This window comes from Hyaena hyaena, unplaced genomic scaffold, assembly GCF_003009895.1.
Source record: "Hyaena hyaena isolate Hyena2069 unplaced genomic scaffold, ASM300989v1 scaffold_18, whole genome shotgun sequence".
NCBI classification, from domain to species: domain Eukaryota; kingdom Metazoa; phylum Chordata; class Mammalia; order Carnivora; family Hyaenidae; genus Hyaena; species Hyaena hyaena.
Window position 1 is genome coordinate 5561010 of NW_024080649.1, and position 143032 is coordinate 5704041.

The 143032-nt window shown below is 43.4% G+C and overlaps 5 protein-coding genes across 7 annotated transcripts; 2 read left to right on the plus strand and 3 right to left on the minus strand.

Moving 5' to 3' along the window:
* Window positions 1–11074: 11074 nt before the first annotated feature.
* Window positions 11075–60674, plus strand: PMFBP1 (polyamine modulated factor 1 binding protein 1). 2 transcript variants are annotated; one of them, XM_039221512.1, is made up of 21 exons: window positions 11075–11344; window positions 12125–12196; window positions 18047–18202; window positions 26645–26893; window positions 29813–30034; window positions 34327–34497; window positions 35659–35769; window positions 39727–39853; window positions 39959–40116; window positions 41709–41949; window positions 43867–44056; window positions 44218–44371; window positions 44989–45156; window positions 45405–45542; window positions 51396–51560; window positions 52034–52201; window positions 52508–52675; window positions 53479–53585; window positions 54117–54191; window positions 56401–56639; window positions 60520–60674. In XM_039221512.1, exons 2-21 carry the CDS (start codon window positions 12146–12148, stop codon window positions 60540–60542), a joined length of 3081 nt encoding a protein of 1026 aa, XP_039077443.1. In that variant the 5' UTR covers window positions 11075–11344; window positions 12125–12145; the 3' UTR covers window positions 60543–60674. The 2 variants fall into 2 exon arrangements, with proteins under 2 accessions (XP_039077443.1, XP_039077453.1); XM_039221522.1 differs by having other exon boundaries at window positions 11075–11182.
* Window positions 60675–61485: 811 nt separating this feature from the next.
* DHX38 (DEAH-box helicase 38) lies at window positions 61486–80695 on the minus strand. Its single transcript, XM_039221817.1, has 27 exons — window positions 80421–80695; window positions 77902–78241; window positions 77370–77557; window positions 76629–76730; window positions 75446–75593; window positions 75173–75291; window positions 74945–75021; window positions 74322–74477; window positions 73638–73799; window positions 73339–73446; window positions 72898–73010; window positions 70978–71115; window positions 70183–70369; window positions 69862–70047; window positions 69338–69478; window positions 68893–69003; window positions 68681–68797; window positions 68407–68514; window positions 67739–67851; window positions 66809–67017; window positions 66536–66690; window positions 65943–66098; window positions 65714–65848; window positions 65387–65512; window positions 64776–64871; window positions 63312–63433; window positions 61486–61976 (listed from the first exon to the last, which is right to left on the minus strand). Exons 2-27 carry the CDS (start codon window positions 78222–78224, stop codon window positions 61892–61894), a joined length of 3681 nt encoding a protein of 1226 aa, XP_039077748.1. The 5' UTR covers window positions 78225–78241; window positions 80421–80695; the 3' UTR covers window positions 61486–61891.
* A 162-nt stretch (window positions 80696–80857) lies between these two features.
* TXNL4B (thioredoxin like 4B) lies at window positions 80858–89302 on the plus strand. Its single transcript, XM_039221825.1, has 4 exons — window positions 80858–81083; window positions 83900–84069; window positions 85359–85510; window positions 87773–89302. The coding sequence occupies exons 2-4, from the start codon at window positions 83938–83940 to the stop codon at window positions 87936–87938; spliced, it is 450 nt and encodes a 149-aa protein (XP_039077756.1). The 5' UTR covers window positions 80858–81083; window positions 83900–83937; the 3' UTR covers window positions 87939–89302.
* A 2041-nt stretch (window positions 89303–91343) lies between these two features.
* LOC120223288 (haptoglobin) lies at window positions 91344–95704 on the minus strand. Of its 2 annotated transcripts, XM_039221344.1 has the most exons (5): window positions 95674–95704; window positions 94462–94544; window positions 94054–94155; window positions 93214–93288; window positions 91344–92254 (listed from the first exon to the last, which is right to left on the minus strand). In XM_039221344.1, the coding sequence occupies exons 1-5, from the start codon at window positions 95676–95678 to the stop codon at window positions 91476–91478; spliced, it is 1044 nt and encodes a 347-aa protein (XP_039077275.1). In that variant the 5' UTR covers window positions 95679–95704; the 3' UTR covers window positions 91344–91475. The 2 variants fall into 2 exon arrangements, with proteins under 2 accessions (XP_039077275.1, XP_039077267.1); XM_039221336.1 differs by lacking the exon at window positions 95674–95704 and having other exon boundaries at window positions 94054–94160; window positions 94467–94544.
* Window positions 95705–123455: 27751 nt separating this feature from the next.
* Window positions 123456–135079, minus strand: DHODH (dihydroorotate dehydrogenase (quinone)). The gene is made up of 9 exons (XM_039223565.1): window positions 135035–135079; window positions 131817–132029; window positions 131497–131696; window positions 129283–129365; window positions 126722–126909; window positions 125652–125765; window positions 124705–124858; window positions 124374–124533; window positions 123456–123885 (listed from the first exon to the last, which is right to left on the minus strand). Exons 1-9 carry the CDS (start codon window positions 135053–135055, stop codon window positions 123831–123833), a joined length of 1188 nt encoding a protein of 395 aa, XP_039079496.1. The 5' UTR covers window positions 135056–135079; the 3' UTR covers window positions 123456–123830.
* Window positions 135080–143032: the final 7953 nt, after the last annotated feature.

Genomic DNA, 143032 nt, shown 5'->3' on the forward strand with positions numbered 1-143032 from the left:
CCTCTCTCTCTGCCCCTCTCTCTGCAGGTGCGCACACTCTCTCAAAAATAAATAAACATTTAAAAAAAGAATAAGTCTTTTGGGGCATCTGGGTGGCTCAATCGGTTAAGCATCCAACTCTTGATATCAGCTCAGGTCATGATCTCGTGGTTCTTGGGATCAAACCCTGAGTCAGGTTCTGCAATGACAGTGCAGAGCCTGCTTGAGATTCTCTCTCGGCCCCTCCTCTGTGCTCTCTCTCTCTCTCTCTCTCAAAATAAATAAATACATAAAACATAAGAAAGGATGGAAGGAGGGAGGGAGGAAGGAAGGGAGGGAGGGAAGTAGGGAAGGAAGGAAGGAACGAAGGAAAGAAGGAAGGAACGAAGGAAGGAACGAAGGAAGGAACGAAGGAATGAAGGAAGGAAAAGAGAGAAAGACAAGTCTTTTATAATAAAGGCTGATGTATACATGTTCATAACAGTTCACCTTTGGGTTTTGCAACCTAAATAATTTTTAATCGCACAAAGTAACAACAGCCATGTGTCAGCCTTTTGAGTCTGTGGGTTGGCTTTTCCAAATGAAATTAAGGAATTGTTTTATGACAACCCACTTCAGAAGTCTTCAGGTTCTCACATCATAATTAGAGCTGCAATCCACTGGTCCCCTGTTTCTTGAAGCAGAAGGACCAAATCGTGAAGTCACTCCAGTGACTCGACTATCCATGTGAATATCTCCACACTGTATTATTGGTCTCTGATGAGAGAAAAAGGTATGTAATAAAATACAGACATTTTCATAATGGAAGGAGAAGTTGCTCATGAGTAAATAAATCACTTGAGGAAAATCAGAATTGAGCTTTGACCCAGCTTCTCCCTCACATGGATTACAAGGACGAGCTAAAACAGGCCTCAGAGATCAGTGAGGACAAAGGAGGAAACCAGGTGAGTGGAAGAAATGACCTGTGACAGAAATTCAGCCTTCAGGATCTTTCCAGGTGGGGATATCTGAGAGCTGGATAGCATATGGAAAGAAACCTCAGTAAGCAATGAGAATAAGCCATACATAGCTGAGCACTTCAATAAAAAAAATTTTTTTAAAAAGTAGAAAAGGGGGCGCCTGGGTGGCTTAGTCGGTTAAGCGTCCGACTTTCGCTTAGGTCATGATCTCGCGGTTCGTGGGTTCGAGCCCCGCGTCGGGCTCTGTGCTGACTGCCAGCTCAGAGCCTGGAGCCTGTTTCAGTCTGTGACTCCCTCTCTCTCTGACCCTCCCCTGCTCACGCTGTCTCTCTCTCCTAGAAATAAATAAAACATTAAAAAAATTACATTTAAAAAAAAAAAAAAAAAAGTAGAAAAGAAAAATTTAAAAAACGAAAGACAAGGTGGAGAGGAAGTGGGGAGAACCCCACAGCCTAAGCTGTCTTCCTACAGAATGTATTTCCATGAATGGTCCCAACTGAGTACTTCTAAATTTTTTTTTTAAGTCACACTCACATGCTGCGATGCCTACAAAAGTTTTCATTCCTTCCCTTCGTTTTGGAGACAGAAATTCCCTTTAAAACCTCCTTGTTACCGGAACCATGGGAGCGCCGAGGTTTGCAGGAGCCTGGCAGCTTTCCTCCCTCATCGCCACTTGGGCGGCTGACGCGCTCTCAGTTACAAAGCGCCGGACTGCTGCTGCCTTCAGTCAATCCGTTTAGCCGAAGGCCTCTGATTTGTTCACATTTACTACAACACATACAGAGGGCTGGAGGATTTTTTTTTTTTTTTTTTTTTACTATTGATCTGGTGCTTTAAGAGGGGAAAAAATCTCCTTGGCTGTCTAAACACTATTGATCCCTGCTTGGGAGTCGCAGCAGAAGTGTAGAAAGGGCGTGGATGAATTGAAATTTCATTTCCGACAACTTGTTCCTGTTATTTTTACCCTTTTGGACGGGGAGAAACACGTTGCTGCGGCTTCAGTCAATGTGGTCGATAGCTCCACTGAGAAACTCAACACGGCTTCTGCCAGAGGTTGGGCAATGAGACATGATGTTGGATCTGGAGTGTGCGGAAACAGAAGGATGCTAGTGAAAAGCACGAGGTCTTAGCAAACGGTTTGGGGCTCACTCTGACCTACCGGGAGCTGTGGCTTTGGAGAAAAGGATTACAGAGGCAACAACATTCCTGTTTGGAAAAATGCCCCAATAGGTCTCAAAAGAAGCTTCGTGGTTACTGGTGCCCTGCTTCAGACTCTTGGCTGGCTTTCTGTAACAAGCAAAAGAGAGATCCTCTGGAGCCAACGCTAAATATCAGGCCTCAAAGAGGAGCATTATGTTGAGCTCTTACAGGAGGTTGCTCATTACCGTCTAGAAAAGCACTGATGCAGAAACTGGAGCCGCAGGCCCGCAGGGAACGAGTGGACGACACCGGGCGTTCAAGGGCACACATCTGCGGCCAGGGGCCTCAGGAAGCACTCCCACCCCGTCAGCACACTGAGTCGATGTGGTTTGGTGCCAACAGCACCAGCTTTGTTCTTAGTTTTATGAGATGTTCAAAGAACACAGGAGAGAACCAGGCTCCTTCTTCCTAATGGCAACATCTGGCATTTATGTAGCCATGCACCTTTGATCCTTCAGGATCCCAAAGCACTTTATAACCTGCTGCAGTGCTAATGGCCACAGCAACCATCTTACAGTAAATGTGCCCAAGTGTTGCCCATGTTGGTTCCCTCTTCTCAATTTTGCGGTATACAGAACAGTTCTCCATTCTGGAAGAGGGAAGATTCCAGTTTGGATCTCAAGCACCCCTTTTGTTTGTCATGTTTACAGTTTGTTCGATACTGTTCCCCACCCCCAACCTCGTTTATTTTTAACTAAAAGTACTTTATAACCATTCTTAATAAACAGTACTTCGTTTATATTTCCAATTATTTTATAGGCCCGTTTCTTCTGCTATCCCCATCCCTCTCATTCCAGAGAAAGATGGAAATGTTCTCTCCTGGGAGTCAAGAATCTGCATTGTGGATGAGGTTGCAAATTCAGACACAATAAACAAAATTAAGAAAAACTGAGCTGGCATTTGACAGAAATTGTAAAATGACACTCAGAAATGTTGCTCTTGTGGAAATTACTGATATTAAAATATAAATCAGTGTCTTGTGTTTCCCATAGCACCAGGGGCTCTATTAGGTTATGCAGTTTGATTGCTGAGCTGAACCTCAGAGACTAGGCAGTTTAGTGTGGAAGTTATCCCAAAGTATTTAACCCCTCTCCTGCTGGAGAGCAGTCATCTGAAGGCAATGCCAGTTGAAAACATTACCTCCAAAAGGCCTTGGCTTTTTCATTGAATGCTTTGAAATTCTGGGAGAAGGCAGGGGGGTAACATGGGGAGAGTAGGTAAAGGAATTGAGAAAATCCTTTCTCAAGGCAAGAATCTTATTGCATAGTATGAAGAAGAAGGCAGCCTTGAGCAACTCAAAAAGCAGATTCTATGCTAGGGTAAAGGGAAAAAAGGCCATTAAAATGTTTTAAATCTTACCCCTGTTTTATATATGTGATTTAATCCCCATCACAACCCTGTAAGGTAGATACTACTACTCCAGTTTTTCTCAAGTGAGAAAATTGAGATTCAGAGAAGTTAATTTGCCCCAAGGTCCTATAACCTGAGTCAACATATGAAGCCTGACTCCATAGAGAAGTGGCTGGGACAAGGAAAATACAAGATGAGACTGCAGAGGTGTGTGGTGCCAAAAAGCAAGGAAGTACTCAAGAAAGGATGGGGGCTTGTTGAAAGGACCTGGGAGCCAAACTGAAATGGCCAAAATTGGACCCTTTGAGTAACAAAATTAATAATAATATTAGATCATAACCCATGGAATAAAATATACAGCCATGAGTTCATATGGATGTAAATAAATAAATAATTAAATAAGGGAGAGGGGAATTCCAATGAATAAATATAGAAGGAATAAAGGAAATATAAAATCCCTGTTACAACACTACAGCAATAATTGTTGCAAGCAAAATCCACCTTCTTTAAAAATAGTGGATTAGAGTTTCAGGGAAAAAAACCCAGGATATTTATATATTCTCAAAGTATCTCCCCCATCTTAAGAAGTTATTAATTATAATAGGGAAAATAGTGTAACTGTCTAGTGGATGAACTCAGTAGACACCAGCATAACCAAATGGGACCAAGGTTGACGCCATCAGTAATAAGACATATTGACATTCTGTAAGATACTAACATTGGGAAGCCAGAGAAAGGATATATAGGAACTGTCAGGACTATTTTTGCAACTTTCAGGAAATCTATAATTCTTTCAGAAAGGTCTTATGTTCCTGACCCTTCACCGGAGTAGACCGCAGCCACCCTTATTGACAGACAAAGCAAATCACAAATAACCATAATAAAGGCAGGTTGTGTTGTGTTAAAAGAAGCATAGATAAAGTTCTATAAGAGTATGAGAGGTTACCTACCTGACAAGGCTGCCGTAGGATTAACTCTGTTGTGTTATGTTTATAACTGTACCTACACGTGACATATAGTAGTTGGCATCAAATGTTAACATTACATGTGGCTGGAGGGAAGATGACAGAAATGACATTTGAGTTGGGTCTTGAAGGTGATTTTTGGACAAGCAGAAAAAAGATTTCTTATTTATAAATAAAGATACTGAGCAATCAGGTGGGAGAGTTTTTGCCATGTCAGTCAATCATAATGGCAACCAAGATTAGAGGAGTGTGTACTTCAAAAGAGGAAATTTTACTAAATGGCATGGGAACATTACTTGTGTCAGAAAGATAGGGTATGTCACTCTCTTCCCCAGTCTGGATCCTCCTACTCCCTACATCAAGAAGAAGAAAAGAAACAGTGAGCGCAGGGGTGCCTGGGTGGCCCAGTCAGTTAAGTGGCCAGCTCTTGGTTTCATCTCAGGTCATGATTTCACAGCCCCTGCATTGGGCTCCCTCTCTCTCTTCCTCTCCCTGATGCCTCTGAAAATAAAGAAACTTTAAAAAAATAAAGAATGAATGAAAGCAAAGAGCTGATGTATCAAGAGAAAGCCAAGTCAAGAAAACCACTGTCAAGGAAAGGAAGAAGCATCTATGGATAAAAGAGTTGGTCCATAATGAAACAGGTGTTCCAAAATGTATAGTAGAAGCAGCTTGTGGAGGTGCTAAAAAAATATGGGGAGTGAGTTGTAGGAAGGTATCTCTGAGAGGAACATAAATAAGGATACTTTGTCCATTTATTTGCATTAGATTCATCTGAATGAAACAAGAAAGTCCCAAGTAACAGTAACTTAAGAAAATATTGCTCTCTCTGTCCAGGTGGTTTCACACCATTCAGGGTTTGGGGCACTTTCTGTTCTGTCTCTGTGAGCATCTCCTCATGTTCCAAATGGCTGCTGGGTTAAATCAACATTCTAAGCAATCAGGAAGGAGGAGGGTGCAAAGAGCTGGGCACCACTACTAATTAAGAAGAGTTTCTGAGGGTTCCTGGGTGGCTCAGTCAGTTAAATATCCGGCTATTGGTTTCAGCTCGGGTCATGTTGTCACAGTTCATGTCACAGCCCCACATCAGGCTCTGCACTGACAATGCAGAGCCTTCTTGAGAGTCTCTGTGTGTCCCTCTCTCTGCCCCTCCCCTGCTCTCTGTCTGTCTCTCTCTCAAAAATAAAATATAAAATAATAAAATAATAAAATTAAAACTTAAAAAAAAAAGAGTTTCTGGAAGGTTCCCACAGTTCCTTACATCTCATCAACCAAAACTTAGACATTGCAGCCAAACCTAGCTCCAAGAGAGGTTGGGATAGGTAATCTTTTATTTATTTTTATATTATGTTAATTCCGATGTTGTTAACATACAGTGTTATATTAGTTTCAGATGTACAATACAGTGATTCAACAATCCCATTTTTTGAGAGAGAGAGCACAGACAGGGAAGGGGCAAGGTGGGGGGGCGGGGAGGATAGAGGATCCAAAGCGGGCTCTGAGCCGACAGGCAGCAAGCCCAATGTGGGGCTTGAACCCATGTACAGCGAGATCATGACCTGGGCCAAAGTTGGACACTCGACCAACTGAGCCACCCAGGTGCCTCAAGATAAATGCACTCTTAATCTCCATCTATTTCACCCATCTTCCCACCCACCTTCCTACTCGTAACCATCTGTTTGTTCTGTATAGTTAAAAGTCTATTTTTTTTGGTTTGTCTCTTTTTTTCTCTTTGTTCATTTCATAGTATTTAGATGAGCACATGGACACCCCAATAAAATTAGAATTCTGTTACTAAGGAAGATAAGAAGTATGGATATTGGAGTAGGCAATTGATAGCCTCTGTGAAAAGTACCAAAGAAGGAGAACCTGGGTGGGCCTCAATCAATTGAGCATCTGACTCTTGATTTTGGCTCAGGTCAGGTCGTGATCAAAGCATCCTGGGATTGAGCCCAACGTGGGTCTTCATGCTGAACGTAAGCTTAAGATTCCCTCTTGCCCTCTGTCTCCTCCCCTTCTTGCACTCTCTCTCTCTTTAAAATTAAAAAAAAATTTTTTTTAATTAAAGAAAGAAGGATCTCTGGATGGTTCAGAGCATCTGACTCTTGATTTTGGCTCAGATCATGATCTCACAGTTCATGGGCTTGAGCCAATGATAGGGCTTTGCGCTATCAGTGCAGTGCCTGCTTGTGATTCCCTATCTCCCTCTCTCTCTGCCCCTCACCTGCTCTGGTATGTTCTCTCTAAATAAAGAAAGAAAGAAGTAAACAAACAAACAAACTTTTTTTTTAAGTACCAAAGAAGAGAGCCATGGGGATAGAATTTCACCTGTGACAGTGAGGATGATAAGTTCTGGAACCCCTTCCCTTGTTCCTCCTGGACCCTCATTTCTTCTGCCATTACAAAGTCTCCTTCTGGGAAGACCCAACTAGCCATGTTTCCTCTCCACAAAAGCCTTGGTCCTGGGGATGGACTATAACTCAACTGGTGACATTGGTGTCAGGTCCCTACTCACTAAGTTATGGTGCAGAACCCCAAACCCTGGCAAAACATCTCCAGCATCATCTCCTCCAGCACCATCACCTCCTCCTCCCCTATCAGATATGCCCTATATTGTCAGCGATTTTCTCTTTGTATCCAAAGAGGTAAACACTGTTCATGCCAAGCACCTGCAAGGTATGGCTCCATCCATGTATTCTGGGTAGAAATAATTTATTGTACAAGGAACATTCCTGTCAATTCATGGTGCTCACATATTTTTAAAAATAGAGGAAATATTGAACATTATCCTATTATTTCAATAATTAAGAGCCCTAGGATTCATCACACCTCTTTTCATTAGTAGGAGGTGGAACATTGGAGAAAAATCTAAAACCCAGCAAGAATAAAGGAAAGACTTATGGCTGACTGTAAGTAAATATACTGGCTTTGATTAACCCCCAAGGATAACTTTAGCTTTATTTTTAAAAATGTTTTTCTTCCAGTGTTATTGAGATAATGACTGACACACAACACTCTATCAGCTTAATGTGTAGAGCATAATGACTTGATTTACATATATTGTGAAGTGATTACCATAAGAAGTTTAGTTAACTTCATCTCACATAGATACAAAAAAAAAAAAAAAAGCTTTTTTCCTTGTGATGAAAACTCCTAGGATTTACTCTTAACTTTCAAATAGACCATACAGGGGCGCCCGGGTGGCGTAGTTGGTTAAGCGTCCGACTTTCGCTCGGGTCATGATCTCGCGGTTCGTGGGTTCGAGCCCCGCGTCGGGCTCTGTGCTGACTGCCAGCTCAGAACCTGGAGCCTGTTTCAGTCTGTGACTCCCTCTCTCTCTGACCCTCCCCTGCTCATGCTGTCTCTCTCTCTCTCCTAGAAATAAATACAACATTTAAAAAAAAAAATCAAATAGACCATACAGCAATGTTAACTATAGTTATCGTGTTGTACATTACATCCCGTATTCTTATTTATGTTATAACCAGAAGTTTGGTTTTCTAAGGCTAGTAGTCCATCCATATACCCAGGCCATTGCCAGTTCTTTGGGGAGAGAGCCAGCATCAGCAATCTGTGGTTATGGCATTTGTGTAACCTCATGTGGGTAGATGGTGTATGAAATACTAACATGTGTTTCCCATCCTGCTCACTCAACCTGTATTTTATTGAACTCATTCACCTGTACTCTTTTTCCTTCCTCTCCCAAAAACTAAACAAAGCCTCTCTGAATTAGGAAAGAGGAAGGAGAGGGGGATTTGAGCATAAGCAAGAGAATTAGACTCTGGTGAGATTGATGAGGTGGGAAAGAGCTGGGGAAACAACAGAATCCCAGATAGGTCTAGCAAAGCAGAGGCAGAAGAGACTTTTGATCAATACCAGGAATGGGGGGCAGGAAAGTGAGCAAGATCTTAGGATCCTATCCCCTCCATCTTAACACCTTTCCAGACAAAACGTAGAATGATGTTAGGGCAGGTCTAAGAAGAGAAGTCCTGAGACCAATCATGTGTGTGTGTGTGTGTGTGTGTGTGTGTGTGTGTGTTTGTGTGTTTGTGTGCTCACGTGCACGCTTCTGCATTAGGAGCATCCTTGGAGAATGAAAGAGGGCCAGCAGACCCAAAGCCTGCAGTATGAGGAAGATGCAGTACATGCAGCCTGTTGACCAGGACACTGTCATCCCAGCACACTCCATCTGGGAGAGATGTCCATGACCATGGACCAGAGCTACCTCTGATGCCAGCCTCCAACCTAAGACCCCAGAATTTAGGTGTACTCTAAAGAGAACTTAAAGGGGAGGAGGGAGTTGTGAACTGATTTATCTTTAACCTGAAAATGATGGCATTTTCTCAGAAATAACTAAGATTCTGTTTTTGCCATTGGTGGAAATGAGGCTCAGTAACCAGGTTGAGAGATAGAAAAACAATTACTTTTTCTTTGCACATTTGAGTTCATACCTATTGAACGAGTGACTCACGTGAGGTGCAGTGCTAGGTGTTTCTTGAGAATCTGGAAGGTGCTCTGGGTGTGAGCTGAGGCCAATCAGGAAACACAAAACATCATTGGATACTCTGACCAAGTTTCTGTTTTCACTAAAATCGTTTATTTGTTTATTTGTTTGTTTTTCTGGTCATAGCTGTCAAGAAGGGAAAGCCTGCTGGGGCAGGGGGAAGAGGGCAGGACTTTTGAATACAAGAAAGCAGTTTCCTGGCCAGACGCAGCAGAATTGGATATGCCAGTGGAAGAGATGAGGCATGAAGAAGTAAAGATCTAAAAAGAGATGCAGGAGACAGCAGCACAGAAAACATAGAATGAAGCTTTGAAAAGAGAGAAGATATTCAAGTCCTAGGCCCAGAGATCAGTACCGGTGGAACAGGTAGGGAACTCTCCCTCTGTAATGAGTTCTCTCCTCTGCAAAATACTGGTCCAGCCACACTCCTCAGAGAGCACTGTGAAGGTTCACATGATCATTTTATGAAGGATTTGAGGCTCCCTCAAAGCACTCTTCCTTATCCATCTGGCAAACATTACTGTCAAACGCACTGAAAATTTATCATATAACCCTTCCATTTTTTTCACCATAAGCACTTCCAAATTGCCCACTGCTGTTGTTAATGACTCACAGGATTCCTATGTCTCCCTCATGGAGACACACAACTTAGTTCTCTCTTTTTTTCCTTCTAACTTACTTTATTTAGTGAAGTCCAATATCTTTTCATGCAAATACAAGGTCCTATGCCTTATGTTTCCCCTTCCAAACATTCTTGGCCTTTGCAGCTAGCTGTGTAACTCCATAGTTAATGAAACCATCACATTCTCAACAGTTGTTTCTGTCCTTAGGATAAAATTTCATTTGATTTAAGAGTCATCTCCTGACCATCCTGTAGGTCTGCCTATAGAGGAATATTTTTTTAATGTTTACGTATTTATTTTGAGAGAGAGAGAGTATGGGGAGGGCAGAGAGAGGGAGACAGAGAGAATCCCAAGCATGCTCTGTGCTGGCAGCTCAGAACCCAACACAGGGCTTGATCTTGTGAACCATGAGATCATGAACTGAGCCAAAACCGAGACTTGGACGCTTAACTGATGGAGCCACCCAGACACCCCTGCCTTTAGAGGAATATTTTTCTCCAGGATACATTTGTTCCATTCCAACTTTTCTGTGGTGCCTAGGCTGGTTCTACTAAAGACACAAGTGCATCAAGATAGAACATTGAATTAGTAAACCTTAGTGCTAGAAAAGACAATGGTCACTTAATTCAATCCCTCCCCCCACCTCAGTTTATAGAGCGAGAAACAAAGCCTCAGATAGATTAGTGCCTTTCTTTCCAAAGTCCATTCCTTGATTTAGGTACTAAACCAGGGGTTTTTAGTGCCTTTCTTTCCAAAGTCCATTCCTTGACTTAGGTACTAAACCAGGTTTAGAAGTGTGGTGGCCCAGAGCCCTGTTTAGTGCTTTTATGCCACATTACTTTTAATCTTCTCATTTAAATGTTTGTGACCCCCCCAAAATTCATGAGTTGAAATCCTAATTCCTAAAATGATGGTATTAGGAAGTGGGGACTTTGGGATGTGATTAGGTCATGAAATGGATTAGTTCCCTTCTAAAAGAGACTCCACATCTCTCCCTTGCCCTTTCAGCCATGTAAAGTTATGGGAGCGGTGGGCAGGGGTGGGGGTGGGGGGGCGGAATCCACAGCTGTCACTGAAGAGGATCTTCACCAAACACCTAACCTGCTGGTAACTTGGTCAGCCTCCAGAACTGTGAGAAATTTCTGTTGTTTATAAGCTACCCAGTTTGTGATACTTTGTTATAGCAGTCTATCTGGCGAAGATGCCTAGTGTGGATGCCAATTTGTGATGGTCACCAATACTTCCTTTAGGGGATAAATGAAGAAGTTAGGCATGGCCCTGTGACTTATTTTGGCCAATGAAATGAGAGCAGAAGTGAAGTGTGTCACTTCCACTTTAAGAACCTGTATGTCCCCCTCTGCTGCCATGGCAACAGGCAGTATACTATATGACAGAGGTTCTACCAGCTGAGGACAACAAGGAGCATCCCCAGCTGACTCATAAAGGACATGTAGCACAGTGAGAAGTCAACTTTCATGGTTTTAAGTCATGAGATTTGGGGGTTGTCTGTCACTGTAGCATCACCTGGCCTCTCCCTACTGAGGAAGCCTGAGCTACATCCCCACTCCCATGATGCACCTCTGTGCATGAAGACTAAAGAGGGTAAACAATGCATCACATCAGAATACAACCCCTAAAACATTCCAAATTCCATGTCTCACCAGCATTCTTTCTTCCTCTTGGCTTATACTAGGGGTGGGGGATGTGGTTCATTACAAAGAATGAGTATTTTGATAGCTTCTCATTCTTGGAATTGTTCTTCAGGTAAGTGCCTGGCAGAAATCTCCTTTAGTCTTAGAATGAAAAGGATAATAAATTGAATTATTTTAATAAGTCAGTGCATTATGACCTCAAACACATCATCTTATACATATCCATGTGCAAAAATCTTTGGTTTTCCTTGAGGCTTTTTATGTAGGTAATTGTCAGCACTCTACAAGTTTCTACATAACTTTGTAAGCACCAACATACAGTAACTTAATGCTTTGAAAAAAACACATCATCGTATATTTCCAAATTAATAGTTATAAGTTAATGGCAGCACCTCGTAGAGTAGTAAGACAGCCTGTGTGACATTGGGTAAGTCACTTAGCCTCTCTGGACTTCAGTTTTCTCCTCTGTAAAACAAGGATAGTAATAATATCTACCTCCCTGGATTATCCTGAGAATGAAGTCGGGTTGTGGATATTCTATCTGGTTCATAATTAGTGCATAATGTTAACAATATTTGAGCCATTGAATAGTGAGAAATCTAGAAAGTAAGATCATCTCAGAACTTTTGCTTTCCAAGAAACTATTAATTCAGAAACTCTTTAGCCCACCAACTGTTGGTTTTGGGGAAAAGATGTAAATCTTTGGTCCTGTCTTTCTGGTAAAGGTTTTAACACATTTTTGAAAACACAGATGGGCAGACAAGTAGGTATTGCTAACAGTTCGGGAAATTTTTCCAGGCTCCCTGCTGAGAGCACACATCCAGATGGGAAAATCTTTAAAGGGCCACAGTCATTTCGATTTTTGCCATCTTAAATTCTTGGACTTTTGCAGGTTTATAACAAAACTCAGAAAATGCTAAAGCTTAAAGGAGAATTGAGAGGTGCCAAGGAAATGAAAGATGAGGTAAGGCTCCTAACTCTTCTACACACATGGAGTTGAACCTTTGTTACAATTACTTCAAGTTTCATGATTCAAAATTCCAGTAATAAGCATCCCAAAATATCACAAAGAGAGGTAGGCAGCAGACCATAGCATTTAAGAGCCCAGACTTGAGCAAAGTGGGTCGTGATCTAATAGCACTATAATATTGGGCATGTTACTTACTCTCTCTGAGCTTCCTTTCCCTTACTTAGAACATATGAATAATTTTAGCCCCCTTTCCAAAGGCTTCCTGTGAGGATTAAGTAAGATACTGCATGTAAAACTCCAGTGCTCAGGACATAGGAAGTGTTTAATAGATATTTATATTGCCAACAGTGTCTCTTTATCTGGAATGATATGGAAATGGAGTGTTCTAATTAGTCTAACATTTTGGTCAAACTCTGTTTATCTCTTCCCTCACTTGTTCCAGAAAGCATTTAATGGGAATGTTTAGGTCAGCATAGGATTGTCCCACATGACTTATGCTTTTTAACAGACCTTCTAACGAGAGATGAACACTTTCTCAAAGAGGTATTTCAGCTCTTTTCCTGCTGCATTACTGGAGGAAGCTGTACAGAATTTGTTGCATAGTCTTCAGGGAACAAGGATCTGGCATAGATTTTCTAGAAGGGCATTTCTTCATTCATCTGGCATCTTTGGACCACCTTAGTTCTAGAGTGTGAGCAAAAAGCAATGAACAAAATAGAGAAAGATCTGTATTCTCGTGGAGCTTACTCCCTAGTGAAATAATTTCTCCAAGAATATGATAGAGGAAAGTATGTAGCGCCTGCCCAAGTGCCAATAAAAATCAGCCTATATTCCATAGGAGGCTGACTTCTGCCATATGCCATGTGTATCCTAAACCATATATTTAGGTAGTATGCCAATTTTTAAAGACTTCAGAACACAATAAAATATACTCCTTCAGTAGATGAACAAAATAGTTTCCAAAATTTATGCCCACAGGCAAAACCTTGTATAAGTGCCCATTACTTCCTATTATAAGTAATCAAAACCTGGAATGTTTCTATTGAGGGAAAAGCAAACTCAGGAATCAAGTTAGCAACATTGATAACAGTGCTTGAAATTACTGTATATCACTGTCAACTCTACTATTACACAATAAAATGTAAAAATTCCTGAAGCAATGATAATTTTTAAAGCATAATTCTCACTAGAAATTGATAAATATTGAATGATAGTAGTGGTTAAAAGTGGTTTTCCATTGTTTGTTAAAGCTTTGTCTTTATTCTCAGATGAAAAAGATAATTTCTCAAAGACAATGACCTTTATAGTGTTGTTGGGTGACTCCAGAATTACTCTGGAAGCCACCACCCAAGCTTTCTTGTTCAAGTGCCAAGTCTTTCATGGAATGCTGCCATCTTAAATCTTTGTAATGTTCTTGACTTCTGAGAATACTTCTGAATCACAGGCCTCAGTTTCACATCAGCTTCCCCCAAGAAGAAGCATGAGACCATTTGTCAATACTTTGAAGTCTAGAGCAAAATTTCTTCCCAGCTTTTGAAATGTATGTTCAAGAAAACATGCTCTTTGAAAAAGATCCATTTAATCAATACAGAAGATTTGCTTCAGTAAATAATCTGTCTTCCAATAACTATCATGATTGCAACTGCAGTATCAGCACTCACCATTTTGCCTGTGGTTGGTAGCTGCTGCTGATGTCATACTCCTTCAAGTGGTGACTAGGTTCCAACCTCATATAAATAAAACCAGGGTATCTGAATGTGTGGCTTATAAGTGAAAACCCACCCAGCAGCAGAGGCTTGTGATTTCAGCCATTGTTAATGACCAGATCTAGGGTAGGATCAGATGGTGCCTGCGGGTCAGCATTATGAGTCTCAGTTTCTCTCATGTCCCAGTACTGGTTACAGAGCTTTGATTGATGAAATGTCAGATTAAGTCAATTCCTGCCATGTATGGATACTCAAAAGGCATCTGCCTGAAATTTAGTCTTCATAAAGTAGATCGGATTAGAAATAGTGTACAGTGACCTCTGTGCAAGATATTAGCAAGAAATTAAGCTTACTGGAACCTCAGAAACCCTTGCCTTTCTGGAGGTCTAAGGTGAGCACATCCTCTTCTTACAAGTGCCTATGGTAAAAAAATCTTTCACTATTCATGGGAGTCAACTTGTTGCTCTCCATTTCCACGCTTGTTCTGATGAATAAAAACCCCTGTATGATTTGGACTTTCGGAGTGAATGGTTGGAAGTTTCTTTGTTTGTTTGTTTGTTTTTAATTTGAGAGGGGGGGGGGAGAGAGAGAGAGAGAGAGAGAGAGAGAATTAAGCAGGCTCCACGCTCAGTATGGACCCAGACTCAGAGCTCAACCAATGACCCTGGGATCATGACCTGAGCTGAAACTAAGAGTTGTACACTCAACCAACCGAGCCACACAGACACCCTTAGTTTTTATCTCAAAAGCAAATTTCATTCAACATCCCACAAAACACATCTGTTATTCAGTTTGTTTGCGGAATCCTCTAAGAAAGAAATATTTATTCCAAACCTCTTGTTTTCTGAATGAAGAAATTGCCTCAGAGACTCTGAGTCAATGCTGATGTCCAAATTAGATGACATCATCTACATTAAAGATCCAATTCTGAAGTCCTGTTGGTGCATTAGAATGGGGGCAAGCAGGCCTTCTGCTCAGAAGACATCTAAAACTAGAGGGAGATGGGGTTTTTTATTGGCCTGACAAAGAGAGGGCATTTAGCTTTTAAGTTGAAGAGGCTCAAGTTGTATATCATTGCTACTTTGTTAATGAGTCCACAGTGTGCCAGGCTCCATATGGAACAATCCGGTGACATGGTCCTCATCTTAAGATGCATATATTCAGCATTAAAGCAAGAGTATGGGGCATGTGACACTTTTATAAAGCAGGCATTGTATTGTCACCTAACCTGCTCATAGATGCCAAAGAAAGAGTCCTGTGGCAAGAGGGGAGGAGACCCCCTAGGGTCTCAATCCCCAGAGAGCCTCTATTCTCTATTCCCAGTGTGGCAGCAATGAGAAAAGGAATTTAAAGCCCTGGAATCAAACTTCTCCTCCGTTGGGTCAAGGATTTTGTTTTCTAGCTAGAGTACAGTGTCCATACACCATTTTTTTTTAAACTGCTCTACACACATTCTCTTAAGAGAGTCCCTGGTAAATTGTTGTAATGGTAATTACATGCTTGGGGCAGTTGACATCCAGTGTTATTCTTCTGAAAGTGAGGAACAAGGGACAGGAGCAAGAGAGGAAGAGAGAGTTTTGAGATAATGAAATCCTTTTAATGACAGAGCCATGCCGTTAACCTAATTAAACTGTAAAGTGGTAAAAAAAAAAAAAAAAAATCCAGGTACTAAATGGAAATGAAGAAATAAATCAGCTGAGACAGCAGCACTTCTGGGAAACCTTCTGAATTCCGAATACTCTGACATTGCAGTGTCCGATTCTCGTGGTTATCCTCTGGCCCCCCTCAGCCTTGTGCAGAGGTCTCTTAAACTGACCTGTCCAGTAAGGCTTGATTTATGATGTCCATATCAGGTCTCCAGCTCCCCTGGGGATGAGTGTTATGTAGCTCATATATTTAAGAAGCCAGAGCAATCAGTGGGATATGGTGGCAGATCACTGGCTACAGGGTCAGGAGAGCAGACCTCTCCTCATTCTGCTGCTAACCAGCTGTGGGACCTTGGGCACTGTCATTTGGATCACTTTACCATTTCTGTGCACCCATGGCTTCTGTGTGCTTTTGTACCTGAAACTCTTTTAGAAGAATTGCCCTTGGGCTATTGGGGTCACTTTGCTCATAAGAGCAGAGAGCTGGAAGTCCTTGGGAGATTATATCTCATGGGGAAGCCCTTAGCCATTGACTGACTGATAATGAGTCTGACAGCCCAGCTTTTGCAACTAATCAGGACAAACTCCTGAGGTGTTACTTACACTCCACAGTTCCCTGTAGGATCAGGTGAAAGCAACTGCCTTGAGGACTTGGTCTGAAACGTGCTCTTCCTTGGTTTCTTCCTCTTTTCCTGTCTTGCTTCCTTTATTTCCTGATTGATTTCTCTTGGGAGTGTTTCTTTAATAGATGCTGGGAACCCTTGCCTAAGAGCCTGCTCTGGATAATCATGTACCCTAAAAGTACCGGGCTCAGTTTGAAAATCTAAAACTCAGAGATGGGGGCAGAAGACGTGAACAGACACTTTTCCAAAGACATCTAGATTCCCAACAGACACATGAAAAGGTGTTCAACGTCACTCATCATCAGGGAAATACAAATCAAAGCCACACTGATATACCACCTCACACTGGTCAGAGTGGCTAAAATGAACAACTCAGGAAACTATAGGTGCTGGTGAGAATATGAAGAAATGGGAACTCGCTTGCACTGTTGGTGGGAAACAAACTGGCGCAACCACTCTGGAAAATAGGTTTTCCTATCCTAGGAATATACCCAACAGATACAGGAGTGCTGATGCACAGGGGCACATGTACCCCAATATTTATAGCAGTGCTTTCAACAATAGCCAAATTATAGAAAGAGCCTAAATGTCCATCGACTGATGAATGGATCAAGAAGATGTGGTTTATGTATACAATGGAATACTACTTGGCAATGAAAAATAATAAAATCATGCCATTTGCAGCAATGTGGATGGAACTGGAGGGTATTGTGCTAAGTGAAATAAGTCAGTCAGAGAAAGACACATATCATATGTTTTCACTCATATGTGGATCTTGAGAAACTTAACAGAAGACCATGGGGGAAGGGAAGGGGAAAAAAATAGTTACAAACAGAGAGGAAGGGAGGCAAACCATACGAGACTCTTAAATAAGAGAACAAACTGAGGGTTGATGGGGGGGTGGGGGAGAGGGAAATGTGGGTGATGAGCATTGAGAAGAGCACTTTTTGGGATGAGCACTGGGTATTGTATATAAGCCAATTTGACAATAAATTATACTTTTAAAAAATAAATTAAAAATAACAAATAAACAAATAAAACTCAGAGATGGTAGTACCTGTCCTCTTCAGTGTTATGAAAAGTCTGCACAATGATAGGAAAGGGTTTCTTCCTAATTTCTTTCTATACTGTTGCCACCCACAACAGTGGGAGTAGGCGCTGGCATCCTAGTGTAATGGGGCACACACTTTCTTACCACAGCTCTACACCCCCAACTCCACCCAAGTTAGTAGGCTCTGCACTTTTTATTTTGATCTCGATCATTAATCTCCATTCTGACCTAGCTGTAATTAGCTAATCTTTTTCACTCGTAATCAAAGACAGATTATTTTATGCAATCAGCCCAGGGATTTTACTTTTATTCTCATTGGTGTATGTCTCCACAGAAAAGCACCAGGTTTACAGGTGAGGGATGTCTTTAGGATTAGTGGATAGAAGGGAAAGTTAAAATACTTCAGAATCCACATCAATTCCATCACTGATTCACTGTAGTCCTGACAAATTCATTTGACATCTTACTATGTTCATCAGTGGCAGAACCATTAATATTTATAGACAGTCTGCTAGGTGCCTGGAATTATTCTAGGCACTGACTTCCTCTTGAAAAACAGGGAAAGTGTCTGTGATGTACCCACAGCAGTGGGTGAAGATTAATTAATGTAAATAAGTAATTGTCTGAATAATGCAGAGCACTCAGACACCTCACAAATGGATACTGTGTAAATGTTACACTGGATGAGTAATAACAGCTAAGAGTTGATGGGCAAATTTCCAGCAAATTTAAAGTCTCTGTCAACCAGTTAAGTGAACAAAAGTAAGCATTTTCTTGATAGTTTACAATTAATGCTTTTGTTTTTTCTGACTGCCAAGGTGGGGGAGAGAGACCGAGAAGTGAGCAGCCTAAACAGCAAGCTCTTGAGCCTGCAAGTTGACATCAAAAACCTGCATGATGTCTGTAAGAGACAGGGGAAGACCTTGCAGGAGAACCAGCTCTGCGTGGAGGAGGCGATGATGAGCGACAACCACGTAAGGGACTCAGCATCTGCTACCCACCTCTTCTCCCTCGACTTCCACCTCTGCTTCCCTAGGCAGGAACAGTAATAGAAAATTCAGCCCCTAGTCATTCAAGAGCATTTATTGAGCAGGCAATGAGAAAGAATTAAATACATGTTCTCTCTCTGTCTATCTCTCTCTCTCCCTCTCTCTCTCTCTCTCTCTCTCATGCAAGTGCATGAACACCCCATCCCTGCCATCAGAATTTTTTCATTTATCTATCTCCAAGGTCATCTACATTTGAGGCCCTGTCTTTTCCTTATCTGGCCTTTTACACCTGGATTTACAGCATCTGAGGCCAGAAAAGACCTGAAAAGACCAAACCCTGGTTATATAAGGAGAGTAGCATCTACTAATGGATTTTAGACAAACTTCTAAGTCAACCGTGAAAATAACAACTGTCCCACTTGCTCAGAGGTGTCACTGTTCATCAGTGTGGCAGGTGATCTTTATTGCCACATGTGCAGCTCTCTGCCTACAAGCTTTCTTCTGGTTGCAAGAACCCAATCACCAGAGAAGCTCAAATGTGGAATGGCTAATGCCCCCAAAAGCAGCCCTCAACCAATGACTGATGGGGAAATGGTCAAATAACCTCTGTCTCTTGCTCCTCAGTCATAGAGCACCCCAGGCATGCTCTTTGCTCTGTCCTGGAGTTCCTTAGTGGGATCCTGTGCCAGCTGCCCACCGTGTAACTAGCTTGATAACACTTCCTTCCTTGTCTCATTTCTCCAACCGCCTACCTGAGTTTACCAAGATCATTTTCCACTACTACTGAACACTCAGTCCCTTGCCACAGAGCTACTTCTGGAGGTGTGTAAGCCACGACACTCAGTAACACTTGTCCTGCACGTGTATGAACAATGGCATGATCATCTTCTCCTGGCATGATGATTTTTTTGAACTAATACTTACCTGTAGGCAGTTCGTCATCTGAGGCAACATTTAAGCCTGAAGTTTTCTCTTTTTTGGAAACTCTAGTTCTAGGCTCTATAAACCAGTCTCTAAATTTATCCCCAGAAGCTGAGAAGCTGGCTAGGAGATACTTTCCCATAGCTCTTTGAAAACTTGGGGTTTACAAGAATGCCTTACTTTCAGTCTTCATACCTTTTTAGGGACTTGAGTGCTCGGCAAACGTGAAGCAGGGACTGGTTGCATTGACCTGCTGCTAGACTCCCAAGTTGGCCTTAGCTACTGTGTAAGACTCCACTGTCTTCTCCACCTTTTGTGGTTTGGTCTCTCTTAATTGTGCCTAACAGACTTCTCAGACTTACTACCTCCCTGTAGAAACCACAGATTTTTCCTCTACAAAGCCCTAAAAATGCTACCAACAAAGCATTTCCACCTTATCTTACTGAGTGTTACTGTCCTTTCTCTAAGAGGTCACAAACATAGAAAAATCCATTGGTTTTCATAAATAGATCTCGGGAAGAATACTATTATAATTTACTTCTTTCTAAATATTAACATTTTTGGATATTTTCACCATAGCTGTCACAAGTTTATTTATTCCTCTAGTCAGGGATAGCCATGTGGCTTATAAATGTACCTAGCAACTTGGAAGAAGAAAGGTATTAAATCGCATTTTATTATTCTAATTGCCCAGAAGAAGGTCTAACAGCTTGAAATAAGCTTTAAAACAGACTCTTTTTTTCCTAGCACTTAGTGCAGAATTTAAATTGGAGACTGTGTGTACAAACACACAATTAGATGTAGACTTATACTCATCCACTCAGAAAATCCCTGCAAGATCTGCCTTCTACAAGGAAGTGTAATATGGGAACAAAGGGGAAACCCAAGACTTTCTTAAAATTTTGACTAATATCTAACAAGGTTCTGGAGAAATAAGCCAGAGGTCATAGTTCAAAACTAGTTAGGAGAGAAAATTAAAATACTATATCATATGTTAACATGTAACTACAGGGATGGCAGGCAGGGGGTGGGTAACCTAGTAAATCAAGAATACGTTATGCTCCAAAACCCAGGAGCAGAGATAGGTAAAGGAAATGAGGTACCTAGGGAACAAATTTTACAGGGCACTCACCTTCAGGTGCCAAGCTGAAGACTGAATGCTTCTTAAAATTTGCACCCCATGGGGGCCTTGGTGGCTCAGTCAGTTAAGCTTCCAACTTCGGCTCAGGTCATGATCCCAAGGTTCGTGGCTTTGAGCCCCAAGTCAGGCTCTGTGCTGACAGCTAGCTCGGAGCCTGTAGCCTGTTTCAGATTCTGTGTCTTGCTCTCTCTGACCCTCCCCTGCTCACACTGTCTCTCTCTCAGAAATAAATAAAAAACATTAAAAATTTAAGAAAAATTTTTTTTAGATTTTCATCCCACTTGCCTCACTGTAGTCCTGAACCTGCCCAGGAACCTTTCAATTAACATGAAAGGAGAAAAGAACAATAAAGATATCATAATAAAAGAATGATCAAATTAGAAAAAGAAAGGTCTTTCTGAGCAATTTCCCAGGCCCCTTTGGCTCCAGTGGTATGACCCCGGGGAGAACACCCTGATATTATGAGATTATCAAACTCATCTCTGAAGTGGACGAAGGACACTATTCTTAGCATAAAACTAGGCAAGAAATTTGATTTCAGAAAATAAAAGTAACTAGTTGAATATGGGCTAATACATCCTTGATGGAAATTATGGCACAGAAATATGACTTTGAGTCCCTGGAAAAGAAAACAAATTTTTTACATGGCATTGCTAAATGCCTTGTGGAATCTGGGATTGGATCCTGGAACAGGAAAAAAATTAGTGGGAAATGGATAAAATCCGAATAAAGTATGTAATTTAATAGTAATCTACCAATGTTAATTTTCTAGCTGGACAACTGTACTATAGTTAGGTGAAATGTTAGCTTTAGGAGAAGATGGGTAAAGAGCATATGGGAACTCTATATACTACATTTGCAATTTTTCTGTAAATCTAAAGCTATTCCAAAATAAAGAGGGTTTTTTTTTCTTTAAAGGGAATCTCTGGTAAGCAGAGATCACTGATGAGAAAAATGTCTGAACCATGAAGATATACCCAAAAGAAATACATGTCACTTAAATACACAGTTTTACACTCTCCCAATACAAGAAAGGACAAGAAATGTAATTTGTAGAAGATATAATAAGTAACAGATAAACTTATCTAGTGATAAAAGGCTAAACCAGAGTTACAGGCAAAATACCTCACTTAACACCTCAAAAATAAAGAAGTTCATGTCAATGACTGGGGAAAGATGAGACTTTCAGTTCTTAAATGAAGGGGAAAAAGCAGCAGGGATCCAGTTATCAGAGAGATCACAACCTGAGACAGAAGAGCGTGCAAACTAGAAAAGGGAATAAAATGGTTAAAAAGTATTTTGAAAAGCCGGCTTTAGGCAAATCAGCAGGACCTGATGACATACTTTGAAGAGTACTTAAGGAATTGGTAGGTGTTATTACATAGCTGCTAGCGATTATTTTTGAGAACTCAAGAGGATAAAGAAAGTCCCTGTAGACTGAAAAAGGGTAAATGAAGTGCTCATCTTTTTAAAAAGGGAAAAAGGACAATCCTGGTAATTATAGACCTGTCAGCTTAACTTCAATATCAGGGAAAATATAGAACTTAACATCAATCAATTAGCATCAACTTGAAAAGCACAAAGTATTGGGTAGAAACCAAAGTGACTTCTCAAAAGGCAAATCATGCCAGGCCAATTAATTTCCTTCTGTGATCAAGTAGCCACGTAGGCAAGGAAAGAGCAATAGCTATAATCTCTTTGACCATAAGTAGGGCTGAAAAATTGACTAAATATGGCAACAGGTTCCTACAGGTGACCAGTGCTGTCCATCTTTTAAGACAGCTAAGGCCTGGATAGAAATCTGAGAAACATGGTGTGTACCTGGCAGCCTCTGGACTCATGTTCGACTCTGGTAACTTCGAGAACCAATCTTACTTACAGAAGATTACTTCCAACTTGCTCATTTTCTCCAAATTGCAGTTTAAAGGTCAAAGCAGAATATAATAAAATATCTATGTCTTCACTAGAAAGAAAACTTTAAAAAAAGACAAAGAGGCAGTAGGAAATGCATTGATGCCTTTCTCATACTGCTCTTTAGCACATCTATAAGTGAAATGCAGACTTAATCCATAGCATGTCATTTTCTATCCATTTAGAATTAAGACAAAATAATCTTTTGAATACTTACAGATAAATAAGTAGAAATTTAATAGGTCTCAAAAAGGCCAGGCATTTCTCCAAGACTTTGAAAATTGATTCTTCTAAACACATAGGTATCTATAGTGTACAAATGTTTAAAATTCTCATCCAAGGAAACTCTAGTTTCTCTGCAGATAGGAGCAGTTCTTGGATCTTTATAACCAGACAAATTGGGTCAGGTACAATGTTTGCCCTGCACTGGAAGATTTGAATGAACTCTCATCATCTGGTTCGCCTATCATATTACCTCAAACCAAAATTAAACCCAGAAGATTCAGCATGACCTCTGAGGAAGAGAAATGGGAAGTAACAGTTCACCAGTATCACTGACAGGTTGCTGAGCTTTATACACATAGGAAATGACCTTCTTTACCCACAGGAGGCTTTCAAGCCAAAGAACAATTATGAACACACCTAAGAATAGATGATGTACCACATTCTAGGAGGGGAAGACCTAAAGAACGAGTTTGACTTAAAAAAAAAAAAAAACAAAGAGTGCTTCTTTCATTCTTTTGTGTGGTAAAGAGAAAACAGGGACATGGAAATAAGGCAAAACTAAGACTGAACAGTGAAGAGACCACAGTTAGTTTTCAGCTGGGTCATATATATCCATCGGCGGAGAGGCAGGGCCAAATCAACAGTTAACACACACGTACTGAAGGGACCAGGTATCCAGTTTTTTTAATTTTCAGAAATCAAATCACTTCAACAAAGCCAAGAAAAACAGAATTTGGGAAAATTTTAATAAGAATTTTGCTGGGTATCTGTTTCACTAAACTAAGCCCTCTGAATTAACACTATCCCAGGATGTTCACCCCTTTGCTTTGGCTCTAGCCACATTGAGTATTTATTCTTGACCGTGTCTTTTTCCAAGTAGCTTCCAACCCTCCAGCTTACCTGCCTAATAGACAGAGACTTGAGCTGTTGAGAACATCCCCATACATGTATGTCGGCATGCATGCATGCACACACACCACTCCCAAATCCCTTCTCTTTGAACCTCATTCATCGATGAGTTGTGAGAATAGCAATATTCTTTTTTTCTTTAATTTTTTAAATATTTACTTATTTTTGAGAGAGAGAGGCAGGGGGAGGGACAGAGAGAAAGGGAGACACAGAATCCAAAGCAGGCTCCAGGCTCTGAGCTGTCAGCACAGAGCCCAATGTGGGCCGAACCCACAAACCATGAGATAAGGATCTGAGCAAAAGCACCCCAAGAATAGCAACAATCTTATTTTGAAAAGAATGAGAGTACTTAACTAAAAACATTAGCAATTACAGCTGCACAGAGTATATATAAAATTCAGCTTTGTTTGTCTTAAGAAAGAAGTCATCATTAACTTCCCTCTAGCCACATACACCAGATGATCAGGCCAAGAGTTTGGCTTGTCTTTGTGGATTTCTTTTGCCGGTGATCATAGTGGTCCATTTTCAGTCTTCTAATTCAGAATGCACTGACACAATTAGCTATTGTCTTTCTGGTTCTGAGCTGGGCTGAGCTTCCCTTCTCTTATCTGAGCCACACCACTCACTCTCACTAGAGAAGATTTTCTCTTTTTTCAGTCCCAGTTCACACAGAATTAATCTCATTAAACCTCAGTCTCTCCAGTTACTCAGACCAAAACCTTGGAGTCATAGCCTTGGATCATCATCATCTCCCACCACCTAGCACCGCAGCCAATCCCATGGGATCTACTTTCAAAATATATTTACAATTCAACCATTTCTCCCAACTTCCACCTTGGTCCATGCCACCATCCCTTCTTGCCTTGATTCTTGTAGCAGCCTCTTTGTTTGTCTCTCTGCTTCAGTCTTTGCCTCAATACAGTTGATTTTCAGTAGACTGGCCAGTGTGTCCTTTGTAAGCTTTAAAGGATATCATTTCACTTGTCTGTTTACTACCCTCCAATTGCCTTTTATCTCACTGAAAGAAAAAGCCAAAGTCTTTAGAATGGACTCCATGGCCCTAAAGGACCTCACCTCTCTTTGTTTCTCACCTCACCTGGTACTACTCTTCCCCTTACTCTGCTCCAGCCAGAACAAATGGCTCCTCAGACACCACCAGGCACCTCTCACCTCCAGGTCCTAACTCTTGCTGTTATCTCTCCTTGGAATGTTCCTGCTGTAGATTCCCACCAGGCTCTTTCCCTGCCTTCTTCAAATCTTAGCTCAACTATCACCTTCTCAGTTTGATCCTCCAATAAAATACTTACAGTTCTCTCCATGCAAGCATCCTCATCCCTGCTTTACTCTCCTCCATAGCACTTTTTCCTTTTAATACACTACATAACTTATTTATTTGCTGACTCCCTGCTCCCCAAGATGCAAACTGCACGAAGACAGGGATTCTGTCTGTTTTATATACTTCTATATCCCCACTACATAGTACAGTGCTTGACACATAGCAGGTACCCCATGATGTTTGCTAAACAAATTAAAGGAAAATACATCTGTACATGACTACTATGTTAATGCTCATAGCAGCATTATTCATGATAGCCAAAAGCTGAAGCAATCCAAATATCCATCAACTGGTGAACAGATAAACAAAATATGGTACATTCAAACTATTCAACAATAAAAAAAAAAGAGAGAACAAAATACTGATTCTTTCCATAGCCTGGATGAACCTCAAAAACATTATGCTAAGTGAAAAAAGCCAGACACAAAAGATGACATACAATTCCATTTATATGAAATGTCTGGAAAGGGCAAATCCATAGAGGCAGAAAGCAGATTAGTGGTTGTCTGGAGCTAGGGTAGGGACAAGAGTGACAAATGGGCATGAGGGAATTTTCTGAGGTGATGGAAATGTTCTGAAACCAGATTATAATAATGATTGCACAATTCTATAAATTTTCTACAAATCATTGAACTGTACACTTCCAATGGTTGAATTTTATGATATATAAAGTATACCTCAAACTGTAAAAAAAAAAAAAAAAAAAAAAAAGGTTAATTTTTCAAAAGTTTGAAAGTACTCTGCTAATGAGCCCAAGACCACAAGCTAACATTTTTGGGAGCCAATGATATTGTCAGTTCTCTATTTTATTTCCTACTTTCCTCTAATACCTAACTGTGTATAAATCTCTAGGTCCTATAGAAGCAGACATGGCCCCTGCCCTCTAGGAGTTTATAATCTTATTAGAAGATAAGATACACAGAGGTCACTGCAATGTGTAGTGTCAAATGTAGGTAGAATGTCAATTGCCATATTAAAGACATGCCAGTAAAGTGTATGGTATTGGTGCAAAGACAGCTTTGCAGGGAAAACAGGAGGAAAAGGAGGAATTGGACAGTTTTAAAGAATGAATAGGAGGATAATAAGCAGAGTTGGGAGTTAAGGAATACCCATGGACCACCCTCTTCATCCACCTCTCTTTCATATGTCATCAACGATGTGGGGCAAGAAAATACAGACACTTCAGTGCAAAGACCTCAACTGTGTGAAATAAACACCTCAGGTGTACATCCTACCAGCGTATACCTGATACAAAACAGGTGTTCAATGTATGGTTATTGAATGAATAAGTAAAAATTTAAAATGGGTTTAGAAGCTTTTCAAGTTGATGGTGGATTAGCAGGAAGAAATATCTCTCTCTCTCTCTCTCTCTCTCTCAAACACGCGCACACACACACACACACACACACACACACACACACACCCTTGGCATCTACAGGGTTACATCTTCCTTCAGGAGGAGACGACAGAATCTGTGCCCAGATGTCCCTGAATGATAGCTCTGCCTCCCATTTCCCAGAATTCCAGAAAGCTGTTTCCCCAAGAGCCTACCCATGAGTTTACCTTTTTATCTGAGCATTTTTAATAATTGAGTTTAGTTTAAGAACACTGACCAGAAGTTCATTGCATTCTAGGTCAGTTATCTTTAAATGTGAAGACAAAAAAACAACCATATTAACATGTGTATCTGTATACTACTTTCTAGATTCTTAGGCTTTATGTTTTTTTCTTATGGCCCAAATAATACAAATGGTAGGTCCAAATAGTAGGAAAGACCTAGGTGTTTTTCTTCTTTCAAATCCTCCTTACAGGATGGAAATACAAAATCATTTTTCATTGTGAATACAGTGAAATGTTTAGTAAGTGTGCTGTGATGGAAGGATGAATGTAGATGGTTGTGAATGGTTGAACAAGTGAGAAAAATCAAAGAATGAATGCATACTGAGTGACAACCTGAAGTTTTTTTCCATATATTCGATCTTAATTGCAGAATAAGAAGCAAGCATTAGCATTCGAGGAGCCACAGATAGAGCTTGAGCCCAGTAAACAGTGCCATCTGAGGCAACTCCAACAACTCAAGAAAAAATTGCTGGCTCTCCAGCAAGAGCTGGAGTTTCGTACAGAAGAGCTGCAGACTTCCTACTGTTCCCTTCTACAGTATCAGTCCGTCCTAGAGAAGCAGACTTCGGACCTGGTTCTTCTCCACCATCACTGCAAACTGAAAGAAGATGAGGTATACATAGAAAAACTGTGGAAATGTCTCCTTGCCCATGTAGCTGCAGAAATCAGGCTATACCTACTAGAAAACCGACGGTGGGCTTACAGAGGAGAACTTCCCAATATCCTGAGCAGGTTTTATCAATGTTCCCTCTTTAATTCTCAGTCTTTTTGAAGCTGAACAGAGGGAACTAAACAGAATGACATAATTGGGTGAGAGCTCCAGTAATGATATATGTGGGGCAAGTGGTGTGTGTATGTGTGGCGTGCATATAGGTCCATCATTTCCATCCTATTACCATTGCAATTTAAATGCAAAAGACTCTAGGTCTCTGAGGGTTATAAAAAAAAAAAAAGACATAAAGTCCATTAAATGAACCATTTTTAGAAAAATCAGATTTTGATAATATATAAATTTTTAGTACTTGGATAGTTGATAACATAACCAGACATTGAGTCTGAGTCAATCACTGAGAGTACCGTATTGGTCATTTTTTCAGACTGGAGTTTTAGATCATATAGACTTAAGTATATTCTGGACATTCATTTTCTATTCATGTGCCAGGACAGTATTTTTTAAACCAGAAGGAGCATCTTGTGGAATCCCGAGTCGATTCCAATGACCAAAACAATAGAATATAAACCAGTTAAGCAGTGGTAGCCCTAGCAGCAGTAAAACTATGGGTTCTAAGTAATGAGACAGGCAGCCTCCCCTGGTATTTTCTTCCTTTGCCTTTAGAGATAAAACTCCAGGGACTCTCTAGGATGGTGCTAATTCCAGGGGCTTTATGAGGAGACTTATAGAATGTAGAATTTTTTAAAGGGAATATCATGAGAATTTGCTGAAAAGGATTAGAAGGGAAAGGAACAGAGAAAGGTTATCCTACAAAGTATAACTAAGGACAAAGCCTATGTGCATGAACCATAGTTTAATAAAACTAAAGCAGGGCTGTGTTAATCTGGCTGGTTCTTAAACAAGAGTCCAGCCTGAATAAAGGAACCTTGAATTAATGGGGATTATATTTGGCCACATGTAACAGAAAACCCCAAAGTAATAGTGACTTAGGATAGTTTATTTCTATGATATATAAAAGAAGGCTGGTGATGGATGGTCTAGGACTGTTATGGGACCTGCAATCCTAGGCTCCTATCTTTTGGGTCCACCATCATCAGATCCAGACTTCCATTTTGTGGGTCTCCTAAGATGGCTGCTGCTGCTCCAACCATCACATCCTGTGATGGGGGCAAATAATCAGGATGGGATCAGGAGAGGAGGAGGAGAGAAAAAGACACACTCTTCTATTTTAAGGACACCTTCCAGAAGCCCCACACAATGCTTTCATTTATGCATCATGGGCCAGAGTTAGTCATATGGCTACAGCTAGTTTCTAGGAAGCCAAAGAAATGTATTTTAGTGAGGTGCACTGCTGTCCCAAATATAGTCAAGGTTCAACTGTGAAGGAGGAGTGGGGGAGTTGGTGTGGGATCTGGCAAGTAGCAGTCACTGACAAAGATCTCAAACAAGGAAAGCACTGGGAAAAATTACTCTAACATTCTGTCAAGTTTCCTCGATACTTTGTTAGACAGTAGCATTAAACTTTGTGGAAGCTTGTGTATCCCAACTACAGAGTTGTTGAAAGTGGTTAATTCAGCAGGTGATCCCAGAGAGAAAGTGGGGAAGTAAGTCAAAGAAAGTCAGGAAGCCCATAAAGAAAATCACAAGACTGCTGCCATGGGCACCTGGGCTTCATTCTCTCTGGAAAACTTTGGGAGAGAAATGTAGAGTGTGGTGATCCTATGCCAACCCACCCAGTCAGTGGTTGAAGTGTGCACCTGAGGGTATTAACTCCTCAGTACTCGTAACCTGCCTTGTCTTGCTCCTCTGCTTGAGTGGGCTCCTGAGGCCAGACCATCCTTCAGGCAGTGAGTTGAAGATGCTTGTGGTTGGAATGCATTTAGCGTGCAAAGGAATGGTGAGTGCCAAGAGATGTGAGCAAGTCACTGACAGCTTCTGTTATAGACACTTGAACATAAAAATATTCCTTTACTCTTCCACTTATCTAATGAACACCTCAAACTAAGTGATCTTTTCCTAAGAGGAACTTCAAATGGCAGGCAGCACGTGTAATTAGCTTAGATTTACAGAATGCATTCTATCCAGATTCTGCACTGAACTATTTGAACCAAAATAAAACATTGCTTGATGACCCTCCCACTCTTATCTCCTTCAATCCATGTAACTCTAGCCATACAACTAAGCACACCCAATTCTAGACAGTTGTTTGCTAGTTATAAATCATATGTTCCCCAAATTGTAAGAGTTTGTAAACTTTTTGAGGGAGGATGCTCTGTCTTACAGGTGTATATCCCCTCAGCACCCAAGACATTGCTTATAAGCACTCCATAAATACCTGTCATTTGGTTGACTAATTAATTGATTAGGAAGAAAAGGAATCTAAATAAGAATTGTGAAAATCCCAGACGGATTTGGGGTTGTTCCCCTGCTATCTCTCTGGAACTTTGCCGTGTGCATAAGGGGCTCCACATTTTCTAAGCTGATTGCTAGAGAATACCTAGGAAGGAAATAATACTGACATTTCAAGCCCTTAAAAAAATGAAGCTATAGAAATGCATTCCTATTAATCAGCTGACAAGTCTTTATTGAGTTTTTGCTACATGCCACGCAGAATGGGAAATAGATAATGGCCCCTGCCTATAAGAAGCTTACCATCCAAATAGGACCATGTTTTTCTTTTTCTCTAATCATTAACATTCTGGTATTATATATCATGCTTTTAAATCTGTGCTGGGCCTATTCTGGACATCTGGGTTTCTGGTTAAGACATAAAACTCCCTGCGTGGGGTCTGATAGCCATACCCTTTCCTCATGAGATCCTTCCATGAGTTCAGTGTGGCTTTATTCCTATACCAACAGGTGATTCTCTATGAGGAGGAAATGGGAAATCATAATGAGAACACAGGAGAGAAGCTCCATTTGGCACAGGAGCAACTTGCTTTGGCCGGGGACAAGATCGTCTCCCTAGAAAGGAGCTTAAACCTCTACAGGGATAAATACCAGACTTCCCTAAGCAACATTGAGCTGCTGGAGTGCCAAGTGAAGATGTTGGAGGGGGAGCTCAGCGGGATCGTCAGTCAGGTAGGACTCACCCCAGACCACTCAGACCAGGCACTGCAGCAAGTGGACGTGCTTCAGGTGCTACCTGCTAACAGTCCCTGCTTCCTCTCTGGGAAACTCAAACCTTCAACCCTTTAGTGTTGGAGCCCTCAGCTTTCAACTTCCAGCCTTTACATCTCCTTTAAGATTCCTCCCTAGGAATTTTGAGGCTCCTTAATTAATATAAAGATGCAGCATTTCTAATAACTGGACTCTCAGATCTTCCAGGTTCTCATGGGGGGTCTGATTGGGGAGCTCATGTAGGTCACAGGACTCGTGCAGACCATACTTCAGGGTCACACAGGAGGAGAAACCCATGAAAGATAACAAAGAAGAGCCAAAATGCCTAAATCCTTTTTTTTCTTTTAATTGCTTTTTTTAATTACACAAGTAATACAACAATGTAGGCTCTCTAGACAGAATCACAGAGATTAAATGTGAAAGCCTGCCTTCAGCCTCCTCTACCCCCCTCTCCTTGCCTTAGGTAATCACTTGAAAAATCTGTTGGGAATCTTCCTCAGTCTTTTGTTATACAGTTACATATATAAATGGATAGGATTTTCTTTTTATATAAATGGGTCATTTCATAAATGTGGTTCTCCACCTCGCTTTTTAAATGTATATCTTGACAATTTCATGTAGTAACTACCTTGTATTATATGGTATGACTATACCATCTACTGACCTATTTTGTCTATTACAAACAAGCTGTAATGAACATCCTTACTCCTATGGGATAATTTCCTGAAGTGGGATTGCTGAGTCAAAGGATATGCTTATTTTTAATGTTTAAAGATACTTCTAAATTGAATGTCAAAAAGGTTCTACCAGTTTACACCTTTACCAACAGTAATAAAGGGAGCTTACTTCTTCACACTCTCATGGTATGTTTTCAATCTTTTTACATTGTGCTAACCTGATGCATTAAAAAAATTAAAAAAGTTTTTTCACTACAGTTTTCATTTCCTTTCATTCTAACAGTTGCAGGTTGGGCTCCCCGCGAAGCAGACTCTGAGACACATTGGCATCTGCAGTGCATTTTGTTTAGGGAGAGCCCTTGGTATCAACACCTGTGAAAGGAAGGAGAAGGAAGCAGGGTTGAGCAGGGGGAGAAGCTGAGCTGTGATGCAGTCTCAACAAAGGCCTCAGCCAACCCTATAAGGAGTTCTGAGGCTGGACAGACCTTCAAAAGGGTCCCAAATTGGGGGAAAGAAGCCAGCGTTTTTGCTCCATGTTGATCAATTATGAGTGTGAGCTGACCCTAGGAAGAGGCATGACTTCGGGCAAAGCAGTTTCCTTTGGCACAGGCAATCCCCAAAAAGGGCTGACAGCTGAGGGCTGTCTCGGAGCAGCCCTCCCAGCGGCTGGTGGAGTGAGGCCTTCATGGCCGCAGGGGGCCCTGGAGACACAGCACAGTGCCCACCCCTCCATGCTAACCAATATCGGGCACTGTTCATGAGTGTATCGGTCATATGGATCTCTGTTTGATGAATTACTTGCTTAAATCCTTAACCTATTTTTTAATTGGGTATTTTGTCTTTTGTGTATCAACTTACAGAAAGTTCTTAATATACTACATGTAATAGTGCTTTATTACATATGTGACAAATATCTTTATTTTACTTTATTAATGGTATTTGTCACTGTACAGAAAGTTTTAATTTATATGGAGTTGAATCTCTCAGACCACCTTGATAGATTAGGAAGGCCTTCTCTACCCTCAAGATTATAAAAGTTTACCTCATTTTTTTAGCATTTTTATAATTTTGTATTTCTGTGTTTTTATCTTTAGTCCATTTGGAATTAATATAGATGGACAGATAGGGGGAGAGAGAGAGAGAGAAGTGAACTACATTAATAGATTTTCATTTAGAGCACAATCTCTGTTCCTAAAACAAACCTTCTTTACTTATTTTATTATTTTGTTTTAACTATAATAATACATCATTATATTACAATAAACTGCTATACTAAGTTTCTTAAAGTATTATTTTTTGTATCTATTTTCAGAAATGGAATTAGTTTGATGTCTCACATTCTTGTGCTCACATCCATAATGGTGTCTGGATTGTGCCACCCTAATATAAATGAGTTGAAGAGTTTTTATCATTTTTTTAATCTCTGGAACTGTTTATATAACATATAAAATATGCACATTTCTTTAACATTACAAATAAAACCAACTTTTAATCATTACTTACGCAGTATACTCCACCTCTTCCAAATTTGTGGATGTTTCCTTTTCCTGCAATACTTCTTTGTTAATTCTTTGAGAAACAATTGTGAGTGGTAAGAATTCTCAATATTCCCATGTCTGAAGAAGATTATTTTGTCTTCATTCATTCTAATTAGTTTGGCTGGGTATACAACCTTTCAGAAACACCTTCCTTTAAGTTTTTGAAGATATCGCTGCATTATCTTGTACCATCTAGTATCAAAGAAAAATTGTTAGGTTTCAGTCTGTTTTTTATTTTTTGTAAGTCACCTGTTTTATCTCTTGGAATTCTAGAGAGTTTTAGACTCAAAGTTTTTTAGTTTATTTTTCATTAACCCTCTCAACATTTAACTTTTCATCTGAAGATCTATGATTCCTTCAATCTAGAAAATTTTTCACCTATTATTTTTAAATTAATTTCTGTTTTTCATCCTGAGATATCGAACCTGTAGATAACATCTTCCTGTTAACTTTTCTATTGTTTTCCATTCCTTTGCCCATTTTCACACTAACTTATTTATGCGAATATTATTTATGGTCAATTTTAGACTTCTCGCTGGCCCTTCTACAGCTTGTTTATGGGTAGTTTTCATAATCAGTGAACATAAACCATTTTTTAATGTTTATTATTTTTGAGAGAGAGACAGAAAGCGTGTGGGCGAGAGGCAGGGAGAGAGGGAGACACAGAATCTGAAGCAGGCTCCAGGCTCTGAGCTGTCAGCACAGGGCCCGACATGGGGCTCTGCTGGACTCACAAACCGCGAGACCATGACGTTAGCCAAAGTCAAACGCTTAACTGATTGAGCCACCCAGGTGCCCCAACATAAACTATTTCTAACTTTGCGTGAAAAAGCCCAGTTAGGAAAACAAGTTTAATGGGGAAAGATTTACCTTCCAAACTAGAACTCTTTGCTCTTCTCTGGCTATCTAAATCAGTTCACTTCATTATTGGTGCAGACCAATGTGCATGTAGTAAACTCCATGAATGATTTCAAATGACCTAAGGAGAAACGTTTTTTAATGTTCTAGGAAAGCAGACATACTCATGCTGATGAGAGTGTCAATTGGTATAATTTCTTGAAGGATAATTGTGTAATATCTATCAAAATTGTAAGTATGTCTTAGCTGTCCTACTTCATGAATTTAATCCATACATGTACTAGAACAAGTACTCAAAGATTTATGTGCACAAATATTCATTTCAGCTTCATTTTAGAAAAATACTTGGAAACGACCTAAATTTCCATCAGTAGGAGACTGGATAAACATACTTGAAAGCAATTTAAAGGAGCAAGATCGAAGTACCTGTACTAACATGGATAAGTTTCTAAGACATCTTTTTGAATGAAAAAGATATATTTTTATATTTTAAAAGGGAAACATAATATTATCTGTGTTCTACAGATTCCTTTAAATGTATGTAAGTGTATAGATAAATTTCTAGAAGTATATGCACAAATTGTCATCCATGGAGAACACAGCAAGTATGGGATTAGAGGTGGTATAGTCAGAGAAATTTAGGCTTGCCTATAATGTTATTATGTTTTAGAAAGATTTTATATATATGTAATATATATTTTACTTGTGCAATTTTAAATTAATTTTAAAAGAAGAGTCAGATAAATCTACAAGTAACAATATGGAAAATATCCTAAATAAATTGTCAAGTGAAAATACAGTGTCAGAATAAGGTGTAGAAGATTTTCATTTGTGTAGGGGAAAAAGCAGGGAGTTATATACATATGCATATACAAATATGCATAAAATATCCCTGGAAGGATACCCCCCAAAATTGGTAACACAGACTGTCATAGAAGAGGATAGCTGAGTCATGGAGGGTCAAGATGGAAGACTAACTTTTCAGTATATTCTCTAATGAACTGTTTGAACTTTTCACCATGTGTATACACTGGTTAATTTTTTTCTTTAATTGTATGATTCACATATATGAACATGAACTTTTAGAATATGGATCAAAGAGATTTTCCATGCTTATGTTATTTTGAAGTTAACTCAAATATCGTGAACAAAACCAACCCATTATTTCTAAACATCGCAGGAGCCTGAGAACAAGGGTGATCATTCAAAAGTGCGTATATACACTTCTTCCTGCATGATTCAAGAGCATCAGGAGACCTTGAAACGACTGTCTGAAGTCTGGCAAAAGGTCTCTGAACAGGATGATCTAATCCAGGAACTTCGAAATAAACTAGCCTGCAGTAACTCTTTGGTAAGTGACCTCTAGAACATTTTTCTGAGACACCAAAAATAATGCTATGAGGACAGAAAGAAGGAGAGAAGAGTCATCTAAAGTAATCTCTTTACCAAGACTCCTCAAATATCTTAAATATACTTGCCCCTACCTTTTGCTCATGTTTTCCATGAGTGCATTCCCCCCACCAACACAAAGTATGAGATTCTAAAGAAACTTAAAATCTCTCACACAGCAACCTAAGTACTCATCAGTAGGGAAATGGTTGAAGAGATTTTTTTTAAATGGTTAAAGAGGAGTGCCTGGGTGGATCAGTCGGTTAAGCGTCCAACTTCAGCTCAGGCCATAATCTCATAGTTCATGGGTTTGAGCCCTGTGTTCGGCTCTGTGCTGACAGCCAGCTCTTGCTCTCTCTCTCTCAGAAATAAATAAAACATTTAAAAAAAATTTTAATGGTTAAAGAGATATCCATACTATGGAGTAATATGCAGCCAAAAAAATGATTAAGTAGATCTGTAAGGACTATGTGGAAGGATGTTTATGATATTTTGTTGAGAATGGTTACAAAATACTATGAATAGTTCAATTCCGCTTTTGTTTTTTAAAGTCTTTGATCATATTATGGAAGTACATACTGTAAATTGCCCATTGTGCTCACTACCTCCTGGCAGAAGGGAGAGAAAGGAGACTAAATGGAGAGGAAATTTCACTTATTTTTGATGCTTGGGTTTTATTTGAATTATTTTCAATCAACAAGAACAAAAAATTTCATGCTTTTTTAATTTTTTTAAGTACATACACATCTACCTACTCCATAAGAAACTTCCTTCTTCAATTCTTGAACTTTGCATCCCATCTTCTGATAGATCAGGTATTTTTTTTCCATCACAGTTTTTAAAGAAGCTTCTGCCTCATAAACTGAACCACACAGGTTCAGGAGGGAGTCTAAAAGGTGGCCACTGACAGACTTGAGACAAACCACTGTCTACACTTTATGGAACCTTGACGTAAGATTGAGAATCTAATTCTTTCTCTGTACTAAGCCCACAGGAAGTGTGTGATAACTTGTATAATATTACAATGAACTTAGTCTGAAAAAAGGAATACCTTGTAAAATTAGTCTAGTAATAACCACATTCCATTGATCACCCAGCATGACTGACCTACACTTATCTGCAGGTTCTGGAGCGTGAAGAGGCTTTGATAAAATTACAAGCAGACTTTGCTTCATATACAGCCACACACAGACATCCTCCTAGCTCCTCAGAAGATTGTGAGGACATTAAAAAGGTAGGAGAACTTTTGCTTATTTGTGCCTGGGGGGGTCAAGTGAAGTTGAGTTTGATTCTGGGTTTTCTTGCTTATTTTTTTATTTTTATATTTGTGTGAACTTGGTTGGCCCTGTCACAAAGATACTGTATGTAATGTATGCCAATTCCCAATGAATGTGTCTGGCAATATTCAGTTTTGCAGCTGAATTTTGGAATTGCACCTGCTTCTTAACCCCCTTTCAATGGTACTCCCAACAAGACAGAACCTCCTCTTGGCTTGCCAGGTTCAAAAGGATCATCCAGCTTTCTAGTTCCTGGTTGGAATTGAAAAGCACCAAATTTAGGGAAGACTATCTATTCATAATCAGCCCTTTTTTTCAAAACCTCATTATTTTCAAAATTCAAAGCCATCTCAAAAGTTGATTTTAACAGTGAATAAGCATTTAAACCATGTAAACAAACAGCAAGATTTGACCAACTAGTAGCCAAAGCTAGGTTCATTGCTTTCCTAGGTGAGATTTTTTTAAGCTATTTAAAAAAAATTTTTTTTTGGTGTTTATTTATTTTGAGAGAGGGAGAGAGGGAAGGAGGAGGGACGGAAGGGCAGAGAGAGAAGGAGAGAGAATCTCAAGCAGGCTCTGCACTGTCAGCACAGAGCCTGACATGGGGCTTGAATTCACAAACTGAGATCATGACCTGAGCGGACACCCAAGAGTCAGATGTTTAACCAACTGAGCAGCCCAGGTGCCCCTTAAGTTTTTATTTTCATTACAGTTAACACACAACATTATATTAATTTCAAGTGTACAATACAGTGATTCAATAATTTTATACATCACCTGGTGCTTATCATGACAAATGCACTCCTTAATCCCCATCACCTATTTATTAACCCACTCCCCCCCCACCTCTCCTCTTCAGTTTGTTCTCTATAACTAAGAATATATCTTTGTGTTTTCCCCTTTGCTCATTCATTTTGTTTCTTAAATTCCAAATACGAGTGAAATCATGGCATTTGTCTTTCTCTGACCAACTTATTTTGCTTAGCATTATACTCTCTAACTCCATCCATGTCATTGCAAGTGGCAAGATTTCATTCTTTTTTGTGGCTGAATAATATTCCATTGTATATGGAGTATACCACATCTTCTTTATCCAATTCATCAATTGATGGTCACTTGGGCTGCTTCCATATCTTGGCTAATTGTAAATAATGATGCTATAAACATAGGAGAGCAGGTATGCCTTTGAGTTACTGTTCTTGTATTCTTTGGGTAAATACTCAGTAGTGCAATTACTAGATCATAAGGTAGTTCTATTTTTAAGTTTTTGAGAAACCTCAGGGGTGCCTCAGTGGCTCATTTGGTTAAGCATCCAACTGAAGCTCAATTCATGATCTCATGGTTCATGGGTTTGAGCCCCACATTGGGCTCTGTGCTGACAGCTCAGATCCTGGAGCCAGTTTCAGATTCGGTATGTGTGTGTGTCTCTCTCTGCCCCTCCCCTGCTCAGGGTCTGTCTCTCTCTCAAAAAATAAACAAACAAACAAACAAACATTTAAAAATCTTTAAAAAAAAAAGTTTTTGAGGAAACTCCATACTGTTTTTACACAGTGGCTGTATCAGTTTGCATTTCCTTGGTGATACCTTAAGTCAGTCATACCTGAACCTGAGATTCAAGGCAAAGCCAGCCACCTGAGGCCATACTATGGGCAAGCAGGGTTGCTAATCCTGATATAGCAGCAAAGGCAGGTAGCAGGGAGAGCAAACAACACATAAACACTCTCCAAGGGTCCTCCTGTGGAGAGATGGAGACTTCTCTTTCCAGGACTTTCTGATCCCTGAAAGTTTAAATGAATGAGGGATCAGTATTGAATTTTGAAGTTCTTCCTTGGACATCTGTCAATATTTATTTTAAAGGTCAGTCTCATATTAGTCACGTCCTGACCTACAACAAGATCTCATAACACTCCTGGGGGGTTTTATTTGGTCTTAAAAATGTCTTTATTTCTTCCATACTCTTATTTTTTATAGTGGCAAAAAAAAAACCCCATATAACGTTAAGTTTACCATCTTAATCACATTTGAGTGTACATTTCAGTCATGTTAAGTTATATTCACATTGTTGTGCAACAGATCTCTAAAACATTCTCATCTAACAAAACTGAAACTCTATATCTATGAAGCACTAATGCCTCTTTACCAGTACATGTTTTAAATTGATGCAAACTTCCCCATAAAACAGACTGTACTTTCCCCTGCCGCTTTATGTGTCCTATCCCAAACTTTCATGTTACCTGGATATTCTATTAGGAGTGGCACTGTCCAGGTTCCAGCGGGTCAGGCATAGAGTGAGTCTTTTTTTTTTTAAGTTTATCTATTTATTTTGCGAGAGAGAGAATCCCAGGCAGGCTTCGCACTGTCAGTTCAGAGCACAATCCAGGGCTCCAATTCATAAACCACAAGATCATGACCTGAGCACAAGTTAGACACTAATCAACTGAGCCACCTCAGCGCCCCATAAAGTGAGCCTTTGAGCCTCTGCATTGCCCACACCTGCATCATATGGTGATTGTCCTGTATTCCTCCAGCTGGCTCCCCACCCCCGCCTTCATGCTGCAGTCCCCTCTTCCTGACAACTGAAATCACATAACTCCCTTGATGCCCAGATGACTAACTGCTCCTTCTCGACCACATCTCCCTACCCTCTCTTAGTTATAGCCCATTCCCCTCTCTTTCAGGGTAAAAGCTGAAGTCCTTGCCCAAGGACTACAAGCCCCCCATGATGCAATGACTCACTGATCTCTCACCTCATGTCCGCCTACTCTCTCCATCACTTATCCCTCTATCCACTTGACCTCCCCCATGTTCTCTCCCCAGGGTCTGGTCACTGGATAGTTTCCTGTCTGCAGATACCTAGAGACACTACAACATGGCTCACTCCCTCACCTCCTACAAGCCCCTGCTCAGAGACACCTTCTCAGTGGGGTCAGCATCTCCATTCTATTTATAATGAAAACCCCATCCCTCCATACACCTCCCCCACTCCCCTTTCACTGCTCTGTTTCTTCCATAGCACCTATCAACTGTTAACGTTGTCTACAAGTGACTATTTATACTCTTTGTCTATCTCACCTCACTATAAGGTCAGCTCCATGGCAGCAAGTATTTATGTTTGTGGCTTTTTTTTTGGTTCCACTGTCCCCAGCACATAGGATTGTGCCTGGCACATGGTTGGTGCCCCATCAATGACTGTCAATTGTTATAGGACAGAAGGGGACAGTGCCTAGCACATAGTAGGTGCCCCATCAATGACTGTCAATTGTTATAGGACAAAAGGGGACAATGCCTAGCACATAGCAGAAGCCCCATCAATGACTGTCAATGATTACAGGGCAAAAGGGCTAAAGGCTTTTGTGCACATTCCACATGAGGATACTAAGTCTGCCACATGCTTTTTTTTATTATTTTAATTTTTTTAAATTGAGAAATAATTAACATAAAAAACTCACCATTTAAAGTATACAGTTCAGTGGTTTAAAAATAGTCACAAGGTTGGGCCACCATCCCCACAATTCCAGAATATTTTCATCACTCTAAAACAAAACCCTGTATCCATGAGCAGTCACTCCCCCCAAGCCCCCAACCACCCCCCCGCCACACACACACACACCTACTACTCTACTCTGTTTCTCTGGATCACCAGCTCTAGACATTTGGCACTTGAAGCGTTTATTTCTTTATTTTGAGACAGAGAGAGAGAGAGTATGGCGGGGGGGGAGAGAAGGAGAATCCCAAGCAGGCTTCGCACTGTCAGTGCAGAACTCGACATTGGGTCGATCCCACAAACATACGATCAGGACCTGAACCGAAATCAGTCAGATGCCTAACCGACCGAGCCAGGCAGGCGCCCCAAGAGTTAGCAGCAATGTTTCCCCATATCTGCGTCCTGCCTTGCTCCCCTCCCATCTGCCCAGATCCTGAAGCACTTGCAGGAGCAGAAAGACAGCCAGTGCCTGCACGTGGAGGAGTACCAGAACCTGGTGAAGGACCTGCGCATGGAGCTAGAGGCGGTGTCGGAACAGAAGAAGAACATCATGAAGGGTAAGCCGAGGACTGGTGGGGGGCGGCGGCGAGAGGCACAAGGAAGCCGGAGGACCCCCCCCCGCCCACCCTGAGCAAGAAGCACGCTGCCCCATCCCGCTGTAGACATGATGAAGCTGGAGCTGGACCTGCATGGGCTGCGGGAGGAGACCTCCGCCCACATGGAGAGGAAGGATAAGGAGGTCATCATCCTGCAGCGGCGGCTGCAGGAGCTACAGATCCAGTTCACTGAGTCCCAGAAGCTGGGTTTGAAGAAAGACAAGGTAAGGCAAGAGGAGCTCTCTGGTTAGAGCCGCCGCCAGAGCTGGCCCTGCAGCTCGGCACCCACTGTCACAGCTGGGGGAACATCAACACAGCAGCAGTGGGACTGTGGGGTCCTTAGGCCCAGAGGCAACTCTGAGCACTTCTCTGGGATTTCTCACAGTACATAATAAATAACTAAAATACTTTTATTTGTACTTGATAGTGGAAAGAGATTCTGTAAGGTAGCCTTATGATGAATTTCAAGAAATTTCAATTTATAAAATTACAAATAAGTTCTGAATATGTAAATCAGGCAGCTTGAAAATACTAATGGAACTATGCCCTGGAAGATGTAATTGCCAACATAAGTCAAGGTCCTGGAAAAGCCTACAAATGGAAGTAAGGACAGAAAGTTTGTGAAACACATGTGAGCTTGTGTAGTCAGTGCCATTCCGTTCCAACTCTGAACTGTCAGAGCTAATCCAACCCATCCATTGGCTGGTCATTCAAACCTCCCATTGAAGGTCCAGAGGAGATCCATTAGTCAAAATGGAAGTACCTGGAGAGATGACCACAAGAGGCAAGGAGTCTGGGTAAATGGCTTTGAGTCATTCATATATTCAGTCAACAAATATTTTAGATTTCCTGTGATATGCCAAACACCATTCTAGGCATTAAGAGTATAATAACTCAGGGGCATCCGGGTGGCTCAGCTGGCTAAGGTGACTGACTTTTGGTTTCGGTTCAGGTCATGATCTCACATTCATGGGTTCGAGGCCCTTGTCAGGCACTGCGCTGATGGCCTGCGGCCTGCTTGGGATTCTCTCTCTCTCTCTGCCCCTCCCCTGCTCAAGCTCTTCCTCTCTCTCTCTCTCTCTCTCTCTCTCTCACTCTCTCTCTCTCTCAAAATAAATAAATAAACACTGTTTAAAAAGAATACGATAACACATGCAGCATCCCTACTCCCCTGGAGCGTACATTCTAGTACCAAGAGACAGATGATAAACAAATCACAGAATAATATATAATACAATGCCAGGTACTAATAAATTCTTACAACAGCTTTGTGGCTTGTTCAAACAGGGTGGTCAGGGAAGGCCTCTGTGATGAGGTAATATTTGGGCAGAGATTTGAATGAAGTGAAGGTGCCACCCAGGAAAAGGTCTTGAGAAAGAATATCCCAGGCAGAGGGAGCAGCAAGTGTGAAAGCCCTTAGATGGGAGTCTGCTTAGAATATTCTAGTAGACAAGCTAAAGTCGAGAGGGGTAGGGGTGGCAAGAGTACGTTCAGACCAGATAATGAGCACCCTGGGAGGTCATTGTGAGGACTTTGGCCTTTTACTAAGTGAAAGGAACCAACGGAGGGTTTGAGTAGAACAAGCAGAACAAGATTTGACCTGCACTTTCAGAGACACCCCCCCTGCCCCCCACCCCTGCTCCGACTGCTGCATTGAAAGCAGCCTGACTTGAGGCAGGAAGCAGAGGTAGGAGACTACTGTGATGTCCAAGGCAGGAGAAGATGGCAGCTGGAGAGGACACTAGACAGTCTCTAAACTGGCCTTACCAGGTCACTGCTCAGGCCTCTATCAGCAGTCACACTTTACTTTCCTCAGATCCTCCAAGAGAAAGATGAGATGTTGCACGAGCTCGAGAAGGAACTGGCCCAGGTTCAGAACAGCCTCATGAAAAAGGAGATGGAGTTGGAGAAGCAGCAGCGAATGACAACAGAACTTGAAATCGCCATCCAGGAAGTGAAGCAGGATAAGTCCAGGGCAGAGTGTGGGGCCCTGCGGGCCGAGATCCAGAAACTGAAGGACTGTCTCGAAGATGCGCAACAGCAACAGAAGCTGACTGGTGAGGCCCCCGGCAGGCCGTGTCCCCAGCACCCTTCAAGCTCACAGGGCCGGAGCCATCTCCTTCTTTCTCTAAACGGCCACTTTCCTCTCCTTCCTCTATTTCTTCACTCCAAACCTTCAGTGACCTCAGGGCACATCTCCCAGGGATCACAATGCCCTCTCAAGCTCCTGCACACACCCCCTAACTGGGAAAGTGGGCTGCTGAGCTCACACACCCACCACCTTCCCAGCTGCCTCAGTTAAAGGTCTTCTCCTCTCCCCATCCAGGGAGGACACTCCCTGTGCACTGCTTTCCTCCCCATCTTCTCCAGGACCTTCGTCACACAGTTTGCCTCTCCCCTCCCTGATTTACACACATTCTCTCCACCCCCTTTCTTTTTGTCTCCAAACGTATTCTATCTCCGCAGCCTGCACTGCAGATTGTGTCTTTGCTCCGCTGCTGAGACTGCTTTCTCAGAGGCGGCAGCTAACTTGTTTCTCTTGGGGTGATGAAAATGATCAGAAATTAGACACTGGTGATAGTTGCACACCTCTGTGAGTGTTCCAGAAACCAATGGCATGTGTGCTTTAAAGGGTTCAATTTTGTTATGTGAGTAATGTATCAATTTCAGGGGGAAGAAAAGGTCCAAAGCATGGCCTGCTTCCTCCCCTCCTGTGACAGTGTGTGTCTGTGTGCAGCTGGGCTCCCACATTCAGCCATTGTTTCCCAGCTTTGGAGATGTAACAGGTCCCTTCTTTCACAAACATCACCATCATTTCCTCTTTTCCCTCCTTCTCTGGCAGTAGTCACCTGCCCCTTATACTCTGCCCTCCTCCCTCTGCTCTCATTCTCTGGACACTCTAGAACCTAGAGCCCCCACCCTGACTTGGCACCTGGGGTCCCTCTTGTTTTGGAGACCATCCCGCCCTTCCTTCTAATCCTTTATTCCTGTTCTCTTCCCTGCTTAAAGACAGAAATTCCTCCTCCTTCTTCCAAGCTATATAATTATTTCTGTAGTGATACCATCTTTCTTCCGGTCTCCAAAGCTGAAAAGTGGAGATGAGGGTAAGGTTGAAGATAGAAACAGTAGTAGAAACTTTAGTATATAGGAGCATATTCTGGTGTAGTGAAACTCCAGGAAGCAACATATTTGAGGTTTTCCCTTTCTACCCAGCAGGGGCAAGGAAATGGACTAAAAAGATATTGGTAGGAAGTCTTTCTCCATTGAATACATTCCAATCTTCCTAAAATAGTCTTTTCTTTATGCCAGGTCCCTGCTCAACTACCCACTAATTAACTCTGAATATTTCTCTCTGGCTTTCAAAGTCCTCCAAAGCCCTGCTCACCTGTCTCCGGCACCCGTTCCCACTTTTCTTTCCAATCAAACCAATCTTCCCATCCTCCTCCCACATGCCTCCCCTGTTCCCTTCCCATGTGTTTGCTGTAACAATACCCATATCTGGAATTCCCTTCCTCCTTATTCTCAGGCTCAGTGCAACCTCTATTCCTCCATAAGTCCATCCCCACCAATCTGGCTTCACAGGAGTTCACAGTGAGTGCACGCTTAACATTACTGTGTCTTCTGTGTCATGTGGGCCAGTCATGTCTCCCTCACTAGACTCTAAACTCCGTTAAGGTCAGATTTGTCCATAATGACAGAATAGGCCACCTAAGAGATACCGAGCAATTTATACTGACTTGTTGAACGATAGTCCAGAAGCGGTCCATGGCTGGGGCATAGCTGAAGACAGATAATTTGGCAGAGCTCCTTAGGAGTGATAATGAAATGGAGAAAAGTAAGGACAGGCTAGAAATTGAAGTAAGGCACAAAATGAAGGAACAGACTTTTTAACTGGTCTTATTTGGGAGTCTGGTCTTCACGCACAGTCCCTTCTCACATGCACCTGTATCTGGCTTGTCCCCTGTGTTCTGCAGCTCAACAAGCAGCCCAGTATAAAGAAGAGGCCCTTCTGGCAAAGAGTAACCTAGAGGATTCCCAGAGGAAACTGCAAAGCTACCTATTAATAGAGAAGCAGAAGACAGAGACCATCCAGGAGCTGCAGAGAGAACTTCAGAAGCTGCAGAAGGATTCCTTGATGGCTGGAGAGGAACTCGCACCCAACAGGTACCACCGTGTCGCCTCCAGAGAGAGGCTGTGTCCCTTGCGAGCCAGCTGGGACACTGCAGCAGCTGCCCAGGAGTGGGCCAGCAAGCCCTGTGCACCCGGCTCATGATCTGCCAACGCAGACTCAAGTCTGTCCTTCTGTTGTTGCCATTTTCCTTTAGGAAACGGATAGAGGAGCTGACATCAGAACTCTCTGAGATCCGCAGGAAGCTTGAACTTTCCGAAAAGGAAAAGAGACAGTTTCAGAAAACAATGGCGGAGCAGGACATAAAGCTGACTGACCTGCTAGACCGTCTAAAACTCCTTCAACACCAGGTATAAAGGGCAAGCAGGCTGCCAGCCCAAGCGTTTGCTCTGCTTCAGATTAAATATATTAGTCTTTATTTGGGAAGATGCCACCATCAATCCGTTCAAACTCATTGTCCAGAATTTGTGTTAAAAAGCTAAGCCAGCCTGTCAGCTCTAGTTTCCATGACCAATAATAAGCATTTTCAAGGGCTAAGCTTAAAAACGGTCAGAGGACAATGTTGGGATTTTTTTTATAGGATTCAAAAGCTATCCTTGTCAGTCATTTTAAGTCTTTGATCTCTGAATTATTCTTTTTGTGCTTTTCTAAGATTTTTTAAAATTTTATTCAAAGAGGTTTTTATATGGAAAGATTTAGTGAGTAAGTGAGAGAGACGGTTGATGCTATGGGAACTGGATCTGTAAATAAAATAAGTTGGTATATTTAATTGAACAAAAAAAAATGCTGAACATCAGAGGAATCTTTGTTATTATCTCTGCTAAATAACCAAGGAGTTGCCCATTCTCTTTGTATAGTTGTTCGGCGGGGGGGAGGGGTTTGATTTGGTTTGGTTTGATTTTTTTGTTTTGTTTCAAAAATATACAGCCTTAAGACTATGTTCCAGGCCAGTCTTTTTACTCCTCAGCATAGGGAGCAAGCTTCCACCAAAAGCAATCTAGAAGAGGAGCTTCAGGAGGTAACAAGATTACTGGAGGAGAAACGGGAGCAGTTGAAAAAGAGCAAAGAACAGGAGAAGTTGCTGGAGCAAGAGCTCGAGACATTCCGACAGGAGGAAAAAAGGAAAGAAAAGATGGTGAGAAGGAGAGTCCATGAAGAGCTGGGGTCCTGAATCAGGGCAAGACTTGAGCCCCAGTGAGCCTGGCAGGATACAGAGGCCATGGGGACTCAGACCTCAGGAGAGAAGGGGGAGGGGAAGGAGAGAAAGGCAGGTGATGAAGAGAGAGAAGGTAGGGTGCAGAAGGCTGGGAAGGGGCAGCAGGCTTCTAAAGGAATCTTAGGTAACACCTCTTTTCTGGGCTTTGTTCTCTAATGGGGGAGCAGACAAAGGAAAGTCTGAGAATATTGGAGGAGGAAAATGAGAATCTCAAAGCACAGTTATTGCAATATTCCACACAACTGGATTCCTCTCTCAGCAAACAAAGCGCCTCCCAGCAAGTGATCCAAGACCTAAATAATGAGGTGAGTTGACAGAAACCCCGAGGGAGTAAGAAACTTAAATGCTGTGACCCTTGACCGGAAATCGCACCTATCTCTCCTCCACCACGGAAAGGCAGCCAACCTCCCAGCCCACGCGCATCTTCCAGTGGTTCCTGTAGCTCCACTTCTCTCCTTGAAGTGGTAACCCTGCCACACTCATTTGCTCCACCAAAGAAATGTTCCTTCCACATGTGGAAGGTCTTATTTAATATCTGCTGGCACTCCCAAACTACCAGGGCTTTGATAGCAAGTATCCCACTACAGCATTTCAGACCGGAGGTGGGTGACTCCATGGCTTGGCGCGCTTTGCTAGGGGAAATAGTGCCAAAGCACAAAAAGTGGATGGAAAGGGAGACATTTCTTTATCGTCACACAAATGAAGAGGACAGAAAAAAGTAAATGGTATCTAACATATGCAAGGTACTGTGCTTGACGTCAGTCATCATTTATTGACGGTCTACTTAAGTCCTTCGTGTACCTTCCATCTGCTTTACTCCCAACAACATATAGATTTCTATGATCCTCATTTTACCAAGAAAAGAAAGGCTGAGGCTCAAAGTAACTGGTTACCAACTGATGAGATGGACCAGTATTTGAACCTGGATCATCTAGCTCCCACACCTAACCTCTTACCCCTTCATCATGAATGTCGATACTTTCCCCCAAATGAATATATTTCATCTTTCTGCAAGACACAAATATAGCATCTTGATGGGTCGTCTCTTGGGTTGCTAATGAAAGATCAAGCAGCCCTCATTCCTTTATAACTTAAGATAAAAAAAATGTTAATCTTAAAATGCTATGGACTTATGCGAAGTATAAGAATAGCACTGCCCAGGGGCACCTGGCTGGCTCAGTCAGTTAAGCATCCGACTTCAGCTCAGGTCATGATCTCACCATTCGTGGGTTTGAGCCCCACATCAGTCTCTGTGCTGACAGCTCACAGCCTGGAGCCTATTGGATTCTGTGTCTCCCTTTCTCTCTGCCCTCCCCCACTTGCACTCAGTCTCTCTCTCTCAAAAATAAATAAACAATAAAAAATATATTTAAAAAAAAGAATAGCACTGCCTAATAGAACTTTCTGTGATGATGGAAACATTCTATATTAGAGCTCTCTTGTATACTATATCTACTAGCACATGTGGCTGTTGAGTGCTTGGAATATGGCTTAGCATGACTGAGGAACTGAATTTTTTATTATTTTTTAATGTTTATTTATTTTTGAGAGAGAGACAGACCATGAGTGGGGGAGGGCAGAGAGAGATGGAGGCACAGAATCCAAAGCAGGTTTCAGGCTCCAAGCTGTCAGCACAGAGCCCAACACAGGACTCAAACCCATGAACTTCGAGATCATGACCTGAGCTGAAGTCAGATCTTCAACCAACTGAGCCACCCAGACACCCCAGGAACTGAATTTTTAATTTTAATATTAACTAATTTTAGTTTTATTTAAATTTAACTAGCCTCATGTGTCTATGGCTACCATATTAGACAGCACAGAGGCTGACATTTCTGGAGTTTTGCCCTCCAGATATATAAATCTCTCCTTTGCTGTGGTCCAGAGTTGAGCTCTGAGCTACTGAGATTGCTAAGGAACCTCCCTGAATATAAGGGGTGTTACCTAAGTATTTAATATGGGCCTATTATCACTTTTGCCAAAAGAAAGATAGCCATTAGAAATAAAAGCATTAATTTCAGAATTCCTTTGATAAAAACCAGGAGGCTAGAAGGGTTTTTTTTGGTATATAAGCGTGTTCAACTTTTTAAAAGCATACCCACATATAGTATATGTATTATAAACTGAAACTGTCATTAGAAAGAGGCTTAGTTTCACATTCTAAAATGCATTTTCTTTCACCAGCATCCATGTCTTAATTTTAAAGTTTCTCATTTGAAAGTAATAGATCCTGAGATTCTTCTTCATCTCTTTGATTCTAGGACATTTTTCCACCATATTTTATAATTAATTACTGTTAATAAGAAAACAAATTTATTTTATATATTTATTATATATTTGGACATCTTATTGAACTCACTGCTAAGCAGTAACAATTTTTCAGTTGTTTCTCATGGATTTTTTAGGTGGATGGTTATTTCATTTACAAGCAACAACAATTTTCTAAACCTCTGTAATATTTATTCTTATTTTATTTTATTTTATTTTATTATTGCATTAGACATTACCTGTAGTTTGGTGTTCAACAGCAGGATCCTTTTGCTTTGAACATTAATGGAATCCATCTGTTTCAGTATGATGTTCTTTGTAATGTGGTGAATGAAATTAATTAATTGATCCTAATTTTGGCCCATCTTTACATTCCTAGTACGAGTCCTAACTATGTGTCAAGTATTACTCTTTTTTTTTTTTTTAATGTTTTATTTATTTCTAGGAGAGAGAGAGAGAGAGAGACAGCGTGAGCAGGGGAGGGTCAGAGAGAGAGGGAGTCACAGACTCTGAAACAGGCTCCAGGCTCTGAGCTGGCAGTTAGCACAGAGTCTGACATGGGGCTCGAACCTACGAACCGTGAGATCATGACCTAAGCGAAAGTCGGACGCTTAACCGACTAAGCCACCCAGGTGCCCCAAGTATTTCTCTTTTAATATAATACTTGGAATATTCTAGGAAGTAAAATAAAGGCAGTATGACTGGAGTGTAGTAATCAAGAAGAATGTTAGTATAGGATAAAAGTAGAAAGATAGTGAGGGGTGGACATTATGGCTTCTGTTAAGCAATTTGGGATTTTATTATTAGAGCAATGAAAGGACATTGATGACATTTCTTCAGAGGGGCAAGAGAGGTGATTTGATCTAAGTTTTCAAAACATAACTCTGACTAATGTGTGGAAATGGATTGCAGAGAGGAGGAGGAGTAAGGAAGGAAGGAAGGAATCCAGTTAGGAGGCTATTGCCATTCAAGCTAAAGTGTCATCAATGAAGACACAATTTAGCAAATTCATGATGTGTTTTAGCAGCAAAATTAACCAGACTAACAATGGACTAAATGTGAGAAGAGAGGAATCAAGGATGACCTAGTGGAACTCACCTGTAAAACCACCTAGGCCTATTGCCTTTGACAAGGAAAAGAGTATATCTTTATGATAACTCTTATTAAAACTCCTTCATTCTATAATTTATGTATAACTACATATAGGTTTTCAGTATCTTTCTCCAAGCTAAACCGTTGATATTAGAGAAATTTAAAATAAAGCCTCCAAACTCCAGTGGACTTTTAGTTCATAACAGCCCTCCCAACTTACCCCTTTCTCCTTTAATAAGCATACCTCTTCTTTGTTCCCCAGACTTGCCTATGGTTTTGACACAGCTTGTTTGTCCTAGATTGCAATTCTCTTTCATTCCCAAATAAACTCATCTTTTGCTGGTAAAATTTTAAAAAGTAAATAAAGCAATAAATAAATAAGTAATAAGTAATATATATGTTTACATATAAATAAATAACACAAAATTAATTAATTTAATTAGGCTTCTGTTTTAGCTTCTAGCCTCATTGTGATTTTTGTCCCACCCTTCTTTTTATTTTTTTTATTTTTTTTTTCATTCAAAATAATTTATCTTATTTTATTTTATTTTATTCCTTTTATTTATTTATTTATTTATTTTTACAAATAGTTTATTGTCAAATTAGTTTCTACATAACACTCAGTGCTCATCCCCAAAGTGCCCTCCTCCATGCCCATCCCCCCCTCCCCCCCACATCCATCAGTCCTCAGTTTTTCTCAGCATTCAAGAGTCTCTCATGGTTTGCCTCTCTCCCTTTCCCCCACCATTTCCCCCCTTCTTCTCCCCCTTGTTCCTCCGTCAAGTTCCTCCTAATCCTCCTATACGTGCAAACATATGATATTTGTCCTTCTCTGCCTGACTTATTTCGCTCAGCATAACACCCTCAAGGTCCATCCATGTTGCTACACATGGCCAGATTTCATTGTTTCTCATTGCCATGTAGTATTCCATGGTATAGATAAACCACATCTTCTTGATCCATTCATCTGTTGATGGACACTTAGGCTCTTTCCATGTTTTAGCTATTGTGGAGAGTGCTGCTATGAACATTGGGGTACATGTGCTCCTATGCCTCAGCATTTCTGTATCCCTTGGGTAAATTCCTAGCAGTGCTATTGCTGGGTCATAAGGGAGTTCTATTGTTAGTTTCCTGAGGAACCTCCACACTGTTTTCCAGAGGGGCTGTACCAGTTTACATTCCCACCAACAGTGTAGGAGGGTGCCCGTTTCTCCACATCCTCGCCAGCATCTAGAGTTCTCTGATTTGCTCATTTTAGCCACTCTGACTGGCGTGACCACCCTTCTTTTTAATATCTCACCTCTGTGGTTACACTTCTTGACTTGGCCACCATTTATCAAAAACTTACAATGAATTGCACTTTCTTCAGTGATTCCCCTGGTATACTGGGGAGACCCAGATGACTCCATGTTTTCAGAAGTCCCCAAAAAAGATGCACTTATTTTACGAGAAGACCAAATTATTCTATCTTTAGCAATGTTTTCACTCCTAGAACATGTAAATATAGGATCAGAAGTACAGTCTAACACTTCTCATCTAATTCCTAGAGTTGAAGATACTCAAAATTCCATCTGAGACAATAATAAACTTCAAGTCCTGAGCAGCTACTGAAGAAAACCCAGCAGAGTGTTTTTCTGTGTATATGGCCATATAGAGGATGTGGGTGTAACTGAAATACTAAAGAACAGATAAAATATCAAAGAACAGAAGTTGGGCATATGAATTTCTAAGGTCTCTCTCCTGCTTCCAGACTTGGAAGTAGATCTCTGCCCTGTACTTAGAAGTATTTAATAAAATGGCTAGTTACCTAGCATATTCATGATCATACTCACAGCTACATAGTAATTTATACCTCACTAATAAGCCCTTTTTACCTACATATACCTGCATAATCTCATCTTATCATCACCAAAATTCTATGAAACCACTGAAAGTATCCTGGCTTAAGAATGAGAACTGAGGGTTGATGAGGGGTGGAGGAGAGGGGAAAGTGGGTGGTGGGCATTGAGGAGGGCACTTGTTGGGATCAGCACTGGGTATTGTATGGAAACCAATTTGACAATAAATTATTTTTTTTAATATTTTATTCACCAAAAAAAAAAGGTATCCTCGTTTGCAGAAGAGGAAATTGAGGCTAAGAGAGATTAAGTAAATGACAGAACCAGGACCTCTAACTCCAGATCTTAATTCCTTTTAACTACAGCATGAATACTAAGTTTAAGACAAGGACTTCAGTTTTTAAACACACTTCTACCAGAACTATATGTTCACTGGATCTATAATTCCAAACATCGCCACACATTATATTTCATTCAATCAAAAAAAAATTATTTAGGATTTACTGAGCACATATTATGTGCCATGCCCTGAGCTACAATAGGCAGTGGGGATAAAACAGTGAAGGAAGCACACACAGTCCCTCTTTCGTGGTGCATCAAGTCTAGTGGATTATGTCAGGAACTAAGGAAGGCATAAAATGTACAAATGAAATGTTGTATCATGTATCTTAACCTAGAATTGAATTCCAGGTTACAGAGTCTGTGAAAGGAACTATTCATGTGCTTGATACATCATGGTCCAGAAATGCCAGTACCCTTTGCATGTGGGGGACCTGCTAACTTAGAAGGGAAAGTGTCAGGAGAGGGGTGAAGAAGAGCCTGGAAAGGCCGCTGTTCCTTTTATAACAGTGAGGGGAGGGTATGGGCCTCATCACAGACTGCTTTGCAGATTAGTGCAGAGAGAAGAGAGCCCAGCTCTACAGGCATGAATCTTAATGGCAATATTTCCCCTCCCTAAAGCTAGTCCTTCAGAAGGAGGCCTTAGAGAGTCTGCAGTTCCAACTGGACAAGACTGTACAGAAAGAGAAGCAATATCTTCAGACCATGGTCAGTAAAGAAGCCTATGACGAATTGTCCAGAAAGTCAGCTGCCTGCCAAGATGACCTGACACAAGCTCTGGAGAAGGTAAGTCACACCCTCTCATCTCCAGGACTGTTTTGGGCAAAGAAACATCTGAATAGTGTGAGAGATGCAGGAGTTGATCCCCTGTGTGACTGGCTGCCACCAGGACCATCTGGAAATCCTTGCATGAGCTGGATGTCCTTCCAGAGAAGGCCTGCTTGCTCTTACTGAGGGGGCAAGATTTTCACAAAACCTAGGTTATCTGGGTAATTTGTGCCGCACAAAGTGCCAATCACGCTTAGCTGATCAGTTCATAGAACTGGAAAAAGAGGAAACAGGGGAAGAGAGGGAGGATGTAGAAAACCAACCACTGTCACCACCCACCCCTCTCTGGGATGCTAGGCAAGTGACCAGGTGTCTCTGGCACCCTGAACAGAGAGGATAAGGAGGGTCTGGAACCCTTCTCCATTCAGTACTCAACAGAAAGGGCTAAATGGCTCTGACAGCCACTCTCATCTCCTTTGTCTTTGCGGAAGCTCAATCATGCGACCTCGGAGACCAAGAGCCTGCACCGAAGCTTGGCACAGGCCCAAGAGAGGAAAGTTCAGCTGGAAGATGAAATCATTGCTTATGAGGAAAGGATGAAAAAGCTCAACATGGAATTAAGAAAACTGCAGGGCTTCCATGAGCAGAGCGAGCTAGAGGTGAGGAGCAGTCAGGAGCTCAGGCTGCCTTCTTGTTCCAGGCCCCCAAGGTCTCCTCTCGCCCCCAGAACTCTAGCACTGAGCCATTGCCTTTGGCTAATCGGTTCCCTCCACTTGCCTGGCTCTGCAAGCCTTGGGCAGAGAAGGCAACCATCAGAGCAGGGCCTCCCTCTGCTGGTACTGCAAGTAAACTGCTCCCTGAGGAGTCTCCCGAAGCTGAGAAAGCGCCCTTAGGCCTTGTCACGGGTGCTCTGGGGTCAGGGCCGCAAGCCAAGGTCTCCCTTCTCACTTTGCACCCCTGAGTAGGTGCACGCCTTTGACAAGAAGCTGGAGGAGATGAGCAACCAGGTGCTGCAGTGGCAGAAGCAGCACCAGAGCGACCTCAAGATGCTGGCAGCTAAAGAGGAGCAGCTCAGAGCCTTCCAGGAGGAAATGGCCGCCCTGAAAGAGAACCTCCTGGCAGATGAGAAGGAGGTGGGCACTCCTCAGCTTCTGACCACTTCCTACCAGACCCTCCCAACACATCCACGACCACCAGGATGCCAAACAGCCCTTGGTGGGGATGGGGGCACCTAAGAGCGAGGAAAGGACACCCCAGCCCGCACTCTAATCAGTATAAAGCAGGGTCTCAGTGTTCTAAGGCCCATAGCAGTTGTCTTGACCCAACTGTCTTCCTGTGCCTTTGTACAGAAATATTGAGCAGAACAAAGGCCCATTCCAGAGAAGAGAGTGCCATTGCCCTGTCAGGTATACCAGCTGCCCCTGACTTAGATAACCCACGGAGCAGTTCCCCTCCAGAGCCCATCCTGACACTCTCACTTACCCTATATTAGAATCTGCTAAAAGATCTTTGGGCATGCCCTATGCCCTGGTCCCTGAACAGTGAAGTTCATGGTAGGAGGCCACAGGATATCTCAGGGTAGCCACAGGCCTTAGCTTGCATCAGAAAAAGGGCATCCATTCCTCAAGATATTTTTTTCCATCTGTTAAAAAAAATGGCTTAATGTATTGCTTTTTTAGAACAAGCTGTTTTAATGCCTTTGCCAGAAAATCATTATTGTAAGTGTACACATGCCCTGACACAGATGTCACCTTCGTGTGCCTGCACTGCTGGAGGCAGAGGTCCTGCTGTGGCAGTCTCAGCTTTGGCCTAGCGGTTGGATGGCAGAATCAATGTTTCTTCTTCCAGGAAGAGAGATAAGGCCTGATTTAGAAGTATGGAGGTGACAGGCCTATGCTCCCACCCCTAACCATTTACTTTTCTTCTTGTACCAAAGCCCTGTCATGTGTCCCAGCGGCCTGCACCTAAAGATACTACCTGTAGGCTGCGCCAAGAGAATGATCAGATTATGTCCAACATGGAGCAGTGGGCAAAAGAGCAGAAGTAAGTAAGGAAGAAAAAGTAAGGCAGGGTTCCAAGGCCTGGGCTGAGCTGAGAAACTACACATGTGCCATAGAATAGACACACACACACACACACACACACACACACACACACTGCCCATAGGGACATGGATCCAGTATCAGTTCACATTCAAGGGCTGGGTATAAGATGGAGGGACCTCAATTCTTCAGGCAGAATCAGGAAGACCTGCTGACTTAGAAACCAAGCAGCTCCAAGATAAAAGAGATGCTTTGCTATGGGTCATATTTCCTCTTCCTAACCTGGAATCTAGCTTCAATCCCTGAATCCCTTGAATCACCTGAGACTGTGGTGATCTTGCATAGGAGTTTCAGAATGGAGAGTCCCCTTAACTGCCAGGTGCTAAGGAGGCTTTAGCTCTGGGGACCGGGTGATGAACAGGGTCTAGGGCTCAGCAGACACCTTGCTGAAGACACCAACATTCCATCCAGCCAGTTCATGCCCTTCCTCACGTAAGTCTGGGAACTGTTTCTCTTTTGGATTTTATTACAGGATCGCCAACGAGAAACTAGGAAACAGGCTTCGTGAACAGGTCAAATATATTGCCAAGCTGACTGGAGAAAAGGAGTAAGTCATCCCATACCACTCGAGCTGCTGCTTGGGCCCCAAGGAGAAGCGTCAGGCATGAGCCAGGGCTGGTTTTACCATTAGGTACCTACATCTGACGTCAGGAAAGAGTTGGGACTTTGCAAAGATTCTGAGTAGTGAATCTGCATTTATGTGACCTTGGGCACATTACTACCTCTTTGGGCCTTTGTTCCCTCACCAACAATACAGGAAGAAGTTAATGGTCTCTATCCCACTGTTACCTTCTGTGATTCTCAGAGGTCACAGAAGGAAACAGGAACTGAAAGGTAGACACTGCTAGTTAGGGTAGAGACTAAGCTACTATAACAAAGAGACCTCTGAATGAAGGGATATAGAACATGGAAGGAACATCCCTAGGAAGTGAACAGTCCAGGTTGGTGGGGTTCCTCTGTCCCCCATGGGCATTTGGGGACCAAGGCTCCTTCTACTTGCTGCTCCAATCTCCCCTGTGGCCTTATTTCACCCTCCTGGTCAGAGCTAGGTCAACAGAGTGACATGTGGGAGGAGTGTTGGAAGTTTGGGAACAGAGGTGAATGTATAGACGTCTAAAGCCAAAAATTTGGAGATGGTACAGGTAACAGATAATAAGCTCCAGGACAATGCTTCCAACCCTTTGTCAAGAAACACTTAGGAAATAACCACACTTGTTTGGCACAGTGGAAGGATTTGGGACAGGTTATTTATGACAAAGCTGACCAACCAGTGGCTGCCCCAAGAGCTGAGGGTGGCCGTATCTCAGCCCCAGTTGGAAAGCTCTGTTCTGAGCTGCGACCTTAGGAGGGTGGCTAAGTTTAAGGTCAAGATAAGATCAATGGAATACATAAGTCAAGTAACTGAGAGGCCAGGACTTAGACAGAAAGTACAGGATGTTGAAGGCACTTGGGAATGCTGACAAAAGTGGACCAGAGAGAGTGGCAGAGAGCCAGGGAATGAAGGCGTTGTGAGGACCCCACCTCCAGGTCCAGTGGCATATGGAGTGTGGCAATGACATGTAAGACTTCAAGGAAATAGGTGTCTTGAACACCAGCCAGGTTTATAGAGAGCAAGAGGGCAAAGCACAGGCCCAGAGAAGTTGAGAATGAATTCTTTGATTTCTTCTAGAAAAGACCATGAAATTTTTCACTAGGACAAAAGCATTTTCTAAAAGGGATTAACTGAAAGAAAAATTGTAAGAATCTGAAGGTAACAGAAAAAAGCATTTCAGCCTTTTTCTTATATTGTGCCAAGTTCCAGGAAGTTCTCTTTCACAAAGATCTCATTCTTAAGTGAACCTATTTGAAGAAAAACCATCTTTTAATAATAATAATAATAATAATGCAAATACTGTCTATCAGTTCCCTGTGTAAGGCACTGTTCTGAGTGATTTATATGTATTAATTTATTTACTCTTATAAGAACTCATGAGTTCAGTACCATTAAAATCATAAAACCATAAAAAACCATCATGGATGAAGAAAGAGAGGAAGCCAGAGGCTAAATAACTCACAAGTAGTAAATGGCAGAGCCAGAATTCCAACTCAGGAAGTCTAGTCCCAGAGCCCACTGTCACCCACTGCCCTCAGCATTGGTTTGGAGAAATATGACCATTTATTGAGCAACAGGAGATATGCTAGGTTCTTCCACCTCACCTACATTGCCACCACCGTTTCCTCATCTGTAAAATGGGGATAAGTTACTTGTCCAAGCTCTCATCAGAGCTGGGATCCCCTGTCCTCTCAACCTTCCAGCAAAGGGAGGCAAAAGAACCTGGGCCTTGGCATCAGACCTGGATGAGAGTGTTTCCCAGGCATGGCCAGCCAGACAGCCCAAGCACATGTGATTGTTCATAACAGCCTCTGGCTTTTCAAATCAAATTTCTAACATTTGTCAAACTGGATCTTTCTATGAAGAACAGAGGGCAGATCAGGTTCAACTGTCCCCATCTGACAGATATGAAAACAGGCCCTGAGCTGACATGACACAATGGCTCAGGTGTACTGGTTCTGGGTCCCCCCCAACCCCAGGCCTGAGCTTCTTCCAGAGGGCACACATAGGCCCTCATTTCTATGGAACATGAGAGCCCTGGCTCTGAAAGGACCTGGATGTCCCTGACCCTCCTTCCGGGGGCATGTTTATCTGTCCTTCCTGATGGGAAACCCAGGAGTTGCAGCAGACTGAACATCCTCTGTCCTTTCCTCTCCTTCCCCAGCCACCTCCACAATGTAATGGTCCATTTGCAGCAGGAAAACAAGAAACTGAAGACTGAGATAGAGGAGAAGAAGCTGAAAACCGGGCACCCAAGGCTATGCACCAAAGCCCTAGGCCCAAGCAAAACGGAGCCCATACCAAAGGGAAAAGCATGTGCCACCTTGGGCTGGAGGGGGACATCCCAGGACATGAGCCAAAGAATGGACATCACCAAGTTTGTCAGGATTCCCCACTGTTCAGGTATTCTGCCATTTGTCTTTTGCTACTTGTATGATGTCATCTCGCTTAGTCCCACAGTTCAAAAAAATAGCAACAGTCTAATATTATTTTTCAAGGGATCACTACATTGGGAATTCAAAGTGGGAGCTGAGGGACAGATATTTTGCTTAGCTACTCTGGACTAGAGATCATTGTTTCCTCGTCTATAGAGGGAAGAGGTGAGTGAATTAAGGCTCGTTCTGATCTAAGACTCTTTGATGATACCCAATGGCCTTACATGTCATCCCTATCCCTCCCTCCGACCCAGTCACTTTTGGGAAGTGTAGGGACAAGGGGGAAACAGGCAGAATAGACATCTTCCTCCCCTAATATGTTCTAGAAACCCCACAAGAGCAGCCCAGTCCCCTGTTCAGTCTGGGTCCATTGCTACCTTTTCTGTCACCTACAGACTCCACGTTACCCCCAAGGGAAGAAGTCACCCCACAGCTGAGCTGCCTGGCCATGAGGCCAGTCCTTGAGGAATCACCTCATTAATTCCTCCTCAAATCAAGACTGTCATTTCCTCCCTGTTCCCTCAGGCTCCTCATTTTGCTAGAATCAGTACCTTTGCTCTGAGCATCATTTCCACACACATTTTTCAGAGGACAGTGATTTCCTGCCCCTCTCTCTTGAATAAGCTCTTATGGGAATGGATCAAGGTCCCAGCCTATTTTGCAAGATGCTAACATTTTATTGACTTTTGTCCACTTTCTGCAGTGGAGTGAGCATTGGAACCAAACTACCGTCCCCTGACCCAAACTCTAAAATAAAGACATGAGCATAGCAGCGTCAGCGAGCTCTTGGCGTCTTGCAGACATCTCTGCCCCACTCAAGCCACCAGCAACATGCTAGTCCCTGTTTTCTCTGTATTCTAAAAGATACATTCTCTTTCACAGATATAGGGAAGCTCTTACTCCCAAAGCAAGCTTCTGGATTATCTGTATTAGTTTTTAAAACTACAAGAGATAATTAACTCCTTTATTTCCATATGTCTGGAATTTTAAGAAAAAAGATATCTAAAAACCTCAAAAATGAAAGTAATCCTGAGACCCAAAAGAAAGGAATAGAAATGAGTGATGCATTTTCCAAATGGAAGAGGGAGAGAGAGCCATCTGCTTTCCCCCTGGCTGCCATATTCCATTTCTCCTTCTAACACTTTTATTTTTCTCCCCAGCTGGCTCAATACAAGTAAAATTCCATTATAACAAACCCCAAGGACAGCCAAACTATTTTATCGTGACAGGATTTTGTTAAACTGAATACATGTCTGGAATTTATATTCCTCGTCTGTAGGAGATTGAGGAAAAAAGCTACTAAGATAAAGTTAGAGAAAGAAATGAAAGAGCTTGCCTCTCGGGGTGGGGACAGGAGAAGTGAGGGAAGAAACCCACTAGTTGGTAAGGATTCTTAATATTCTTGCCTCACTCTGCAGCCAAACAAAAGCTAAGAAAGTTCATTCCTAACAGGGACATGTTGCATAGGATGCCCCTGTCAGTACCTGGGAAAAGCACATACCAGAAACACAATATGAGGCAGGAGTGACAGGCATCTCTGATGGGCTCTGCTTTGACAGTTGTCTGTTTGTTTATGGTTATTTGTAACTATGTACCCCCAATGGGTTTAGTGTAAAGATATATTTTGTAGAGTAAACAAAGTTTGAATCATCTAGTACTAATGAAATGGTTTCCTGCTTCTAGCCTGCAGCCCATGTATTCAAACAAAAGTTCAGTGTCATTAAAATCCCTAGTACAATCGACTAAAAAAAGACATTTTGTGTCTATATTTATGAAAAGCTTTCATATATGTTGGCCAAGACAATAAGAGTTGGATACTTTTTTTTTTTTTTGAAAGAGAGAGAAAGTGCATGAGGGAGAGGGAAAGGAGAGAGAATCTCAATAGGCTCCACACCCAGCATGGAGCCCAACACGGGGCTCAATCTCACAATTGTGAGATCATGACCCAACTAAGATCAAGGGTTGAATGCTCAACTGACTGAGCCACACAGGTGCCCCAATAGCTGGATACTTTGAATGTTGTACATCTTTTCAAAGTTATCTTTTGCTTCCTGTGGGGTGACTACACCAGAGCATGGCAGGTAGTGGACTATGGGGAGTAAAGTGGCAACAGAGCAGCAAATCACGGATATGTCACCCCAGCCATCTGGCCTTGTGAGCCCAGCCAGGCAGGAGATCTGATGGGGTAGAGGAGTTGAATTTATGGAAATTTAGTTTCTCTAAAGATAAGACAAAGGACAGGGAAGCTGCCTGTTCTTTAAGAAATAACCAAAGGGGTTTCTGAAAGGTATTTGAATAGTGATATTAGAAATGGTGTCTGTAGGATATAGTAATGGTGGATACTTGGTTCATCATACATTTGTCCAAACCCATCGGATGTGTACCACCAAGAGTGAAGCCTAATGTAAACTTTGAGTTCTGTGGGATCATGTGTCAACATAGGTTCATCAGTTGTAATAAGTGAACCACTCTGGTGGGGAAGGCTGTGCATGTGTGGGAGCAAAGGGCATATAGGAAATTTCTGTACTTCCTGCTCAATTTTGCTGCAGCACACCTGAAACTGCCCTAGAAAGTAACCACCCCCCCCCAAAATTAGTGCTTCAGCCACCCATTGGGAAGATGTCACTCAGATTCTGATACCTGGAACCCACAGAATCCTTTACAGCAGATCCTCTTCTATCCACCTGGAGTATAATTTTCTCCACTGAGCTGAAGAAACCCAGAGCAAACATCAGCCACCCTCAGTGTGTCTCCTTACTGAAGGGAAGGAGAAGCTCATTGTAACCACCATGTTGCCCTATAAGCACTTGTCTTTTGCACCTTCTCTACACAGCCCAACTGAGGAAGAAGTTTCCTGCCATAGACAGGGCCTGACAAACAAGCTCTGGGGTCCCCAGAAAGAACCCCCATCTCAGCCCAAAGACCCTCAACTGCCAACACGTGTCTAAAGTACCATTACCATCAACTAGGCATTTAAGCATAGATGCCCGTGACTGTAAGCAACAGGGAACCCCCAGAAAGATGTCCAGTTCAACAGCTTCACTGTCCCTTCACACCAGGAAGCCTGATAAACAGTCTCTACAACCCACTTCAGGGCTTTTTTCAGAGAAATGCTTTTGTATCCCTGGGGGTGGGAACTGGTTATTATCTGAGGAAGAGGTGGTAAGAATCAGAACATTAAAGCTGGAAGGAACTTTAAGGTGGATCTGAATGGAAATCGCCCAAAATTTAAAAGAAAGTATTAGAGCAGAGGTCCGGACAGACTCTTGTCCAGAAGTACCAATACCAAAGCAGATTTGGGAAGCACTGCTGGGGGGCAGGGAACCTCCCCAAGCATCCTGTGGCACCTGTGTGTGGCAGGTGTCCTTGCCAGATGCTCCTTGGTTTTTTTGTTTTTGTTTTTGTTTTTTTTAATATTTTTATTTATTTCTAGGAGAGAGAGAGAGAGAGAGACAGCGTGAGCAGGGGAGGGTCAGAGAGAGAGGGTGTCACAGACTGAAACAGGCTCCAGGTTCTGAGCTGGCAGTCAGCACAGAGCCCGACGCGGGGCTCGAACCCACAAACCGCGAGATCATGACCTAAGCGAAAGTCGGACGCTTAACCGACTAAGCCACCCAGGCGCCCCAGATGCTCCTTGTTTTTAAATGAGAAGGTCGGGTTGACCCATGGTTTTCATAATCTCTGGCTTCATGTTTGTGATCTAAGGAATTTGAAGATAAGTTCATGACCAAAGTCACAGCCTGTGTGTTGGTAACAAAGCCATTCCTTGGAACCTCAATTTTCCCCCATTCTTTTGCATCCCGAGCCCACATCTGTAAATAGATCACATTTCCCACTTCTTTCCACAGAGCAGGTAGACACCTTCTGCTAGCCCTTCAACTCGGTGCCGAGATTAGAAGCCTTCCCTCCCAGAGGAGCAGCCAGAAGCCCTCTCTTCACTGCAGAGCCATGAAGTCAGTTTCTACATGAATTCCCAATAAAGGCAGTTAGAGGTAAAAAAGAATGGAAGTAGAGGTGGTGGCTGGTGCTGGCTGGCAAAGCCAGGCTTCCAAATTCATCCATAAAATTGACGTAAATTTTAAATTCACATCCCAGGAACAAGGTGAGAAAGGGAATAGAAGTAATAGCAGCATGACCCAAGGGGCTCCAGCTGAGTGCTGGCCGGGGATGGAGGTGCTTCTGAGCCCCAAGCCACGCCCATCAGTGATTCAGCGCTGACACAAAACCTTGCATCCAGCACACCAGGCAGAAGCCCAGCCCCAGGGGATCACAAAATAAGAACCTCGTGTGATGCAAAGGGCCAAATACCCAAAGAGCCACCTCAGCAGATATAGGCTGCTTAACAAGATAAAAGCTTAGTGATTTCAGTGCAAGGATCATCTTTTACACAAAAATCAAGCAATATTTTACACTATTTTTTGCCAACACAGCACCTTTACACACGCAGAGCAGAAACTTCTGCCATTCTGAGCAATAAAGCAGGCAACCCACCCCTGGGGAAGGGCAGAGGGCGCATGGCTACTCGCCTCCCTCCCACTTGGCCATTGGCCTGCCTCGTCCCGCCCACCAGCCTTGGGAACAACCAAGCACCCTCTGAGTTTGGCCCACCCAGTGCCCCAGGCCATTATCTGTCCCTACCAGCTGTGTCCCACCCTGCCAACCCTCTCTAAGAGGCACTGGCTGGAGAACAGAAATGAGGTGAGCTGAGGTTCTAGAAGGAGCCACCTAAAGTCAAGTCGGCATCCTGCCCATCTTATATTATTAGGCAATTTAGGGCAGCGAGGGAAAAAGGAACAGTCCAAAATGCAATAACATTTTACAAACAATAAATTTATTTCCAAATCCTGTATTATAACCAAATTACAATTCCCTGTAGGTCTATTTTGCTGCTTTACACAGAATTTTAAAAAACCATAGTCACGGCCAAGTCACTTATACACCAAGCGTCCCAGGAATGGTTTATTTGGACACAGTGGGTCTGGCCACCTCTCACTGCCCTGGCAGCTCTCGCTGCTCGGCACCCCGGCCGGCACCCCTGCACCGAGGACCTCCCACTCCCTCTGCTGTAGAGCTGGCCCCTGCAGAAGCTTCCCCCGGGGGGCCGTGATGTCCACAGACGAATGCGCGCAGATGAAAGGGTTTTGTTGGCAGGCCCCGCTGCCCTGGCCACAGGGCTCAGGACTCAACATATGCTGCGTCCTCTGCAAGGAAAGCCTCGGCTCAGAGCCCAAAGCGGGCTGGTGTGCGGCGAGGGGTCATGGGTTCTCCTTGCTCCTTCCGACCTGGAGTGTAGATCTTTGTAGACCTGGAGACACGGAAAGAGGGGTGAGGAATCACACTGCTATTCCACTCCAACCAGGATGCAGAGCAGAGCGAGGAGCCTGAGGCCTTGCTCTTTCTAACTGGTGTGTGAGCAGGCTTTGGGGCTGAAGGGTCTTCTCCCCCAGCACATTTCACCTCTGCTGCCTTCCCCTTCCTGAGGGGGAGCAGAATAACACCACCACCTGATTCTGATATCCACCAAGGACTGCTGGGAGGTAGATTTTTTTAACAAGTCCTCTCATGCCTCCCAGGTGAGCTCTGGAGGCAGTCTCCAGCCACCTTACCAGACTGCCACTCCACTTGCTAAAGAAGAACCTGGCTGGCCTTAGTCCCCAGGTCCTAGGAGGTCATCTCTAAACCATGGAGATTTCCCGAGGGATTGATGTTACACATGGTAACATCTGACAGTTTAATCTAACAAGATGACTCAGGACAAGGGCTGGCCCAGCTAGAAAGACCAACTACATGATCAGGAGGCTATACTTTGAGCCTCGTGATATCAGCTCAGCCTCTATGGAAAAGAAGCTGGAGACTGAATCAGTCACATGGATACTTACTCAACCACTGATGACAATGTAAACCCCAGTAAAGCACTGGACACTGAAGCTTCCCCGGCTGGCAATGCTCTGTGCATACTATCGCACACCAGCAGGCCAGGAGGGTGATGCAGCTCTGAGGACAGCGGGAGCTTCACATCTGGGACCATCCCAGACCTCACTCTATGCATCTCTCCTGTGGGCTGGTTCTGATTTGTTACCTTTTGCCGTAATAAAACTGTGATCTCAAACATCGTACTTTCCTGAGTTCTGTGAGTTATTGAGTGTGGGGAGAGTCCGTGCAAATCCCCAAATTTGTAGCAAGTTGATCAGAATTGAGAGGGACCTAGGGCACACCCCAAGTTCAGAGTCCGAAGTGAAGGCAGGCTTGTGGAGACCTGTGCCCTTCCCCTGTGAAGTCTGACCGAACTCCAGGCACGGCAGACACAGAAGCCCAAGACTCTCCTCCCGTCTCCACTGTGACTTCCAAGCCCTAGTTTGTCGGTAGAGCTGCAAGCCCTGCCTACTCCTCCAGCCCATCGCAGGCCTCAGGACAGCGTGACGATGACCAGGAGTGGCAGATGTATCACTGCCCCTTGAGAGTATGCCTCTCATGCCTCCACATGGCCCCAGTTAACTTCTGTCACCAGCTCAGCTCCTCACACTCAAATTTTCTTAGATCACCAGCCTGCACGGCGGCCTGTTCAGTCTATCAGGCTGGTCCCCAGAGCCTCCCAGGGGCAGGCACCAGCCCAGCCAGGGGTCCCGCGGCCGCAGCCCACCTGACACTGCCCAGGGGGCTGCGCTTCTCCTGTTCCTGTCGGCGGGCTCGCAGCTGCTCCTCAGCCAGCGCCATCTCCTCCTCCATGGCGGACGCTTCCTCTTTGGCCCGTCGGCGGTTCTCCTAGAAAAGGGAGGGGCGGGTCTTGGGGACCTCTCGACCAGCTGGTGAGAAGCCCTGTCCGCACCCACCTCCCTGCCAGAAGCCAGGTGCTGTATACACAGTGCCAGCTTCCAGAGGCGGAGCCACGTGGCTCCCTGCCCCAACGCCAAGGCCATCTTTTCTTCTGAGGCAGATTCGCGGATTCAAGACGGGCACTACACGATTCGGTCCGGACCCTGCCGTGTCTCAGCTCTCCACTCAATTCGGTAAGTACTTTCACTCTCTTACCGGGTTCACAGTGATGTCAGGGAGTACAAGAAATAGGGGAAACATGATCACCTGGCTGAGAAGAACAGATATAAGGAAGGTGTGCGCAGACCTGGTGGAGAGTATGGACAAGAGAGGAAGGAACGTCCCCACAGTCTGCAGCCCTGAAGACCATGCGGAGGTGGAGTGGCAGGAGAGAATCTCTACCAGAGGGATCAGGCAGAACCACCAACCATGCTCAGCCTCCTCAAAAGCAGGGCCACCAGCCCTATGTGCTTCCTGACAGGCTCTTGAAGTTCACAGCACCACACGCATTTGTGCATCTTTGCCCAACACGGCTGAACCTGAATCTTATCAGGCCTTTGGATTAATTACTAGTTTACAGAAAGAACATAGGATAGAGGCACAAGTTAAATGCCATCATGAAAAAGCAATCGGCAAAATACAGAAAACGGAACATCCTACAAGTGACCTGGTTTCTCCAATAAACCAGTGCCGTAATAAAGAATGAGGACAAAGCACATTCACGTACGCCAACTAACTGTAATGTTCAGATCCTGATTTGAGCAAATGAAATCATAAGAGTTTATCTTTGAGACAAATGAAAAAATACAAATAAGGAGTGGAAGATATTAAGGATTAATTCTGTTGATTGATAATAACATAAAGGTTACATCTTAAAAACCAGTCCTTCTAGAGAAGCTTACTCATCAGTGAAATAATATCAGAAATAGGTTTTAAAATTTTTTCCAGGAAAAAAAAGTCAGCGTGTGGAGAAGAGTAGGAATAAGCCAAATTAAGACTGGCCAAAGTGTTGATCATTATGGAGATTTGGTGAGGAATATATGACGGCTCCCTATACTGTTTTTTGTACTCTTGTGAATAGTTGGACTTTCAATAATAAGGTTTTTTTAAAAGCAGCTGGAGCAGATGGGAGGAAATCTACCGGACGAACCTGGCTCCATCACAGCTTTTATGTCTGAGAGAAAAGTAAGGAGGGCAGGGGTCAGACGATGACGTGCCTTCCATCCCAGGCTGACGGAAAAGTGGGTCCCACGGGCAAACAGCACCTCCATGGCAAGCGCGGGATCCTTACCTGCCGCGACTTTCCCGCCTGTTTCACACTGTAGAACATGGGGCCCAGCTCTGCCAGCCACTCTCCATCCACGGCAGTCACACACTGCATGTACTCCTGCAGGCAGAAGGGTCACAAAGTGGTGGTCACAGGAGGGCCAATGCTTTGGGCTGTCCCTCCCCAAGCAGTTCCACAATCAGGACCTACGTCGGAAGGGCCTGACCCCCAGCTCTGTGAGGCTGAAAAAGGCAGACACAAGCCTCAGACACTGGAATCGTAATCCTTTCTCCCAAATCCGTCCACGCTTGAAAAAATGCCCCCCTAATATCCAAGAAAAAAGGCCTAACCCCTCAGAGAGCCCTTCTAATAATACCAAGAGGGGTTGCTCATCACCAGCAGCAAGAAACAGACAATCCTGCTGGCACAGCCGAGGCCACTGGCATCTGAAGGTTAACTCCCTGTCAGCGTCCCCTAACCCAACTGAAAACCAATCTCTCAACTCGTCTCAAAGCAACTCTGTGGCCTCAAGTCTCCCAGGCTCAAAGCTCATACGGGAAGGCAAGGAAGGGTTACAAAGGCCCAGCCCAGCCAGGTAGGCCCACATCAAGCAAACTGCATCAGAGAAGACTCACCTTGGTGGTCATGACCAGCTCGTGATACACTATGTAGTCTGGGGTGTAGCCCATTCCGAAGAGGGAGCTGGTGGGGTGCAAGTGGCAAGGCATCCCCGTCCGGATATTCACATACTCCCCGATTCCCTAGGGAAGAGACACAACAGGTGGCCACACTAGGACAACGCTGCTCGCCTGGGCAGCCACCCTATCCCCGACCTTGACACAGGCGTTGGTGGGGAAAGCCCAGATCCACAGGACTGTGCAAGGAGAAAGCAAGAAGTCTGCACCAGTACAATTATCAGGCCAGGAAAGGGCCACAACTCCCCCAGAATCCTCTAGGCTCACCTTGAGCTTGGCTGCCTGGTGGAAATAGGCAGCACAGATACACTTCCTGACGATGTCCCAGTCAGTGCCACACGAGGCCAGGCTCATCCGCTGCTGTACCATGATGTCCTTGAGTTGAGCCCGCACTTCCCGCACCTAGAGCAGGACACAGGGCGGACAAGGATGGAGCCCTCCTTCTCCCCTCCCCGCTTCACCCCAACATCCTGCTTATCTGGGCGACTGTCCATACCTTCCGCATGGCCTTGGCATGGATGAAATGATCATTACACCAGATGGTGCTATAATTATTATTCTTCCACTGCAGGTAGACATTCAGGTAGGTCAAATGATCACTCTCGGGGACAGCAAACTTCTCCCGGATTTGATCGCTCTCCTCCTCTCGGCCCTAGGAAGGGAAAAGGACCCTAACTGTAAGCACAGGGAGTCCAGGCCCACTGCAAGGTTCCTGGAGCTTTTCACATTCTCTGTCACCTGCTTGCACATGCAGCTTCAAACACATCAGTGTGTTACCCTAACGATCCAGGGAAAATAACATAGCTTATGACAAAATACTTACTCTAAAACGTGACGGCTCAGGCCCAACTATACCAGAAGACAAATACTCCTGCAAATTTCCAAATCACCTGAGAACCACTGATCTAGCCCATGCTTTCCTCTACCCCAACCTGCTTAACAGAAAAGAGCAATAACCATTCTTTGGGAACTTGAGACTCCCATGCCTCCGTTCCATTTTAAAAGAAATCAGTCCCCTCTCACCCTTCCTCAAACTGGTAAAGCCCCTATAGCTTTGAGGAGGAGAGCAGAGCGGTCACCACTGCCCACCTTGGGCCTGTAGAAGATGGCTGGCACCGAGAGCATGGACACAATGAGCAGGATCTCGGAGCTGCAGCCCATGTCACAGGACACGATGAGCATCTTGGACAGGGCCGGGTCCAGTGGGAACTCCACCATCAGTCGCCCAGTCGAGGTCAGCCCACCTGGGAGAGGAGCAAATCCAGACATTCAGCAGACACAGTGATGTAAACAAGGAAAGAAACCGATTGCCAGAGCCCGTGAGCACCCACCCCCACCCCTCTGGCTCCTGGGCCTCGGCACCTGTGTTGTCCAGGGCCCCGAGGATCCAGAGCTGATACATGGAGTTGAGCATGTTGTCCTCAGGGGGCGGGTCCATGAAGTGGAACTGCAGCAGGTCCTGCACCCCAAGGGACTTGAGCAGCAGCACCACGTTGGCTAGGTTGGTCCTCTGGATCTCGGGCACCGTGGTCGTAAGGAGCTCGTTCTTATAGGCGCTCTGGGTGTACAGCCTGCCGGGAAGAAGACCGCGCTCTGCTATACCTACCGCTTTGGGGCCCGGCTGCCCGCGCAGAGGTCCTTGTGGTGGGTGACACAACACTACACAGGCTTTGCCCTGCACCTGTGCCCCACAGAGACCAGTAGCTGATTCATGGTTGAAAGCCATGGGCAGGGAGGGAAGTTATCATCTCTTCCCCCACCTTCCTTGTTCTCTCTGAATCCTGGGTTTCCACCCTTTCTAATCAGTCCTGCCAATTCACTCTTCTGCTGGAGTCTCCTACGTGTTTCACTTCTGGAACCAGCGAGCCTGGGACTAGATTTATGGCTCGGTTTTGTTTTCTTTATGCTCTTCTGTATTTTCTGAATTTCTGTAGTCCATACGTTACTTTTTTAAAAATCAAAAACAAAACTGCAGAAGTAAAATAGGAGCTATGATGTAATATGCTCAGACTTCGTCTCTGCAGGTCTTCCGGTGCAGGTACGTTCAACACAGCTCTGCCCAACACCGAAAGCTGCTCAGACCTCTGAGCTGCCTGGAAAGGCTCCTCCCTCAGCTCAGCAGCATATGAGAAGACCCCAAGTGGCAGCCTTACCATCAGTCCTGAGCCTTGGGGGTCCTAGGGCCAGCATCCCTCTGCTGGATCAGGGTTCAGTCCCTGCTGCCCCAGCCCAGGCTCCACACTCAGCAATCCTAGGGCTGCCCCAGAAAGCAGGCTAGCACAGGGCTCCTACCTGAAGCACTGACCTGGGCCTGTCCTGCCGGCTCGCCCTGACCTCTGGTTGGCATTGGCCTGGCTGATGGGGTAGATCTGTAGAGCATCCATGCCAATCCTGGGGTTGAAGACCTAGGAGGGGACAGTAAAGAGCTGATTAAGGACAGAGTAAGGGGCAAAGGGGAGGGAACCTTGAGACAAAGAAAGACAAACCCTGGCTGCTACAAGCACAGAGTACAGTTGTTTTAGCAAGGCAGGACAGCTATCCTTTTCCCTTATTAGGTAGGCTTCATGTCCAGTGTGGAGCCCAACACGGGGTTTGAACTCATATCCCTGAGATCAAGACCTGAGCTGAGATCACAAGTCAGTCGCTTAACCCGTACCAAGCCAGGTGCCCTGGCAGCCATCCTTTTGAAACCAGGAACCTTAAGAAATTTCCCCACAAATACCAGTTCTGTGATGTCCATGGAGTTATTAAATCATCTAACTCAGGCATTATCACAAAGATTAAGTCAATGAAGTGGATAGCAAAAACAGCACTCAAATGTTAGCCTCTTAAATACCACCACCACTTCCAAGTCCATCCCTCATGTAAGGGCTGAAGACCCAGGGCCTACCTCCCCACCTACTAAACTGAATTAGCTTCAGGTAAAGGCCCAGGGCCCTAATGCCTGTGTCTTTTCTTACCTTTAATTTGCAATAACCAGAATCAATAACAAACATGATGCCATCGACAGTCAAAGATGTCTCAGCAATGTTGGTGGCAACAATACACTTCCGAACGCCATCTGGAGCCTAGAACCAGGCAGGATGTACAAGGAGGGAAGGGCTGTAGACCCTCAGGTAGGAAAGACTCCACAGGGGAAAGAGCATACCCCACCCATGCCTCTAGGTTCTCCCTTGGGAGAATCCAGGGAGACCCAAAGGCCGGGACCCAAGACAGATGTTCCTGCTATCTCACCTTCTGGAAAATTTTGGCCTGGAGGTCAGAAGGCAGCTGGGAGTAGATGGGCAGCACAGCCAAGGCAGGTGCATTCTCCAGTTCCTCCAGATGTTCCACAATCTGGTCTGAGGTCACCTAAGGGCACAGAGAGGAGCCATGAGATACCAGAGCCCTAAACTCTCCTACACAGGATCCTACCCACTGATCATAGTCATGACCAAGGCACGCACCTCGATGTCCTCTTGGCCAGGCATAAAGATAAGGATGTCCCCGGGGGCCCCCGACAGGTGGACCTGTAAGGACTGCTTCACCGCGGCCTCCACGTAATCCTCCTGCGGCGTCTGCAACACCAGTCAGAGACATGGTCAGAGGGAAGCATCAAGGGAAATGCAGGCTGCACACCCCTCAAGAACTGGTGGCCAGTCACGGTGTAGGGATAGATCCAGTGGACTTTCAGGGCAACAGATGGGCCCGACTGCCCTCCCTGGGCCGCGCACTGCTGCTCTAACAAAAGAATAAAACTAGATCTCCCCCGGAATACAGTCCTTTTGTGTCTCAGCCTTAGAGCTACAGGCTGCTCCACCTGCCCCATGTAACCCCAAAACCTTTCCCAGCTCGCCCTCTAAGTGGCTTCTCATCAGAGGTCAGAACTGGTTCAAAAAGGAGGCCTAGTACCTTGCTGAAAAGAATGTCAACAGGGAAGGTACGACCAGGGATGTGGAAGATGGGAACATTCCCGAAAAAGGCAGCAAATTTCTCTGCATCCATAGTGGCCGATGTGACAATGAGCTTCAGGTCTGAGCGCCGAGCCACCACCTAAGAGAAGAGGTCAATCCGAGGCTTCCCCATAGATTTGGAACCCTTGGCTCCCACCCTCCAGTCTCATCAACATTACTCCTAGATGAAACAGGCTGAAGCAGACAGACCGGCACGTTAGATTCCTAAGAGTCCTGAGGACCGAACCCATAGAGCCATGGCCAAGAGAACCAGGATCTCTCAGCTGAGCAAGAACAGAGTCAACGACAACTCAGGTCTCAACCTGGCAACCTGGAGGCCTCAGAAAACTCGAGCCTCTCAGAGAGCTTCTCCACTCCCCCAGGCAAGACCCCAGCCCACCTGAAGCACCTTGGTCACAAACTACCAATAAGGCACGCATCAAAGCCCCACAGGCGCAGACAGACCATGCCCACCGTCCTCACCTCCCGCAGCAGCCCAAAGAGCACGTCGGTGTTGAGGGAGCGCTCGTGGGCCTCGTCCATGATGATGGCGCTATAGTGATCCAGGTCTGCTTCCCGGAGGGACTCCCTGAGCAGGATCCCATCGGTCATGTATTTGATCAAGGTGTTCTCTGAAGTGCAGTCTTCAAAGCGGATGGCATAACCCACCTGAAGGTCAGGGAGAGACGGCTCAGAAGCTCTGGGCCCCAGCTCACCACCAGCATACCCCGTGCCAGGCCCAGGCCTGAGCAGGTCAACTCAAAAGGACAGAAGCTGTATAGCTCAGCCCTGATGCCCACTCACCTCCTCACCAAGGTTTCCCCCCATTTCTTCACTGACTCTCTTGGCCACTGACATGGCAGCCACACGCCGAGGCTGGGTGCACCCAATCATCCCATAGTCCGTGTAACCATCTTCATGTAAGTACTGTGTCAGCTGGGTGGTCTTACCGCTCCCCGTCTCTCCAACCACAATCACGATGCTGTTATCTCTACAAGGGAGAGAAGACGAAGGGAAAATCAGGCCAGAGGGATGGCCACCTCCGATCCTCCGACAAGACGCTGCTGCCTCCTATGCCCATGTGTGGCTATCCAAGGAGCATGACTGCTTAAAGGCGGATTGCCCTGGGAAAACAGTCCTGAACCGAGACACCCCCACAATGTCTAGAAGATGGTAAGGTTTAGGGGCATCTAGGTGGCTCATCTGGTTAAGCATCTAAGTCTTCGTTTCAGCTCAGGTCATGATCTCACTGTTTGTGAGATCAAGCCCCACATCAGGCTCTGCGTGGACAGCACAGAGCCTGCATGAGATTCTCTCTTTCTCGCTGCCCCTTACCTGCCCGTGCCCCCTGCCTCTCTCAAAATAAACAGATAAAACATTAAAAAAAAAGATGGTGAGGTTTAAACAAATGAAATACAACAAAATAACGCCATCTTGCTTATTACTTCAAGCAAAGTAGCCCAGAGTACCCAGGTCAGATAAGAAAAAATTCCTTCCCTTCTCCACCAGATGCAATGGCCCAAAGTAAAAGAGCTGCTGAGTAAACGCAAGGGATCCAAGGGACACCCAAGTCAACACTGGAATTCTCCAGCAAGTTACCTGATAATAGTGAGTAGCTCCTGCTGTACAGCAAAGATGGGCAGGTACTGCCTTTGCTCCAGAATTGACTTCTTTTTGGCAAATTCGCTGCTCGCTTCACTCTTTTTCTTCATGTGATCCGCAAACTTCTGCTCCGTCCTGAGAACACACGGCAGCCTAAGCACCCTACACGATTTCCCACACTGTTCTTCCTGTCTGGGTTACTGCCCTTCTTCCTACACCCAAGAACAAGAACCACCCCAACAAGATGCAAGAAATCTTTGGGACACTAGATCAGACAGGTGACCCAAGATGCTTCTCCTCTCCTCTGGCCTAAGGGACTAGAACTGTGGTCTGAGAATCCACCATCCAAAACATACCCAACATTCCCAGGGCAAAGAGAGCTAAGCATGACTCAGAGTTCAGGTCGGCAAATGAGCCAGTTCTCTGCCCCCAAAAGCTCAACCAGCAGAGGAGCTGAGATCACCAGGTCATTATCTTGTACAGAATACCCTTGGGCAATTTCGGCACAACACTCAATGCTCGAAAGGCTAAAAGGAGGAGTCACGGCTGCAGAGTCCTGACAGGGGTCAAACCTCCTTTCTCCTCCTGGCAGGACGGCATGGTCTGTAAAGCTTCATTTTCAAAGAATTGTGAGAACAAAAAGTCCCACTTAGTAGTGATCTCCAGCTTCTACTAAAGCACACAAATACCTGACACATGCACGTGACACGGCTAGACTCAAAAGCACTATGTAATTTCCCCAAGACTGCGGAGGAAAGAGAGAGCGCTTCCGTGTTGCTGGTGGGTGTCCACGTCTGCCGCCTACCACTCTCCCAGAGAGACCTGTCCCCCTTCAGACCTCCCCCACACCCTGTCAGCCTTCCTATTCTAATTTCTCCATCATTCCCGGTCAGCTAACAATTAATGTCTATGGGATTACATTAAGAAACTAACAAAGACTGACCAACAGTACTGACTTCTCATTTGGGTTATTTCTCAGAGGGGTAAAGGAAATTAGTCACTCAGATCCCAGCTCAGTAAGACTTGCATATGTTCAAAGAATGAGATTTAGGAGGGACATTTGAGTGCAGCCATCTACCCAACATGGGACCCCTAAGAGGCAGCTATGTGCCATCTGCTTAAATACCTCTATAAACAGGGAAGCCACTCCCTGATAAAAACAATCTTTTCTATTTTCAATTTTTTTTTAACATTTATTTATTTTTGAGAATCAGAGTACAAGTGGGAGAGGGGCAGAGAAAGAGGGAGATACAGAATCTGAAGCAAGCTCCAGGCTCTGAGCTGTCTGCACTGAGCCCAACGTGGGGCTTGAACCCATGAACCATGAGATCACGACCTGAGCCAAAGTAAGACACTTAACCAACTGAGCCACCCAGGTGCCCTTCTATTTTCAAACCACTGTTAAAAGTGGTTCTTTCTTCCATTAAACTGAAATCTAAGGGGGCAAAGCCCACCTCCCAACACTGAATGTCAGAAGAGCACTTTAGCACCATGACTAAGACACCAGGTCACCAGGCTCCAAAGCTACACTGTCTGGGTCTGAGCATCACTCCATTTACAGCTGGGTGACCTCAAACAAGTTACTTAAGCTCCCTAGGCCTGCACACGAGAAACAGGACGGAGAGCACCTATCTCGTGGGATTGTCATGAGAATTCGGTGAATATCTATAAGGCATTTAATGCCAGCAGGCACCAAGGTCACTCCTATAGCAGTAGCGGTGGTGATAGCAAGAATAATATCCAGGACAAGCTGAAGATGGTAGGAGAGAAACCAGGAGGAAGGGACCAGAAGAGAATAGAAGACCCAAAGTGACCCAATTTTCCTGTTCACGAGCCACAAATTCCATCAGTTCCCCAGCAAGTGTCCTTGAGGGCCCCAGGCTCAGGAGACGGCCCACTGCTGACCAAGACTCCTACCTATAGTCCACTTTACCGTCTTCTGTCAAAGCTTTATCTGGCTCTTCCTCTTTTTTGACACCCATTATATCTCCCAGCTTGGTTCCAGCCAGTTCCCAGTGTTTGTGTTGAGCCTAGAGAAATATACAAAAAGTCGGCTCCATTGTGTAACATGACTGTGGTCAATGGAAAACCAATCCCACTTGAAAAGGAGGCTCCATCTAGCAGGTGATAAATTCCCACAGGGCCACGGTGGCCCAGCGCCCACATGCCCTTCTTCTACCCCAAGCCATCAGAGCATCAGGCCCTGAGGTTCTCTTAATGGGGGCCTTGGTGGAGGAACACGAAGCCCTCCTCCAACAACTGGTTCTTGCTCTGTGAGGGTCCTCTAACTTCCAAGAGGAACTCTACCCGTGAAGTCTCATACAATTTCTCCCCAACCCCAAAGGACAAGAAACCAACCTTCTTGCGTTCCTTCTGTTCCCTGTGCTTCCGCACTGTTTGACTGCCTTTCCGGGCAATTATGGCCAGGTCAGAAGTGGCATCCTTGACTGGAATCACAGGCTCTGGCTGTAGAAGGTTGGGGAAAAAGGAATTCTCCACTGATCATTAACCTCAACAAGAGGGACCACTTCATGACAACCCTAGTAAATGAAAGGATTTCCATCCTGTTGGGGTGGGGGCTTTTTTTTCCCTCTTTTTTCCCCTTTCTCAGCTCAGTTCTATCTGAGCTTTCTTCTCTCAGGCCCCAGAGGCCTCACCTGCTTGGTGAAGACGATGCGCCCATCAAGGAAGGGAGGGACCAGGTTGTGCACCATCAGATGCACCTTGGCTGCACTGTCCTCCTCAAAGTCCTCGTCCACCTCTAGCCGATGGACCACCCCGCTGGTGAGCATGCGGTTGGTCTCCCAGCGCTCGTTGTCCTGCGAGGACACAACAGGGGGCCATGCTCAGAATGCAATCACCAGCCATCCTGAAAGGTCACCGGGCGAGTCCACACATCAAGTCCTGAGAGAAGGGCCACGGGAGGCCAGGGCCGCAGATGAGTCACAGGCTTCTGTACCCTGCAGCTCCTAAGAAGAGTCACTGATCCCAAACCACCAGCGGTATTTTTTCCAAGCAGCAGCCCTTTATATGTGAGTCAGAACCTCTACACGGACAAATGGCGAGTGTCCCCGACCCCACGCAGACACACAACATAGAGCAGGTCACACCCTACCACTTCCCATCCCAGCGCCCCTCAAGGAAGGAGTAAAAGAGAAAGAGGTTAGGAGACAACCACGGAAAGGCTCCACGCCCACCCTCCTCCGACTCCAGAGGCACAGTGACACTTGGTACTTCAGCGACAAGAGGCCAGCTGTGCTGCCACCATGGGCACGAGGTCTGCACTTCTCCCACATGCCCAACACCAGCTGGGTCCACCCCTGCTACCCTCAGCAGCCCACCTCATTGATCTGCCTCCGCTGAGCCGAAATGCGCTTCTGCTTCTGTTTATGCAGGTGCTGCTCCCGCCGCCTCACGTAGTCCTCGGACGAGTAGGCCAGGGGGTTGTGGAACTCATCGTATCCCTCATCCATCATGTACCAGTCCCGGTCAGCTTGCTGCAGCGAGAGACAGAGCAGTGAGAACAAGGGACAGAGCGAGTCTACGTGCAAGACAAGACCAGAGGCGAGGTGTCTGGTGAGACGTCACTGGTGCGGTGGAGCAATGCTTGTGGGAGGTGCAGGAACAAGACCACCCTGCTCTAGGACGAGCCATGCGGAGGGGAGAGGCAGGGAAGGACTCGATGGCCACCCATCGTGACAGCACTTCTTACATTCACCACACGGTGGCACCAACGCTTAACTAAAACAGGTCTGCCCTGCATCAGGTGAAAACTTTCACCTAGGAGCCTGCGCTTCCTGAGAGACTCCAGGGCTTCAGGACTGAATAGGGCTCGGCTCTGGAGACTGCCCAGTGCTGACTACCCTCATGGAAGTCCAATTCCACTAGAGCGTCACTCGTGGCCCATTCACCGGCGGAGGTCCACCACCCCTCGTTCAGAGCCTCAAAGACGTAAGGTTTTTACCCTCTGGTCATCTTCCCACTGTTGCCGTTCCTCTTCTGTGTCAAATGAAATTCCTTCTTCACCATCCTCCCGTCTTCCTGAAGGAGGACACGTAGCAGGTCAGTCCAAACGGCCCCGGTGGCCACCAAGAGCCCCGCAAAGCCGCACAGCTCCAGAAGCCCAGCTTTGCTCAGCCTCCCTGGGACGACTGCTCCTACTTCCCTGTCCCCTCCCCACACCCTGCCTTACCTCGGCCCCTGGACAGACGGGGCGTGGACCCCAAGTGTCTCCGGTCATCGGCCCACTCGTTATATTTGTAGGATGGAGTTGGCAGAGGTGTGTCATCTGAGTACCTGCTCCTCACAGACCTGGGAGACGGCACAACCAGCATCACTAAGTCACTAAGCTGAGACATGTTCCCCAGCTGCCATCTGCTCCCCCAGCCCAGGTTGCTTTGCCCTCATCACTTCTACCCTTTGCCACCCACCAAGAGAAACTGGGCTGCTCTGCCCAGAACATCACCTATCGCGATCTCGACTGGACTGCCGATGGCTCCGCTCGGAATCTCGATAGGAAGGTGTCGGGGAGGGTGACTCCCACTGCGAGCGCCTTGAGGAGCCGTAGCCACTGTCCTCTTCCTCCCAGGTAGACCTTGAAGGGGTAGCTGCATCTGGGGCCACAGAGAACACATCCAGGGAAACCTCCAACTTAACCATGACACAGCTCAAGGCTATCAGCCAAAAGTTAATTCCCCAAATTTCTTTCTTTCACTGTTGACAGACTTTACACCGACTTGTAACAGGTAAGACAATCTCGACAGTTTTTTAGGATACCTGGACTTTAATGGGCCAGTTTTCTTGTGTTTATAACATTTTTCTTGGTTTTTTTTGTTTTTTTTTTTAAATGTTTATTTATTTCTAGGAGACAGAGAGAGAGACAGCCTGAGCAGGGGAGGGTCAGAGACAGAGGGAGTCACAGACTGAAACAGGCTCCAGGCTCTGAGCTGGCAGTCAGCACAGAGCCTGATGCGGGGCCCAAACCCACGAACCGTGAAATCATGACCTAAGCGAAAGTCGGACGCTTAACCAACTAAGCCACCCAGGCACCCCTCTTGGTTTTTTTTTTTTAACGTGTGTTTACAACACCCTAAGGAATATCCAATTTCTCTCAGCAAACATACTCCTCTTGAATATAAATAATTCTTTTTTTAAGTTTATTTATTTTGAGAGAGTGTATGTTGTGTGTGCACAAATGGGAGAGGGGAGAGAGACAAAAAGAGAGAGAGAGACAGAGAGAAAGAATCTCAGGCAGGCTCCATACTGCCAAGACAGAGAACAAGATGGGGCTCGATCTTATCCATGAACTGTAAGATCATGACCTGAGCCAAAGTCGGATGCTTAACTAACTAAGCCGCCCAGGTGCCTCTAAATAATTCTTTTTAATAAATACTTCTGTTACCCAGCTCCCTATTCTTTCCTGACATTTGGAAAACCAGCCATTCAGCCAACCAGCCTATCAACTTACAGGAGCATATCCATCTCAACAGGGAGGTCCAGGGCCTTCCCACCTAACTCAGAACCAAGTATTCCAAGAAGATCATGGTGGAATGGGCAGTTTTGACTCTGCCCACAGCAAATCAACTGAGGACGCTGCCTTTTATACACTTGACCCCTGACAAATTAGCACAAGAAACAGCTCAGTCTACCTTTAGGTCGGTGTCTCGGGCTCTCAGGTTCATTTCTTCTGCTGCGCTCTGACCCTCCATCCCGCTCAGATCTGCTGCTGTGTCTGCTTCTGTCCCGCTCATCTGTTAAGAGCCACGTGAAGAGCTTAGAAAATATGTGTCCCATCCTAACTTCCACCCGTCTTCACCCTAGAGAAAGGACAGGCCTTCCCACTCACTCACAGGTGCAACCTGCACTGTTCTAATGCGATCCATGGGCTCCTGAAACTCACATATCCCCATTCTTTCAAGGGAAAAATTAGTTACTGGCTACAAAGTTTCAAACTCACAGTAACAGTTATTTTCCTGCAAGAATTCAAAAAACAATAGTTATAAGTCTACAGTGAATAGCTACTAATAGTTAGTAGTCTATAAGCTACAAAACTTAAACGATACTGAGCAAAGCCAGCACTGGATTTTATGTCTAGCTTTGCTCAACAGCACTGCCCTTTCTCTATCACTGACACTACTGTAAATTCTGGTTTCTTATACACCCTGCCTGTTAACACCTTTATCACCAATTTTCATAATTAATCAAGAACCACGCATTCAGGCAAAGCAGCAATGCTGCAAATGACAGTTCTTAAATTATCCCCAACCCCAACCCCATCAACACCAGCAGGGCTCCCTAATTATTGGGCATTGGAAAAACTCCTGCAACAGGAAAGAGGCTGACATGTTCAAACGCTTATTGGGCCATAGGAACTATGCTGGGCCGGTTACCTCTGTCTCTCTTCCGGTCAGAGTCTCGATCCCGTGATCTCTCTTTCTTCCGATCCTTTTCTTCTTTGGACGAGGCATAGACACCATGTTCCCGCCGCTCCCGCTCTCTCTGCCGACTGCGTTCCCAAAACTCTTCACTCACACCACCAGGATGGGATGGAGTCTCTACCCGAGCAGATCGATAATGCCTGAAACAAGGAGGGTAACTGGTAAAAGGCCCTTCCAGAGGAGAAAGACCTTGCCGCCAAAACGGGGCTGCTGGGTGACATGTCCTTTTCCAACTAATCTCCCTGCAGGCTTACTTATCACAACAACCAGGCATTTCTAACCTCCATGCTCTACTCTTTAGTCACCTCTGAATGCTCCCCATGCATCTGAAGAAAATACCACTTCCTATCTACTTCAATATTACAAAATCAAATAAAATCATAAAAGTCTGTATGTCCAACAAGAAAACAGAAATAAACAAGGGATGTTATTCCCTGGCCTCCATTCTCATTCCCTTTTGGTCAACCCATCCATAAGGCTTTACCTGTCTTTTCGGCTGTGTCGGCCAGCTTGGTCGCCATCCTCCTCCTCAGCATCTCTCTGGTCATCCTTGCTCTCTTCCCAGTCCTTGTAGGAAGAGATTCTGGACTTCTTCTTGTCCTCCCCATCGTCCTTCTCCTCTCGCTCCCTTCGTTTCAGGGAAGCCAACAAGTCCAGTCCCAGCAAGGAAGGGCGGGGGGCAGGGGCCTTGAAGACATGCTGCTCACTGGCCGCACTTTTGGTCTTGCAAATAAGACCGCCAACCTGAGAGTCCAGATCAGTGCCTTCCAATCGATGGATCGAGGCATCCTCGCTGGTGTCCTCCATGACAGGCTCTGGGACTTCTGTGGAAGGAAGACAACCCGTTTTGTATTGGATACACAAGGAGGAAAGGTGCAGCTCTGCCACATCCCAGGATAACTGTACTTATAGGGATATTCAGGGAGTTAACCTCCCCACCAAGACCAGGATTTGCTTACCTACCTCTTGCCAAGATCTTTCCATTATGTCAATGACAATCTCAAAAGATCCTCCTACTCCCACCCCAATACACATCAGAAACAGAGACCCACATTCACGCACCCACCAAACACTGGGATCCAAGAGGGTACCAGCCAGGCAGTACCTATACTAAGGACACTTAACTAGAACATGATGGCATCTAGAAAGCGACTGTAGGGGAAATACCACTAGATTTGAAGTCAGAATCCTCAATTAGAGTACAAGCTTTTGACATGTTCTCCTTGTACTAGAAGCAGTTAACTTAATATTTGGTCAGGCTTAATTTCTATATCTGTGAAACAGAAATACTTTTTGCTTTACTTAGTCCGTGGAGTTACTATGAGAAATAAAGTGTACGTGAAAGCTCTCTGTAACCATAAGGCTGTACGTAAAAGTAACTGTTACGTTATTCTATTTGCTATGCTACTCTATACTAATTGAGGCTCAACATTTTCTAAATGAGTTATTCTACCTCTCCGGCCCTTTAAACTACAGATCCAGCAAAGTAGGCATGCTGAGGTATAAGGCTACCATATACTACGTGATCCATACACTAGGGAGTTTTTTGGACCACATGTGTTTTGTAGAAAAGAATTACCTCACAGCAGTTGGAATCTGTTTAATAACAATCCGTGTTCACCAAAAATACTGATGAGAAACACAAGGTTATGAAATGGTGTTCCCAAAAAGTATTAAGGTGATTATAAGATTTTCTGACACTCAACAAATTCCTCTTTACTTCCCATACACACCATCCACTTATAAACATACACTGATTCTAGGTGCTTGGATAATTTTCCTCTTTCAACAAGTCAGTGAAGCAAAGGAACTGTCAAGGTGTAGGGTACCACCAGAATCCAGGATGTTTTGCCCAGTTCTAATTAACATGAACAGCTCTATAGAGAAATTTTGTCAAATATAATATCAACACAGACACAAGAGTTGCATTTTGAAAAATGCCATCAGACATGGAGGAGGGCACTTGTTGGGATGAGCACTGGGTGTTACATGGAAACTAACTTGACAATACACTATATTAAAAAGAAAGAGAAAGAAGGAAGGAAGGAAGGAAGGAAGGAAGGAAAGAAAGAAAGAAAGGGAAAAGAAAAGGAAGAAAGGAAGGAAGGAAGGAAATGCCATTAGGCATAGGAGAAAAGACGGAGTTGCATATTGGTGACATCTGTGTGCATATGAAGAAATCTAAACAGTAAGATAAGCATATATATGCTATGCGCAACAGCAGTATGAACTAAAAATTATACCCCTAGGATGCTGAAGAGAACCTTACTACAGCCAGTGCCTAGTGAAATAAATGGTGAATAAATGGATGAATGAACTTAAACTGATTAATGGAAAACAGGAAACGAAACACATCTAGAGACAGCAAAGGAAGATCCCAACAGCACAAGACAAGGAGTCTCACAAGACATAACTAGCTGCTGAGAACAAATAAGGAGTTAAGGGGCTGGGTTGTGGAGAATGATTAATGGCAAAGAAGCCAAGTAGGAATGGAAAAACAATTTAGAAAAACTAGATTTACTCATTAAACAATTTTTCATTGAATACCTTCTGTGAGCCAATCACTGTTCTAGGCAATAGGAATAGAAGAAGAAGAAAACAGACAAGAAATCCCGCCCTCTTGGAGTCCACATTCTAGTAGAGGAGATCGCCTACTAAAGATACCACTATGACACAGAAGAGAAAAACACAAGGAGCCCTACTTAGGCTCGGCCTTTGCCCCGGAGGGGGCCAATGCAGAGGCCTAAAGAAGGGTACAGGGTAACCCCTGGGCAGCATCCCTGGACCACAGGCCCCGCCAGGCAGCAGGATCTGATCAGATCAAGGAGAAAGGACGGGACAGGCCGGACCGGCGCAGGATCCCGAGGGTGAGAAAGGCAAGCTAGGTGACAGGAACGAGACTTTGCAAACCCGGACCGGAACCTGAGCGAAGAACCCGTATCTGCCGCTTGGAGCTGCCATAATTGGCGAAGGGCAGGTCAGGAAGAAAGAAGGGACACTCACCTCACCAAACCCGACTCTTGGGATCTCGTGTCCCAGATTCTGAGGCGCCGGCACCGCCGCCCCTCACTCAAACCGCCTTAGACGTCCAACCCCAAACCTTGAGCGCAGCCATTATTGTCCCATAATAACCTGCGAGATCCCCTCTATCCCTCCAAAGATAACCATCGAGAGCAGCCCGGAAACCGTCAATTCCTGGCGCCAAGTGTGCGATAGAAAGCAACCAACGCTAGAGTATCCTCCTCTGGGGCCCTGATCAGAGACATTTCCGAGTCTCATCGCGACCAATCATAGTCTGAGAGGCGAGGCTCCGCCTCGGCTCCGAGAGGAAAGGGCAGAAGGTCGGGCATGTTTAATAAGGGCGGAAGTGACGTTGCTCCCTGTCAAAGCCAGGGAAAGTGGGCGGTGACTAGAATAACGAATAATCTCATCGATTTGTTGGACCCCTGAGGGGAAGGACTGCAAGTATTTCTACTGGCCAGTGAGTTTTCTTCTTCCGGTTCCGTTTTTTTTTAAGTGGTCCGCCGAGAGTTGGAAGGCAACTCTTTGAGCTAGGGTCACTGCTGGCGGAAAAGAAGGGAACTGCCAGTGTACCGACCTTTTGGAGAAGTGGTCGGGGTTGCGGACACTCTTCAAGTGGAAGAGAAGATAACTTGGACAAATAAAGTAAGTATTTTTTATTGTAGCGGTTGTGGGTCAGGAGTAGCCCAACCACAGGCATCGTTAAGCATATGTATATTAAGTATGCATGTATATCGAATAGTTTGGAAGAAGGACTCTCACTCCGATGTAAATAAAAATCACCTGTCCACTGGTAGAGAACCACTGACGGGGTTTTGGGATATTTATTTCCAGTTATATTCCTATGTAAATGTATACGTTTATATTAGGTTTTGTACAGCAGTGGGATCCCACTGTATATGTTGTTTTGTAACTTTTTTATCATGACAACTTTTCAGTATGTGAAATGTTCATAGGTAACAGTACTTGGCAGCTGTGTAATACTGTGTTGCAGGACAGTACTATCATTCATTTTTTCCAATCCCTTATTTTGGGCCATTTAGGTTGTTTCCAGTTTTTCACCTTAAAAATGTGATAAATCAGGGGCGCCTGGGTGGCTTAGTCGGTTTAGTGTCCGACTTTCGCTTAGGTCATGATCTCGCGGTTCGTGGGTTCGAGCCCCGCGTCGGGCTCTGTGCTGACTGCCAGCTCAGAGCCTGGAGCCTGTTTCAGAGTCTGTCACTCCCTCTCTCTCTGACCCTCTCCTGCTCACGCTGTCTTTCTCTCTCCTAGAAATAAATTTAAAAAAACATTTAAAAAAATTTTTTTTTAAAATGTGATAAATCATTGTGGACTTGAGTTAATTCTCAGAAATGGAGTTGTTGCTCACATTGTTTTCTTTCTGGAAGAGTTTTTGCTTCTCTGCATTCCAGCAGGGAGTAAGAATGTGTGGCCCTTTATTCACACTCTTGCAAGTTTGTTTCATCTTTACCCACTTAATGGCTTTGTTAAATAATCTTTCATTTGCTTTTCTTTGTTTACTAGTAAAGGTTAACTTTTCAAATATTTTTGCCCATTTGTACCTCTTCTTTTGTGAAGTCTCTGTTAGTATCCCTTGCTATAATCATCTTCTTAGGTGTAGCATTAGTTTTACTCCTCTTTATCGGCACTGGAGTTGCTCTTTGAATTCTAGTGTGGAATTGATCCATCCTCTCTTTGAGTTTCCCTTTATCAGTAATTTGTTCTGCTACTGACATTTAATGAAGTCCTTCCTAACAATCAGCTTGCCTTTTAAAGTATGGTTCATTATAGGAACAATTTCATTTCCTATATACATTTTTATTAATTCCTAATATTAAAATGTGACACCTCTCTCTCTCTCTGTCTCTCTCTCACTCTCTCACACACATGCGCGCGCACACACACACACACACACACACACACACAGAAATCCTCCCTTTTCCTAGCATTAGCCAACTTGGGGGCCAAATTTAAAATATCAAGTATCTCAGTGGAGTTTTCTTCTGGACGGACTCAAAAATAGAGTATCTTAACCATAAAAATAGGAGCTTATTATAGCAGAAGGAACCTACACTGGAAATTTGGTGGCTTGGGGACACCTGGGTGGCTCAGGCAGTTGAGCATCCATATCTCTTGATTTCAGCTCAGGTCATGATCCCAGGATCATGCAATCCAGCCCACGTTGGGCTCTGTGCTGAGTGTGGAGCTTGCTTAAAATTCTGTCTCCCCACTTGCACGTGCTTTCTCTCCCTCTAAAATAAAATTTAAAAATTTTAGAAGAAAAGAAATGGTGGCTTGGATTCTAGTCCTTGCTGTAGCTAGAACCAAAACTATAAGCCAACAAGTCTATAAAAGGAGGGAATTGGATTAGTTCCCTTTTATCTGAGTATTTTATGATTTGTTTATTTTGTGTGTGTGGTTTTCACACAACCTCTTAATCATCTGTTTGCCATATGATGGGGTGCACCTAATAAGATATGCACCAAGAATCTTTAAGCCAAGACTCATGATAATGCTTCATCAATAAAAGACTGTTTTAGAAGTGTGGTACCTGTGTGAAATAATATGTCTCTGTGATAACGTGTGTAGAGATATGGGAAGGTCTGTGCATTCTAGGTAAAAAAAAAAAAAAAAAAAAAAGTGCAAAGTGCAAAAGAGTGGGTAAAGTATATGCATTGGACATCTGTCATTTGCCTCTCCAGATCCACCTTTGTCCTTCTCTAGAATGCTCCGGGACCACGAGAATTGGCTGCCTTCTGCATCTCCCCTGCCCTCTGGTTCCAGTGGGAGTCAGCCAGTGGATGCATTAGGAGGGGATCAGATGGGGGGAGAAGAGCGGCTGCATCCCTTAACTGCAGGCTGACCTCCTATACAACAGCCTTCTCCACCCCACGTGCCCCACCACACACTTCTAACTACTCCCTCCTGTAGCTCTTTCGGGCCTAGGCGTGGGAACAGCACGCTGCTCCTACCAGCCCGAGTACAGCCCTGTACCCTGCCTTAATGAAAATCTCTTGAAATTACCAAATTTGAGAATGTCATCTTTCTTCTGCTGGAACACTGGCCAATAGAATAGGCTATCTTTGGGGTAAAAGAGGGAAAAAACATAGGAATGCATAACAAAGCTGGAAGATACAAGAGAAGCTAATGAAAGTAGCTACCTGCTGTGTGGGGAGGAACAGGCCAGTACGAACAGGGCCAGTGGAGGACAGACAGACGGAGCGAGATTTTTCACAATATACCTTTTTACATTTGTGTTTCTTTTTAAGCTGGTGGACTTGCCACCAGTTTGTGCATTTAGTGTGTTTCTTTTACTGTTTTGATACTGTGTTGTATGAAACTATTTCTTTCCTCTGAGAATAAAATATATGTGTATTACCTGCTCCAGAATTATTATTATTTTTTTTTAAATTAGGACCCATGCACTTAATCTGTCTTTAAATATTGCAGCTGTATTTCAGGACTGACAGTGAGGATAAAATATTTGGATTATGTCAAGATGAGCTTCCTATTGCCCAAGCTAACTAGCAAAAAAGAAGTAGACCACGCAATAAAAAGCACTGCAGAGAAGGTGTTGGTTCTCAGGTTTGGGAGAGACGAGGATCCTGTCTGTCTGCAGCTAGATGATATTGTAAGTGAATTTTTAAAATAAATCATTTTCATTGAAAATCTATATGTTCTCACTTCAACATCTACAAAGTGCATGAAAGGCAGTGGCCGGGCCCGGAAATACTGCTGCACGCTTTCACTAGGAGCTGGTCATGTGCCTGCCCTGAGCTAAGCCTCCAGACCCGTGATCATGCTGGATCTGTCCTAGACGTCCCTCCCCACCAGCAGCCATCCAACTTCAGTTTCACCAACAAGGCAGTGGAGGACCAGAAACACGTAGTGCTCACAACAGTGGAATAATTACCATCACTATTACTACTCCCACACAGAGAGATGAATGCCAGGGAGGCCAAGTGACTTCCCACAGGACAGACCAACTTGCAGAGCTGGGGTTCGAACTTCGTTTTCTCTGCCTGCAGATAGGCCTTTCTAGTGTGTTGCCTCCAGTGTGTGCCTGATGGTAATCTCTGATTTCATAACACATCTTCATACTCTGATGAGTAGGGAGGGGAGAATAGGACAAAATGTGTTTATTCTTGTCTCTGTCTGTTATAGAGAGAGACTTACCCCGGAACTAACACCTCTTCCCACCATTTCTATTGCTGCCACCCACAGTGTGGATCCAGTATAAGAATCTGTTTCTGTGATTAAAAATGAATGTGTGATGCGTTAATCTGAGGGAGAAAAGGGCCAGAGGATTATACTCTCAGCCATAGAGGAAAGGGAATATCAGAGGCCAAGAGTATAGACTGAAACCAAGCTGTCCAAGTCCAAATCCCAGCTGTACTGCTTACAGCTGTGTGACCAGGGGCACATTACCCAGTTTTCTGATCTAAGAAATGGGGACAATAATAATCTCATAGGAGTGTTGTAAGGATCAAATGAGTTAATAAGTATAACGCACTTTGGACATTTAGCGCATAATAACCGCCACACTTGTATTCACTGTTTTTATTATGATTATCATTTACAGGGGAACTGGAAAGAAGGAGATTTGGGGGAATTTCAGTGTCTGGCGTACATATTTATGAGCTGTTTTTCTTTATGCGAACATGGATTTCATAAACCTATAAAAAGCTTATAAAAGCTTTTTACAACCAAAAATCTATTTTTTTAAAAAAAAAGAGAAATGTATTCACACGGTTTACCCAGGACCCTGTCTGAACGATAAGGTTACATTGTGTCTAATGTGGAACTCGGGAGATTCTTACCCCAGGAACTTTTTTCAAACAATATCGCAGTAAAAAGTTTCACAGAAGAAACCTTAGCTGCCCCTCCCATTGTAACCTACGTGCCTCTCTCTGTTCGCAGCTTTCTAAGACCTCTTCTGACCTGAGTAAAATGTCTGCTATATATCTGGTCGACGTGGACCGAACTCCAGTTTACACGCACTATTTTGACATCAGTTATATTCCATCTACTGTGTTTTTCTTCAATGGGCAGCACATGAAAGTGGATTATGGGTAAGTTAGATTGACCTGAAGTCATTGCAGCCGTGAGAGGTTCTTTCACCCAAGTGGTTCCAGTAACTCACCTGCCTGTGAGGGTGGCTCTGTGAGCCCTGTGTTGGTGCTGCATCCCCAGCTGACCCACTCCTTGGTCATGTGAAACTTCGGCGCAAAAACGGGAGCATTTCCAGTATGATTGGCAAATTTTACTATCCTACTTAAGTAGGAAAGAATTATACGGTTTGTGCAGCACTAACTACCCTTCGGTGTGAAAAATATTAGAACAGCTTTTTAAAAAGTTTCCTAGGAATTTCATTTAAAACAAAATATGTCATTGTTCTTAAACTTGTGGGACTGGTAGGCTGCATTTATAAAAGAAGTGTTCCTTCTGGAAAACTGAGACATGTTTCTCTCTGGCCAAGTGTCCTGTCTTCTGCCACTCAGAGAACACTGATGTCACTCTCCAAACAATTCTGTCAAGAATATGTACCGTGAGGGGCGCCTGGGTGGCTTAGTCGGTTAAGCGTCCGACTTTCGCTTAGGTCATGATCTCGCGGTTCGTGGGTTTGAGCCTCGCGTCGGGCTCTGTGCTGACTGCCAGCTCAAATCCTGGAGCCTATTTCAGAGTCTCTATCTCCCTCTCTCTCTGACCCTCCCCTGCTCATGCTGTCTCTCTCTATCCTAGAAATAAATAAAAATCTTTAAAAAAAAAAAAAAGAAAAAGAATATGTACCGTGAAATCTTTAACACCTTCCACTGTATCCAGTCAGCATCCCAGTACTCAACATGTGTTTTCAGTGTGTCCATAATTCTTATCATTTCTCACTGTGGTTGAGGTGTCTGCTTGTCTAGATCTGTGTATCTGTTTTGTCATTATCTACTTGAAAGTGCATTAAACATTACCTGTTTTAAGTATTTTAAAGCTATTTATTCTCCTAGGATACAGGTGATGTAATAATTTGGTGCAATCTTTTTTTTTCTTTAAGAGAGAGAGCGTGCTTGAGGTAGGGAGAGGCAGAGGGAAAGAGAGAATAAGAGAGAATCTTAAGCAGGCTCCATGCCCAATGTGGAGCCCTTCACAGCAGTCACAACCATAAGATCAAGACCTAGCTGAAATCAAGAGTCAGACTTTTAACCAACTGAGCCACCGAGGTTCCCCTGTGCAATCTTTTTTGTTTTGTTTTGTTTTTTAGTTTATTTATTTTGATAGAGAGCGCCCATGCGTGTGCAAGTGGCCGGGGGTGGGGGTGGGGGACAGAGACAGAGGAGAGAGAGAGAATCCCAAGCTGGCTCTGCACCATCAGCACAGAGCCCAACATGGGGCTCAGTCTCCTGAACCGTGAGATCATGACCAGAGCTGAAATCAAGAGTCAGACAGTTAAACCACTGAGCCATGTGGGCAATCTTTTTAAAAGGTGATTTATGACACTATTGGCCAACTTTAATATGTAAAAATGTTAACCTAGCAATTGCATTTCTAGGAATTTATCTAAAGGAAAATAATCTTGAAAGTGGGCAAAATTGGCTGCATGAATATTCATCCTACCATTATTTAGGAAGCAAAATACTTGGAAAGAACCTGGATGTCCCCAGAGGGATACTAGATGTCAATTTCATATGATGTTGTAGATACAGGTTTAATGACTTTGAAAGAAGTAGGTTTTATGTTATTTGGAACATTACAAAATAGTTTGCATGATATAACTACCATGATTTTTGAAAACAGAAATGCACATGTGTGCACACACACACACACACACATACACTCGAAGAATATGTACCAAAATGTGGCCTTTGGCCTCACTGGTAATGTTTTTTTCCAGCAGTAAACATAACTGATGCTTGAAATAGGAGGGAAAAAAATGATTTCATACTCCCTACTCAAATGTATAAATGAGGGGAACTCACAGACAGTGACCAGTTAACGGGCTCTGCACAGTGTAGCCAACAGCAGCAGTAACAAACTACGCCCACGCCAATGCCCAGGGCATTGTACTTGATAAGGAGCTGCGAAGAGATTAAAGTAGATTTTTGAAGTGGAGGCTCTTCACATGGTAGCACTTGCGTGCCCTCCCAGTGGCTCACAGCTCTGCTTTTAGTCCTGTATCAGATAGGCCCTGTAATCACAAACGGAGAGATCAGATGTCGGACTTATGTCTGAAATCTCCATGATGAGCAGAAAGAATCAGAACTGTGCTTCATTTTGTTTATCCTGAAGGCCTGCAGTGAGAAATTGCTAAAAGTTCTGAGCGGTTGTTTTTCTCCCGTGCTCTCTAGGTCTCCCGATCACACTAAGTTTGTGGGAAGTTTCAAAACCAAGCAAGACTTCATAGATTTGGTTGAAGTAATTTATCGAGGAGCAATGAGGGGAAAGCTTATTGTCCAAAGTCCTATTGATCCCAAGAATATTCCCAAATATGACCTTCTCTATCAAGACATTTAGCGCCTTCAGTACTGTCAAAGTTGAAGAAAAAAAGCACATCTTGAAACAGTACCTGAGCCTAGCTGTGCCGTTTTCCTGGAGTCCTTCAGACATGTGCCCAGCGTCGCAGCAGAGAAGAGTGCTGACTTGGGTAGAAGATCCCCCACCCCCAAGTAGAAGACCCTGCGGTGGGCAGGGATACTTAAACGTCTGTACCCTGCAAACCCCAGAACGGTCAAGACGACCGGGGTCAGTTTTTTAAAACTGATATTGTGCTTCTCTTTATTCCTTAAGATGATAAGGAACCCTTCTAAACATTGGCTAGCATATTTATGTTTATTTTGATATACAAGTAAAATAGAAAATCACTTCCCACAAGAGCAGAAGTACATATTTTCTACCCTCGATGTGCCCACACACACGCCCTCCCCTCACCCATTCCTCCACTCGTGTGTGTGTATATCATGCTCTCCTGTCTCCAGTCCCTGTTATCTCAGTTTCTCTTGGAATAAATGATTCTCTACTGAGAGTGAGAAAATGTTTTATTTTGGAAACTTTCTGGCTTACACTTAAACAGTATCCCGATTTGCTCATTTGACTAGGTTTTATGTTATTAAATTGCCCAAGAAATGGGACATTGAACCTTTACCATCCAGCACCCAATTTAAGCTGAACAAAAAATAACTACCCTTAGTAAGTAGGAGCAGATTTCTCCCAGAAGTCCCAGTTCTGCCTTTTTCTGAAGCAAAGGATTTTACTCCAAGGATTCAAGACTGAAAAGAGATGTCAGAATCCTTAAAAAGAAATAACAACTTTGTGATATTTGCCTGTTTTAATAACTTTATGAAGAATTCTTGCACTTCCAGCAGCCCTGGCATAACCTGCCACCACTTGGGCAAGACCCTACTTCTCTCAAAACCTCACTGAGCCTCTGGATACTGACTTTCTGGAACAGGGGAGTAAGTGCAGAGCCGGAGCACAGTGCGCCAGGCAGCATCGACTTGCTCGGGAAGCAGCGTCCTCGCAGCTCTGTGCAGACCAGCACTGACTCTGCAAGTTCACTCTCCCCTTCACGGGGCACTTCCTTTCCAAGCCTTTTCTGCAGGAACAGGTGACCGCGCGTCCTCGTTCTCACTGACGTGGCCTAGAAGGAAGGCTGCTGTGGCCTTTGTGTCCTTTGCTGATGAAAGGGGAGAGCCGCTCCAGGAATAATGTGGGGAACTGGCAGCAACCGTCCCAGGACCGTGAGGACCAGCGTTGGGACGAAACGTGAACGTGCGGAGACAAACAATAAAACCCCAGGTCCCTGGTGATGCTACTGAGCTACTCAGTGAACTCTAGACTGCCTCCTTGGACAAAGAATAAAATGTCTTCATTGCCTGTCACTGTTAGTTGGATTTCTGTCAGAACTGCAGTCACACAGTACTTGACGTGTCGTAGGTGCTCAGGTACCAACAGAACTCAGAACTTGCGTGCATAAAATTCTCATATCTTCTTTCTTCCCGAGGTCTTTAGGGAATGTTTCTCTTAAGTCCTGATTTTTTTTTTTAATTGTTTTTGTTCCTATCTTAGTTGCTTTCCATTTCATAAGTACTGACTGAGTTCATACTGAATGCCCTGTCCTGTGCTCAGTTCTATAGAAAACAAATGACTCCTGAATAGGAGAAGGCTTCGTAGAGGAGACAATGCCTGAACCTGAAAGGAGGGTGGAACATACTTGTGTGGAAAGGGGGAGGCATTTCGGGAGAGGGCGCCAGGAGGAAGAAGCCCATTCTGGGGACAGCAGAACATGTTCAGAGAGCCACACGGAGTTCCGTGTCACGAAAACCCAAGGGGTAGAGCAGGAGGGCAGGAGGTGCTGCTGGGGAGGAAGCCAGGGATGAGAAGTGAATTGAGAAAGTGCCAAAAGTTTCCTCTTATTTTCCTTTGGAACAGTGGCCAGAAGCCACTTAGTGCAATCAGAGAGTTCTTCAAGAAAAGTGGAGTGGTTTTCTCTTCAAGAATATTTAGTGCCAAAGCTCTACCGGCAGAAAAAGGCAGAACTATATTGAGAGGCATGTTGTTTATGCATTTGTATAATACTCCGTTTCTGGCTATTCTCTCTTTCACAGCTTTTAGAATATAGATGTAAGATCTTCATTGGTCTCTACTAGCTCTAACCTGTTGACAGTGCTGATGGACCTGGAGAGTACACGTGGGGACAACTTCACAGTGAAGGGCAGACCCTGGTGCGAGAATACGACATCAGGCATTTTATACCAGGAGAAGGAGAGGCCATATTTTCATAGGACACAAGGTCCATTGATGGAAGGTCAGTGTACCGAAGGCTTAAATAGCAGGAAGGAATAGTAGAAGAGCCTCCTGTTTACAGGGGTTCTGAAACCTTTCTTCTGAGAGACCCTTCATAGCAAGACCCTGTTTTTGTGAAAGGGTAGACTCAGGTGGCTTGCATTTGGCCCCTAGTAAAGGATAGGTTTCTTCCAACTGGGAAAAGCATACCCTATTGAGGAAGAGACTTGTAACTCTTTAGCAAGTTCCAGAATGTTCATAGGGACGTTAGACATAATCTATTTCAAGCCTCTCAGGAAGGAAACCGGAGACTGATGGCAAGGGACTGAAGGCACTTGGCAAATGTATGACCACGCTATGATCTGGACTCAGCAAGTCCAGCAATCCTGCTTTTACCCCATCTTACTTTGTTTCCCGAGGTGCTGGTTTGTTAGAGCACAAATAAAATAATGCCTGTGCCAAAACCCTTCTTTTCATCCCACGGTGAGCTAGCGTCTTCCTCATCAGCCTACACTCTTCCACCAGAACACTTCAAAGAAGAGATGCAGTGCAGAGGGCTAAAGGTCACATCCAGACAGACCTGGGTTCAAAGTGAATTCAGCCTTGGGACGCCTGGGTGGCTCAGTTGGTTAAGCGTCCGTCTTCGTCTCAGGTCATAGCGGCTCAGTTCATGATCTCACGGTTTGTGGGTTCGAGCCCCGCGTCGGGCTCTGTGCTGACGGCTAGCTCAGAGCCTGGAGCCTGTTTCAGATTCTGTGTCTCCCTCTCTCTCTGACCCTCCCCTGCTCATGTTGTCTCCCTCCTTCTCAGAAATAAATAAAACATTTAAAAAAAATTTTAAGTGAATTCAGCCTCATTATCTACTAGCTGTATAGCCTTAAGCAAATCCCTTAACTTCTCCGAGTCTGTTTCCGTGTCTGTGAAACGCGGGCAACAGTGCCTTTCTGAGGCCTGCCATTTGGTGGGCACTCAGTCAGTGAGCATGATCCCTAGGGTGGGACAGGTTGTTTCATCTTAGGGATTTCAAGTTGGCTTGGCGTGTTTTCTGCCACACTCCGAGTAGTCTATACCACTTAGCTGCTGCTGTACCATAAATGAGAGAATAAAAAAGGCCTGAGGCTAAAAACAGCACAGAAATGACTCAAAAGAAAGTTCTTTATTGATTGACTCAGCACTGCTCATCCCCCGTTTTATCCCCCCTCCTCCCATCCAGTTTCCTCTTCCAGAGCAAAGTCTTGCTGTCAGGCTAGGGCTCCCAGCCAGGCAGCATTAGTGGCCAGCTGTGGTTTCCTGAATCCAGGCCAGGATGGAGGGCACTTTCACGTACACACCATACTCGGCAACCCTACAGCTCTTATCAAAGCTCAGGATTCCAGCTGCGTACCAGGTGTCATCGTCCTGGTCGTGAATGGCAAAGGCACTGCCAGCATCACCGTAGCAAGTGTCTTCCTGAAACTCGGACAAGCCAGCACAGAAGGTGTGCTCATTCAGTATGGGCTGCACCCCTACAGGGCTCTTCGAGGACTTCTTTTCGGGCACTGTGCTGCCTTCGTAGTGCTTCACACAATTGTTTTGATCAGCCACAGGCAGCATGACATACTTCAGTAGCTCAGTGAAATTAAAGTTGGCATTTCGCCCCCAGCCAGACACGTAGCCCACACGCCCCACTTCTGCATAATCTTTTGAAGGTAGACAGATGGGCATTACTCTCTCATCAATGGGCACCTTTTCTTTGAGTTTGATGAGCCCGATGTCTACATTGGAGTAGTTAGGGTGGAGAACCACCTTCTCAATCTCCACAGGCTGATTTTTCCCCACATAGAGTTTTAAAGTTGGGGCAATGTCTTTTGCTTTTGCATCATCCTTATGGCCAAGGAAGAGATTTTTAGCCGTGGTCAGCAGCCATTGTTCACTAATCAGTGTGGCGCCCGAGGTGAGATTATGATGGGAGACCATCTTGGCCTGCCAGGGAAAGCTGCCTTTGGCGTCCACTGATCCACCTATGATCCGCTGCACCTGATCCACCGGGTTCTTGGGCTTTCCGCACACTATGAAGGAGAGTGGGAAAGTCGAGCAGAAATGTCAATCTCCCAGTGTGGGAAAGGGGCAAAACGTTGGCACTTGCTGCTGTCTAAACTGTCGTGTTAATTTCTGCACAGCTAGGAATATTTACACGCCTTCCCTTACCACCTGTTCCTCCCATTTCCATTGTTTACAGTTTAAAGTGGCTCTTTTTTATAAAGTTGTTTACATCACTAAGACACAGTTCTATTTCTTGCTTTTCTAACTCATGGAAAAAAAAAGTAATGCTGAGATTTTCAAACCCTAGGTGATGTATATTTAAACGATTTATCACAACAAAGACCTGTCCACAACTCCCGAAAATTCACCGTGAAGGTGAGAAGCTATAATTCATTCTGAATAAAGAGCCATCTGTTGCAGTGTTGGCTGGAACTCAGACTTTAGGTAGAAGGCAGGTTAGCAGATCTGCACCACTAATCGTAGAAGAGGGCAGTCAGAATCCTCCCGTCCCAGCAGGGAAAGGGGAGGAGCAGCAGCTCATTCTAAAAACAGGAAACAGAAGCCCTACCCCTTTCCCACGTGCTGCCTCCTACTTCCATGGGTTTAGTTTTGTTCTGTCTTCCCACGACTAATTCTTCCTGGAGCTGGCTGTACAATTGACCCTGGACTCCCTAGGCAGCCTCTCTGTACACACAGGGCCTTCTGACCCTCTGGGGGCAGTGTGGACAGTGAATTAGTCAATACCCTGAAGACCCAAATGAACAAGATCCTTAGTGCGCTTTTTTGGAGAGTCATCACCCAAATGCTCACTTATCGGCCTGACCATTTTAGGTTCTGCCAGGTCCCTCATCTTGGCCCTCAGATGCTCAGAGGAAACCACTCAGGAAGATTGTGCCTCTAGAAGACTTCGACCAAGATGCCTACCCACACACCAGACTCTCAACACCCACCCTTCTTCAGCTTCTGAAGGCCCCTGGCTTCCTACCTGCTTCACATTCGGGAAGTTTCTCTCCAATGGCCTTGTTGGTCCAGTGCTTCTCGCTGTTTAACATATACTCTCCTAAACCAAAAGAAAAGAAAGGAGTTAAAAAAAAAAAAAACAAAAACACTGAATCTGGACTCAGCATGAGGAGAAAAGGTGTTTAAAGAGAATCAGAGAGAGAAGGAAAGGACAGGGGAGGGGAGGAGGGAGGAATGCTGTATGAGAAGCCAAGTGGGCGGGGGTGGGGGTGGGGGGCAGCAGTGAAACCCAGAAGGACAGATTTGTTGTCATGGAGACATAGTACAGAGTAGGAACCAGGGTTCAAATTCTGTCTGTTCATCTTATAGGCTACCCAAACTTGAGCAAGTTATTGAGCCTCTCTGTGCCTCAGCTTCCTCATCAGCAAAACGAGAGTAACAGTATCTCTTCAGAGGATGTTGTGAGAACTAAGCAAACAGATGAACGTCAAGCACTTAGAATAGTGCTGGGAACACAGTACTCACTAGGTAAGGGCCACTCATCATCATCACCGGCACCACGCTTGGTTCCTTTATTACATCTCCTTTGGGAGATCTCCTTTACTACATCTCCTTTGGGAGATGTAGATCTCACCCTGAGATGGGTAGGCTACATGGCATCACCTCCCCTAACAAAGGAGAGAACTTGGAGCTAAAGTTAATTTGCTCAAAAGGCCACGGCTACTGGTAACAAAATTGCTATTAGAATCTACCTTTTCTGGTTCCAAGGAGAACATGTAAGCTTTCTGGCCCATCACCCCTCGCTTCCACTCATTGTGGAAAGGCCGGGAAGGAGGAGGGTGCAGGGACATTGTCCAGGTCTTACCATTTCCTTCGGTGCGCAGTTTATAGAAGGCCTTACACTGGTAGCGAACAAAGTGCTCCGCATAGCCATTCGCAATCTCTGGAGGTTTTGGGCAGCTGACCTCTGCAAAGAGAATGTAATAGGAAGAGAGGGTTCATGTCCAGAAACTCATCCAAGAGACCCATGAAAAGTTGAGAAGAAGCTGTTCTGCATATCACCTGCCCTCCACCTCAAAGGGAAGACAAAGGGAAGGCCATCTCCCCTTTTCTCTGGCTGGCTCCCCAGCGTTATTCACAGGACTGAAATACCAGAGACTAAGACGAGAAGAAGGAAGTGGCTCTTCCCAAAGAGAGAGTGCAGATCTGATAGGGTCAAAATGAGACCCAGCAGTGCTGGGGCATCCAGCTCCCACCTGAACCAAAGACCTACCTGTGTTATCCGTGGTCTCATTGCCAGCGTCCACTGCAGAAAGCTGCCCCCAGAGGAGAAGGGCGACGACAGCTCCCAGGGCTCTGCAGAGAGAAGACGAGGGGTGCTTGCTTCACACAGACACGCGTGCGCGCGCGCACACACACATACACACACACCCCTCCCATTAGCCAGCCGGAGAAGAGGCTACATGGAAGTGTCAGGACGAGAAGTTGCCTCCCACCACCACCCACATACACAGTCCACTGGGTTCCAGTGTGTTCTGTATTGCTGGGAATTCCACATAAGACCCAGAGAGGAACTACCAAGATTGGAAGGTACATAGACTTGCAGGCCTCAATTTCTGGCAGCATTTGGGAAACATTAAGTTGCTAATAATATATGAGCTCTCCTACAAAAAGAAGCCTCTGTCAGGTACCCCTAAGGCAGTACAGGATATTGGGCAATAAAATGTGGGTAACTTGAAGGTGGGAACGTAGGGATTTCTTATGCTATTCTCGACTTTTTAAATTTTTCCACAGTTAGAGGTTTTAAATATACAGAACTTAAAATGTTTCTATAGTTTCCCTGTTATTTTATAATTTGCCTTCAGGAAACAGCAAAATGCCAAAAGGTCGCCTGGAAGATAACAGGCTTCCAGAAAGCATGACCGCCAACACGGGCATCACTGCACAGGCCACACTTACCAGGTAATGGTTCCACTGACAGAAGCCAAATGCACAGAGATTGCTTAGTTATGTTAAGTTGGTAGTCTTGTTATTTCAGTGTTTAAAAAAAGTTTTTTTTCCTTTGATAAAATCTCAGTGCCTTAATTGGTCACTCAGATGTGTTACTATTGGTCTTACACAATTTTTAAAACAACAACAACAAAAAAAAAAGTCTGCTAATGAACACATTTTAGATACCAGAAAGCCTACTATGGGAGCCTCTGGCATCCCCTGTAAGGATGGAAATTTTGTAACCTCGAGGAAAACGATACCCTTTAGAGTAAGTCATGTTCTCATGGACGCAGAGAAGCAGAAGATTTAACACGCTAAACTGAACCCCTTAATTCACTGTAGTTTAGCCCAGTAGCCCTATTTCTTTGTTCTTGATTTCCATCTCTCCTTTGATTCCCCCCCTCCCATACCTGCACTATCTCGTGGTTAGATGTGCACAGAGAAAGATGGCATGAGCGAGGAAAGGGGAGAAGTGGCGGAACCATGGACTCACCTCATCTTTGGTTTGTCCTGCCAGATGGAAGAGCAGTGCTGTGGGGCCACCTGCTGTTGCTTTTATGTCTCCAGTATCTCACTCCACCCCCTTCTCGATTTTGTAATTGCTGTGTCCGCACAACTTTGGCCTTGTTAAGGTCACTGCATTTTCCGGTAACAGAGCCACAAACAATATCCCCGTTAAGATCTGGCTCTTGCTTCACGCTTGAGTTGCCCTGGTGTTTCTTTACAAACCCCAAAGAAGCCTGGCCACATCATGACCCCCTGGAGCTGCCAAAGTGCTTCCCGAAATCTGCCAATGCAGGAGTGGGGGAGGAAGCATCAATCTGTGTCTCTTTGTTTTGGAGAGTTTTCAGCACTGAAAAAAAAAAAAAAAAAAACCCTTCTTTGCATTATTTCAACCCCCTTGTAGATGTTCCTGCAACCTAGCTGAGACAGAGCTCTAAAGAAAGCATTTCCTTTTCACGGTCATCTTCCTCACCCTGTGTTGACATCTCCCTATTGCTTAAAACTTCTCCAACCTGAAATCAGTAAAATGTACTTATTGTGTCTTCTCTGATAGCTCTTCGCAAAAAATCACACAAAATGATTAAAGCTATACTGTAGGCTGATGCACACCATGCTCGATGGCAGCAGTTCTCACGATATTATAATCCAGTAATTCATGCAAATAGCAGGTGAGGAAAATCAATACGCTTCAATCAAATGTCTGTACCTCTGTATTCCAGGTCTGACTCAATTGAAATTTAGTAGCAACTCAGTAAAATACTGTTTTGTTCATTAAAAAACAAAAAACAAAAAAACAAAACAAAACAAAAAACCCACCCCAAAAAACAGGTCAGTGTTTCTTAAGTTAGAATGTACAAAAGAATCATTTTGAGATATTGGGGGTGGCACTGATGTAGCAGCAAGATAACTGGAAACCAGACACATGTCCATCAGGAGGGGAATGGGTACAAACAAGCAAAAAGCAGGATTAGACCTATAAATACTGAGAACAAAGTGATGGCTTCCAGAGGGAAGGGATTGAGAGGATGAACAAAATGCGTGACGGAGAGAGGGAGATACAGCTTCCGGTTATGGAAAGAATAGGTCATGGGAGTAAAAGGCACAGCATAGGGAATATAGTTAATGATATTGTAATAGTGTTAGAAGGTGACCAATGTTACGCTTCTGGTGAGCACAACATAACATATAGAGATGTTGACTCACTATGTTGTCCACCTGAAACTCATGTAACATTGTGTGTCAACTATACTCAGAATATTCCTATAAAGAAATATAGATCTTCCTCAGTTTGTCATGGGGCTGCAGCCTGATAAACCATCTTAAGTTGAAAATATTGTAAGTCAAAATTTTATTTAATACACCTGACATAGGTTTTAATACATTTTGACGTAGGTCAAAAATATCAAAATTTAGCCCGGCCCACCTTAAATGTGGTCAGAACAATCACACTGGCCTACAGTTGGGGAAAATCATCTCACTCGAAGTCTGCTTTATAATCAAGTGTTGAATATCTCATGTAACTTATTTAATACTGCACTGAAAATGAAAAACAAAATGGTTATGTGCGTAAAGAACAGTCATTAAGTGTATTGATCATTTACCTTCATGATCGTGTAGCTGACTGGAAACTGTCAAGCATCACAAGAGACTGTCGTCCTGAATATCACTCACATGGGCAAAGATCAGAATTCAAAATTCAAAGTACAGTTCCTACTGACTACATACTGCTTTCATACCATCATAAAGTCAAAACATCAGAAGTCAGTGGTGATGAGCTAAGTGAAGTAGGTGATGGGATTAAGAGATATTAACTTTCAGTTATAAATTAAGTCACCAGGATGTCATATAAAGCATAGGAAATATACTCAATAATATTGGAATAACTTTGGTGACAGATAATAACTATACTTACCATGATAAGCATTTCATACTATATACAAATGTTTAATCATTATGTATCTAAAACTAATAGAGTATTGTATGTCAACTATACTTTTAAAAAAAGGAGGAAAGAAAAAACTCATTAAGCCAAACCATCTTAAAAACAGGATGGCACTCCTAACTACCTAGGATGGCTACAATGAAATATATAGATATGTTGGGCACCTGGGTGGTTCAGTCAGTTGAGCATCCAACTCTTGACTTTGGCTCAGGTTATGATCTCAAGTTCGTGTGATCAAGCATCATGTCAGGCCCTGGGCTGATAGCACGGACCCTGCTTGGGATTCTCTCTCTGTCTCTGCCCCTTCCTTGCTCACATGTGTGCATGCTATCACTCTCAAAATAAACAATAACATATAATAAATATATATTAAAATATATATGTATTTATATGTATAAAATAAGTGTTGGCAAGGATGTGAGTCGGAACTGCCATGCACTGCTGTAGGGAATACAAAGTGGTGTAGTATCTGTGGAAAACACTATGACGGTTCCTCAAAAAGCTAAACATAGAATTGTCGTATGACCCAGCCCTTCTACTTCTAAGTCTATAGCCAAAGTAATTGAAAATAAGGACTCTAAAAGATTCTCGTACACCAGTGTTCATGACAGCGTTATTAACAATAGCCAGAAGACAGAAACAATCCAAGTGTTCTTCAACAAATGAATGGATAAACAAAACGTGGCATATACATACAATGGACTACTGTTCATCCATAAGAAGTTCTGGCACATGCTACGGCATGAATGAGCTTTGAGAATATTATGCTAAGTGAAAGAAGTCAGACCCAAAAAGACACATATTGTATGATTCTACTTCTATGAAATATCTAGAAAAGGCAAATTCATAGACACAAAGTAGATTAGAGGTTACCAGGGACTGAGGGAGGGGTCAGAGGAGTATTATTGCTTAATGGGTACAGAGTTTCTGTTTGCAGTGATGAAAACGTTTTGGAAATGGTAGTGATGGTTACACAACATTGCACATGTAATTAATGCCATTGAATTGTACGCTTTAGAACTGTTAAAACCAAGAAATTTATGTTATATATACTTTATCACAAAAACATCATTAGAAAAAAATTCTTTCTCTTGAGGCCAAAACATTTTTTTAAAAAGCAAGCAAAACTAAACAATGTTTTGTAGGCATAGATGCCAAGGAGACAAAAACTACATTTTTAAATATTTTAACAGAATGCAAAACACAAAACATAAAATGTTACCTCTCTAGGAAGGCAGGAGGAAGGCATAAGAGAGAATCACATAGGTAAATATAAATAAATTATTGTTAATGATCCAGTTTTGGGCTCTCTCCCTCTGCATGTCTCCCCCACTCACACTGTCTCTCTAAAAAATAAAATAGAATAGAGTAAGAATGAATACATAAATTATTTTTCAAAATGTACGTAAGTATCAAATAACATTTAAAAAATGAAGGAGGGTGGGGGAGAGTCACCTGACAGACACTAAGAGGCAAAGCCCAGGCCCCTCTTTCCAGAGATTTAATCCAGTAAATCTGAGAGGAAGCTGAGAATCTGGATTACAAATGTCCAGAACCTCTCCCACCCGGTATACCTGCTGCGGCAAGACTGCGCTGCTCTGTGACCCTGTGAAGCGGAGGAGGGGGAGCTTTTCTCTGGGGCCGCAATTGCCCCTCGTAGAATATCTAAAACGAGACATTTCTCACCACCACGGTAGAATCAATGCTTACCCCACTAGGTGCATGAAAATTTGCATTTGCCTTTGAACAAAATCTGAACTCTATCACACCTACCCCTTGTGTTGGGCAAGAAGGGAGAGTTCACAGCTTCTCTGCCTCAGGCATCCTTTATTAACCTGACAATAAAGAATATCCAACCCAAAGGCCCTTCTGACTTGGAATTAGGGATGGGACAAAATGAGGAGTTGGCCGCTGAGAAGCCTCAGAGTAGCCAGCCACCGGAAGTAGTGAACACATTTTGTGGTGAGAACAGAAAGCAGAAAAGCTTAAAAGATTGATAAAGCAGGACAGCAGTTGACAGAGAAACTTGAAAGGTAGAGTTTTGATTTTGGAAGGAAAAAAATATTTTTTTAAAAGTCTGTTCTGCCATTATTGAAGTCTTGAAATTTTGCAAGCTACAGAAAAATAAAAATAGGAAAAACTCTTCCCATTATTTTGCCAACCCCAAGACAACCGATAACATTATTAACATTTTAGTGTCACTTTCTTCCAAGCTTTTCTCTGTACATTCTTGTAAGTAGTTTTGATAATTCCTTATACAGAATTTTTGTGGTCTGCCTTTTTTACCCAATGTTATAGGCATTTTCCATGTTATAGCAAGCTCTTGAAAACACTTTTAAAGCCACATCATAGTCATAACTTAAAGACATGTCATATATACTTTAAATATTCCCTCATTGTTGAGATTTTATGATTCTAAATTGTCTGTTATAAATATCTTCCATAAATTCAGGGAAGTGAGGTAGGACACCAGGCTAATTTTATTCCATATGAATATACAAGTGATCCAGCATCATTTACTAAACACATCAAATCTTAGACACACACCAAATCTTAAAATATCAGATCAAGATAAAAAATATTTCTAGCACCCAGAAGACTATTTTAAGTTCTTTGCAATAAACACCCACCCTCAAAAGGTAACTACTATGCTGACTTCTGTCATGATAGAATAGTTTTGACTGATCTTGAACTTCATATAAATAGAATCAAATAGTAGTCACTTGTTCCTGGCTTCTTTTGCCCATCATTACATTTGTAAGAATCATCCATATTGTCATGTTAGTTTGCTTCCTTTTTATTCCTGAGAAGTATTCCACTGTATGAATAAACCACAGTTGATTTATCCATTTTCTGTTTATGGATGTTTGAATTTATTGCAGTTTGGACTATTATAAATAAAGCTACTATGAACTTTCTTGCACATGTCTTTCGATGGATACATGCACTCATTTTCTTGAATAAATATCTTGAATAAATTATTGTTAAGCAATAATACTCCTCTGACCCCTCCCTCAGTCCCTGGTAACCTCTAATCTACTTTGTGTCTATGAATTTGCCTTTTCTAGATATTTCATAGAAGTAGAATCATACAATATGTGTCTTTTTGGGTCTGACTTCTTTCACTTAGCATAATATTCTCAAAGCTCATTCATGCCGTAGCATGTGCCAGAACTTCTTATGGATGAACAGTAGTCCATTGTATGTATATGCCACGTTTTGTTTATCCATTCATTTGTTGAAGAACACTTGGATTGTTTCTGTCTTCTGGCTATTGTTAATAACGCTGTCATGAACACTGGTGTACGAGAATCTTTTAGAGTCCTTATTTTCAATTACTTTGGCTATAGACTTAGAAGAAGAAGGGCTGGGTCATACGACAATTCTATGTTTAGCTTTTTGAGGAACCGTCATAGTGTTTTCCACAGAAACTACACCACTTTGTATTCCCTACAGCAGTGCATGGCAGTTCCGACTCACATCCTTGCCAACACTTATTTTATACATATAAATACATATATATTTTAATATATATTTATTATGTTATTGTTTATTTTGAGAGTGATAGCATGCACACATGCGAGCAAGGAAGGGGCAGAGACAGAGAGAGAATCCCAAGCAGGGTCCGTGCTATCAGCCCAGGGCCTGACATGGGGCTTGATCCCACGAACTTGAGAGATCATGACCTGAGCCAAAGTCAAGAGTTGGATGCTCAACTGACTGAGCCACCCAGGTACCTAACATATATATATGTTTGATTGTAGCCATCCTACATAGGAATGAGTGTCATCCTGTGCTTTTTTACTCAATGTTTTTAAGTAATTTCTACACCCCATGTGGGACTTGAACTCATGACCCTGAGATTGAGAGTCACATACTCTTCTGACTGAGCCAGCCAGGTGCCTCAGCATCCTGTGGTTTTGATGTGCATTTCCCTAATGATATTTCCATTGATGTTGAGCATCTTATCATGTGCTTATTGGTCATTTGTGTATTTTCTTTTGAAAAATGTTGGTTCAAATAATTTGCCCGTTTTTAAAAATAATTTGTATTTATTTGTTTGTTTGTTTATCTTTTAATTTACATCCAAGTTAGTTAGCATATAGTACAACAATGGTTTCAGGAGTAGAATCCAGTGATTCATCCCCTATGCATAACACCCAGTGCTCGTCCCAACAAGTGTCTAACTTAATGCCCCTTTCCCGTTTAGGTCACCCCCCCCCCACAAGCCCTCCAGCAATCCTGTTTGTTCTCTGTATTTAAGAATCTCTTATGTTTTGTCCCCCTCTCTGTTTTTATATTATTTTTACTTACTTTCCCTTATGTTCATCTGTTTTGTATCTTAAGTTCCTCATATGAGTGAAGTCATATGATATTTGTCTTTCTCTGACTGACAATTTCACATTTTTTTAAGAGAGAGAGAGTGCAAGAGAGGGAAAGAAGCAGAGGCAGGAAGAGAGAGTATCTTAAGCAGGCTCCACACTCAGGGCAGAGCCTAACATAGAGCTCGTTCCCATGACCCTGGGATCATGACCTGACCCAAAACCAAAAGTTGGATGCCAAGACTGAGCCAAACAGGCACCCCTTATAGATCACTTTTTATATTGTTATTGGTCCATTTAGATATCTTCTTTATGAAATGTCTTTTACTTATTGATTTGAAAATGTCCTACTGGGATTTTGACTGGGATTGCATTAAATCTCTAGATCAATTTGGGGAGAATTGACATTTTGACAACATTGAGTCTTCCAATCCCTAAACATGGTATATCCCCTCATTTATTTAACTTGTCTTTAATTTCAGTGCCTTGTACATTTTAGGATGGATCTCTTGAACCTCTTTTATTAGATTTACTACTAAGTATGCAATTTTTATGGCTACTATAAATGACATTTTCATTTAATTTGTTAATTGTTTATAATGAAGGTAGAAAAGTATGCTTGATTTTAGTGTATTGATGTTATATCCAGGAGCCTTGGTAAATTCACTAATTAAATCTAATAGTTTCATTAGTCAATTTTTTTTAGGTACACAATTATGTCATCTGCAAATAACGGCTCTTTTACCTCTTCTTTTCTAATCTTCATGTCGTGTATTTATTTTTCTCACCTTATTGCACTAATTAGAATTTTTGTTACAATGTTAGGTATAAGTGGGAAGTGAGCATCTTTGTCTCTTCCCAAACTCAGGGAGATGAAAAGCATTCAAAGTTTCACTCTTAAGTATTATGTTAGTTCTGGGCTTTTTTGTTTTGTTTGTTGTGTTTGTTGTTTCTTTTTATAGATATCATTTAACAGAGTAAGGAAGTTTCTTTCTATTCCTAATTTGTTGAGTTTTTTTTAACATAAAGAGGTGTCAAATATTTTTCTTTATTGATAAAATTATTGATTTTGTTAATGTGGAGAATCATATTGCTCAATTTTAGAATGTTAAACCAACCTTGCACTTCTGGAACAAATTTCAATTTCTCATGACATAATATAATTTTTATATATTGCTGAATTTTATTTGTTGATTATTTTTTAGGAATTTTCCACCAGTTCATAAGAAATAAGAAATACCAGTCTGTAAATTTCCTTTCTGGCAATATTTACATCAGGATTTAATATTAAGTTTAGCAATATGGTGAGTATTCCCTATTTTTCTATTACATGAAAGAGTTTGTGTAAGATTGATATAATTTTTCTTAATTGTTTGAGGGAATTTTCCAGTGAGGTCATATAAACCTGTGGTTCTCTTATGGGAAGATTATAAATGGGTTCGGGGGAAGGGTCCAAGATGGTGGCACGGGAAGATCCTGAACTCATGTCCTCCCATGAACATACCAAATCTACAGTTACATATAGATAATTTACCTCTGAAAAAAGATCTGAAAACTAAGTGAACTGCTCTGCAAAACAAAAGATTAAAAAACCACATCAAAATGGGTAAGAGAGTCAGAGACAGTCTCACCAAAAAACCCCACCCCCAACCCGTGAACACAATAGGGAGGGGCCTCACCAGGCAGATGCTTCTCTTAGAGGAGCAAGAGGTTGGTGCTCCATATCAGGCACCCCAGCCTCTGGTATCTGCACCAGAAAGACAAGCCCCAGAATGTCTAATTTGGAAAACCAATGGGGCTGACATCCAGAAGTCCTGAAGTGGTATAAGAAACAGAGATTCCCCTTTTGGAGGGCTCACCTACGATCTTTCTTCTCACCCGAAGACCCAGAAAAAAACAGCAGTTTGAAAAGCTCCTAGACCATACATGAAGCAAATATATTTGCTGCTATGGAGACATCAGCTAGAGGGGCAGAGAACAGTTGAGATGCTCTCTGAGATGGAGGTGCTAGAGGACACCATTGCTGCACTCTTTCCACATGGTCTGCTCTCACAGGCAGGAGAGCTCAGAGGCAGCACTGTCCTGTCAACTTGCTGGGATGTCAGGGCCTTGTGGCCATAGCATTTACTGAGGTCAGCGAGTACAATGGTTGCAGCACTCCCCTACTGCCTGGCTAGTCACAGTGCTCTCCCATCCCGTAGCTAAAGTCTGCAAACACAGGTGGTTGCAACACTCCCCTCCCCCGTGGCTGGGGCTGGCAAGTGCAAGAAGCCATGACATGCTCCTCCTCTCAGCCTAAGGCTGACAAGGCACTATCCTGCCACTTTGCTAAAGCTCATAGGTGAGAAGAGTTAAGACATTTTCTTGTTGTCTCATTGAAGGTGCTAGTGTGCCCAACCCCCAACACTCTTCAGCAGTCCTGCCAAAGCTCACAGGCACACTCAGCCCACACAGGGACACCCCTTGATTGCCTGGCTCTGGTGGCCAAGAGAGCCGTTCCAGAGCTCAATAGGACTGTAACAGTGAGACAGTTATTGGCAGGCTACAACTCCTAAGGTGCTCCTTAGACAGCAGACCGAAACTTAATCCCAGTCTTCCTCTGAAAAAGCCTGTTTCCTCAGCCTGGAGCTTCAGCCTGATGCAGGCTTCAGGTTTCCCAAAACCTAGAGGCTAAGGAGGCACTCCCAGGGAAAGTAAACACAGAGACACCATCCTTCCATACCCCCTTGGCCTTGCTACAGCTCAACAAGACTTCCCAGAAGTCTTATACACTCATCTGGAGCCCAGATTTTTGTAGTTGGCACACAGGGAACACCTCCAGATCTTCTGCAACCCCACAGGACTGTGTGTATATATACATACTTTAAAAGCTGCCCCTCAGGGTCTGGCTTCCAGTCAAACTGAAACCAGGTGCCAAGGAAAATACCTCCCTTGGAGCACTGACAGATCTTGGCATATCCCCTTTAACAGGGTCATATCAAGAATAAATCAGGCAGTTTAAGGGTGCTTGAGTGGCTCTGTCTTTTAAGTGTCCAGTTCTTGATTTTGGCTTAGGTCATGATCCCAGGGTCATGGGATCAAACCCCGCATCAGGCTGTCTGCACTGAGCATGGAGCCTGCTTGGGATTCATTCTCTCTTTCTGTCTGTCTGTCTGTCTGCTCTCTCTCTCCTTCCCTCTGCCCCTGTCCCCTACTCACACTCTCTAAATAAATAAATAAATAAGAATAAATCAGGCAGTTTAGACAAAGGTTCAAGAGACAACCAAGGGCTAGGGCAAGGCTGAGTGAAAAGGATCATCACCTAAAGAAGGTCACTCCTTCAAGACAAAGAGGTAGATGTTTTTTCCTAATACATAGAAATAAACACAGAGAATCAAGCAAAATCAGCAGGAAAAGAAATGTGTTCCAAATGAAAGAATACGATGAAACCTCAGAAAAAGACCTTAATGATAGGAGGTAAGTAATCTACCTTATATGCAGTTGAAAGTAGTAATTATAAAGATGCTCACCAAACTCAGAAGAAAAATGGATGAACACAGTGAGAACTTCAACAAAGAGATAGAATACATAAGAGAGTACTAAATAGAAGTCACAGAGCTGAAGAATACAAAAACTGAACTGAAAAAATACATTAGCGGGGTTCATCAGTAGACTGGAGAAAGCAGAAGAATCAATCAGCAACCTGGAAGATAGAGTAATGCAACTCACCCAGACAGAGTAGCAAAAAGAAAAAACAATTTTAAAAAATGAAACTAACTTAAGTGACCACTGGAGCAACATCAAGCACAATAACATTTGCATTATAGGGGTCCCAGAAAGAGAGGACTGAGAGAAAGTATCAGAAAACTTATGTGAAGATATAATGGCTGAAAACTTAGCTCTAACTTAGGGAAGGAAACAGACATCTAGGTCCAGGAATCCAGACAGGTCCAAAAATGATGAACCCAAAGAGAGCTACACCAAGACACATTATAATTAAAATATCAAAAGTTAGAGAGACTCTTAAGAGCAGCAAGAGAAAAACAAATTGTTACATACAAGGGAAACCCCATAAGACTATTAGCAGATTTCTCAACAGAAATTTTGCAACCCAGAGGGAGTGGCATGACATATTCAAGGTGCTGAAAGGAAAAAGCTTCCAACCAAGAATATTCCATCCAGCAAGGTTATCATTCAGATTTAAAGGAGAGATAAGTTTTCCAGACAAGCAAAAGCTAAAGGAGTGCATTACTACTAAACCAGTCTTACACAAAATATTAAAGGGACATATTTAAGCTGAAAAGAAATGGCACTAACAATATGAAAACATATGAAAGTAAAAATCTCACTGGAAAAAAGCAAATATATAATAAAGGCAATAGATTAATTACTTCTAAGGCTATTTAGAAGGTTAAAAGACAAAAATAGTAAAATTAACAAAAACTAAAATAATTAGCTAAGAGATACATAACATTAAAACAAATAAAAACTGACACCAAAAAACATTATATATCAGAGGGAATAAAAATGTAGTTTTTGGATGTGTTCAAATTTAAGTTAACTTAAGGCAGACTGTTATAAACATAGGATAAGATATGTGAACCTCACAGTAACCTCAAAGTAAATACACAAAAGAAAATAAGAAAGGAATCTAAACATAATATTTTTAAAAAGTCATCAAACTGAAAGTGAAGAAAAAGAAGAAAAGAACTATAAAAACAGCCAGGAAACAATTAACAAAATGGCAGTAAATCCATACTTACCAGTGATTACTTTAAATGTAAATGAACTAAATTCTCTGATCAGAGATGTGGAGTGTATGATTGGATTAAAAAAAGACATCTATATACTACCTCGAAGAGAATTACTTCAGAAATAAAGACACACAAACTGAAAATGAAGATATGGAAAAAATATCTCACATAAATGGAAACAAAAGGAAAACTGATGCAGCTATACTCAGACAAAATAGACTTTAAAACAAAGACTGTAATAAAAAACAAAGAGGGGGCACTACATAATGATCAAATGGTCAATCCTATAAGAAAATGTAACACTTGGGGTGCCTGGGTGGCTTAGTCGGTTAAGCGTCCGACTTTCGCTTAAGTCATGATCTCGCGGTTCGTGGGTTCGAGCCCCGCGTCGGGCTCTGTGCTGACTGCCAGCTCAGAGCCTGGAGCCTGTTTCAGTCTGTGACTCCCTCTCTCTCTGACCCTCCCCTGCTCACGCTGTCTCTCTCTCTCTCCTAGAAATAAATAAAACATTAAAAAAAAAAAAAGAAAAAAAGAAAATGTAACACTTAAATATGCACCCAACACAAAAGCACCAAAATTTGTAAAATCAACATTAACAGACCTAAAGAGAGAAATTGACAGCAGTACAGTAACAGTAGGGGATTTTAACACCCCACTTACATCAATGGGTTTATCGTCCAGACAGAAAATCATTAAGGAAACATCAGCTTTAAATGACAAATTAGACCGATGAACGTGATAGATTTATACAGAACATTCCATCCAAAAGAAGAATAGAGGCACCTGGCTGCCTCAGTCAGGAGAGCATGTGACTCTTAATCTTGGAGTCATGAATTCAAGCCCCATGTTGGGCACAGAGATTACTTTAAAGGGGAAAAAATGCAGCAGAATACACATTCTTTTCAAGTGCACACAGAACATTCTCCAGGATAGATCACACTTTAGGCCACAAAATAAGTTTCAATAAATTCAAAAAAGATTGGAATCATATCAAGGATCTTTTCTGACTACAATGATATGAAACTAGACAGCAATTATAAGAAGAAAACTGGAAAAGCTACAAATACATTGAGATTAAACAACAGGTTACTGAACAACTACTGGGTCAAGGAAGAAATTTAAAAATACCTAGAGACAAATGAAAACAAATATGGCATACCAAAATCTAAGAAATAAATTTCAAATAAACAATATAACTTTATACCTAAAGGGACTTAAAAAAAGAACAAATGAAGCCCAAAGTTAGTAGAAGGAAGGAAATAATAAAGCAGAGCAGAAATAAATGAAATAGATACTAAAAAGACTAAAAAGAAAAGATTAATGAAACTAAGATTTGGTTCTTCAAAAAGATAAAATCAACAAACCTTTAGCTAGACTCACAAGAAAAAAAGAGAGAGAGAGCGCTCAAATAAATAAAATAAGAAATGAAAAGGGACATGTTGCACCTGTCAGAATAGCTAAAATAAAAAAAAGAAAAACTGAAAAGTTTTGACAAAAATGTAGAAAAAAGGAACACTGTATACTGCTGATGGGAATATAAATTGGTACAATCACTGTGAAAGAGAGTATAGAGGTATTAAAAATAAAAATAGCATATAATCCAATAATTCCACTGTTGGGTACTTACCAAAGAAAACAAAACACAAATTCAAAATGATGCACCCTATGCAGCAATGTTTACAGTATCCAAGATATGTAAACAACCTAAGTGTCCACTGATAGACAAATGGACAAGGAAGATGTGGGGTGTGTGTGTGTGTGTGTGTGTGTGTATGCATGCAATGGGATATTCAGCCATAGAAAAAGGATATCTTGCTATTTGAGACAAATAGAAGGATCTAGAGGATATTATGCAAAGTGAAATAAGTCAGACTGAGAAGACAAATACCGTATGATTTTGTTCATATGTGGATGTAAAAAAAGTAATAAACAAAAAGCAGAATCAGACCTGTAAACACAGAAAACCAACTGCTGGTTGCCACAGGGGAGGGTGTGGGGGGATGAGCAAATGGGTGAAGGGGAATGGGAGATACAGGGTTCCAGTTATAGAATGAAAAAGTCACAGAAATAAAAGGCACAGGATAAAGAATGGCCAAGGATATTATAATAATGATGTATGATGATAAATGGTAGCTACACTTGTAATGAGCATAGCCTGATGTGTAAACTTGTCAAATCAGTATGTTGTACACCTGAAACTGACCTAACAATTTGTGTCAACTATGTTCAAATAAGGCAAAAAAGGAAGGAAGGAAGGACCTTTTTTTTAAAAAAAATACAATGATGAAAGAATTGAAAAAGATACAAATAAATGGAAAGATATTCCATACTCATAGATTGGAAGAATTAATATTGTTAAAATGTCTATGATACCCAAAGTGATCTACAGATTCAGTGCAATCCTTATCAAAATTCCAATGACATATTTCACAGAGCAGGAACAAATAATTCTAAAATCTGTATGGAAACACAAAAGACCTCGAATAGGCAAAACAAGAAGCACAAAGCCAGAAGTATCATGGTCCCTGATTTCAAACTATACTATGAATCTATAGTAATCAAAACAGTATGATATTGGCATAAAAATAGACACATAGATCAATGGAATCAGTTAGAGAGCCCAGAAATAAACCCATGTATATATGATCAGATAATTTAAAACAAAGGAAGCAAGAATATACAGTGAGGAAAAGACAGTCTCTTTAATAAATGGTGTTGGGAAAACTAGATAGCTACATGAAAAAGAATAAAACTGAACCATTTTCTTACATCATATACACCAATTAACTAAAAATGGATTAAAGACTTAAATGTGTAAGGCTTGTAACAATAAAACTCCTAGAAGAAAACATAGACAGCAAGCTCCTTGACGTTAGTCTTAGCAATGTTTCTCTCCATACTGATTTTTTAATCAATTCTGACAATCTTTACCTTTTAACTGAAATGTTTAGTTCATTTACATTTAATCTATTTCCTAATAGAGCTAGTTTCAAGTCTACCATTGTGCTCTTTGTTTTATATTTACTCATACATTTTCTTTTATTTTTTCCTGCTTTTTTTGTATTACTCGATTTTTAAAATGTTTTCTCCCTATTATTTTGTTACATATTCTTGTATTATTTTTCTAGAGGTTATCTCAAAGATTTCAGGATATGCATTCTTGACTTAAATTCTTTGTGTGAATTTAAAGGAAAGGACAAATTCAAGAAAATTTTCAGAAAAGCAAATTACAAAACTTAGTGAGTAACTAAATATGGGGAAGACAAGACTTAAAAATGACTCAAGGTATTAAGCTTGAGACTTAGTAAGGAAACTGATTCTGTGGATACATATGGCAGAATGGGGTGGTATTAGAGTTTGGATGGGAATAGAAAACATTGAGCTCAAGTTTTTAAATGAATTTTAATGTGAAATTGGGGCTTGAAAATTGACCACTGGAAAGAGGACCAGATTTGGAAATCACCTAAACAGAATATCACTTTAATTGGAAATTGTGTGAGAAATTAGCTTATCAGGGCACTGAATATAAAAGAAGAAATATCCATTCATTCATCAAATCTTTATTAAGTGTCTACAATGTTTCTAGGTGATCTAGGTGCTGAGGATATAATAGAACAAATCAGATGAAATTCCTGCCCTCCTGGAGTTGACATTCTAATGAGAAAATAAAGGGTGATCAGTGGATGGAGTTGGAAGGATATGGTTAATTGAGACAAGGAGTGTACTGTATATAATAAACAGAATCTGTAAGGATGCTGGCCATGAAACTTAGGAGTTGGAAAAAACCTTGAATAAGGCAGAAATACCTTATTTTAGCAGTTCTCAAACTCTGATGTACTTTAAAATCTCTTGGGAGCTTCTAAAAATCCTGATGCCCAGATCATACTCCATCCCTATTACATAAAAATGCATATGTGGTGTACCAGTCATCAGTACTTTTTTAAAGATAGTCAAAGTAGGGAAACCGATGAGGAAAACAGAGACAAGAGAATTGGAGCTAAAATTAAATCTCCTTACAACTTGCAGCCCACTGATAAATACCTGAGACACGCGGGGTGTGACATTGCTCAAGGAGCTCTTGATTGCCTTCATACTGACGTTTCATTAGAAACTAAAAGCAACCTTATCTTGACAATAGCCAGCCCTCCAAAATCCTGTAGACCCTACTTTCACCATACAGAAATTCCTTGGATGGGTAGTTATCTCTACCCATCCTTCCTCCACAAATTTAAAACTATACAATCAGTCACTCTTCACAAACACAAGTGCAGCTCTTTCTGCCCACAGTTCCTGTCCCCATACTACAATAAAAATAGCTTTTTGCACCATAAAACATCCCAAGAATTCTTGACCATTGCGCTTGACGGCCCTGCATCAGGAACCACTGGCATATTTCATCACATTTAGTATGCTGTGAATTATAAGAAAGAGAAAACTCTGCCAATTAAACTCTGATAAAATGCTTAAGATGCCATCAGTTTACGATGCATCTCAACTTCAGAGATGCCAAAAATGAAAAATAATCAGCATTTCAGAAGTGATGGAACACTGTGGGCACAAGTGCATGAGCAGCCGTGGAACGAGAGCCCCTGAATTTTCCCAGGAGTGTACATGACCTTAGAACAGAATGAATGAGTGTTGAATTCAGAACAGCACATGTTGTTCAAAATTTCAGTTTGTCTCATTAAGAAAATTAAACAAAGATGTCCACATTCTTCTGCCTCTTTCTAGGTTATCTCACTTTCCCTCCGTCACCGGGGAGCAAGGCCTCTGTGATCCTGCTGTGCCAGGAACATGGACATTGGTTCTAGGCTGGAACTCCTTAGTTCTGCCAATTCTCTCTCTCTTTTTTTAAAATTTATTATTGAGACAGAGAGAAACAGAGCATGAGTGGGGGAGGGGCAGAGAGAGGGAGACACAGAATCTGAAGCAGGCTCCAGGCTCTGAGCTGTCAGCACAGTGCCCGATGTGGGGTTTGAACCCACGAACTGCGAGATCATGACCCGAGCCGAAGTCGGACACCCAACCGACTGAGCCACCCAGGCACCCCTTGCCAATTCTCTTCTTGAAAACTGGGTCACTGGCAGACATACATACTGATTTTTCAAGCTTTTAAAAAAGCCTCTCAAAAGGAGCTCAACCCTAAAAATAAAAAATAAAAAATAAATTAAAAAGGAGTATCAACCCTGACACTTTATACATGAGGAACTTCTTTCTAAGTTCCAAGCTTTTAAACCAAAGATTATCTTCAAACCAGCTTCTATCAGAAAGACAGCCAACCAGACCTGGTAAACCCAGAGTCTGCCAAAACTTCAAATATAACCTGCCAGTCTGAAACTGGCCAGAGGTCAAAGGTATGAAGATATTGTTAAAGAACAAAATTCAACCAAGTAAATTTCAGAGTTGAATTAGCTTTATTAGGTGATTCATGAATCAGGCAGCGTCCCATCTAGCAAGTGGAAAGCATGCTCTAGGGAGTTGTACAAAATGGAGGGTTTTTATAGCAAGAAGGGTGGGCAAAGAAGTCATTTTCAAAAAAGAAAGAAAAAAAGAAAAATGAAGAGAGGGAAGGAGAATATGATTGTTTCTGGCCAGGACATCTTCTTTGGATAAAGGGAACAGGCAGGGTTTTCATCATACAGATGATCTCACCAGTGCTGATCAGGAAATTTCAGATTGATTACTAAAAAATCACATTCCCGGAACGGGTTGAAACTGTAATTAAGTCTTGGTTTGTTTCGGGGAAGGGTGGGGGATATTACTCCATTTGGGACTTGTTTCTCTTTTTTGACATTATTGTAATAGAATAATCCCCTTGTGTGCACCTCCAGCAGTTTCCAGTGTGGACTAAGTCAGCAAACTCCATTAATGGAAATAACAGACTGGAACTGGGGAAAGAACTATACCAGCAAACTCCAGTAAGTGGGGCCTGCGGACTAGAACTGGGGACAGGATTTCAGTGTGGAGTTGCACACTGAACCAAGAGCTAAGGACTGGCACTTGGCTCGAGCCTCCAGTGATTGTGGTCTGACCCCATTTTGGAAAGCCAGTTAGATCGGGAACTTGAGGAAAAGAGTGGAGCTCAAATAGAGAGGAATTCATGGCCCTTGGAGACAGTGAGAAAGAGACTGAACTCAAAAGGGACTCCACATCTGTTTTTCAGGGAAGACCCCAAAGCGCTGTCACTCAGAGCTGGAGAAGCCTGATGTTGCAAAGTAGAGGGTACTTTTTTTTTTTTTTTTTAATTTATTTCTGAGAGAGAGAGAATGAGGCAGAGTGAGCAGGGGAGGGTCAGAGAGAAAGGGAGACACAGAATCTGAAGCAGGATCCAGACTCCGAGCTGTCAGCACAGAACCCGACATGGGGCCCGAACCCACAAACTGTGAGATCATGACCTGAGCCGAAGTCGGACACTCAACCGACTGAGCCACCCACGTGCCCCTATTGGGTACTTTTAAGATGAGCCAATCCCCAGCCCCAGCTTTCCCACCTCCCCTCGCTGGTACCCAGCCCCACTCCAGGCCCTGGGGGCATCACAGCCGGGAAGCAGGCAAAGACCACGTGTGCCATGACAGCAAATGCATTAGGAAATAGATCAAGGAAACTGCCTGGCAAAGCATTTGGGAACAGTGTCCTGAGTGCCAGCCAGGTTCCAGGAAGAGTTGAGCTATCCATTCTGGTCCCATGACAGATCTTTCTAGAAGGAATGGTGTAAAAATTCTATGTCAGGCTCTAAGAAATTAGGGAATTTGCATAATGATAACCCCAGGAAATAGTATGAAATGAGTCCTAGCCACACAGAGAAATCTCTGCAGCTGTGTGAGGCTGTGCTCCCAGTGACTCCTTTCTGCTAGGGAAGCACTGGGCTCCTCCCACTGTTGTGGAGAGTCCCCACTGGATTCTGTCAGTCGTGTTTGTATTTGTCTCTTCTGAGACACGGAGAGACGGTAGAAAATTCAGTTGTCTTGAGGTGCCTGGGTGGCTCAGTCGGTTAAGCGTCTGATTTCGGCTCAGGTCATGATCTCGTGGTTCGTGGGTTCGAGCCCCACATCGGGCTCTGTGCTGACTGCCAGCTCAGAGCCTGGAGCCTGTTCCAGATTCTGTATCTCTCTCTCTCTCTCTGAGCCTCCTCTGCTCACTCAATCTCTCTCTCTCTCTCTCTCTCTCTCTCTCTCTCTCAGAAATAAACAAAACATTAAAGAATTTTTTTAAAGAAAATTCCCTTATCTTCATCCTCAATATGCAGCACAACCACTGGCAGGAAGCAGAATCTCAATAAATGGTTCTTGGAAGAATGAATGAGTGAAAGAACAAAAGAATATAGGTCAGCCTTATTCTCTCCCCCTGTCTCTCTCACATGCAAACAAACGCCCGCGCACACACACATATACGTGTGTGTGTGTGTGTGTGTGTTTCAGTGGTTGTATCAGAGTCTCAAATATATTTGAAATCCTGCCCTACCCAGAATTTCTTTGGGGAGTGTCCCAAAGGAAACAAAAGGAGTTACAGCATGTGAAGCAATCTGGTTGCACCATTGATCCCCATTAACCACTAGGGTTGACTTAATGGGTCCAGGAACAAAGCTGTGCCTGGAGGGTCCCATGGTTTCTGGGTCAGCTAGACCTCCCCACCCCAGGCCTATGGAAGACATGTAACCAAGACATGGAATCCATACTTTTTGTCCTGTTGAGGTAGGAAGATGTCACTGCATTCATTCTAAGACTAAATTCAACATCCAAGAGAGTAGTCGAAGCTCAAAAGGCTGGCCAGCTTCTCAAATAATCAAGGACTGAAATAACAGCACCAAGGTTACAAGGTTTTTGCTTGTTTTTGTTTTTGTTTTTTTAATTGTCTTAAATATGTATATTTTATTGTAGGAATGAGATACTATACATTATGTCCCAGAAATAGGCATTTTTTTCTTTCTTATACTCCTTGGTCCTGTACACATTAACTCTTTTGTGCCATTATTTATTCTTTTATTTTTTCTCTGTCATTATCTGCTTCCGGTTTTGTTTTTGTTTTGTTTTTTGTTTTATATGTAGAATTTATTGTCAAGTTAGCTAACATATAGTGTATACAGTGTGCTCTTGGTTTTGTGGGTAGGTTCCCATGACGTATCACTTGCATACAACATCCAGTGCTTTTTCTCTCCTAAAGGCCCTGTCCTTTGGAGCCTTGCCCCTGTGTTGCTTCTCAGGTTTATATTTCACAGACTTGCTTTGTGCCAATTCCAGATCATTCTCACTCTGCACACACACTCCCCTGCTGGTCTCTTACACATGACAAGCCATGCTCACTTCATTTCTCACATTTATAACCACAAAATTCTCATAGAAAATTTTGCTGACTGCCAAGATTCATTCAGCACTAGAGGTTAGGTAACATAATAGTTTGAGCACATTCTCACAGTATACTGGTACCAGAGATCTGCACCTGAAGGAAAGAGAAATCCTGAGATATGTCTTAGCCAAGTAGAAAGCAGATAACATCTTTCAGGCAAATATAAGACTACAGTAGGTTGTAGTCTGGTTTATTGGCTGGGATTAAATTTGGATACATATGAAAGAAAACCCCAATTAACAGAGACTTAAGCATACAAGGCTTTACTTTTCTCAAAAGAGGTGGGGAATAAGCAGACAGAGCTGGTGTTGGAAGTTCAATGAAGCCCTTTCCAGCTTTTTCCTCTAAGGTGATCTTGATTCTCATATGGAAGGTGGCTGCCAGAGCTCCTGCCATCACACTCATGTTCCAGGCAGTAGAAGGCTTCCCAGAAGTTCACACAATACTTTCACTTTTATCGCTTTCAGTAGGATATGGTCATATATTCACGCCCAGATGAAATGGAGCTCAAAGGCTAAAGGAAATATACTATTATTTTGGGAATAAATGTAGAATGTGAGCCTTGACTGACTATGGAAGATATTTTGAAGACAATAAGAAAAACTGGAATATGGACTGAATGTCAGAGGATATTTGAGAATCCTGGATCATTTCCTTAGGTGTGATCTTAGAATTATGGCTTCACAGGAGCATGTCCTTATTTTTAGAACATTCAGGCTATGAAGTACTTAGGAATGAAATGTCCTGACATCTACCACTTCCTTCAAAATGGTACATCAAAGTGCAATATATCAATAGGTAAGAATGTCATTAGAGAAAACATGGAAAAGATAGTAAGAATTACTGAGCCTAAGTAGAGGGGTATGTATATTTCTTATTCTATTCTTCCAACTTTTCTATACATCTACATTTCTTATAATAAAAATTAGGCTAGAGTAATTCTCCATTTGGTCTGGCTATCCCACAGTCTTTCATGTGAGGTTGGCTGCCTCCTGGAGAAAGGGAATGATGTACCCGTGACTCCTTGAGTCACGCAGTTCAAAGGGTCTGTAATGGGTTGGATCTCCACATTCAGCCAGGGTGGATCCCAGAACTTGTTGCTGTGGAGAAAGGACTGTATCTTGGCCCTCAGTCTCTCCAAGGTCCTCCCCGTTACCTAGAATACAGCACGGCAGCGAGGATCCACAAATGCCATCACCCATTTGAGATAACAACATGGCGGGAGTTAGAACATGCGTCCACTACATAAAGGTACCTTCTATTGTGAAGGCGTCAGTAGCGTATCAGGACACCACTGGGTCAAGTAGAACAAATGCTAGGCTTGATGCTAGAAGAATCTTTCCTCCCTCTACCTTTTCTTCCCGTAACATCTTGGAGCAGGCATTTCAGTTTTCTCACCTGTAAAATGAGGATCAGGATCACTGCTTCATCTACCTCACAGGGCTGTCTGAGGGGAAAAGAAGGTATTGTGTACAATTTTCTGTAAACTTACAAATGTACAAGATTATTAGAAAGGTGACCTTTCTTGTCCAGAACTTCTTCATCCCCCTTAGGTTCCCATGCAGGTACCAACAGGTACCAGGATCAAATGAAAGTTTCTAAAATGCTGCTCATAGTGGTTTGGAAATATCTCCACAAATTCTTTGGCCTTCCTCCCTCCAAAATTGGAAACAAATTCCCCTTCCCTTGAGTGTAGACTGGACCAAATGACTTGCTTCTAACAGAGGGTCGCCAGATAAAATACATGATACCCAATTAAATTTGAATTTCAGATGAACAACAATTTTTAGTGTAAGTATGTCCCAAATATTGCATGGGATATACTTATACTAAAAGTTTATTCATTTTTTAAATCTGGAATTCAAATTAAACTGAGTATCCTGTTGCTTTTGTTTGTTAGCTTTGCTAATACTGGCAGCCCTATTCTAATGAACAGAATGAAGTGCATAAGTAATGGTATAGGACTCCAAGACGAGCTCATAAAAGGCATTGTAGCCTCTACCTTGCTCCATCTTACGTCACTCCCTCTAGAAGCCAAATGCCATGGTTTGAGGATATGCAGGCAGTCCTACGGAGAGATTGCTGACATGTCCTGCCAACAGCCAACACCTACTCACGAGCCACATGGGTGAACCATCTGGAAGTGGCTCCAGCCCCAGTTAAGCCTCAGCTGACTGCAGCCCCAGCCAATGTCTTGGTTACAATCTCATAAGAGACCCTGAGCTCGAACCACCCTCCTAAGCTGCTCCTGAGATACTGTGTGGGGGTAATAAATGATTGTTGTTTCCAGTTGCTACATTTTGGAGCCCCGGGCCCAGCCCTGGCTGGCACTGAGGCTTCTACAGAAGGTTCTCCACCTCTCCCAGACTCCAAGCTTTGATCACCATACCCCATTCTACCACCTTATTTCAGACCAATCCAGTGCCCAGGACAATACTTCTAAAGACTTTTTAAAATATTAACAGTCCACAGCAGAAAGTTAAAAGAAGATGAACTTTTGAGAGGAAAGAAATAGTGAAAAAGAACAAGCAATACTTTTCAGAGGTCCTGTGAGACCCTTTACCTGTCTCAGAAGAAGATACTTCAACCCTGGGGCTAAATTCTGCTGGTTCTGGCTACTTGGTTTAGAGAAGTTATTTAGTCTCTCATTCCCTAGATTTATTTACAAGTACAGGCAAAATAATACTGATTTGCCAGACTTCTATGGTGATTAGAAATATTGAAAATAATGTTTTTAGGCAGGTGGCACTGCTACACTTTATATTTAATCCCTGTACAACCCTTTGAGATGGATAATGTCCTTCTCTTCCTTTTACACTTGGGAAACTGAGGAAATTAACATGACTGCCCACAGCTAAAAAGTACCTAATGTGTCTGACACACAGTACACACTTTTGTAAAAATTGCTATTAGGATATCATTGAATTCTCCAAGCCATTATTTTTCCAGGTGAAAAGAATGGAGCATCAAGCAGGATAAGCGGATCTCCCAAGGCCGAACTCCAACGTCTGCGCCCCTCTCCCCGACCACAGTGAGTCCCGGGGTGGACAGCGCTCCCTGGTCCCTCACGGCCCTCACTCTGGCCGCGGAGGCCATTCTCCTGGTATTATTCCTCCACCCCCGGCAACCTTCCCCCGGGTGCTCCTGGCTCATGGGAGTTTCTAATTGCTGCCGCAGGATGGAATGGGCCAGACACCTCACCTGGAGGCCTTGATTCCCGTCTGGTCCACAGATCAGTTTTAATGAACCGGTAACAACATCAGCTCAGATTTTAAACACAGGAGCTGCCACACAAAACATGCAGATTTCTGCATTCTCTGATCAAAGGAGATGCTGGCTGGCCCTCTTAGGTGGCAAGTCTCTGGAGCAGAGGAGTACAGTCTCTTTCAAGATGGAGCCTGTGCCCTCCCATCCACTACTGACAGTAGACATGACAGGCCCCCAGTGTCCTGCACACTAGATGTTCCTGCCAAGAGGCACTGATTGAATGCCACCAATAACCCCCAGAGCTATCCCAGTTACACCCTTGGCCCTGAGATGAAAGTGAGCAAATCATCTCAGCTCTGTGTCTCAGTCTTCTGCTTGACCTTGAGAGGAGAGCATCCTGTCCTCACGGAAAACTGGACAGAGTATCGACTACAGAACCTGAGCCAGGACAGCCTATCAGAAGGTCAGCAGAGACATGGATTTTTTTTTTCAAAACACTGGATGTGTGTGACTTAATGTACCTACCCCTTTGAAGGAAACTGCTGCCAGAAAGAACTCCAGCTCCTGACACAGAGAAATGCCTGCTTGTCGGCCCCACTGTCCGGAGGGTGACCTGAGCAATAAGAATGAGAGAAGCCAGGGAAAACGAGTCCCCTTCTGTTTTCTTTCTCTGGGGTCTAACTTAGTGGAAGCATCTCTCTCTCTCTTTCTCTCTCTCTCTCTCTCTCTCTCTCACACACACACGCGCGCGCGCGCGCACACACACACACACACACACACACACACACACAGAAATGGATGTGGCAATCACTCTGGCTGCAGCCCAAAGTGGCTTGCTAAACCCACAATTCCTTTTTTCTTTTTCCTCAAGGAAGAGATATAATGTCAACTAGTCCCAGGGAGAAAGTAGAGAAGGAAGAGCAGCTTCCAGACCCATACTTTAAATTCCAGTGTGGGACATTAAGAGGAAAGGGGACCCTCTCTTACGAAGTTGGAGAGAAAGTATAACTTGGCAATTTTCTCTCTATTAGCAATTTAGCAGTACCTAACTAACAATTTAAGTGTATATAACCTTTGCCCAAGCAATAGTACTTCTGGGAGTCTATTTTACAGGAATTCTGCTGGAAGAGTACAAAGATACATGAACCAAGAGACCCCTCCAGCACTGCCTGTGATGCGGAACAGTGAAGACAGCCTACACGTCCGGCCACAAGTCACGCTGGTATGTCTGTGCTGTGGAAAACCACAGTTGTGTTAGAAAACACACAGATCTGAGGCAAGAACATTGAGAAACTCCATGATGATACATGAAAAAAGCAAATTGGCAAATAAGATTTAGCTTATTAACTGCTTATATTTAGCTAATGTGAAATGACCATGCTAATTATTTATGCACAGAACACAAAATGTAATAGTGAACAATGTAAATGGTATTAGCAACTCTGCATCATTCCACTCAATGATCCTGAGCCCCAGAGGGCTACCTGGGCACCGGTGGTCCTTGTCTCCCAGCACTGTGAGCTTCTCTGGGCTCCGAGCGTGGTTTTGAGAATTCAGAACAATGGGTGCTCCTTGTACCACATGGCCCCTGAATGCAAGCCACCTACTTACTCTGGTCCTCAAGGGAGAAACAGCAGCGTGCTACAGCTGTGCTGACAGAATGTCAGTCTCCAACAGAACCTTCCTCACCGCCTCCCTTTCCTGCGCAGTTAGTCATAAAGCATCAGGTGGCACAGAGAAGGCAGGTGCCTGCCATGCGGCAAAAGATGAGCAGGTGGCTGAGAGAACCACAGCCCACACAGGATGAGGAGGGTGTACACTAAGTGGAGTGGGGCACTTGCAGTGCAGCGTCAGAACCGCAGCTCAAAAGGAAAGTGACCACACGGCGGGACAGGCCAACACACGGGTCTGAACCTAAGTGGTGTGAAGACAATGTCTGCTGCAGGGAACAGCCTGGAGCAGGTGTCAGAGCTGCACAAAGTCAGGAGGGTGTGGGGGATGGTGGAGAGTGTCAGGCCCCAAGCAAGGGAAGAGGTGTCCACATACTGCAGGGGGTAGAAACTGGAAGTAAGTTCCATAGGAGACTATGGATCAAATAAGAAAATAGAATACATTTTAAGAGAGCCACCAGAGTTTCCCTTGTCAGAGAAGGGAGTTACAAATAGAGGAAGGGAAGAAACTAAAATGAATGTTGTGGTTTGGGATTGGATTTGAAGGTATCAGTCTGAACTCGTGATTTCCAATATATAAAGACATAGAAATATAGGTGTGTGTGTGTGTGTGTGTGTGTGTGTGTGCATGTGTTTACACACATACTTATTCCCTAGCTCTGTTCACTGCAGCAGCCTGGGAGCAGCAACCCCCCAGTGGCAATGAGCACTCCCCGCATCCAGATGTTGGTTTCTAAACCTCACTCTACAAGAGAAGGAACCCAGGGTTCCTTGTAGAATAGCTGGTTCCTGGGCTAGGACAGGGACGTTATCTGATAAGCCTGGAGCATCTTGTGCCAGAAAGCAAGGAGATGCTGAAAGAGTAATGAAGACATATAAACAGGACACACAAGCCACCTGAAGAGGCATCCACTGGCCAAATATAAGACTACTGGGCATCAAAATATGATAATAGATTTTGAGCCATTCAATAAAATTGAAAACTATGAGGCCACAGTAATATAAATGAATAAAATGAAGGTTTGATGAGCAACAGGATCAGTACATGGTTTCAAAGAAACTCCCTATAAAGTCCTTATTAATTACAAACAAAAATGGGTAACTTTATAGTGGACAAGTGGGACAGACCATGTGAACATTACCAGCACTGGGACAAACTGACACTTATGTCATCTGGCAGGACACAGTGACACGGCACTGCTGCTGGATGTTCCTGCCACAGCTGCATAGCCTGACTCCAATCACAACCAACACCAGACAAACCCAAATGAGGGAAATTCTACACAACAGTCAGCCTGTCGTCTTCAGAAGTGTCAAGGACATGAAGTCAAGAACCAGAAGGAACTTTTCCAGACATAACACGAAAGAGACATGACAACCAAATGCAACCTGTGATTCTGAACTGGATTCGTCTTCAGTGAAGGACATGACCGGACAACTGGTGAGCCATGAGACTGGCCTGCGTTCATTCTCTCTCATGTGTAACACAGTCCACAAACTCAGCTGGTTTGAACCGCAGTAACTGTTAGCTCCATTCTGCAGCAGTAGTTGAGGCTCAGCTGGGTTCTAGACTCAGGGTGTCAGCAGGCCAGGATCAAGGTGTTGGACAGATTGGATTCTTACCCAGACACTTTGGCAGGAAATCTGCCTCCAATCTGGCTCAAGTTGTTGGCAAAATCCAGCTCTTTGTGGCCATAGGTCTGAGATCTGTTTCCCTGCTGGCTGTCAGCTAAGGGCCAATACCTTTCTTCTCATCCCCCCAAGCTAGTCTTCAAAACGGCAACACTTTGATCCCTTCTTATGCTTCTTATGCAGAGAAAACGCTTGCTTTTAAAGGGACTCATGTGATCAGACTGGACCCACCTGAATAACCTACCTTCAAGGAGGTTCCTGTGTTAAGCCATGTAACATAACCGTCACAGAGGGGTAGCTCATCACATTGCTGGGTTCCAGAGATTAGGACAGGGCACTGGGGAGGGGGAAGGCATTCTAGAAATTCTGCCTGCCACACAGTCTGAGGATGAACTGATATATCAGTGCTGATCTCCTGATTTTTGACGGTTGTCTTGTGGTTGTGTAGCAGAATATACTTGTTTGCAAGAAATTTGCACACAAATATTCGGGATGGAGAATCAGACCTGCAAATTTACTCTCATATGACTTGGTATTAAAAAATAGTTCTTTGTATTATTTTCCTAATTTTTTTTCTATACATAAGCATGCAGATACATTAAAAAATAGCTATGGATTACATGTGTTTGTACATAACAAAAATATCTGGAAAAATCTAGGAAGATAGATACAAAAGTTATCTATGATTACCTGTGAGAAATGGAGTTACTTAAGAGAGAAAAAAGGTACACAACTTTTATTGGGGGGTTGTTTTTTTAAAAACAAACAAAAAAAAGGGTATCTGGGTGGCTCAGTCAGTTAAGCATCTTGATTTTGGCTTGGGTCATGATCAGCACAAAGCCTGTTTGGGATTCTCTCTCTCTCAAGTAAACATTTAAAAAATAAATTTAAAAAGTAAAAACAACAAAACAAAACAGGAGACTGATCTCTGGACAGCAGGAGACTGGCTGCTGGCTTTGTGGCAAAGCGTGAGTGAACACAAGGAGGGGGGTCCAGGCGGAGGCATTAAATGATTAAATGATGAGGCAAGAAAACGTGTTACCCCTGTTACAGTTCCAGGCCTCTCGCAGAGCTACCGAGAAATCGAATTTAGAATAAAAATCTGTACTAAGGTGATGGGAACAAAGGTAATTCTCTGCTGGCTGTGAGGCCCTGCCACACATCAACAGCGCTTCCCGGACAAGGTTTCCAGCCTCTCTTCCCCATTTGCTTTCCAGTATCGAAAAGACCTGTGCGGCTCTCTCTTTAATGACTACACCTCTTTCACATCTTGTCTAATGTCTTCAAGTACCTTGAGAAGCTGTCTGCCAAATAGCACCCCAAGTCACAGATAATAAAGGGTACAGCAAGCGCATTTTCCTGTGATGAGTTGAATTGTGTCTCCCCAAAACTGACATGTTAAAATCCTAATCCCTAGAACTTCGCAACATGCCTTTATTTGGTGACAGGGTCTTTACCAAGGTCATCAAATTAAACTGAGGTCATCAGGAGCAGGGCTACTGCAATAAGACTGGCATCCTTATAAGAAAAGATGAGGACCCAGGTTCACGGAGAGAAGACGATGTGAAGACAGAGGATGGCCACCCCCAAGCCCTATTCTTGCAGCTCTATGTCTGAAATATTTTCAAAGTAAAGTCAAAAACTTAAACCAAACAAAAGTAAAGTCAGAATGAAAGAGAGCCAAGCTCCTTGGACCGCAGACCCCAGGCAGCAGAGGCCCGGAAGGACCTGCAGCATCTGTGCGAAGCCTGTGTCACTGTCACTCCACCGGGGGCTGGGATTTAAATCCAGGTTTTAAACTTTTTTTTTTTTTTTAATGTCTATTATTTATTTTGAGAGTGAGCACAAGCAGGAGAGGGGCAGAGACAGAGAGACACACAGCATCAGAAGCAGGCTCCAGGTTCTAAGTTGTCAGCACAGAGCCCAATGTGGTGCTCAAACTCACAGACTGTGAGATCATGACCTGAGGCAAAGTCAGTCGCCACCCAGTTGCCCCTAAATCCAGGTTTTAAATGGCTTTATCTTTTCCATGATGTGTTACCTCAAATATTTAATGTCCTTGCAATATTAAAGGGATTTGAGTCTAGAAAGACTCATGAATGTAGTTCATGGTCCGACAAGTGATTAAAGAAAGCCATGTATTGATTCTGGTGATGCTTCTGATTGGCTTTTACAGTTGGGCCGGAGGAAGGGCGGTTGTGGTTCGGCAGATGTGGCTCTCTTCTCTCGATCCAGCCACAAAGGCCTGTCTGATTTAGCGGGGAGACTGCAGATCAGGCTTCCTACTGAAAACGTCCTCACTTCCGATGATCTGCTCCAATGGCATCTGTGATTCTGGTAAAACCCTGCTCCCTGAAAAAAGAGGAAAAGCAATTTCACCAAATGGGGAAGGACAGGCCCTGTTCTCGCTGGAAGCCCACGTTCACCTAGGCTGTCAGCTCCGTAACGGTACCTGCGTGTGTCTCCCCCAGAGCCGTGCCTCCTGCCTTCTACATTGTCTTCACCCAGGAACCTAGAGGTACTTCCACCTAGGTCTTCACACCAGGAAAGGAATGGATTTCAGGTACTCACAGCTCTCTGACATCAAGCCAATGTTCCTGAGCGGGGATGCTGCCAGAACCCCTCAGGCCAAGGAACACCACTGCCTTGGAAGTTAATCTTGACCTCCTTAGCCCTGTCTGTTCTCTGTCTTAGAAGAAACAGTAATTTTCCTCTGCATTTTTGAATCCTTTGTGAATGAGGAATAAATAGGTAAATAGCATCTCCCCCTCCCTTTGAGTCATCCTGAATTGATGCCACATTAACTTCACCTGTGTCAAGCCACACGTGGCCCCACTCACTTCAAAAGGGCCTCCAGCTCCCGCTTGACCCTGCCCACCACGGGCGGCCCCCGGTAGGTGAGGGCCGTGTACAGCTGCACCAGAGAGGCCCCCGCCCGGATCTTCTCCAGGGCATCCTGCCCACTGCTGACACCGCCAACGCCAATGATGGGGACTCTGCCTGCAAGAAGCACAAGCAACATCGTGAGGAAGGGCAGGCAACGGGAGACCCTTAGTTTGGCTTCCCCCTCCAAGCCCGTTTGAATGCAGCAGTTCAGGGAACACTGATTCGGATCAAACCCCAGAGCCCGAGCCACACACAGATCTGAAGACACAGGCACCGAATTCTTGCCTTTGGTGAGTGCATACATCTCCCGGATGGTTTGAGTTGATAAATCCCGGAGGGGCTTCCCACTCAGCCCTCCTGTTTCAGAGCGCAGGGCACCCTGGAGGCCAGCAGGGCGGCTGACTGTGGTGTTCGTGATAATCAGTCCATCGATGCCCAACTGCAGTGTGAGACAGAAAGAGCCTTCCAGCTGTGGCACGATGCACCTGGAGTAGCTTCCCTGAGGGGCTGAGACAGCAGCTGGGCCACGTGCCCACACTACAGCCCCCGGAAGCCAGAGCTATACCACAGCTCACTATGCTTCTAGAACAAGGGTCTGGATGAGCCTCAAGATAACAGTAGCAGCCATCACATATCAACCACCCGTAATGTTCCACTAGGACAGGGTTTAATCCTTAGATCCACCCACTTTAGTCTTGTCCAAGGCCCCCAGGTAGTACGTGGTGGAACTAGGACTTGAACCCAGGACTGCCAGGTTCAGTCTGTGTCTCCACCACTCTCACAGGGGCCTGGGGTTAGACTGGCGAGAGTGACAGAACAGTCTGACCAAGCCTGCAAGCACCAACCTTAGAGCCCTTGCTGGATGAATGTGAGGAAAGAGACAAGGGAAGGATTACAAGTAAATGACTCATCTAAACATTTGGTTTTCTAAATTTTTTTAAAGTTTATTATTTTCAGAGAGAGCATGAGCAGGGGAGGAGAGAGAGAATCCCTAGCAGGCTCCACACTGTCAGCTCAGACAGTGTGGGGCTCGAACCCACAAACTGTGAGGTCATGACCTGAGCCAAAATCAAGAGTTGGATGCTCAACCGACTGAGCTTTTCATAGATGAGGAACATCATGACAGATCTCTCACCGTCACAGAAAGGAAGGCACAGGCTAGCCCAGCTGGCCAGATGCCCCCCCTTCCCCCAGGCGGCCAGAGGCATCCCAGGGCCCAGCCCGACTCCTACCTCTCTCACCACACTAGCGATATCCTCCTTGTCCTGGGCTGTGAGGTCGGGTGCAATCTTCAGGAGCACAGCGGGTTTGCGCGCTCCCTGCAGGGCATCCCTCTCCTGCAGCACCTAGAGCAACGCAAGGCCAGAGAGGGGACCCTGAGGCCGGAGCACAGAGCAGCATGTTCGCATGCTGAAGCACCAGCAACTTCTCCTTTGCAGAAAACACAGCTCTCGGTTATGCCAAAGACCCACCGCCACGGATCTGATTCTCTTGAACAAAGGGCTCCCTAAGATTAAGTCCCTAATGCGGTCACTGGCATTGGCTAATGTATTAAGGTTTATTTAGACTTTTTTTCCTAAAAGAGAGAATAAGGAAATATTGTGACAAGTACTGTTTGATAGAGAGTCATCCAGGGGTGCTGCACTGGCTCCTGCAATTCTTGATCTCAGATCTCAGGGTCATGAGTTCAAGCCCCACATTGGGCATGAGGTCTACTTAAAAAAATTTTTTTTAATTTTTTTAATTAAAATTAAAAAAAATTTTTTTTAATGTTTTATTTATTTTTGAGAGAAGGAGAGAGAGACAGCATGAACAGGGAAGGGTCAGAGAGAGAGGGAGATACAGAATCTGAAACAGGCTCCAGGCTCTGAGCTGGCTGTCAGCACAGAGCCTGACATGGGGCTCAAACCCATGAACCATGAGGTCATGACCTGAGCCGAAGTCGGATACTTAATCGACTGAGCCACCCAGGCGCAACCCCCCAAAAAATTTTTTTTAATTAAAAAAAAGTATCACCCAATTTATTAATTCAGTGTGCTCAATGCTAGGGACAGAGAGAGACAGGCCCTGCTTTCACAGGGTTTATGGTTTAACACAGGGACAGGTAACTGAGTCATTAATGACTGTTAAGCATAATCAGTGTTATGATAGGGGATTACAGGTATAGCAAGGGGTCCTATCTGGTCCAGGTGCTAAGGACAGCTCCTGGACAGTGACACTAAAGCTTTTCCCTGAAGAATGAACAGGAAAGTAGTGGGTATGATGGGCTGGTGGAATGGAGCCTGGAGTTATAATTTCCTACCTTGGTCAGCAGGTGGCGCAGCTCAGCCTTTCCCTGAAGGCTCCGTAGCCCTGCAGTGTTGGGACTGGACACGTTCACTACTAGGTAGTCAGCCAAGGGGCCCAGGACTCGAACCCCCTCCGTGTAGTCCGCAGCAGCATCCACCGAGGTCTTATTTTTCCCCAGGTTGATTCCCAGTGGCAGCCCCCCTGTAAAGATGGATTGTCAAGATTTTGACCCCAAACCCCATTTCTTGTGCAACATTTTGAAGTTGTCCTTGACTGAACAGCCCACAAAGAGCCCCGTAGGCATCCACGTCTTTATGTGAACTTCCAGGACCAGCCGGGAAACACCTAGAAAGCCACACGGTGATGTTGCCTGCTGACCAAGAAGAGGTCGCTGTCTTTGTGCAGATGTATGGGCAACTACCAGGATGTTTTAGTGCATTGTGTCTGTTTTCTCTTTTAAAACTTAGTGGAAAATGGAGAAATTAGGAGTACAAATTCTAGCGATAAAAAGTAAGGGCTCATAAATATGAGGACAGTCAGAAATCAACAGGGACATCAGGGCCAGCTGTTTATTCTCAGGGGCTGTCTGCTGGACTTGAGTGACAGGATGTGCAAAATTAAAGAACACGTATACAACACTGGAAAATGTTTTCAACTAATCATGCCTAAGATATAGAGGTATAATTCTTTTAGAACTTGGACTTTCCGTTCTCTGAGAAGGGACTCCGCTTCATAACTAGGGTAAGCACACGCCCCAGAACAGCCCTCATTGCTCCTGTAGCCTGGGCATAATTATCAATGCCTGCACCCTTCACACCCCAAAATGTCTCAATTTGCACAATAAGTATTAGGCCACCCAACTTAAAATCCATGGGATTATTGGCTTGCATTTTAGACTGTTAGAAAAATACATTTTAGAAACATGCTATGCATGAAAGCAAGAGGTTGTCTGTACCTGGCTTCTAAGACACTACCTTACCTGCAAAGGTTACTGATATGTCATTGGTGCTGGCAGCTTTTACCATGGGATGACTGGGAAAAGACCTGAAGCACCAAGTGAGCTCCCAAAACGTGTCAGTGGATCCCACATCAGTGGGATCCAAGACCAACATCTAGTGTTGCTAACTACCTTCTCATACCCTAGTCACCCTTTTAATCACCAGCTTGAAAGTAAATGAGATTCCCTGGAGAGGGGTGGGGGTGGAGGGCGGCACCCAACTAGACAAATGCTATACAGGGCCTCCAAGCTTCCCAAGTCCAGCCTCCATCAAGCCAAGCCATTTGTAAGCTGATTCTTCTCTGTGAAAGAAGCTTCTCAGGTGAGCTGACTTGAAAGGGAACATTGCTTTCATGCAACTCCGGGATCTTCCATCAGCAGTTAGCTGCCCAAAGGGCCAAGACTCTAAAGTTAGAAATTTCTGGATTAATCTATCCTCAAAGGGCACCACAGCTTCTGTCAACTTATGCTAGCAATAAGCGGTCTTCAAGGCTTCTAGACTCTGGAAAACATGAGGAGCAAAATCTGCTGGAAGATTCTGCTTCAGTGGTAGTGCTGGAGTGGGGGTGGGGGTAGTGAAGGGCAAGGAAGAACAGGGGATAAACCTCAAGCTGGGGACAATGAAAAGAAGAAAGGGAAGCAAGAAGGCAAGAGAGTCACAAGCTATGGAGGTCATATTATAAGCTTCAAAGTTCCCCAAAGGGAAAGGGAAAGGTCTGTAGTATAGCACTGTCTGCTCCTACTAAAGCCTGGGATTTCCAAACAAGGTAACCTCCTCTTCCTAAAATCAGAGATTGCCGACTGCCTGGGCCCTTGCAACCTCCCTTCCTGAAGGGAATCCGATGTCCATAGGTTTTCCTCATCTCACTACCAGGACATTTAATGAGACTTAAATTCCTAGAAAGAGTTCCAGAGGAAAATGGCCACAGCCCCACACAATCTCAGAGGACATCTGGGAAGGCGTGGTGAGGACGAAACAGCGCTAAAGGCACTATATGGATCCGGAGGGACAGCAAAGCAGAGCCCCAGAGAATAGACATCAGTGTATCTGAAGCCGGCCTTCCAACATGCATGGGGTTTCTGAACAAGTCATGAAGGATATTTTCCCAAATGCCAAGATTAGTTCTCCCAGAGGAAAGAGGAGTAGGAGTAATTTCGATTTTCTTCTTGATGTTTCTCTGTATTTACTAATGCTTCTATAATTAACGTGCATTATTTACCTAATGGACAAAAGGACATCACAGTAAGGACCGAGGAAGACGGCACTCAAGTCCTGCTCACATCTCACCTACCCACGTGACCACAGAGGGGCTGTTCTGCTTTGCTCACTTCCAAGGGGCCCCAGTTATGACACAACACAGGTTCTATAACGAGGGAGAAACTAAGCAAGTCTTTGCTAAATTGTGAAATTCAGTTTCAATCTTGGTGACTGTGATAAAGCCAGGACAATTATTGAGTTTCATAGTGTTTTCCCCCTGTTGTTCAGTCACATTTATTTCACTAAGAATTCCTGACCTTTCTCCCACAGGTTTCCTCCCCGAAATGGAGAAAGGCCCTCTAGCACAGCCCCACTTTACCTTCTGTGAGCCTGGCCTGCTTCTCCTGTCTGGCCCGCAACCTGTGTTCCACTACTGAGAGTCCGTGACTGTTAAATCCGTATCTGTAACAAAAAAGCAGACGGGGAGGGGACAAGGTTAGAGCCCTCAGCCATACGGCAAAGACTTTGGAGAGATGGCTTCATGGCCATTTCCACTACACTTTGGACTTCTAAAAACAGGAAAGAGACAAAAATCAGAGTCAGTTCTTAGACTTCCAAGGTTTAAACACTCCTGGAACTCCTAGAGAACTTGCCATAACATCAACAAACACAGAGGGAAAGATTTAAATTTGCAAACAAGCCACCTGGTACCTAGCACTGGAAACAGCCCAAACTCACCATGTGGCTGTCCTGGCCCACACTCCTCCTCACTCATGTACCCCTCCCCTGCAGCAGGGCCTCGCTGACAACCCCATCTTTCCACCTCCTGGCTGTGCTCCACAAACGCCCTCCCAGAGCAGAAATAATAGCAAATGCCTATTATTTAAGCCACTTTGTTACCTGGAAGCAAAAACACTGGACAGAGAGAGCGCCACCTGTTTTTGTTGACTTCATGAATAAATTACTCCATTCACTTGCAGGTGCTTACTAGGCACCCACTCCATGCCACCCACAGCAAGGAGGCTGAACACAAGGGCTCTCCTCCCTCAACCACTTGTCGTCTAAGGATTCTGCCCAGCACTGCTGTCCTGGTACCTACAGTTACGAATCATTAACAAGTATATTTTGCCTGGAAATTCTGAAGATACCAATCCCAGCCTGCAATGCAACAAAAAGCTCAATAACTTCATCTCTAATGCTGGAACTTTTTCCTGAAACAAGTAAAAATAAAGCGGGAACTGCAGCCACCTAAAATTTCCACAGGTTCATCTTCCAGAAGGCTATCAGTGGTCCCAAAGATGCCTATCAAATTCTCTCAAGGAGATTCAAAATTCTGTTACCAAAAAGCAGACACTTTTTCATTTTCTGGGTTTGCTGTAGTGAGTATTGCCTAGGGATTGCAAAGCAAAGGGCTTTACACAATCCAGAAGGATCTCTCTTACTAAAAGCAGCTATCCATATGGATTATTAAATTTTCCAGTTTACTAAAAGCCAGGGCTGCACCATCCAGTCCAAGAACTTCTAGCCACATGTGGCCCTGAGCACTTGAAATGCGACCAGTACACAACGAGGGCACTCTAAGTCAAATGCACACTGGATCTAGAAGACTTGCTACCAGTCAAAGATGGTGAATAGCTAATTAATCTTTTTTTTTTTTTCTAGGAGAGAGAGAGAGAGAGAGAGAAAGAGACAGCGTGAGCAGGGGAGGGTCAGAGAGAGAGGGAGTCACAGACTGAAACAGCCTCCAGGCTCTGAGCTGGCAGTCAGCACAGAGCCTGATGCGGGGCTTGAACCCATGAACCGTGAGATCATGACCTAAACAAAAGTCGGACGCTTAACCGACTAAGTCACCCAGGCGCCCCAATCATTTTTATTTTGATTGTATGTTAAAATGACATTCAGAATATGTTAAGTATAATTAAATATAATTATAAGCAGTAACTAAATAGAATATTATTGAAGTGAATTTCCCCCATTTCTTTTTACTATTTTATTGTAGCTACCTGAATATTTAAAATTTTATTTTTACATTTTGAGAGACACAGCACAAGTCAGGGAGGGGCAGAAAGAGAATGAGACACAGAATTCGAAGCAGGCTCCAGGCTCTGAGCTGTCAGCACAGAGCCCGATGCCAGGCTCACACTCACAAACTGTGAGATCATAACCTAAACCGAAGTTGGACACTCAACCAACTGAGCCACCCAGGAGCCCCCTGAATACTTTAAATTACATATAGAGCTCACATCATATTTCTACTGGACAGTGCTGGGCAAGGGCACTGGAGTAACAATGTAGAAAAAGCACAAACTCTAAAATCAAATAAGTATTAATCTGTACCCCGGCTCTCCCACTTACCATCTCATACAGATAAGGCAGGTAGCTCTCTGAGCCCTCTGGGTGTATATGTATTAAACTAGAATAATAAAATCTGCTTTTATGCCTGCACAAAGGAGATGCTCAACATGGTTCTCGAACATTCCCAATAGCAGAAAAATGTCCACACTGTATGACAGAAAGAACAGGCAGATCTCCCATCACTGAGTACCCTTCTGGGAAGAAGGCATCCCCTGTGACCTCTGGGCCATTCACCTACCTGTTGATGACAGCCTGGTCCTCTGGAAGGCGAAAGACTCTGGGTCTGGGGTTTCCTTCCTGAGGTTGTGGAGTCACACTGCCGATCTCTACAAAACCAAAGCCCATCTTGTAAAGTCCATCCACGGCTTCCCCGTGCTTGTCAAATCCTGCAGCAATTCCCACTGGATTTCGGAATTTATGGCCCAGGACTCTCACTTCCTAGGGAGAAGGAAACAAAGCCAGGCTATCCTGGTGTTTCTCAACATGCAGGCCCCAGCACATCTGTGTCAGAATTACCTGTGGAGCTTGTTAATCAGAAGGTGTTCCAAGAGCACCTACCAGCATGTCAGAGTCTTGAAACGTGGCACGAGGGAGGAGCCCCAGGGAGGTGAAACGAATGGCCAGCCTGTGGGCTGCCTCGGGGTCCAGCAGCCTCTGCAGAGCTGGCATCAAGTGTTCAGCATAGAAATGTTCGTCCCCCATGGCCGTCAGGTACGAAGTGAAGAGAAGTCCTCCGCCTCCCAGAATGACCACAGCATCCTGGGCCCGCTTCTGAAGGGGGGAAAAAAAGGGGGCCCAATGGGCCCAGACTGCAGTAACTTCTCTGAGCCCTTTACACCCAGGCACACAAGACAGGACGTGTGACATGAAGGGATATGCCTAGCCTTCTGCAAACACTGGTCTCCCTCATTTCTAGTCTTGCTCACACATTGGTCTCTACTTTCAGTGGCTGTATCCACACTTCTGCTGACCCACACTCGTTTGGCCTTGATGGACTCTGGGCCGGAGGCTTCAAGAGAGGCAGCACTGCCCCCTGAGGGACATGTGGTAGGCATTTTGGAAGAATGCTAATAGATTTTTAATTTTTTTTTTTTTCAAATTTTTATTTAAATTTTAATTTGTTAACATAGATCATATTGTGGTGTAATTTTTTTTTTTAATGTTTTTATTTATTTCTAGGAGAGAGAGAGACAGCGTGAGCAGGGGAGGGTCAGAGAGAGAGGGAGTCACAGACTGAAACAGGCTCCAGGCTCTGAGCTGGCAGTCAGCACAGAGCCCGACGCGGGGCTCGAACCCACGAACCATGAGATCATGACCTAAGCGAAAGTCGGACGGTTAACCGACTAAGCCACCCAGGCGCCCCAGATTTTTAATTTTTTAAATGTTTTATTTACTTTTGAGACAGAGAAAGACAGAGCATGAGTGGGGGAGGGGCAGAGGAGGAAACAGAATCCGAAGCAGGCTTCAGGCTCCGAACTGTCAGCACAGAGCCTGATGAGGCTTGAACTCACGGACCGTGAGATCATGACCTGAGCCGACACTGGACACTTAACCGACTGAGCCACCCAGGCATCCTGCTCATAGATTTAAGTGGGCAGGAATCTGTAAAGGCAGACATCCTACATTGTTTTAGGCTGTCTGACAGATGAATGTCCCTATCTTGTATGACTTCTGAAGATACCACAAACACTCAGTATGTAGAAAAGTCTATTCATATTATTTGAGCCTGTGTTCTACCACATAAACACCAACTATCTCATGCACAGTTTTAATATGCACTGACTTTTCCAGGAATGCGATTCCGTCATAAATTGAGAGATGACTGCACTGTGTTGCACAGAACATTACTAAGGATTGTTCACCGTTTTCAGAGATCTCAAGAATAGTATAATGCTTTGTTTGGGTGTTTGACAAGAAAACACACCTGAGGCACTGGAATTTCTAAATAGAGGCTTAAACACCTGACTATCTCATTAAGTGGGTCATGCCCAACATTTACATGCTAAAATACATGTTATTTTATTATAAATTCCTTTTTGTCTCTGTTATATTCCAGTTAGGACATTATTTTAACCTTTTAAAATTATACATAGATAGGGGCACCTGGTTGGCTCAGTTGGTTAAGCATCCGACTTTGGCTCAGGTCATGATCTCACGGTTTGTGGGTTCGAGCCCCGCGTCGGGCTCTGTGCTGACAGCTAGCTCAGAGCCTGGGGCCTGTTTCAGATTCTGTGTCTCCCTCTCTCTCTGATCCTCCCCTGCTCACGCTGGCTCTCTCCCTCTCAAAAAAAAAAAATTATACATAGATTACATTATACATAAATTCCACTTCAGGATAATAAAAGCAGTTGCAAAATACTTTTTTTTTAAAGGAGCATCAGGGCTTACTGAGTCAAGAATCACTATCCTAGTTTGGGGCATCTGGATGGTTCAGTCGGTTGAGCAATCACCCCTTGATTTCAGTTCAAGTCCTGATCTTCCTGTTTGTGGGATCCAGCCCCTGCTTGGGCTTCTCTCTCTCCCTCTCTCTGCCCCTTCCCCAGTCTCTCTCAAAACCAAAGAATCCTACTTGAAAAATGGTTCATAGTTAATCACATTCATTCATTCATACAGTCCTCTGCCCAACAGTAATTGAGCACTCAGAGGTGGGCTAAACAGAGTCCCTGCCCTCAGAGAGGGCAATCTTAGGAAGAGACAGTCATTAATCAATGATCACACAAATATATAACTGACAATTACTATGAATTAACATACGGTAATAATAAAACCCAACCCCATCTCAGAGGGAGAGGTAGGCTTCCTTGAGGAAGTGACTTTAAGTTGATGTCCAAAGGATAAACAGGAGTTAACTAGGACACAGTGGACAAGAAAAACTGTAAAGGCGCTTACAGTGGCAGAGTGTAATGAGATGCACCCAAGAAATGGGGGGAAAGGGAAAGGTTTGTTTGAAACCAAGGAATGAGGCAAAGCACAGCTTAAGAAGCTGGGGAAGAGCGCCTGGGTGGCTCAGTCGGTTAAGCGACCGACTTAGGGCTCATGTTATATCTCACGGTTGGTGAGTTCGAGCTCCGGGCCAGCCTCTGGCTGACAGCTCAGAGCCTGGAGCCTGCTTCAAATTCTGTGTGTATCTCTCTCTGCCCTTCCCCCATTCGTGCTCTATGTTTCTCAGAAATAAACGTTAAAATTAAAAAAAAAAAAAAAACAACTGGGGAGATAGGCAGAGACCTTGGCCAGATCCCTTAACAAGTTAGTGACGTGATCAGATTTGCCTTTGAAAGCCGCTCCCAGCTGTGGATACAAAACAAGTCTGTGTTGCCTTGCTTCCGGGCTGCAGCAGATTGTAGGAACGCCCCTTAATGTCAATCAACAAATATCTGAACAGTTACATAACCCCCGCCCTAAAATTTCATCTAGAAAGTTTGGGGCCATGTCTTAGTGTAACTTCATTGCACGATGGATCCTGTACACAATGTTAGGCGGTCGTGTGTTTACTACACGCCTGAATGCTGGGCTCAATAAAAGTTTGGGCCATGTGCGCTGAAACCAGACCTGCATCTACCCAGACAGGAACGTGCCCTTACGCACATTGGCCAAGTACACGTGTAAATGCACACGCACGTGTACCTCCAGAGACGCACAGACGTGCAAATGGGGCCCACGATCCTGAAGCCTCATTCTGTCCACACTTCGCCCCAGGCTAGCCTTCGATTCTGCTCTAGTCCCACTCCTCACCCGACTCTTACTCGCTGCCGCAGACCCCTGAACTCTGAACTCACTTTGAGCTGTCTCCACGCCATGCTGCTTCCGCCACTGGGAGCGCCTCTGGCTTATTTCCATTGGAAGAGATGGCGGTGAGCCCTCCAATCACCGCCTCTGCAGCTGCCACCTCACCAATCGCCAGACAGCAGGGTGGGGCGGGCCTCCCCCGCGGCTGTAAAGGCCTCGCTCCGCCCCGAGGGCGTGGTTCGACGCTGGCGCCCTCTTGTGCGCAATCACGGCAGCCACGCCTCTTCCGCCCGCCGGAGGCGTGGGCGCGGCGCTAAGCTGTCTTGAGACGCCCTGGAGCAGGGGCGGTGCGCGCAGCTCTTTTCTGCGGTCCTGCGACCTCGGCGGTACAATGTGCAGAGGTAGATCTTCCGTTCTAAGCAACACTGTCACCAGTATCTTTTTTTTAATGTTTTATTTATTTCTAGGAGAGAGAGAGACAGCGTGAGCAGGGGAGGGTCAGAGAGAGAGTCACAGACCGAAACAGGCTCCAGGCTCTGAGCTGGCGGCCAGCACAGAGCCCGACGCGGGGCTCGAACCCACGAACCGCGAGATCAGACCTAAGCGAAAGTCGGACGCCCAACCGACTAAGCCACCCAGGCGCCCCCACTGTCACCAGTATCTTGATCGTTTAAGTTGAACGTTTGATATGCTTGCGCTCTAGGTGAGGCAGGTATTGAAAATATGTATCAGGCGCTGTAAAAACGTTTGGAAGGAATTATGGCACTAAGATACACGAGTTGACCTCAGAGAAGTTTCCATCAGCCTCAGGTTTCACTTAAAAATGCCTAAAACGTATGTATATGCAGAAGTATGTATGTTAACGAAGGTGTTGGGAAATCACCACTTTGTTACAAAGTGTTGTAACAACAGAACGATTCTGTTGCAGCGAAGACTTAGTGGACTCCTAGTCAGCAGCCTTCCAAAATAATCGGACGCTTTTTTCTGCCATTTCAGAATTATTTCACCTTTCTAGTTTCCCTTCCCACTGCTGTCTCTCCAAGTGCCCACCCCACCCCCAGAATTATTTCTTTCTCTTTATAAGTACCTTTCTATGCATTTACTAAATCACATTGACTTCTGCCAGCATAACCGTGTGGTCTATCTCAGTATGGCCACGTGCTAGAAATAATTTCCTCTTCTGAACCTTTATAGGTATATGCTATACCTGTCCAGTGGCACCGTCTTTATTAACTACAGTTGTCTTTTTTTCCTCCTAACTAGACTGCAAATGTTTTGAAAGTAGGGACTATACCATATTTATCTTTCATTTGATTACTGCAGTGTTTTTCAAACTGAGGGGGTGTACTCTTGGAGTATACACTTAAGAGAACTGTTGATACTAGTGTCTTTCCATAATGATTTTTAAAAGTAACATGGGCATCATTCAGGTCATTTGGATAATCAATTGATCCCTGAAACCTGCCAAGCTCTTTCAGTGCCGCAGTTATTTGTATCTGTTATCATATTTTGGTACCAAGAAAGAAAACTGGCTAAAATAAACAGTGGATATGCTGCAGGTGCAAAACAAATGACATGCTGTATGAACCAAGGTTTTTCAGAAGCTAAAGTAAAAAAAAAATGGTGAGAGAACGGATTTTTCTACAGCATGAAGTACCATGCATGCCAAATCAAAAGAACCTGTGAGGTCATCAGCCAGGGTGTATGTCAGATAGCTATTTAGTGCGGCACATTTTCATTTCGTTGGTTTTCAGTTCTGTTTGTATTTCATTTGTATTCATTCTTTCATGATTGTGTAAGCTTTAGCATATAGTTTATGTCTCGTTTTATCGTTGAATGTATTTAAAAACCAAAACACAATAACTTAAATACAGCCTGGGAGCCTGCAAGACTGGTTTCCTTTTAAAAAACCACACACAATACTTTTCTCAGTCTTTGGCAACTCTGACTTAGATAGTCATCATCTTCTTTACAGTTTAGCCTTAGCAAGTAATTAGCTAAAAGTGTATCTGGCTGCGTAGACACAGGTGGTGGTGCTCTCTAAAGGCCCATTGCTTTATTGATCTTTGCTGTTTGTTTTCAGCTTATAGGAACTCCACCTGGGGTCTTAAAACAAATTTTACTTTTTTTTCTTAAATAGTTTATCATCAAGTTGGTTTCCATATAACACCCAGTGCTCATCCTAACAGGTGCCCTCCTCCATGCCCATCTCCCTCCTGCCCCCTCCCAAAACAAATTTTAAAAATACAAAACTTTTATCTCCTTGACAAATTATTCCCTATTCCTGAAAGAATAATATTAACAAAAATGACTATCCCACCAAGAACATATATAAAGGACCAGGCAGCTCCTGAGCCCATGCATTGTTCTTGCTCATAGTTCACAGAGAAAATGTTCTTCAGGGGAAGAACCTGGCTTTGGTTATTCATGAGAAGAGGTATTATTCTAGGAAGTGAGCTAAATAGCCCAGAGCAACATGGTAAGAATAATTGTTATCAGCTTCACAGGTTTCACTGTAGCTTTGAGGAAGCAGAAAACTACAGAGAGGACACCTTGCTTACACTTGGAACCCCGGGGTGGGGGTGGGGGTGGGGATCAGGATCTTCTCTGAGACTTCCTGGAAGAGGGGAGTGAGTGGTGGATTGGATAAAAATCTCATGTTGCTGGGAAAACAGTGAGAAAAAAACAACCCAGATAAGGCTCTGAGACTTAATGTTTATGAAGGACACTTCCTTGGGGGTGCCTGGGTGGCTCAGTCAGTTAAGCCTCCGACTCGGTTTCAGCTCAGATCATGATCTCACGGTTCATGTTTTGGAGCCCCACATGTGTCTTTGTGCTGACTGTGTGGAGCCTGCTTGGGATCCTCTCTCTCTGTCCCTTCCCTGCTCCTGGGCTCCGCCCCTCCNCCGCCCCCCCCCCCCCCCCCCAGCCCCTGCCCATTGACTCTCTGTCACTCAAAACAAATAAACTTATAGAAAAGGTTTTAAAAAATGAAGGGCACTTCCTTACTTTGATTCTGGAATAGGAGAAAGAAAAAAAGTTAAATCTTTCCACTTTTATACACAGAAAAATCTGTCTCTCTACCTTATTACCACAGTTCCTCTGAAATAGTTACACTTTTGTGCTTCAGCCTTTGATTTGTATGTGTAGCAAAGATGATGAGGTGTTTTTAGTGTTTATTAAAACCTAACATACCTGATATTTCACTAGAAGTATTGTGTAAGATTCTGTAGTGGGAAACCTTTTACGGCTACTTTTTTCCTGGTAAATACGTCTTCATCACTCTTGGCTCCAAGTTTCCTAACCCAGAAGCCAGGAGAGAAATTAGAATTGCCTCTTATTTTTCTTACAGAGATATTTTCAAAACTATGCACCATTTTATATATATATAATAAATATAAATATAAATATATATAAATATAAATATATATAATATTTTGATGATATTCACTAGATACTGATTTTCATGATACTGATTACAGTGAGAAACTGACCATCTGGAATGACTTTCATATGCAGCCCACTCTGGTAGTTAGAGCTGTGCCTGATGTTGCCTTCATTTCTTGACTTGGGTGGAGTGTGGGAGAAAGTGTGTGGGTAAACCCTTTTCCCCATGCACCCCAAATCCATTCAGCGCTTGGGCTTCAGAAGGAAGACTAGGAAAGCTACAGGAGGAAAAGAGAGTCTGGTGTAGGAAGATGCGAGGGTGAAGGGTGAGGAGGCTGTTGTCCTACAAGTTTGTTTTTTCAGGAGTAGGCCATGAGAATTGTGTGTGTGAAGGTGAGTGTGTGGTTTTTCTTTCAGTCAGCATTTTTCATGGTGTTGCGTACAGCATTCAGTCTCAACTCAGAGACCTTACGATGTCTCAGATAGTCTGAATAAAAATTTTGTTCCACTTTAAAAAACCCAGATACATTCTTATTAAAATATGAAACCTCTGTGGGTGCTTCATAAAACAGAATACACTGCAGTATTTCTCTATTACAAGAAAAAAAAAGATCACCTTCCTCACATACTGGGAATTGAAAGGAACCAGTATTTCAAGGTGATATATTTTTGGCTTCCAGCCTCTCATTCTCCACCCTTTCAGGCTCTGTGTGATACTCTTGTCCGATTTTGCCATGATAGCATGCTGCTGTTGGCAAGGACAAGGTTGTGAGACCAGTCTCTGTGTGAATCAACTGGTCCAGTGTTTCACTGTCACAGATGTGAGCGATTGTGAACTGTTCTCCGTCTTCACAGCAGGCTATTTGGCCCAGCCCATCTCCACGATAGGAAATGCAACCCTTAATATAGTCTAAATGATGATGATTTTCCATCCATTTTTCACTATCCAAGATCTGAGTTTTTAGACATTTTCACTTTTCGTTTTGGAGTGAAATGCATCTCCTGGTATTTGTCACTCATGTACTTGCAAGAGATTACTGTTGTGAAATATAGAATGTTTGTGTACAAGAGAATCTTAGGCAAAAGAATTCTAGGGGTGGAGCACCTAGATGGCTCAGTTGGTTAAGCATTTGAGTCTTAATATCAGGGTCTTGAGTTCAAGCCCCGCATTGGGTGCCACACTGGGCGTGAAGCCAACTTAAATTAAGAAAAAAAAAATTCTAGGGGCATCCTAGCTGAGTTGGTGGAGCATGAGACTCTTGATCTTGGGTCTGTGAGTTCAACTCCCATGTTGGGTGTAGAAATTACTTAAAGATAAAATATTTAAAGAAAAATAATCCAAAAATTATTTGTTTAAAAAGAATTCTATTCAATTATCTAAGCCAGCACTGCACATTCTGAGCTCGCATTCCCATAAACAGATTAAATGTGTTTCTGCAGTTAAGAGCTCAGGCTCTCGAGTCAGACTTCTGAGTTCATGTCTTGATTCTGGGACTTTCCTATTGTGGCACCTGGCAAGTCCTTCAAAGGATTCTTATGAGGATTAGTAAATGATACAAGTTAAGTATTGGATCAGTGCCTGGCAGAATATTGTAGTTATTACTGCTAATATTGTGAAATTTTATTTTTTATGCAAAGAAAAAACTGGATGGCATCTAGATGGCATCACATTCATGTCAAAGGTCATTGAAGATCCAATAATGCTAATTACCTTTTTTTTTAAGTTTGTTTATTTATTTTGAGAGAGACAGAGCATAAGTCAGGGAGGGGCAGAGAGAAAAGGAGAGAGAGAATCCTAACCAGGCTCTATGCTGTCAGTGCAGAGGCCAATGCAAGGCTCAAACTCAGGAAACAGCAAGATCATTATCTGAGCCAAAATCAAGAGCTGGAAGCTTAACCTACTGAGCCACCCAGGTGCCCCTGTTAATTACTTTTAAAACTAAAGTGTTGACACAATATAAATGCTTAGAAGTATTCAGAAGTAAATATTGTTGCATTAGTGTTTATACATTTTATTGTGAACTTAAGGAGTGCCTCTTCCAAAATAATATGTTGGTGGGAGAAGTATTTGTAAATTTGGTGCTTAACACTCAAAAGAGGAGAATAGTGCTTCATATTATGAAATATTCTTGCCAAAAAATAGAGAAATGGAAATTAAAACTGAGATACCATTTCCCACCTATCAGATGAGCATGAATCCACAAACTTAACAACATAGTCTGCTGACAAGACTCTAGGGAAATAGGTACTCTCATACATTGCTAATGGGAATGCAATAATATACAGTTTCTAGGGAGAGGTATTTGGCAATCTCTAGCAAAATTGTGTTGACATCTACCCCTTGACCCAGCATTCCACCTGCTGGGAATCTATCCCAAAGTTACACTAGCAAAACTATAAAAAGATGCAGACATGAAGCTATTCACTGTGGCTCTCTTTGTAATAGCAAGAAAATAGAAATAATCAATATACCCATCTAGGGGGACACTGGTTGTAAAAAGAAAGGCATATTTCTATGTACTGCAGTGTGGTTATTTCTGGTTGTTCTGTTGTTGTTTTGCTTTTGTTTTTGTGGAAAAAAAACCTGCAGAACAATGTGTAATGTATGCTACTTAAAGAGGGTAATATGAATATATATGTATATATACCAACACACACATCTGTATAAACAGAAAAACAAACAAAAACTAATGAAAATGATTACTTATAAGGGAGGGAAGGAACAGAGTAGAAAGAACAGAGATGGAATTTAGTTCTTTCCTGGTTTCATAATTTTGACATTGAAACGCTTAGAAAAAAAAATTTTTTTTTGGTTTTCTAAAAATAAGGAGAAAGAGCAAGAGAAGAATTGGATGTCACAAGTTTAGGCAATTTTTAGAGGAATTTTGCTCAAGATCAGGAAAGAAGTGGGGCAGTGATTCATGAGGCAGCATGAATTGGTGCTTTGTCTTAAGACAAAAAAAAACCCCAGCAGCCAGGACAGCGTCCTTGACCCAAACCAGTGTGCAGCTAGAGGGATTCATTCTGGGTGGGAGCAAGGAGAGCTTGTAGGAGCACAGGACAGAAGACGGCATCTGTGGGTGCAGATGCTTGCTGGTCATTGGGCACATTTCATGGCAGGAATCTGTGGAGACGATTCTTAATTGCTTCTCTTCTATTTTTGAAGCAGAAAGCAAGGTTATGACCTGACCTGAGAATGAGCATCAGGGACTTCATAGTCATTGGAGGTAGAGTAGAGGAGGAAGTGAAGAGTACTCTCAGAGAGTGGAAGCATGAGTAACCCCCAGAATACAGTGTGATGGCTGGGCTCGTGATCCAAATTTCAGTTGAGATATTGTCAGTGAGGTTGTGTGGTTTTGCCAAGCTGTGTTGGTCAGCATGTGTGAGAAACAGGAAGTGTACACATGAGGCACATTCAAGAATATTATTGCTCACCTACTGAGCTCCTTTCTCTTTAGTAATGGGAATTACAGAATATGAGGAGAATATTGCACTTATAATGCAATTTCTTTTTTTTGTCCAGTTTATTTATTTGGGGGTGGGGGCAGTCAGAGAGAGCAAGAGAGAGAATCCGAAGTAGGCTCCACACCATCAGTTTGTAGCCCAATGTAGGGCTCAAACTCAAGAACCACGAGATCATGACCTGAGCCAAAATCAAGAGTCAGCCGCTTAACTGACTGAGCCACCCAGGCGCCCCTAGAATGTAATTTCTTAAAGTGAACTTAATTCTATCTTCTTAGTGTTGACCCAGTTGATGGACCTCGTTTTGTGACATTGGATAGTATTAGGTGATGTGACTGTTCAGAGCACAAGAGCCTCTTGAGAATTCCTATGTGATTGTTCTTAAAAATAAAAATCTTTAATTTGTGTTGTCTTGATTATCATATATGTATTGGTAACAACTATTTATATAGACTTAAAGCTAGAACTGTATACTATAAATTATCTTTTCCATTGGCTTCCACATTGATGCCTTATCAGACCAAGATGAAAGAAATGGAAATAGTTCTCATTTATGCTGGAGACCCAAGAAGACAAGAGGAAAAGTCACATTCTCAAGAAACAAAATGACCTCAGGTAATGTATAGTGGAGTCAGTTCCTGCCTGAAAGGATGTCCAAGATCAATGAATGCTGAAGTGTGTCATCATAACATGTACCCAGTTAATGTTTGTTGCTTTGTGTTTTGTCTCATCTTTTTAAGTTTTTTAAAAAATTATTATTAGCGCATGAATGGGGGAGAGGGGCAGAGGGGGAGAGAGAAAATCCTAAGCAGGCTCCACACTCAGCACAGAGCCCAATGTGGGACTCGAACCCACCACCCTGGGACCATGCCCTGAGTCAAAATCAAGAGTCAGATGCTCATCCAACTATGCCACCCAGGTGCCCCCTTCCTTTTTAAAAATGTTTTAATTCAAGAGAGCATGAGCAGGGGAGAAGAGCAGAGGGAGAAAAGAAGAAAGAATTGTCTGCCCTTACTGCATTGTTTGCTCTCATTTTATATATACTTATTGATAGGCCTTTGGTCATCTTCTTTTCACATGTGCCCAAATTAAAGACAAAGTTTTCTCCTACAAACATTTTTCCATCCAAAAAAGAGTCTTCTTAAAGTCCTTGAGTCTCAAATGAGAGAAGTGTTCTTTCTCATGTTTTTTAATTTTGA

Coding starts and splice junctions, on each gene's coding strand:
- PMFBP1 (XM_039221512.1), top strand. CDS start 12,146: ATGCTAAAGCTTAAAGGAGAATTGAGAGGTGCCAAGGAAATGAAAGAT. Junction 41,950..43,866: donor ACAGCAACAGAAGCTGACTG/GTGAGGCCCCCG, acceptor TGTGTTCTGCAG/CTCAACAAGCAGCCCAGTAT. Junction 56,640..60,519: donor CAGGATTCCCCACTGTTCAG/GTATTCTGCCAT, acceptor TTCTTTCCACAG/AGCAGGTAGACACCTTCTGC.
- DHX38 (XM_039221817.1), bottom strand. CDS start 78,224: ATGGAGGACACCAGCGAGGATGCCTCGATCCATCGATTGGAAGGCACT. Junction 73,447..73,637: donor GCATCGTCTTCACCAAGCAG/GTGAGGCCTCTG, acceptor AACCTTCTACAG/CCAGAGCCTGTGATTCCAGT. Junction 66,691..66,808: donor CGGGGCCCTGGACAACACAG/GTGCCGAGGCCC, acceptor CTCCTCTCCCAG/GTGGGCTGACCTCGACTGGG.
- TXNL4B (XM_039221825.1), top strand. CDS start 83,938: ATGAGCTTCCTATTGCCCAAGCTAACTAGCAAAAAAGAAGTAGACCAC. Junction 84,070..85,358: donor GTCTGCAGCTAGATGATATT/GTAAGTGAATTT, acceptor CTCTGTTCGCAG/CTTTCTAAGACCTCTTCTGA. Junction 85,511..87,772: donor CACATGAAAGTGGATTATGG/GTAAGTTAGATT, acceptor CGTGCTCTCTAG/GTCTCCCGATCACACTAAGT.
- LOC120223288 (XM_039221344.1), bottom strand. Junction 93,289..94,053: donor ACTGCGCACCGAAGGAAATG/GTAAGACCTGGA, acceptor CTTTTGGTTTAG/GAGAGTATATGTTAAACAGC. Junction 92,255..93,213: donor ACTTCCCGAATGTGAAGCAG/GTAGGAAGCCAG, acceptor TCTCCTTCATAG/TGTGCGGAAAGCCCAAGAAC.
- DHODH (XM_039223565.1), bottom strand. CDS start 135,055: ATGGCGTGGAGACAGCTCAAA. Junction 132,030..135,034: donor TGGCGTGGAGACAGCTCAAA/GTGAGTTCAGAG, acceptor TCCCCCCTTCAG/AAGCGGGCCCAGGATGCTGT. Junction 126,910..129,282: donor GCAGGCCAGGCTCACAGAAG/GTAAAGTGGGGC, acceptor CCATCTTTACAG/GGGGGCTGCCACTGGGAATC.